This window comes from Neoarius graeffei, chromosome 12, assembly GCF_027579695.1.
Source record: "Neoarius graeffei isolate fNeoGra1 chromosome 12, fNeoGra1.pri, whole genome shotgun sequence".
NCBI classification, from domain to species: Eukaryota; Metazoa; Chordata; class Actinopteri; order Siluriformes; family Ariidae; genus Neoarius; species Neoarius graeffei.
Genome location: NC_083580.1, coordinates 62,110,222 through 62,222,985, shown reverse-complemented (window position 1 = coordinate 62,222,985; position 112,764 = coordinate 62,110,222). Strand labels below are relative to the sequence as shown.

Genomic DNA, 112,764 nt, shown 5'->3' with positions numbered 1-112,764 from the left:
GTTTTACAATTATTTTACCAAATTTATCAGTTTTTAAATAAGTATGCCTCATTGTGTAGCATATAAACGCCACAATGATGCTAAAAAGAAAGCACAAGTTGGAACTAGACTGCATTTCTGCAGAGAAAATACAAAGTGTGCTTGATCAGTTGGAGCAGAGGGTCACCGACAGAAACTGGATCAGACATGAGACCTCACGCTGCAAAATCTTTTATTTATTTATTATTATTATTATTATTTTACATGATCTACAGAGGCGTCACGGTGGTGTAGTGGTTAGCGCTGTCGCCTCACAGCAAGAAGGTCCGGGTTCGAGCCCCGTGGCCGGCGAGGGCCTTTCTGTGCGGAGTTTGCATGGTGTCCGCGTGGGTTTCCTCTGGGTGCTCCGGTTTCCCCCACAGTCCAAAGACATGTAGGTTAGGTTAACTGGTGACTCTAAATTGACCGTAGGTGTGAATGGTTGTCTGTGTCTATGTGTCAGCCCTGTGATGACCTGGCGACTTGTCTAGGGTGTACCCCGCCTTTCGCCCGTAGTCAGCTGCAGGGGCGTCAGAAGCATTTTTAATGTGGGGGGGACACACTGGCGGGGGGTCCTCCCCCAGAAAATTTTTAATTAATTAGATGCCATTTCCTGCATTCTGGTGTATTTTTAACAGGTTGTTAAACACCTAATTTTACCTACAAAAGTCACTTAATTCAATGACTATTTTAGAGACTCAACAATAAGTCCTCATTCAACTAGTCCATATATTCATCAGCCTGTTTTTAAACCCACCGCTACGCCTAAGATAATGAGATGAATGTGACACAATTTATCACCAACAATGACTTTATGGGTGCGTTTTACTTTTTATTTTGTGTTTTTTATTTAGTTTTAGATGTAACACAACATGCCACTGGGCCAAGCAATAGTGACACTCAACTGTATGTTTAAAAATAAGAATATTCATAATTTCACACAATGAACAGGCATGACATGGCATCATGCAAACTTCATAACACAAAATCACACTGTCAAGCAACGGTGACACATAAAAAATAACTTCACACCATGAACAGGTGCAATTTTGTTCACCACCAACAGTGACTTTAGTGGGTGCATTTTACTTTTTTCCGATTTAGTGATACTCATAACAAAAATGGCATGGCATCATGCAGTCTTCATAACACAAAATTACACTGGGTCAAGCAACGACACATAAAAGAGAACTTCACACAATGAACAAGTGCAGTTTTGTCAACCTACATGCAATGGTGGTACTACAGTAGCATTTACAGATCAGTATAACAAATAGATTTATAGATAGAACTCCTTCTTATATTGGTGCCACCACAATTTCTACCACTTCATAACTTTTATCCCCCTTTCCTTCACAATCCACCTGGAATAACATCTGTCTCTCGCCATTGCTTTCCTCTCTACTATTCCTTCCCCATACACTGATTTCCCATCTTACTTTCCAGAAAACTGCCAAAGACCAGACAAAACAAGGAATCAATAAATATCATCAGAGCAGACTTGACCTCATTCTTGGCATTACAGTAAGGCAGGCCTACTGGGTTTGAATGAAATGATAGCTAACGTTAAGCTAGCTGATACATCTCCTAACATTGACTAGCCAGCTAACTGCACTAACATTTCCATTGGGACAAAAAAAACTCTGTCCTGTGGGGAAATTCTGACTGACTTTCCGCTTCTTTATAAAGAATGTTCTTATGTCCATTGTGTCTGGGGAGGAGCAAATACTGCAAACAATTCACCATCAACCAAGAATACCCCATTAGGCTAAGCTTATTTCACTGTTTAGTTGAACATTAATTTAACGTGTCCTAGGGTTAATTTTGAGGGCAGATAACAAAAGAATAAGGTTTCAGCAAAAGCTAGACATACAGTACGTTTACATGCACGTCCAAATCGAGCTGCTGTTGGTAATCGAGCAAAGGGTCCCAGCAGGGGTGCCAGAGAAATCCAATCCTACATGCACAAGTGAAATCGGGCTATTGTGCAAGGTGCATTGTGCACCCGAGCCACACGTGGCGCTACACGCCCCATCGTGTTGGTACACTTCCGGTTGTCGTCATGAAGAAGAGCTTATAGTGTTGCCAGATACTGCTGACGTTTTCCAGCCCAAAACATGTTCAAATCCGCTAAAATCCACTTAAAACACCCAATCTGGCAACACTAGCAGTTCCGTGTTCAAGCTGTTAGGCTTTTTTTTTTTTTTTAGACTATGGCTACAAACTGTCCGGCGCAGACCACTGTTTTGTAAGACAACTTATTTTGCACAATAATATTTTTCTAAAGTCCATTTTTTGCTTACAAAAAATATTTTTTTTGCTTACAATTTAACTTATGTATTAATAAACACACAAAAAGTTCAATTGTTTTGTTTTTATTGACATTCTTCAGATGTTGGACATATACACACACAAATACAATGACTTGTTTATGTACACAATTCACAGCTATGCAACAGCTGTACAGATGTATTTGGTGATACAGTAAGTGAGCTAAATTTTAACAGTGCAAACAATGCCACAAAAAGAAAAGATTCATGCCGTTGTCATGATTCGTTGTCATGCCGACCGAGGCTGTTGTGTTTCCCGCTTGTGGTCTCGTCACTCGTCACTTCCGGAAGTAGCTCGACAACTAGCTCGATAGGGTATACATGCACAAAGTAGCTCGGCAGAAATCGCATAAACTAGGTCGTGTAGCTCGATTCCGAGAAATCAAGTTCGGTTCAATTTCAGCCGAATTAAGGTGTATACATGGCATTTTGAACTTCGATTTCAGTCGAGCAACGGCAGAAATTCGATTCTCTCTATGTGCATGTAAACGTAGTGATAGTGAGGTGGCAATGGGGATGACGTCACCTCCTCCACTTTCCAGCAGCTGCACCAACATTTCTGTGCTCGCGCTGAGATTCACTTCACTCGCGCGCGGTGAGCTGTTGTAGGGAGCGCCCGGAAAACCCGGAGTGGATTTTCAGTGCTCTGTGTTTTCTCTTATCCATCAAGTGGAATGGATTCTTTCACGAAGCAATAGAAACATCTCCTGACTCAGCTGGGATAGGCTCCAGCTTGCCTGCGACCCTGTAGAACAGGATAAAGCGGCTAGAGATAATGAGATGAGATGATCTACAGATTGTGTGTGCCTGTGCACTCTAAAATCTCAGTTTAAAATGGCTCAACTCACAGTAAGTTATTATTGGGCAAGTCTTCAGCAGAGAGGCCAAAATTATGAAACTATTAACAGCTCAGTTATATTGCTAAAGTATGGAATCCAAGGCAAAATGTACTGAAAACCATATTTAAAAATCAATCACCCCAATTATAGCAATGTCGCTTCAGAGAAATCTTGGGTTGAATTTTAAGAAATGAAAGTTCAGTTTTTTCCTGGGCGGCACGGTGGTGTAGTGGTCAGCACTGTCGCCTCACAGCAAGAAGGTCCGGGTTCGAGCCCCGTGGCCAGCGAGGGCCTTTCTGTGTGGAGTTTGCATGTTCTCCCCGTGTCCGCGTGGGTTTCCTCCGGGTGCTCCGGTTTCCCCCACAGTCCAAAGACATGCAGGTTAGGTTAACTGGTGACTCTAAATTGAGCGAAGGTGTGAATGTGAGTGTGAATGGTTGTCTGTGTCTATTGGCCCTTTTCCACTACCCTTTTTCAGCTCACTTCAGCCCGACACGGCTCGCGTTTCGACTACCAAAAACCAGCATGACTCAGCTCGCTTCAGCCCTGCTTAGCCCCTAAAACTCGCACCGTTTTGGAGTGGGGCTGAAGCGAGCCAAGCCGTGCCGAGTGAGGTTGGGGGCGTGAGCAGACACTCCCCTGTGCACTGATTGGTGAGGAGGCGTGTCCTCACATGCCCACACACGCCCCGCGAGCGCGCTGGGATCTGTAAACACCGCAAACCCGGAAGGAGAATAATTATGAATTACGAGAATTTCTGAAGCCTTATGCGCCTCGCCTCATCTATACGCTCTTGCCAGTATCTGTTGGCGTTGTCGGTGACAACAAGCCACAGCACCAAGACCAGCAACACTAACGACTCCATGTCCTCCATGTTTATTGTTTACTATTCGGGTCGTGAGACTACCGCTTAAAAGCTCACTGAATCAGTGACATACAGAGCATCGTGGACGAGTTCGCGGAGCGCAAGGCTCGTCGTATGCCCTTCAAATAATGCGCGCAGTAGGCTATTGATGTTTTATTATGAGCCATGTACAGTATGTCGCCTAATGTTTTTTTGTTTCTGAGTTACATGTTCGTTTGAAGGACTTAATGTACTAAATAACTTGCACCCCGTAGTGTTGAAATTGGTAAACACAGTGCATTCAGTGAGGTTTGCACCGCCCTCCTTTTATTTCTGACTCTTCCTGTCACCGTTGCAACCTCTGAGCGCTCATTCGTATGCCCTTCAAATAATGTGCGCAGTATAGGCTATTGATGTTTTATTATGAGCCATGTACAGTATCCTAATGTTTTTTGTTTCTGAGTTACATGTTCGTTTGAAGGACTTGATGTACTAAATAACATAGTTGCACCCGGTAGTGTTGAAATTGGTAAACACCGCAGTTGCGGACATTTTGTAGCCTAAAATGATGTTATGATAAGCTTTAATAAAGGGCCCGGTCATTTGCCCCGCCCCCGGCCCGGCTCTGACTTGTTCCGCCACTGTCACTGATGTCACTGTTTGCGCTGCTTAACGACATCACGTGACGTCCACCCACTTTCGCTAACTCCACCCAATGTGTCCACCCACTTCCAGCCAGCACGGTTCAGCGCGGTTGTAGTCGAAATGCAACTCCAACAGCCCCGCTCAGCTCGACTCAGCTCGACTCGGCACGGCACGGCTCAGCCGCGTTTGTAGTGGAAAAGCGGCATATGTGTCAGCCCTGTGATGACCTGGCGACTTGTCCAGGGTGTACCCCGCCTTTCGCCCGTAGTCAGCTGGGATAGGCTCCAGCTTGCCTGCGACCCTGTAGAACAGGATAAAGCGGCTAGAGATAATGAGATGAGATGAGTTTTTTCCTGACGTAATTCCGTTCCTGACTTTCCTTTCCTCATAAAAGGCTTTGCGTTCAGGGTTAAACAGCCAATTTTTCTGTGTGTGTTCAGGGTCAAAAGATACCCCGTACAGTGTGAAATTTGTATTTAATACCATTATCTTAGTACTGCAACTAAAAAAAAAAAAAAAGTTACCACATTTTGCTGTGAATGTAATTCCGTTACAGAAGAACTACCCTATTAATATTAAATCTGAACCCCTCCACCATGTCCCCAGAATAAATGAAAAATGCTGGTCAAAACCCAGAGATAGAAATACCAGCACTTTGTCAATTCTGACTGATGGTTCTTCAATTTCAGCTATGTTACTCATAACGCACTCATGAGTCATAGTTAATCTGAAATAGATTCATGTGTGGGACTTTTTTAATTAGTTATTTTTGTTTGAACCTGCTTGCAATCATTCATATTGAATTTCTTTGGTTGTATTTGTTAAAGTGTAAACCCAGATGTATTTGAAAACTGGAAAAACCTTGGCTGGTCTTTTTTCCAAATCATCAACTCACTAGTTTTGGTGAGTCTGTGCCCAGTGTAACCTTAGATCCCTGTTCTTTACTCACAGGACTGGAACACGATGTGATCTTCTGTTGTTGTAGCCCATCTGAACTTTGTGCTTTCGGATGCTTTTCTGCTCACCATGGTTGTAAAGAGTAATTTGAGTTACTGTAGCCTTCCTGTCAGCTTGAGCCAGTCTGATCTGATCAACAAGGAGTTTCTGACATCAGAATTACCACTCAGGATTTTTTATTTTAGTCTTTTGCACTATTCTGTGTGAACCTTATAGACTGATGCGCATGAAAAGATCAGTTCAGATCAGGGCTGGGTTTCTCAAGAGCCTCTTAACGCTAAGAGCATCTTAACTAGGAGAGAGAGAGAGAGCGTTTATTGTGCTACTCGCTCTACCATTTAACAATGATTTTTGTGCTGCGATGCTTTTAGGAAACAGGCCAGCTCATCAGTTGCTGAAATACACAAAGCATGTTCAGGGTTTGACCTACACAGTTATAAACCATGCTGTATACTTTTTATAATTTTGGTCGACCAGGCTGTAAAATAAGTGCAACAACAAATCCAAAGACGTAAGTTTTATTAATCACAAACATAAGCTACTGTTCAAGAATTCACACAGGATTTGTACCAGCTGAAAATCAATGCGAGATGAAAATTCTGTTTCAGGATTGAAAAGGGCACAATATGTAAATTTCACTTCAACAGACAATTAAACGTCCATTGTCCAGACCTCGGTGCAGGAAATTACAGAAAAAGGAGAAAAGTTCCTTTATTCTGTCAGTATTTGGTAAAGCTTTATACTCCATATATACATAATCTCACCGCGCTCACTTCCTGTTATTAATGCAACACTCCATTAAACACTTTTATAATGTAATACAAGTTTTTTTTTCTTCTTTTTTTTAACTGCCATTATCAAATGGTTAGGTGAAATCATAGTGTCTTCTTGGAACACCACTGCACTCTATATTTAGGCACTAATACAATATCCAAGCTCTATTTCTATTTCAATGACAAAAAAGGTAGGCCTTAAATCAGCACGCAACAAAATTGAAATCTATTTACAAAAAACAGAGTTGGATATGTGCTGTATATCAGAATAGCCTATCATTCCTCTCAAACACCTGCTGTGATTTATACAAATGTTATCAAATTTATTAGAAAATATCAGTCAGGTTGAACAGTGATGTGTCCAATTAGACGTCACAGTATATAACAAGTCACTATTTATATAGAACACAATAAACATTATCATACGACCACACTGAAAGGCACTCAAGAGGAATGATTAACGTTTCTTCGAGTAAGTAATCGACTCAAATGTGGAAAGAAAACCAAAACAAACCAAAAACAACCCTAAAATGGTTTTCATTATTTATGAACTACACATGGTTGTATTCATGGTGATTGTACTTCGAAAATCATAAATCGTATCTGACATTTTGTGTGAATTGCAGATCATTGTGATACAGGAATCAAATGCAGCCTGGAAGGCAGATCCTCTCTCTCACATGATTAGTTCACCTGAAATTGTGAAAAGAGTGTCATATTTGCCTCGGATATAAAACTAAATTATTTTTTATTCCCACTAGAGGGAAGGTACAAATGAATCAACATACAACCATCGCAGCTTTTTGTTAGCCAAACACAAAAACCCTATTTTATTAAAATAAAATAAAACAAACAAAAAAAAACAACTGAAACTACTTCTCAAGAAGTAAAAGACCAATAAAGAAAAGAAAAAAAACCCCAAACACTACCTGGACAGTATATTCACTATATACATGATCAACAAGGACACTTAAACTCAAGGATATGCAGCTTGGGCTGTTTACAGTGTTTTCTGCTGGCTGAACCCCCCCCCCAAAAAAAACCTGTCTATCTACAAAAACTAGCATGGTTTTGCTATGCTAAAACTATTTAGCCTGCAACAGTAAACTAAGTAGGTAAGACCTTTGAAAATGTTATTATTGGATACGACGCTGAATTTCAAACAGGGCCGGCTTTATTATTTCAACTGCCGGTCTTGACTGGGGGCGCAGTCAAAATGTCCGTATGGGCGTCTTCTACGATCGATTTTAAACAGCCAGCACCCCCTAAATCCGGCCCTGATTTCAAACTCGAATGAGAGCATCGATAGATGTCAGAAATTTAGAGATGATTTATTTCAACTACAGACTGGTAAAAATGATTAAAGTCTTTCAAACACCAAATTGGTCTACAAAATATACTGGCTTCCATGTTAGTAATTTACAAATATATATATTTTTAAAAAAAGTAAACCTCTAAGCATTTTAAAATATATTCTATCAAAAAATATTTTGACACATTTAGCTGGTACAAAACAAAAGTTATATAAACGACAAGCGATTGAAAGCAAAAAATGTTTATGCAATTCCGCTGAAGCTGTGACTAAAAAGAAAGCAAAGTGAAGAAACAGGTCAAAAAAGTGGGTTTAAAGAGGAAAAATTTCAGTGGTCTGATGGAGATTAATGGTTCTAGGTGGAAATGGGACTTTTGTCCACTTTGGCAAATATGAATTGTATTGTAGCAAATGTGCTGTACGTAAACCATCCCCTGGCACAGCTGAGAGTCTTTTTCCTCAGTGTGTGTGTGTGTGTGTGTGTGTGTGTGTGTGTGTGTCCCTCATTATCTGCAAGGTATTGCGCTAGTGACTCCAATGTGTTTCAGGGTGTCTCGTCGTCTCTCCCTGATTTTAGATAACAAAGGATGATTTGTGTTTGAAATCGCCCTGAAAGACAGAAGGTCAGAGTGAGCAAATCGAATTCTACATTTTATCGACAAATCTGTGTGGAATAAAACAACCAGTTCACCTCATCATCTGTTCGGATGTAATCCACGCCTTCAGTCTTTCCTGGTGCTTTGTAACTAGAAAAAAAACAACAACACACAGATTAGTTTAACTTTAATACACACAGGGCTCGACATTAAGGGTAGTCCGACTGTCCGGGACAACCACATGTTTGGTCTGGACAAGTCAAATCTGCATCTGCCTGTATGACGGGACAAGTTGAATATTTGTTGAAAGTCACCATTTTTATCATAATTATTCCAGAGTCATGTCAATAAAGTTCCAACAAAACTGGTTCAATCCTCTCAGTGATCCGACCGTGTTATTGTTTTCGAAATTCCAGGGAAGCCGAGTACAGCAGGTGTAGTGTACTTTGAATTCATCGAAATCGGAGACATGGTGATCAGATACCTCAATAAAATAAATAACTGTGGTGAATCTTCATTTCATTCGGACATTCATTGTATTTTTCTTTTGTATGGTTCACATTAACCATCACAAATGTCATAAAATATTTTGTGGGAATTTTACGACCGTGCCGAACTCACTTACGGTTTGTTTACATTCACAATGCGATTCTGTCCCCCTCATCATGTCCAATTTGTTTTCTTTCAGTTTAATTTCTTTAAATTAATTTACACTTCAAGTTTTACTGGATTCATCAAGATTGAACATTATTTCCTCTAGAAGCTTTGAGTTTGGGTGAGTCTGACTCTTAAAACTGCAGATCAGGTAATGGGTTAGAACAACACACGCACCATAATGGGGCACTGGATAGTTTTTTTTTTTATTGTTGCAATTAAAGTTTTATTGAAAATTTTAAATTATAAATCATTAAAGCATAATGATCATAACTATACCTGCTTTTTGATAAACTTTGTTAACCGCTTTCCTTTCATTGAACTAGTAAATACGTTCAGTGGCGGCTGGCCCATAGGGGACGCTCGGGCGCTGCCCTCCCAGATGTGGAGGGGGAAAAAAAAAAGTATATACTGTATATATATATTTTTACAAATCTTATTATCAATGTCATTTTTACTTAATAGTGTGTGCCTACATGCAATCTGAATTATTTAAACATTTCCACCAACTGACTCTCATTCAACAGTGAATTTCCACTGACAGACTCGTATCATTTTTCTTACTGGGCGCTCATCAAAGCGCCCCAGAAGTGCAGCGAAATAGCCAATCGTGTATGGTTGCACTGGAAATTTCACCCCTGCTACAGAAAATGTGGGAAAGTTTTGGATTGCTATGGTGATAAACTTGAGGTCTCAGGTCAATCAGTCAGAGAGATGATGGCGATGACGACAGTTGAGGGGCAGCTTCCACCAATTCGGTGAGATCTTTGTTGAACTACCCTTTCGCGAGAAGGACGATGGTGGAAAAAATCCGTGTTAAGGAGCTGGGACCCGACAAGCCCGAAATAAACATCACCCAGCCAAGCAAGGAGAAAGTTACAGCCTACAACAGGACTTTTTGCAGGAGTTGGTTCCAGCGCAAGTCGTGGCTGACAGGCTGTGGAACAGCCAGTGCACTTTTTTGTTTCCCCTGCATCCTTTTCAAAAGTGACAGGTGCGATTTGATGTGGACACAGTCTGGACAAACTGACTTAAAGCAGCTCTCCGAACGCATCAAGAAGCATGAAAGATCGAGAGTTCACATGGAAAACTGCGTAAAGCTAGCTGTGCTCGGAAGGATTAGCATAGCGGCGCAGCTAGACAATGGGCACCGCATTGCTGTAAGAAGGCACAATGAAGAGGTATTTGAGTATTGTATTGTATTTGATACTGTTCCTTTCTAAGGCATAAATGGAGCCTAATATAGCTGCAAATTGTTAATTTTCTTTATCTGTGAAACTGCTGATTTTGAGAAGGAAATTAAATTATTATTGTGGAATTGATGTCATTTTCTGACTGTTCATTTGAATGCTTATACTGGACTAGGCAGGGAAATCTACTGGCACACAAGCCCCACTAAGAATTTTTTTCACCAGCCGCCGCCACTGTACATAGGAATAAAAAAGGTGATGGTCAGGACAAGTGAAAAATCTTGCTGCTTGTCCGACCGGACAAGTGGATTAAAAAGAAGTTGTTGTCGAGCCCTGATACAGATTTATTTGAAGAATCGTGCTGCATCAGTTCTCATCTCATCTCATCTCATTATCTCTAGCCACTTTATCCTGTTCTACAGGGTCGCAGGCGAGCTGGAGCCTATCCCAGCTGACTACGGGCGAAAGGCGGGGTACACCCTGGACAAGTCGCCAGGTCATCACAGGGCGCTGCATCAGTTATTATTTAAAATGTCTATGGAGTTGTAGACAAGTTATTTTTTTAGCATACTCGTCTCCTTTCACAGAGTTTCAGCATGTCTGTAGGAGGACTCATCTCATAGTGTGCTGAAAGGGATTTAGAAGGGGATGAGAGCTCTGCAGTTGTGGGTGTGTTTGAAAAGGGGAAAATGCTTTCTCAGTAGGGGTGTAACAGTACAGCGAGGCATCAAGGACCGTTCGAAACGGATCAAATTCTTGTTTCTTGTCTTCTAAGATGCCTTCAAACTGCCTCCAGTTGAAGGCAACATTGATGTATCCTCAATGCTGCCTATTACCCATAAATCTGTGCAGCAACTCCATCAAGCAACAGAAAAAACAAACAAACAAAAAAACCAAACTTCACAGAAAAGCGATTTCGAGAAAATATTTCCGATAAATAAAGATTGCACACAAATAAATTTGTTTGATATGATTTGTAAGGAATCTGTTAGCCAAATAAACTTAGGAGTTTAGAGAGTTACTCAGCATGCTGATGTCATACATTACCAACAATAATGTCTTAAAAGCTCGTTCGAAACAAACATCCTTAGAAGATGCCTTCAGTCAAAAGCCCTGCCTTATAAGACACCTGTCTATTACAGAAGCAAAGCAACAAGGCAGCAACCTTCTGTTTCGAACGCAGCCTGTGTCTCACGCTTATGAAAACAATCCACACCTGACAGCTGGAGCCTGTGTGTATCTTGGAAAATTGTGTATCAAAGGCTTCAGTGTGGTATGTAGTGAGGCTTCATGGCCTGTTATGCATGGTTCCAATCCAATACACACTTTCATTTTTTTCTTTTTTAATATATAGAAAACTTTCTGATATGATCTTTCTTCTTTTTAGTCTGTAAATAATTTGTCAGGATAAAAAAAAATCTTTAAAAATGTAGTTTAAAAAAACAAAACAACAAACAAACAAACAAACAACAACCCTGTAACCTGTGAATATATAATAATGTGTAAACAAGAGTACTCAGGGTTCCCCCTGGGTTCTGAAAAATAAAGTTGAATGAGTATTCTTCACTTTTTTACTCAGTTACTGATTTATCAAAGTGGACTTATATATATATATATATATATATATATATATATATATATATATATATATATGGTCCGTACCGGTATGGTGAAATACCGTGACCGAGGTCTTGAAAGTACTGACTGAGGCCCTCTGGGCCGAGGTCACGGTATTTCACCATACGGACCGACCTTAAGCTGGTAAATAATATATTTATTTTTTTCTTTACCAAATTCTAACAGAAAACGAGAGCGCCCGAAAGGGAAAACCGAGCCGAGCCGCCATTTTGAATCCTCATTCACGGCTGTAATGCAAATGGCTTCCTCCTCGGTATACAAGTGCACTTCCATGGCAGGAAAAAAACTACATTTTGCCGCCTATGTAGTCCCCTATTTATACAAATAAGAGTCATTCAGGATTCAGTCATGTTTTTGCTCGGCGTTAGCAACAGTTACAGGTTTTTAGCTTTCTCCTGAAATGTTTTCTTTTATTTCTTCTTCCTCAGGGTGGTAAAACTCGCTTTCGCTGTGAACACTGTTGTTATCGCTATCCATGCTGTAAAATTAATGATATTCTCCTGAGAAATGCTGGCAAAAATTTATCAGATTTTTAATAATCTTATAAATAAATCTTAATAAAAAAAATGTTGGCGAAAAAATGCTACTACAGTGGGGCAAAAAAGTATTTAGTCAGCCACCAATTGTGCAAGTTCTCCCACTTAAAAAGATGAGAGAGGCCTGTAATTTTCATCATAGGTACACTTCAACTATGAGAGACAGAATGGGGGGAAAGAATCCAGGAAATCACATTGTAGGATTTGTAATGAATTAATTGGTAAATTCCTCGGTAAAATAAGTATTTGGTCACCTACAAACAAGCAAGATTTCTGGTTCTCACAGACCTGTAACAACTTCTTTAAGAGGCTCCTCTGTCCTCCACTCGTTACCTGTATTAATGGCACCTGTTTGAACTCGTTATCAGTATAAAAGACACCTGTCCACAACCTCAAACAGTCACACTCCAAACTCCACTATGGCCAAGACCAAAGAGCTGTCAAAGGACACCAGAAACAAAATTGTAGACCTGCACCAGGCTGGGAAGACTGAATCTGCAATAGGTAAGCAGCTTGGTGTGAAGAAATCAACTGTGGGAGCAATTATTAGGAAATGGAAGACATACAAGACCACTGATAATCTCCCTCGATCTGGGGCTCCATGCAAGATCTCACCCCGTGGGGTCAAAATGATCACAAGAACGGTGAGCAAAAATCCCAGAACCACACGGGGGGACCTAGTGAATGACCGGCAGAGAGCTGGGACCAAAGTAACAAAGGCTACCATCAGTAACACACTACGCTGCCAGGGACTCAAATCCTGCAGTGCCAGACGTGTCCCCCTGCTTAAGCCAGTACATGTCCAGGCCCGTCTGAAGTTTGCTAGAGAGCATTTGGATGATCCAGAAGAGGATTGGGAGAATGTCATATGGTCAGATGAAACCAAAATAGAACTTTTTGGTAAAAACTCAACTTGTCATGTTTGGAGGAGAAAGAATGCTGAGTTGCAGCCAAAGAACACCATACCTACTGTGAAGCATGGGGATGGAAACATCATGCTTTGGGGCTGTTTTTCTGCAAAGGGACCAGGACGACTGATCCGTGTAAAGGAAAGAATGAATGGGGCCATGTATCGTGAGATTTTGAGTGAAAACCTCCTTCCATCAGCAAGGGCATTGAAGATGAAACGTGGCTGGGTCTTTCAGCATGACAATGATCCCAAACACACCGCCCGGGCAACGAAGGAGTGGCTTCGTAAGAAGCATTTCAAGGTCCTGGAGTGGCCTAGCCAGTCTCCAGATCTCAACCCCATAGAAAATCTTTGGAGGGAGTTGAAAGTCCGTGTTGCCCAGCGACAGCCCCAAAACATCACTGCTCTAGAGGAGATCTGCATGGAGGAATGGGCCAAAATACCAGCAACAGTGTGTGAAAACCTTGTGAAGACTTACAGAAAACGTTTGACTTTTGTCACTGCCAACAAAGGGTATATAACAAAGTATTGAGATGAACTTTTGTTATTGACCAAATACTTATTTTCCACCATAATTTGCAAATAAATTCTTTAAAAATCAGACAATGTGATTTTCTGGATTGCTTTTTCTCATTCTGTCTCTCATAGTTGAGGTATACCTATGATGAAAATTACAGGCCTCTCTCATCTTTTTAAGTGGGAGAACTTGCACAATTGGTGACTGACTCAATACTTTTTTGCCCCACTGTATGTTTGTTGTTGTTGTGAACGAGCGAGTCACCAAAGGTCCATAACCGGGGGCCGTATCGTAGGATACGGACCCGCTCGCCAGCCAATCAGAGCGCAGGATTTGATGGAAACTGGACCGCGAAAAAATTAAAGGTTTTTACCAACCAAACTGGCATAGTTCAAATATTTGTACAGATACAGCTCTCTCCATTACATGTAAAATTTATGCTCCACTCCAGCGTCTAATACGAAAGATTTGATTTTGGACGCCCTGTGCAACATCAAGCTCAAATAAACCTCTTTAGTTTGAGCTTACTGAAGGTTATTTTAGCAGGAAATTATTCAAAAGAGGGATTAGGCTAAACTCCCTTTAGCCTTTACTTCAACACAAAACTTGATTTACAACAACTTGAACAGAGTCCAGAAGAGCCTTGGATCAACCAACAGTGAAGGAATCCGAATTTCCCATTGATTTACAAACCGAACACAGAATGACACCGTGTTTTTCATCATATGCTCATGACGGGAACTCAACACGCCATGCTGCATGAAACGTAGCTTCATTCACTTGCTTGCTGGCTGACGGCACTTGCACTTTGGCGTTTTTTTTTTTTTTTTTAAACCGACCCCTGTATTCCTGACACTGTCCGATGTGCTCGGGGACAGTCGAGAGTCTGAGTGTGTCTCCTCCGTGTCTGTTTCAGCCCTTAAATCATCTTCAGTGCTTGAAGAAGCCCGTCCAAAAACTTCGCGAGTTTTAGACTGTTTGGTTCACGCAGAGATAATTAAACCACCACACCAGGCCGATTAAGACGCATCGTGATTGGTCAAAAGTTTGGCGCCCGTTTGGATATTATGTGTAGTCGATTTTTATTGGTCACAAGCACATGCTCATGGTTTACACTCTGGCCTGGAATTGACAGCGTCTCTTCACTGGGGTTGGATTTCGGCAAACGTAGAGGCTTAGAGAGGGATTTCTAGAAAAGATGACTTCTAATAAAGACGACAAATACATTTGTCACTGTGACGACTGCTAGTAATTTTCTCTTTTTTTCCCCACTGATGGGTAATGTCCGTTAATGACGAGCGTGACGAGCTCCAGGAGGAACCCTGAGTACTGACATGTCTCGTCATGCCTCAGCTTGTTACTATTTTCAGACTCAGCCCAATCTGTACTAACATCATGATTTGATTTCCCAAATAAATAATAAAGCGCGTCTATAATACCAGTGTGTTTTTGCCTTGTGTGACTCAGCTTATGTTCCTAGTTTTAGTTTGCTGATGATTTCCATGATTTCATTTGTTACAGCTGCAGATCACATCTAGAACTATCCATCTGATCACAAATCATGTATTTTGCCGGTGAAAATAAAAATTCTACAAGGAAATGGTTGTGTATAAAATACTATATACACACACTACCGTTCAAAAGTTTGGGGTCACTTTGAAATGTCCTTATTTTTGAAAGAAAAGCACTGTTCTTTTCAATGAAGATCACTTTAAACTAATCAGAAATCCACTCTATACATTGCTAATGTGGTAAATGACTATTCTAGCTGCAAATGTCTGGTTTTTGGTGCAATATCTCCATAGGTGTATAGAGGCCCATTTCCAGCAACTCTCACTCCAGTGTTCTAATGGTACAATGTGTTTGCTCATTGCCTCAGAAGGCTAATGGATGATTAGAAAACCCTTGTACAATCATGTTAGCACAGCTGAAAACAGTTGAGCTCTTTAGAGAAGCTATAAAACTGACCTTCCTTTGAGCAGATTGAGTTTCTGGAGCATCACATTTGTGGGGTCGATTAAATGCTCAAAATGGCCAGAAAAATGTCTTGACTATATTTTCTATTCATTTTACAACTTATGGTGGGAAATAAAAGTGTGACCTTTCATGGAAAACACAAAATTGTCTGGGTGACCCCAAACTTTTGAACGGTAGTGTATATAAAATCACTGTATATAGAAATGTCAGAAAGACACAAAATCAACGTTTGATCCACATCTGTGGTCTGGCTTTGGTGTACGGAAACAGAACGGTGAAAACACCAGTGCTGTTCTGCTTTGGGCAAAACTCATGGCAGGAGAGTAAACATCACTGACTGGTAGCAGCTATGAGTGGAAACGAACATGCAAATGAGAAGTTAATTCCGCTTTTCCACTACCAACGCGGCTGAGTTGGGCTGAGCCATGCCGTGCTGAGTTGAGCTGAGTCGAGCTGAGCGGGGCTGTTGGAGTTGCATTTCGACTACAACCGCGCTGAACCGTGCTGGCTGGAAGTGGGTGGACACATTGGGTGGAGTTAGCGAAAGTGGGTGGACGTCACGTGATGTCGTTAGGCGGCACAAACAGTGACATCGGTGACCTTTTAAGCGGTAGTCTCACGACCCGGAGAGTAAACAATAAACATGGAGGACATGGAGTCGTTAGTGTTGCTGGTCTTGGTGCTGTGGCTTGTTGTCACCGACAACGCCAACAGATACTGGCAAGAGCGTATAGATGAGGCGAGGCGCATAAGGCTTCATAATTCTCGTAATTCGTAATTATTCTTCTTCCGGGTTTACGGTGTTTACAGATCCCAGCGTGCTCGCGGGGCGTGTGTGGGCATGTGAGGACACTCCTCCTCACCAATCAGTGCACAGGGGAGTGTCTGCTCACGCCCCTAGCCTCACTCAGCTCGGTTTGGCTCGCTTCAGACCCACTCCAAAACCGTGCGAGTTTTGGGGGCTGAGCAGGGCTGAAGCGAGCTGAGTCGTGCTGTTCTGAGATAGTCGAAACGCGAGCCGTGTCGGGCTGAAGCGAGCTGAAGTGAGCTGAAAAAGGGTAGTGGAAAAGGGCCATAAGTGATTCGAATAGGACCAATAAGTGACAGGAACAGACAATTCTACGTTTCTTTTTTCCACCAACCGTGCTTTACAGCTCCACACACACAGTTCAACTTTGGCCAACTCGCCCACTTTCCACCACTAACAGCATCATCAGCAGAAATTCCAGCAGCTTTGTATTTACATTGTGTCGCTGCTGGTAAGAGGATAAGAGCCTCACAGTGGATAACAGGGTCTGCTAATTCCTGTGGATGTAAATGTTAATACAAATGAGTTAATTTACTCATCATACTCATACTTTTATGGCTCTCACTCCTTTTCTGCTCTCGAGCCCTTGTAATACTTCAAATGCCTGACTGTGTGAATGCCGCTCCGAAATCTGAACCGTAAAAAGACCTCTCAGGACAAAATTAGACGTGATTTAAAAAGGGGAGTCAAAGAGCAGTAAACAGCTGCGGGATGCGTGTGAATCAGGATGATATCAGCAGGAAAGGCTCTCTTCCTTTGTCACTTACTTGCTTCCTGTCTGCTTCTCGCTGGCAAAGAAACCTCTCCTGTAAGCACAGTAGATGCCCACTATTATGCACACCAGCACCAGCACGACCACCAATACGCCGAGAACAATACCAGCTATGTTCAGGTCATCTGGAAATAACGAGAGAAACAGCATGATGAGAGTTAAGAGGAGGATGTGCACTTGATTTCACACTAACCATAGCGTCGTTATGACCTGAGAATAAGGGAGCGTTTTTGTCTGGCAAGACAATGACTTACAGACTTCCATCATCTGCGGGCTGCACTCGGCGACTCCTGCCTCGTTCTTGGCTCTGCAGTAGTACTGCCCACCGTCCTCTTTCCTCACGGCACTGAATTTCTTCAGGACAATAAATAACACATCTCTCATTACCTTGTTATTTATGGGGTATAAAGAGTCACATACTCGAATTGGTGTAAAGGTCTCAATATTCAAGAAGCAGCTGCACTGACTGAGATGAGAGCCAAGGTTGAGAAATAAAGGTGACTGAATGGATCTCTATTAATATATTTTATGCTCTTTTTCAATACATGGAAAACCGTCTATAGCTATGTTGGCCTCTCTTACTGTTCTTCTTCATGCTTTCTTCTCCCAGTGAAGATAGCATAGGGTTTCAGTGAGGCTTCATTTTTCTTCTTCACACTAAACCTCACTTTTGCATTAATGCAGCTGATTTACATCAAAACATTGAATTGCTGATCACTTCTGAAGCACAAAAAACCTGACCATAGGGTACTTTCACAAGTGGTTGTGTTCAAATCAAACCTTTGTCCCTGTACCCTTTCAATGATCTTACTTTGGGAAGGTGTAAAAACAGCAATTGTAGTAGATCACAGGGAAAAAAAAAAAAAAAAAGATGCACCCGAAAGTGGTTTTTAGCTGATTCCTCGAGGGAAACCTTTAAAAAGGTTCTTTGTAGACAGACAGCACATATCTCTTTCAGAAAAGGTTTGGATTAGATTAACTTAGACATAGAATCATGTGTGGGTTTCCTCTGGGTGCTCCGGTTTCCCCCACAGTCCAAAGACATGCAGGTTAGGTTAACTGGTGACTCTAAATTGACCGTAGGTGTGAATGTGAGTGTGAATGGTTGTCTGTGTCTATGTGTCAGCCCTGTGATGACCTGGCGACTTGTCCAGGGTGTACCCCGCCTTTCGCCCGTAGTCAGCTGGGATAGGCTCCAGCTTGCCTGCGACCCTGTAGAACAGGATAAAGCGGCTAGAGATAATGAGAATGGGATCTAGAATCATTTCCCATCCAAAGTACCTGACACGAGACACTTTATTCTTTTTCCTCATGCAGTGCAAATTCGATTCTGATTCGACTGACGTGCATAAAGTGCAGTATTATTGTGGGTTGCAAATGGCATTTTTTTGACAGGCAAGCTGCTAATCAGAGAGTGAGACGCTAAATAAGTCAGAGGACAAAAGTGGAGGCCTGCAGACATGTACTGCGTTCTGAATATCTTAAAGTTTGTTTTGATGTGCTGTATTTACATTTTAATTTATTCCTGACGTTTTATTGACGCTCAACTGATTTCTGTTTTTTGTTTCTATACAAAAAATGAAACATTTGCAAGTCTGTTTGCTGTAGCTTTCGACACTGTGGGTGAATTTGGTGTTATCCTGGACAAATTTACATGGACTTCAAAAGAAAAAGCGGCATATGGGAAGAAGCAGGGTTGGAAAAGTACAGTACCAATCGAACATCTGGACACACCTGCTCATTCATAGTTTTTTTTTCTGTATTTTGACTATTTTCTACGATGTAGAACAATACTGAAGACATCAAAAACTATGAAATAACATATAGAGCAGATATATATTATTATTTACCAGCTTAAGGTCGGTCTGTATGGTGAAATACCGTGACCTCGGTCTTGAATGCTGACCTCGGCCCAGAGGGCCTCGCTCAGGTCACGGTATTTCACCATACAGACCGACCTTAAGCTGGTAAATAATATATTTATTTTTTTCTTTACCAAATTCTAACAGAAAACGAGAGCGCCCGAAAGGGAAAACCGAGCCGAGCCGCAATTTTGAATCCTCATTCACGGCTGTAATGCAAATCGCTTCCTCCTCGGTATACAAGTGCACTTCCATGGCAGAGAAAAAAAAACTGCATTTTGCCACCTATGTAGTCCCCTATTTATACAAAGAGGAGTCATTCAGGATTCAGCCATGTTTTTGCTCAGCGTTAGCAACAGTTAGAGGTTTTTAGCTTTCTCCTGAAATGCTTTATTTTATTTCTTCTTCCTCAGGGTAGTAAAACTCGCTTTCGCTATGAAGACTGTCGTTATCGCTATCCATGATGTACAATTAATGCTATTCTCCTGAGAAATGCTGGCAAAAATTTATAAGATTTTTGATAAAAATCTTATAAATAAATCTGATAAAGATAAATGTTGACAAAAATTGCTACTATATTTGTTGTTGTTGTGAACGAGCGAGTCGCCAGAGGTCCGTAACTGGGGTCTGTACCGTAGGATACGGACCCGCTCGCCAGCCAATCAGAGCGCAGGATTTGATGGAAACCGGACCGCGAAAAAAATAAATGGAATTATGTGGTAAACAAACAAAAAACCAAACAAGATATGTTTCATATTTTAGAGTAGCTACTGTTTACCTTGATGATGCTTTGCACACTATTTTCATTATCTTAACCAGCTTCAGGAGGTAGTCACCTGGAATGCTTTTCAATTAACAGCTGTGTTTCGTCAAAAGTTAATTAGTGCAATTTCCTGTCTTCTTAATGTGTTTGAGATCAAACAGTAAATAGTAAACTATAAAATGACAGTAAATTCCACAACTGTAGCAATTCATATTACAGCAAGAACCGCTCAACTAAGTAAAGAGAAACGACATCCATCGTTACTTTAAAGGAACAGTCCACCGTACTTCCATAATGAAATATGCTCTTACCTGAATTGAGACGAGCTGCTCCGTACCTCTCCGAGCTTTGCGCGACCTCCCAGTCAGTCAGACGCAGTCAGACGCGCTGTCACTCCTGTTAGCAATGTAGCTAGGCTCAGTATGGCCAATGGTATTTTTTGGGGCTGTAGTTAGATGCGACCAAACTCTTCCGCGTTTTTCCTGTTTACATAGGTTTATATGACCAGTGATATGAAACAAGTTCAGTTACACAAATTGAAACGTAGCGATTTTCTATGCTATGGAAAGTCCGCACTATAATGACAGGCGTACTAACACCTTCTGCGCGCTTCGGCAGCGCATTGATATCTGAGCTCCGTATCAATGCGCCGCCGAAGCGCGCAGAAGGTGTTAGTACGCCTGTCATTATAGTGCGGACTTTCCATAGCATAGAAAATCGCTACGTTTCAATTTGTGTAACTGAACTTGTTTCATATCACTGGTCATATAAACCTATGTAAACAGGAAAAACGCGGAAGAGTTTGGTCACATCTAACTATAGCCCCAAAAAATACCGTTGGCCATACTGAGCCTAGCTACATTGCTAACAGGAGTGACAGCGCGTCGGACTGCGTCTGATTAACTGGGAGGTCGCGCAAAGCTCGGATAGGTACGGAGCAGCTCGTCTCAATTCAGGTAAGAGCATATTTCATTATGGAAATACGGTGGACTGTTCCTTTAAGACATGACGTGTCTTTTAATTAATAAAAATCAAGAAAAACCACTGAATTAGAAGGTGTGTCCAAACCTAATACATTAACACGCTATAGAAATAAATTAAAAGGCTAAATTAAAAAGCAATTTTGTGAAATTCATCCAGACTTTGCGTTATTCCAATGAGGTCTTCATAACACGCTGTACATCTACAACACTCCAGCTCAGTCTGGCTCATGTCAGATTAGCAGCACCCATGTGAAGAACCTTCATCCCCAACCCATAACGCACTGCACACTGGGTTCCTCTCCTGCAGATAATCAGAGGATGGCCTTGGACTGGTTGTTTTGGTCTAGACTTGAATGTGCCACCTGCCCGAACAAACTGCACTGGGGAAAAAAAAATGGACCAGGGTTCAATTTAAATTTAAATAGGGTTCAATCTAAATACTGCACATGTAAAATTACCCTCAGTCATGCCCAGCATGCTCCTCCAATGGACAATGTGAGATTTTGACAGCCAGGACAGGATTTAAAGGGCACTGTGAAGGTTGAATGACCAGGGTGGGCCACTGAGTGTGAACGGTAGTGTGTGGCACTGTGGAAAGTGCAAGTGAGTACAGCAGATTCCCTTCGTGGCTGAAGCCATCACACATCAACTGGCTCCCTAAAATATCCCTTCTCCCATTCCTCCCAGTGCTCACCAGCACGCCCGTTTCGCTGTTCAGCATGTAGGACGAGTTGAAGAACTTAGGGCTGCTCTTGGAATCCACAGGGATCTCCTCTTTGTCGTGGAACCACTGGTAGTGGGACTTGGGGAAGCCCTCATCCTCTACACATGTCAGCTCAGCTGACTTCCCCACCGGCACAGACGTAGGCACGGAGCACCGAGGAGTCACTGGCTTTACTGCAAAACAGAACCCGAAAGCCCAAATGAGATTCACGTAGAAAACAGCATCCATATCCTTAAATTAACGAAGAGTGCAAGAGGTTCAATCTGTAAGCATTACGGCCATGCATGGTGCGCTTTCCCCATTTAGCTGTCTGATTAAACACAGATGCAGTTTCAGAATTTTCCCCATTTAGCCGCAGACACGCCCGAGCCTAAGGCAGGCCGGAAAGCATCCTCAAATGTTCGCCAAGGGCTGGAAGGGTAGTGTGCCTGAGCTCAGCTTACAGTGGCGCAGCTCGGCGAACACCAACAACACCATTTCTGAGAAAACAAAACAGCATACTACTAATTGCTAGTGGTGTCTGCCAGGGATTCGTGCAACTACAATTACTGTTGAGTGCTGAGACGCCTTATGATAAAATGTATTAGCAAGGAATATATAGTCTACCCATATTCACTGGATAGGAGCAATCGCACGCTCTGATTGGCTACTATTAGGATATCAGCTCATATGCTGTGAGTAGAGAAAAACAAAATGGCACAGCACATCAGGTCAGACATATCACTTTGTTATCAAGTATTTAAAAGAAACAGAAGTAGCTAAATAAATTAATATAGTTCCCCCCCCCAAAAAATATCTCCTGTTCCACACTCCAGCCCAGTCGGTGGCGGTAATGCACTTGGTTTGCCAACCACCAAAAAAAGAAGAAAAGAAAATGGCGGACCGTGTTACTGAACCAAACAAGGACGAAATAAAAACTGTACTCGAAAACAAAACCCAAAAAAAAAGGCCACAAAATATGAAATGAAAGTATTTGATGGTAAGAACGCATCTTTTTTTTTTTTTTAATTTTCAAGAATTTAATCACATTTTTCAAAAATTGCTGCTGTCATTTCACTGGTTTGTTTACATTCTAAGTGGAAATGATTTTGTCGGGTGTTTGGTATAAAGTTTTTATCAAATTTGCAAAAAATAAAAATATAAATGCTCGGTTTCTCAAAATCCAGTGAATGTAGAAAGAATAAAACAGTTATTCCACTCAATCTCGTCGTACATGGCTTATAGCCGACTCAGCATGCACGCACGCAAACACACGTAAATATTAAAATTTAATAGCAGCCATCGTTGGTGCTTTCTGCATTTGTATAGGTGCATCAACATAAAATTTATATGAGGTGCTTATTACTATGTTATAAAGAAAACGGGGCGGCACGGTGGTGTAGTGGTTAGTGCTGTCGCCTCACAGCAAGAAGGTCCGGGTTCGAGCCCCGTGGCCGGCGAGGGCCTTTCTGTGCGGAGTTTGCATGTTCTCCCCGTGTCCGCGTGGGTTTCCTCCGGGTGCTCCGGTTTCCCCCACAGTCCAAAGACATGCAGGTTAGGTTAACTGGTGACTCTAAATTGACCGTAGGTGTGAATGGTTGTCTGTGTCTATGTGTCAGCCCTGTGATGACCTGGCGACTTGTCCAGGGTGTACCCCGCCTTTCGCCCGTAGTCAGCTGGGATAGGCTCCAGCTTGCCTGCGACCCTGTAGAAGGATAAAGCGGCTAGAGATAATGAGATGAGATAAAGAAAACGTTAAGCCACTGAAGAGAGACGTTATCAGAAGTCATGTCCGTCAGGTGAACGAGTAAGATGACGAAATGAACAGGACTGTAAGCTAATTACGTGTTGCAGAATACCCTAGATTTAATACCAAAAGAGTGAACTATTACAGAAAAAGAATTGTGACATCATCAGGAAAGGACAAGCAAGTACATTTTAAAGCATGTACTGAAGACTTCCTTGACGACTGTGAAACACTGATTATTGTGAGTTAGTCATTTACCTGGCACAACATCTGATCTATTACGAGCTTCCTCACTTGCTTCGATCAAAAGATGCAGCTTCTTTATCAGTATACAATACTGAAGGCAACAGGAGAAGGCAGAGCTTTTTCCAACAAAGCCCCCCCAGCTAGGAAACAGCCTTCCAGCTAGTATTCGGGATTCGAACACAATCTCAGTACTTAAGTCTAGTTTGAAATCCTATTTGTTTAGTCAGGCATTTTGCTAAATATCGGGCAGGAGAGTTTCGGTAAAGTGTAATGTTTTAATGCCGTTGATGCCACCCTTTCTTATTACACAGTCACTCAGGCTTTGTTGAGGTGGAGTGGTGGGACACTTTATGCCACAGGGTGCCCTCAAAGCTGGCTGGTTTTCCATTTTAGGTCGTAGCATAGACCCGCTTGCACTTTGATCACAATGTACATCCTTTTAGACCAGTGTAGTATAAGAATATCTGTTCTCTTTCTCTGTCGAGTTATGTATATGTACATGTACTACCTGACTGGTGCCTGATCCTGACACACTATTTCTCTTGCTGTGGCTCTTCTCATCTCTATGGATCTCCCTGATTCATCTTGATCCATACTCACGTTCTCCTCTTGTGGATGCCTTAAAGTGCATATCACGGGTAAATTCAGGAGCGAGATCAATGTAATTCTCCTATTTTATATTAAACTTTGGTCAAATATCTGTAACATTCTGGATTCTCTGCAATTTTTTTACCTTGCGCAATACCAGAAAAATTCTGTTGAAATCAAGCCGTTTGAGGCGAATTGGTCCGCCTCTGAAAAAACTTGGCATTTGGATTTCCTGGGAAACATTGATTTTCGTGATGTCATCTGCGGGACGCCTCCCTCTGAATCCTACGTCAGCGCTGGTTTGTTTATGAGAAAACGACCTGGTGGTTTTCTAGCCTGGCAAGCCAGACTAAATGTGAATATTTAGTCTGGCCTCGATCCGTAGACATTTCCGACGGGGGTAGGAGGAACAAACCACTGTCTTTCAAACGGTCTCTGTGCGTATAGGCCAACGCTCTGACCAATCAGCGCAACAGTGACTGTGACGTAGTCAGAGCGCGCAGTGGGGGAGACCTTGAAATAAATAATTTTCAAAATGCGTATTAATTAATAAACAGGTTTTAGATATTAAGAAGTTTGGAGATAACGACCACAAGTTTGGAGTCTGTACCACATACACATTTTTTTTCCAAGTGTTTTTCAAGGGTTTGCTTAAACTGTTTTTGAGAGTTTTTATTTAGTGGTGTTTGGTGAAATAATTTCCCTTAAATTTAAAATAACGGGAAAATAAGAAACAATCAAAAAGTAATGTTTCAAAGCTGTTTATTAATTCTTCGTACTGCACAAACTAGCCCCATCCTTTTGGCTACGAGCGGAGCCAGCTAGTAGATCAGACTTTTGCCATAGCCGGTCGTCAAAACAGCGAAAACGTCCTTCTTGAAAAGGAATGAGCGGAGAGCCTCTTCCTGCTCATGTTTCAACGAAAACTCCAAGTCTAATTCTTCTAAAACTGATTCCAAAGCGGAGTCAAACGCACGCTGTTCACTAGCGGTAGCCATCTTTCCTGTTGCGCTTTCTCCAGCGTTGCGCAGCTTTGTCGTCACTCCTGCAAAAGCCCGCCCAAAGAATCCAAACAAAAACCTTGCGTTGTGATTGGCGGGCACGATTTGATGCCCGGGGTGTTTTTGTTTATATGGTGCGAGGCTAGACCCATTCGCTAGGCAAAAATATTTTTGGCCGCTAGGCGGGTGGGTCTAGTTTACTAGGCTAGTGGTTTTCTGCAAATTTCTTCAACGTTATCACGTAATTATTAAAATGGTTAACAGATGTATCATAGGAGGGTGTAGCAACACCAATCATGATGGGATTAGTACTCATCGTTTCCCAAAAGACCGAGAGAGAAACGGGAGCGCTTGGTCTACACAGGCTGTGCACTGAAACCGTGCAAAGCTCGCGCGGCCTGCTGGAGCTTCCGCAGGTAACATCACGAATCTGGCTTCAGACTCCCTTGGGATTTTTCCAGACGTGTTTTATTTTATTTTTTTCTGCTGTAGACAGATGGCCTTGTGCAAAATTACCCTTCTGGATGAGTGTGTAAAGGGACATACTTTCATATATATATATATATATATATATATATATATATATATATATATATATTTAAAAAAAAAAATACGAAACTGGTCCAGAATATGCACTTTAAATATTTACACTTCCCAAAAGCAGTTTATGCTAAGTCTCATGACTGTGTTGATAACGTCACCTGTAAATTTGTACTTAAGAACTGCTACTCTAAATCACAGAGACTGTCCTGTGCTCATGCCAGCACTCGTATTCACAATATTCTCACGCTGAACATCCTTATATTCAACACACTTAGTACTGTCTGATCTAGTTATTCCAACTTGCATGCATGGTGTGTGAATGCCTGTGATTGTGAAGGGTCTCGCACCTCTGATGGCGAGACTGATCAGAATCTCGTCAAAGTTTTTTATGTCAGAAGGGGCTGTGACTTCACAGCGGTACGATGCAGTGTCTAATCTTGTTGCATTAAGAATGACTAAAGTCGCAGGCTCTCGAATCTTTGCTCTGTTCTCCAAGTCACCTAAAGGAAATAAAAGCCATGTTTAGATTTAGGAAAATTAATGTAACGTAAGCAAAGTCGTCTATTTCAGATATAACATGCAAGATTATATTGAAGAACCAAACAAAAATCACCTGATATTTTGTTTTCAAAATAAACATAACTTGTTTTCCCATTCTTAATCTTCTTCCATTCAATCCTGGGACTGGTCGTGGAGATAGACTCTATCAGACAGGACAGTTCAATTGCTGTACAGGGGGGAGAAAAAAGTATGTGCATTTTACCAACAAGCCTTAACATCAGAAAATCAATTATTTGGAGTTGCTCGGTGTGGCTTGCAAGAAAACCTCTTGTGCTTACATTCAAACTCATTGGCCTGCGGTGAAGGATTTGCAGTTTTCAGTACCACTGCCAAGATACTGACATAGCCTGTAAGGAAGACGAGAAAGAGAGAATTAACAGCGCTGTAATGTTTGCCAAAAATCCCCCTTAATGCAGTAACACAGGGTCATGTGCTCATGTGATGTGAAATCATTCAGGTTGCCATCAATGGAACTATTGGAACAGAGCTACTGGAGATGTCCGTACTAGTGACATTTACTTCCAGAAAATTCCTGAAACTCAATTAACACACAGACGCCAGTTCTTAGAGCCTGTCCCCAATTCCTTACATCTCTGTGTCCTGCTGGCAGATCTGTTACCGGCCATTTTTGTAGCTACTGCCTCATAGAAGCGAAGTGAGGCTGTAGCCACTCTGTCATCGTGTTGTAAGAATCTAAGAACGAGTATAACAATAGCGCACTGCGCATAAGCATTACAAATCACCAGAACGGCGAATCGTGATCTCGCGATACGAACAGTTGATCTCACGTTATCAAAGAACTTGTGCCGAACCCGCTATGTCATCGTGTTGTAAGAATGAGTGTAATAATAGTGAAACTTGTAACCAATCAGCACTTATCCTGATCAAGTTCGATTACCCGTTCTACTTCTTGATAAACTTCGGAACCAATCAGAACCAGAAAATAAATAAGAGAAACCTCGTTATAACTTTGTAGTATTGGAAGATAATTGGCAGATAAAAAGATAAATGAAATTCACCTCATGGTTCGCCAAGGCTACTGATTCGATATCAAGTAAGTGGTCTTTATTTTAAGAAAATTTACCTTTTGATTATCACAGCTTTTGTTTGGGCCTTCTGAAAGGGTTTTTTTGAGCTTTTTGGCAGATATGTTGAAAAGCCGATATCAAACTTCTGCTTTAATTTTTAAATTTTATTTTAGTCTTTATACTACACTTGTGAAACAAAATGTGCTCATTAGTACTGAATAATGCTTCTAGGACAATTCATGAACAAGTGCTTTCTTACTATTTCGAAAAGAGATCTAGTTCGCAGCACTGTATTTTGAACAAAACACAGGAAACAAAATCGGTAACCAAAACACTACAAGCCCTGATGCTGCTTAGAGCTTGGTGATGCTTGCAAGAGATGAGGCGAGTATCATTGAGAACATGTCTATACAGTGCTGAGCGTAAATGAGTACACCCCCTTTGAAAAGTAACATTTTAAACAATATCTCAATGAACACAAACAATTTCCAAAATGTTGACAAGACAAAGTTTAATATAACATCGGTTTAACTTATAACGTGAAAGTAAGCTTAATAATATAAACTTAGATTACACATTTTTCAGTTTTACTCAAATTAGGGTGGTGCAAAAATGAGTACACCCCACAACAAAAACTACTACATCTTAGCCTGGCAAGCCAGACTAAATGTGAATATTTAGTCTGGCCTCGATCCGTAGACATTTCCGACGGGGGTAGGAGGAACAAACCGCTGTCTTTCAAACTGTCTCTGTGCGTATAGGCCAACGCTCTGACCAATCAGCGCAACAGTGACTGTGACGTAGTCAGAGCGACAGAAAGCAGTGGGGGAGACCTTGAAATAAATAATTTTTCAAAATGAGTATTAATTAATAAACAGGTTCTAGATATTAAGAAGTTTGGAGATAATGACCACAAGTTTGGAGTCTGTACTACATACACTCATTTTTTTTTTCCAAGTGTTTTTCAAGGGTTTGCTTAAACTGTTTTTGAGAGTTTTTATTTAGTGGTGTTTGGTGAAATAATTTCCCTTAAATTTAAAATAACGGGAAAATAAGAAACAATCAAAAAGTAATGTTTCAAAGCTGTTTATTAATTCTTCGTACTGCACAAACTAGCCCCATCCTTTTGGCTACGAGCGGAGCCAGCTGGTAGATCAGACTTTTGCCATAGCCGGTCGGCAAAACAGCGAAAACGTCCTTCTTGAAAAGGAATGAGCGGAGAGCCTCTTCCTGCTCATGTTTCAACGAAAACTCCAAGTCTATTTCTTCTAAAACTGATTCCAAAGCGGAGTCAAACGAGCGCTGTTCACTAACCGTAGCCATCTTTCCTGTTGTGCTTTCTCCAGCGTCGCGCAGCTTTGTCATCACTCCTGCAAAAGCCCGCCCAAAGAATCCAAACAAAAACCTTGCGTTGTGATTGGCGGGCACAATTTGATGCCCGGGATGTTTTTGTTTATATGGTGCGAGGCTAGACCCATTCGCTAGGCAAAAATATTTTTGGCCGCTAGGCGGGTGGGTCTAGTTTACTAGGCTAACTACATCTAGTACTTTGTATGGTCTCCATGATTTTTAATGACAGCACCAAGTCTTCTAGGCATGGAATGAACAAGTTGGCGACATTTTGCAACATCAATCTTTTTCCATTCTTCAACAATGACCTCTTTTAGTGACTGGATGCTGGATGGAGAGTGATGCTCAACTTGTCTCTTCCCCATAGGTGTTCGATTGGGTTCAGATCAGGAGACATAGTACTTTGCCACTGAATCACTTTTACCCTGTTCTTCTTCAGAAATCCAACAGTGGCCTTAGATGTGCGTTTAGTCATGTTCGAAAAGTGCACAGTGACCAAGGGCACGGAGTGATGGTAGCATCTTCTCTTTCAATATAGAGCTTCATGATGCCATCAGTGAAACGCAGCTCCCCGACACCAGCAGCACTCATGCAGCCCCACATAAGGACACTGCCACCACCATGTTTCACTGTAGGCACCATGCATTTTTCTTTGTATTCCTCACCTCTGCGACGCCATACAGTTCCAAAAACATTTATCTTGGTCTCATCACTCCAGAGTATAGAGTCCCAGTAGTCTTCATCTTTGTCAGCATGGGCCCTGGCAAACTCTAGGCGGGTGTTTTTGTGCCTGGGCTTTAGGAGAGGCTTCTTTCGTGGATGGCATCCATGCGTGCCATTCCTCTGCAGTGTACGCCGTATTGTGTCACGGGAAATAGTCACCCCAGTTTGGCTTTCTACTTCTTTAGATAACTGCAGTGAACTTGCATGCCGATTTTCTTCAACCCTTCTCATCAGAAGACACGCCTGTCGAGGTGTTAACTTCCGTGGACGACCTGGACGTCTCTGTGAGATGGTTGCAGTTCCATCTTTCTTAAATTTTTGTACCACTTTTGCTACAGTATTCTGACTGATAAGTAAAACTTTGCTGATCTTGTAGCCTTCACCTTTGTGGTGGAAAGAAATTATTTTCTTTGGGGAATTCTGGAGAGACAAGTTGAGCATCACTCTCCATCCAGCATCCAGTCACTAAAAGAGGTCGTTGTTGAAGAATGGAAAAAGATTGATGTTGCAAAATGTCGCCAACTTGTTCATTCCAAGCCTAGAAGACTTGGTGCCGTCATTAAAAATCATGGAGGCCATACAAAGTACTAGATGTAGTAGTTTTTGTTGTGGGGTGTACTCATTTTTGCGCCACCCTAATTTGAGTAAAACTGAAAAATGTGTAATCTAAGTTTATATTATTAACCTTACTTTCACGTTATAAGTTAAACAGATGTTATATTAAACTTTGTCTTTTCAACATTTTGGAAATTGTTTGTGTTCATTGAGATATTGTTTAAAATGTTACTTTTCAAAGGGGGTGGACTCATTTACACTGAGCACTGTATGCTATATTTACTGTATACACATGGTATCAGAAAACAATTTTATTTATAAGCAGTAGCCACATGTACCCATAGGGCACCTATTTTTTTTTATATTTTTTTGGGCTTTTTGCACCTTTATTGGATAGGACAGTGCAGAGACAGGAAACGAGCGGGAGAGAGAGACGGGGAGGGATCGGGAAATGACCCCGGGCCAGAACCGAACCCGGGTCCCTGGCACGGCGCCCCATCCACCCGAGCCACGACACCCCCGAGCACCTATTTTTAGTTTAATTCTGACAAACACGTCACCTTTTGGTTTAAACCATGTGAACTGTATTAGAGGCGACGCGACCTGATCATGTTATCGCTTAAATTTAAATTTGACTAAAATCATTGCATCACTGTTGTTTTTTAAGTCACATGAATGTACCCTATTGATCCCCAATTTAGTCTTTGTCCTGTTAGTGTTCCTGTAATTGTTTCCACTGTGGTGTTTCTTAAGCCTCTGCTGCAATCTTTATCTTAAAGGAGCAGTTCATACTTTTTAGAGCCCTCTGTCTGCGAGATGAAATGAAATTACTAATAAATAAAATAGAAATAAAAACGAGGCATGACTAGCATTCCTAGTCCCCCAGCTGATCCTGCACTGCCTGTCAGCTAAAACTGCACATGCTTAGCGAGTTATCCTTTACGGAAAAGAGGCAGACATGAGCAGCAAGATCTCCAATAGGGGTACAGCTCATTTCCGTGAAGCCTCAAATGGGAAAGAAGGAGAAAAATAAAACCTTAGTCAGAGCCACTGTATGCCAATATTGTGAATCACAGCCTTTATATTTCTTTTAAAGCTCTAACTTTGTAAATTACTTCACAAGTAACTGCTTGGTCCAACTGCTCATGCTATGCTAAAACTAGCATGGCTAAGGGATTTTTAAATCTTATTTTACTGCCAAGCTACAACGAGAAGTAATGAATGTCCAAAACAGGATGAGGAAAACAGTGAGCCAAATCCTGACCTGGCCTCTTTAAAGCCAATATTAGAGGCCTATTCATACGGATGTTAAGGTAAGGAAATGAGCAGCAGCCTTTCCTCTTCTCCATTTCCTCTTAAACTATGCCATGAATGCCAGCCACATGATCAGGTCCTAACATCCCATCTCACAATCAATCAACTCTTTGGCCAGTGTCTACAATAAAAAGCTTACGTGTGAGGTCCGTTAAAAAGAAACCAGCTCGTTTAAAGCATTTCAGCAGACTGTGCCTGATTTTCCAGGGTGTGTTAGCAGTAGCTGAGGCTAACACTCAGGCACAAGACTGAGCCTCAGTTCTGTTTACGCGTGCTTTGTTCGACATCTGGTTTCTGTAACTTTATAAAATACACTACCCACTTTGAAGCACGGTCGCTACATGCTACAATACACAATCCTCCTCGGTCTTCTTTTCCTACATGTTATGACACGGAAAAATCCCTAAAGTAGAATCTGTCGGTCTCCGCTTGAACACAAAACAGTAAAGGTTTCCTGAATCAACATGTCAGCAACTTCAAATCAACATTAGCGTTCCCTGCTGATGATTTTCTGAATCGAGCCGAAAAGTTCGTCTACTCCGCCATAATTGAAAATCACATGATTGCATTCCTGCGTGCTGATTGGAGGATACTGATAGGTAAAACAGCACGGCACGTAAGGTTCACGAACACCGTTCGAGCTTTGGCCAATCAGCATGCAGGAATGCAATCATGACGGCGCCGGCGGAGTAGTCGACTCGATTCAGAAAATCGGCAGCAGGGGGACACTAAGGGTGTATTCAGACCAGGATAGTTCGATAGTTCACTTGCTTTGGTCCGAACCAAATGTTTTTTTTATTTTTTCATTTTGGTGCGGTTCGCTTTCACACTGTACATTTTAGTAAGCGGACCAAAATCTGTCAACAAAGCCACGCGCCCTGAGGTCGTTCAGCTATTGGTCAGAGACGACACGCGCACAAAGCGTTAAGTTCAAAAGTAGTCACGGAGGATAGCGCTGATGAGCGCACATCATGTTGTGACAGTTCTGGCTCTTCACGCAAGTCGCTAGTACTTCCACTTTTTGAAAGAATGTCCCTGATTTTAATGTAGGTCTGACGGAGTTTCTTCACTTTTAGCCGACATTGTTCTGGGGAGCGCGTGAACCCCTTCTCCTTCATTTTCTCACTGAATACAGCAAACTCGTCGGCATTTTTGTGTGTTCTCTCCAAAAGCTCAGATATGTGGACATCTGCCCATATATCCACAAGGGTACGCGTTTCTTCCTCAGCCCACGTTTGCCCCCTACTCATTTTTTGTACTCTGTAGTCTAGCCTACCACTGGTCTGAATGACTGAACGACTGTTGTAAGGTTTCCTTGACAACCGAAACAGTGTTTGCACTTTGCGGTGGAGTGTCAAGACTCTGTTTCCCATAATGCTCGACAAACGACGGAAGCTCCCGAGGTACAAAAAAGCAAAACTGTCGGATTAGGTCCGGTCTGCTTTCACACCTCCAAAAGGTCCGCACCAGGGTTCCTTTGGTCCGGACCGAGTCCGACCTTGCAGCTCGGTCTCGGTCCGCTTGTTTGGTCCGGACCAGAGTTCGGTGGTTTGTATTCAGACCAACCCAAAAGGTCCGGACCAAGGGAAATTTGGTTCGTTTGGTCCGGACCAAACAACGTAGGTGTGAATACGCCCTAATATTGATTTGAAGTTGCTGATATGTTGATTCGGGAAACCTTTATTGCTTTGTGATCAAACGGAGACCGACGGATTCTATGTGGAGCGGGCCGTTCATGAATTACAGCTTTGGGGATTTTTCCCGTGTCATAACTTGCAGGAAAAGAAGACCGAGGAGGATTGTGTATTGTGGCATGTAGCGACCATGCTTTGAAGATGTTCTAAGCTGCTATAGGTTAACAGCTGGTGTCTCATACTTCCCAGCCTTTTGGAGCACACGGCTTGAAACCCCGCCAGGATGGTGAAGCTCTGAGTATAAGGTGATTTCGCGATGAAAATCCTCAACCGATGTCAAACATGTGGCACACAGTGCTTTGTTTTAGAAATCTAAATCAGGACAATGAAACATTAATGGCTCTCTGATTGCTAAGGATCATTTCTATGAAGCTTTGATGACTGGATTTTGTGCCAAGACTCTTGATTTTTGGCCAAGATGCTCGATTCTGGGCCAAGCACACCCTGAGCTATTACAAACAAAACTGAAGCCATGAAACCAGACAAAACAACACACACTGACAGGACTTCAAAGAGAAAAACCTTTAAGAATAAGTAAATATTTGTTGCATTCTTTGCTGTTATACGGTTGTTAGTTTTTTTTCCAAAGAAACGTTCATGAGCCAACTGTCCGGCAGAACAACACAAGAGATATCTTGCAGTCGAAACAAAAACTGCCTTGGAAACAGCACCGTGAAATAGCAGGGCACAGCATTTGTTCGCAGTGTCCTTTCTCTGAGCCCCTTTTGTCAGTTTCAGTGTAGAGATCGTGCTTAAATGATGCTGACATCCAGTTAAAAGGTTACAAGGACCATCTAAAAACGGAAGAACTCCGGGAAAGTGTGAAAACAAGTCAGAACGCATCACATCTCCGAGTCTATCACCCTGAATCGTTTGGGAATAGGAAGCAAAAACTGCTTTTTCAATTCTCAGATGGTTGGAGGAAAATTAGGTATCTGAATACTCTAGTACTTGTGAGGAAAACGCTGAGGGTTTACCCCGATGCAAGCACATATCCTGTTAACAATGACATCCTGTTCAGTGTTTGGAGTGGCGTATTTGTGTCTTGCGTGCTTTCCTCTCTGTGTCTGCTATATCCTGCTTTTTCATGCCGCCACAGACATCAGATGCCTGAATCCTGACTCCGAGACTTCGTACTCTGCAACAGGATGTCTCGGTGCACGCCTCGTGTTGTTCCACAGTCGGTGACAGTCGTACTGTTTAAGGACTCTGAGGGATAATTGAGACCTCAAACAAGTCAGGTGCTGCGTGACCTACATAGGCTTCGCTAAGCATTGCACTGTGCAGCTGGAGACCAGATCTGACAATCTGGAACAGGTTTTAATCTTTTACTCCTTACAAGAATCACTGGTGTTCCTTCATAATCTGAGTGTAATGCTTGGATACAATCTAGGTTATCCCTTGAGTCAAAATCTTATTGCTGAACTAAATCACAACACAATGACTGATACATATATGGCTCTTGGGATGAATAAGTCAGAGAAAATTGGCAAGGTAAAACAGATCAACACTGCCCAGAGAGTTATTTAAGCAAGAACAGAAAAACGTGGCTTAAAAGGATTGTCTACAGCAAATGCTTGGCTGAGTAAATCATTACTACGCTTAAATCTTGATTCATGGGGGCGTCTGGGCATTTTTCCACAGCACATTTAGCAACAACAGACCAAAGCGCAAGCCAATGGCACTCAGGACACTAATTCCAATAATGTAAACTCAACAAAAATAAAAACTTTACACTCGTTTCAAAGTCAATAATTTGGACATTTTGGAAAATAGGATTGAAATAACGATTGTATTCAATTATCTTGTCATTAAAGATGCTATAGCATACAGATCATGTTTGTCATGGAATCGGTTCCACCGGAAATGCGACGACAATGTCCATGATCAAAAACTGTGAGTCACAACTTAATGAAATCATGTCAATATTGGGTGTGTCCTCCATGGGCGTTCACAACTGCGATACAACGTCTCCTCATGGATTGGATGATGCGTCTGAACACAGCTTGGGGAATGCGCCGCCATATTTGTACCAACATGGCACCAAGCTCCTGCAAGTTCTGTGGAGGGTTCCAGTGGTTCCTGTGGTGCCAGTTTGATGGAGACGTGTCTGGAGATTATGGATGGTCTGTCGACTGCATCCCATGACCCTCGCAACGTCAGTGACGGATGTTCCCGTATTCAGCATGCCAATGGCACGTTCACGCTGAATGTTTGACAGTCGTGGCATTGCAAATTAACGAATAATTAATCATAAAACCTTGTTTTTCTGAGATGACACTCTACTCTGCTACCGTGAGATCAATTGCACGTGTATCAATAGGTCACGTCACTTGTGTCACGTGGCAACGTGATTTTAGCGTGCAGTGCTCTCGCACGTGCTATGTAGGCCCGACCAGTAGAATGAATGTGTGACGTAATGCCTTTGACAATGCATTTAACCATAATCACAACAAGAACTCTTTCAAGAAAAGTTTCTAAACACTATTTGAAAAATAATGAGTGTCAAGTTTTTATTTTTGCTGAGTATATTTCAAGTATACAATGATGTTTGTCTTTTTCGGTACATTTACTTTTCCCCTTGTTTAACAATCTCTACCCCGAATGCGCAATTGTTTCAGAACAAACTCTGACTTTTTTTTTATTGAAAGTATTTCCCTCACCCTCATAATCCATCCATTATCTATACCAGGGGTCACCAAACTTTTTTCTCTGGGGGCCACATTGTTGTTCCTGACTGTGATGGGGGGCCGGGGTCAGGTCAGCTATATAACATAGAATTGTATGACCCAGACAAATATGACCACCAGCAGGCCTCATTGTGTAGTAGGGATTACTAGCCTGGCACAGCCATCCCCACTACTATAGCCACACTACTATATCCACACTTGATTCCTGGCACATATTTGTTTATCTTTACCAGTGGTTTGCAAAAGTAGTAGGTAATTGAGTCTTCACACCGTTTTAATTTGAAATACCACAGATATTCCATATTTTTATTAGAAAATAAATAAAACATCAAAGCTGTCAAGGTAAGAAACATCTGCCTGGTTGAGGTGATTGACATTGGCAAAGGTGAGTGAAAAATTATAAATTGTAGGTAGGCCTGTTGATATTATTAATAATATTAATAATAATTGTGTGCAGCACTTAATAAAGGCCAAATAAATACACCTATAAAATAAATACATTTAAAAAAACAGTGAAATTATAATAATATGAGCAATAGATCAATAGATCACAGCAGTTGTGTTGTGTCCTGCACGTCATTGCTCTTATCCATGGCCAAAGCAAAAAACTCGAATTCTGACGCTTTCTCATTCAGCTGGTCATACACTTTGTTCCCCAAATCTTCGGTTCGCCTGGTCATAGCAGGTGCGGAGAGACTCACCGCGTTGAGCGCATCCTTCTTGTCGGGACACACCTCCTTGGCCACAGCAAGCATGCATACTTTAACAAAGTCCCCATCAGTAAACGGCTTTCCATGGGCAGCTAGTAGGTGAGCTACCATAGAGCTAGCGCGGACAGCAGCCTGGTTGATCTGGGTTTGGCGAAGGAATACATTCTGTTGTGCAGCCAGTCCGCATTTCATCCTCCGAATCCTGTCTTCTCTTGTTTGCCCTCGCAAACTAGCATACTCTTTGTGGCGGGTTTCGTAGTGACGATGCAGATTATATTCTTTGAAAACCGACACACTTTCTTTACATACAAGACAAACTGTACGGTCTTTACACTGAACGAAAAAATAATCGGTGGTCCGCTGTTCTTTAAAAACTCTGCACTCTCTGTCAACTTTTCGCTGACCGCAAGCAATTTTGCTGTCCTGAACACTGACAGTTCTCTGCGCGTGCGCTGCCTGTCACGGCTTGATTGCGAGCATATAACGAAAATTCGGAAAATATGAATAGTTCATTTTATAATTGAATATCAATTTTAATTGATAAAATCAACAAAATACAAGATGCAGACATGTTGTTATTTGCCAAAAAGCAATTTAAAAAATAGGCCATGATCACTTTTGAGGATTGCCTCATAGGGCCGGTTCAAGTGGTGGGGGGCAGAGGGGCTGGGGGGCCGGTCAAAGGGGGGTGGCGGGCCGGAGTCAGCCCGCGGGCCGTAGTTTGATGACCCCTGATCTATACCGCTTATCCGTCAGGGTTACGGGGAAGCTGGAGCCAATCCCAGCTGACAGTGGGCGAGAGGCAGGAGACACCCTGGGCAGGTCATTAATCTATCACAGGGCCCTTTTTACACAGATATTTCGTAATATTGGCATAAAGAAAGCACCTCAATATTCTGGCTTTAGGTGATTCACACTGAACCAAATAAAGCCGGCATGAAGCCGCGCCAGTGTGTGTTTTTACACTGCCAACCGGCGTTCTACAACCAGAGGCTTGACGTGTCACAACGGAGTGTTGGCATCTAAGATGATGTATCTATGCTTCAGAAATACGAATACCCTGAGCATACACTTTGGGTGAACTGAGTGTTGAGGTGCTTTCGGTAGCCGTGCACATTTATACCGCTCCTCGAACACGAGCAAAGTTGCTGCGAATCAAATGCGCCATGTAATCATTTCGGTTAAATAACTCACATTCATGTTTAAGGGAAGTAACAGCCTCCGTGGATATAACATTTTGTGTTTGTGTCCTTTAGCTGAGCTGACTTTTCAGGGAAAAAAGGTCCGTCACAGAAAACTGCGCTTGCAAACACACAGACAGACAGAGAGAGAGAGAGAGAGGTAACAAAGAAGAGAGGAGCGGAGACTTGTCTAAGCAACATGTTTGTGGATCAGAACTATGCTGAGGAGAAAGTGAAGAGAAGTAGAACAGAAAGGCATGCAGACCTTAGATGCTGTAGACCGAGACGTTTGAATTTGTGCTGGTCTTGGAAAAAAGAATGTCAAAAAAAAGTCAATCACTACGTTTACATGCACAGAGAGAATCGAATTTCTGCCGTTGCTCGACTGAAATCGAAGTTCAAAATGCCATGTATACACCTTAATTCGGCTGAAATTGAACCGAACTTGATTTCTCGGAATCGAGCTACACGACCTAGATTATGCAATTTCTGCCGAGCTACTTAGTGCATGTAAACCCTATCGAGCTACGTAGTCGAGCTACTTACTTCAGCACTGCCCCTTCCGGAAGTGACGAGTGATGAGACCACAAGCGGGAAACACAACAGCCTCGGTCGGCATGACAACAGCATGAATCTTTTCTTTTTGTGGCATTGTTTGCACTGTTAAAATTTAGCTCACTTACTGTATCACCAAATACATCTGTACAGCTGTTGCATAGCTGTGACTTGTGTACATAAACAAGTCACTGTATTTGTGTGTGTGTATATATAGATGTCCAACATCCGAAGAATGTCAATAAAAACAAAACAATTGAACTTTGTGTGTTAAGACATAAGTTAAAGTGTAAGCAAAAAATAGACTTTAGAAAAATATTTTTTGTAAGCAAAAAAAAAAATTTTTTGTAAGCAAAAAATGGACTTTAGAAAAATATACAATTGTGCAAAATAAGTTGTCTTACAAAACAGTGGTCTGCGCAGGACAGTTTGTAGCCATACAGTCTGTTAGAGCAAGCCTAACAGCTTGAACACGGAACTTGTGAACGCAGAACTGCAAGTGTTGCCAGATTGGGCGGTTTTAAGTGCATTTTGGCGGATTTGAACATGTTTTGGGCTGGAAAACGTCAGCAGTATCTGGCAACACTGCTGATAACTTTGTTTATACTCTTGAATAGCTCTTCTTCATGACGACAACCGGAAGTGTACCAACACGATGGGGCGTGTAGCGCCACCTGTGGCTCGGGTGCACAATGTACCTCACACAATAGCTCGATTCCCTTGTGTGCATGTAGGATTGAATTTCTCTGGCACCCCCTGCTGGGACCCTTAGCTCGATTACCGACAGTAGCTCGATTTGGATGTGCATGTAAACGCACTGACTGTCAAAAACACCACACCCCTGTTCCATTGTGCTGGCTGTCCCTTTTACACAGAACTCGATTCTGGCCAGAGGTGGACAGTAACGAAGTACATTTACTTGAGTATTGTACTGAAATACACTTTTTGAGTATCTGTACTTTACTTGAGTATTATTTGTTTGGAAACTTATGACTTTAACTTCACTACATTTGAAAGACAAATATTGTACTTTTTACTCCACTACATTTGTCAAGGTCCTCGTTACTCGTTACTATGGAGCAGCTTTGAAAGTGGATGTGTTTTTTTCTTTTCTAAAACGCGACTGGTGTTTTCGCAGGTGGCACTGAGGCACCCGATCAGTAATCACTAGGGTCACGTCACGTCCATTAGACTGGATAAAATCAAGATCAATGATTTCTCAGCAGCGTTATTTGAACACAATCAGTTGATGGCAGAATGGAAGGAGGCGGTTCTTCTGCAGAATGCACGCACGCATGGCTATAGCTAGAATCCATGTTTCAGTTTTCTGAAAGGATTAAAGATTCATTTTGTTTTAAATGTTTGCTTTGTTTGATGAAAACGAACCACATCACGGCCTACAAAAACTCGCCGTCCAACCTGCAGAAGCATATTGAGGTATATAAACGTTTTATTCCAAGAGAAAGCTTGCAACAAAGTTGTCTGTGCTTTTAGAGCCAGCGATAACGTTGCAATAGCTGTGCAGTCTGATTAGTCAAATGACTTTCTATGGATTTTCCCACCAAGTTGCCGTAGCCTTGTCCACCACTCACGTTAACACATAGCTAGTTAACTTGGACACTGTTAGTTAGAATGCAAAAATGGAGTTTCGCTAACATGAATAACGTTAACTTATATGAAGTCCTTTCAGAAATATGTTTTAGCATCTCATCTCATCTCATTATCTCTAGCCGCTTTATCCTGTTCTATAGGGTCGCAGGCAAGCTGGAGCCTATCCCAGCTGACTACGGGCGAAAGGCGGGGTACACCCTGGACAAGTCGCCAGGTCATCACAGGGCTGACACAGACACAGACAACCATTCACACTCACATTCACAACTACGGTCAATTTAGAGTCACCAGTTAACCTAACCTGCATGTCTTTGGACTGTGGGGGAAACCGGAGCACCCGGAGGAAACCCACGCGGACACGGGGAGAACATGCAAACTCCGCACAGAAAGGCCCTCGCCGGCCCCGGGGCTCGAACCCGGACCTTCTTGCTGTGAGGCGACAGCGCTAACCACTACACCACCGTGCCGCCCATGTTTTAGCATAATCTTGCCAAATAAACAGAACGTAGAAACGTTTCTTTTCTAGTAGCGTTAGGCTGATTTTGAGTTTGAAAAGAGTTTGCTAACATGTCAGGTGGAGTTTCACTGACTAGCTAGCTTAACGTTAAACCACCATGATGGCACAGCATGCGTTCATTTTGTGAATTCACATTTCTGTCTTTGGTAACGGCATTAGGTTTTGTAAGCGTTGTGGCAATAATACAACAAGGCGTTGACAGAAAATGTACTTTTACTACTTAAGTATTTTTAAAAGCAAGTACTTCAGTACTTTAGAAATTTGACTGGACAACTTTCACTTGTATCGGAGTAACATTTGATCAGTGGGATCTGTACTTTGACTTAAGTAATGAAGTTGGGTACTTTGTCCACCTCTGATTCTGGCCCTGTTATTACCAATCGTTCAGGCTCAGAAGTGGAACAGCATAGACGTTTTATACAGAACACGAGGCGGAATAAAGGCACAAGATTTCTGCCTTGAAAGGCTGTGTAAAAAAGGTCACAAAGACAAACAACCATTCACAGGCAATTTAGAGTAGTCAGCTGACCAAATCCACATGTCTTGGGACTGTGGGAAGAAACCCAAGCACCCAGAGAAAACCCACACAGGCACGGGGAGAATATGCAAACTCTGAACAGAAAAGCCCCAGTCATCCACAAGATTCAAACCAGAGCCTTTTTGCTTTGAGGCGACAGTGCTAACCACAGCATCACTGCTCTGCCCACCCTCATGATTGTAAAGAATATTTCTAGCGCTTGATTTTTTTTTCCTGCTTGCTTTGACATCCACAATTTACCAAAAAATTGCAATTAGGTGTTTCTTTACAGGATATAAAACTAGGTGTAATTTATTTTCATCATATTCAAATTCCGATAAAATTACTCACTCATGCACTTACAACATAAATGTGCACTTTCAAGATAACTGCTTGTTTCTATCAGCTAGAAATGAGAAAAATCCATCCATTATCTCTAGCCGCTTTATCCTGTCCTACAGGGTCGCAGGCAAGCTGGAGCCTATCCCAGCTGACTACAGACGAAAGGTGGGGTACACCCTGGACAAGTTGCCAGGTCATCGCAGGGCTGACACATACAGTACGTTTACATGCACATCCAAATCGAGCTACTGTCGGTAATCGAGCAAAGGGTCCCAGCAGGGGTGCCAGAGAAATCCAATCCTACATGCACACAAGTAAATCGAGCTATTGTGTGAGGTACATTGTGCACCCGAGCCACAGGTGGCGCTACACGCCCCATCGTGTTGGTACACTTCCGGTTGTCGTCATGAAGAAGAGCTATTCAAGAGCAGTGTTGCCAGATTGGGCGGTTTCCCGCCTAATTGGGCGGTTTTAAGTGCATTTTGGCGGGTTTTGAACATATTTTGGGCTGGAAAACGACAGCAGTATCTGGCAACATTGTTCAAGAGTATAAACAAAGTTATCAGTTCCGTGTTCACAAGAAGAGTGTTTATAGTTTGTATGTAGGAACAGGGGTGGCACGGTGGTGTAGTGGTTAGCGCTGTCGCCTCACAGCAAGAAGGTCCAGGTTCGAGCCCCGTGGCCAGCGAGGGCCTTTCTGTGCAGAGTTTGCATGTTCTCCCCGTGTCCGCGTGGGTTTCCTCCGGGTGCTCCGGTTTCCCCCACAGTCCAAAGACATGCAGGTTAGGTTAACTGGTGACTCTAAATTGACCGTAGGTGTGAATGTGAGTGTGAATGGTTGTCTGTGTCTATGTGTCAGCCCTGCGATGACCTGGCGACTTGTCCAGGGTGTACCCTGCCTTTCGCCCGTAGTCAGCTGGGATAGGCTCCAGCTTGCCTGCGACCCTGTAGAAGGATAAAGCGGCTAGAGATAATGAGATGATGAGATGAGATGTAGGAACAGAAGTGTTCCTAATAAAATGGGCACTAAGTTGAAGTGTCATGCCGACCAAGGCTGGTTTTTTTTTTTTTTTTCGACCGAGGCTATTGTGTTTCCCGCTTGTGGTCTCGTCACTCGTCACTTCCGGAAGGGGCAGTGCTGAAGTAAGCGGCTCGACTCCGTAGCTCGATAGGGTATACATGCACTAAGTAGCTCGGCAAAAATCACATAATCTAGGTCGTGTAGCTCGGTTACGAGAAATCAAGTTCGGTTCAATTTCAGCCGAGCTAAGGTGTTTCCATGCCATTTAGAACTTCGATTTCAGCCGAGCAACGGCAGAAATTCGATTTTCGCTATGTGCATGTAAACGCACTGATAGACACAGACAACCATTCACACTCACATTCACACCTACGGTCAATTTAGAGTCACCAGTTAACCTAACCTGCATGTCTTTGGACTGTGGGGGAAACCGGAGCACCCGGAGGAAACCCACGCGGACACGGGGAGAACATGCAAACTCCGCACAGAAAGGCCTTTGCATTTCGGTCCTGCTCGAACCCAGAACCTTCTTGCTGTGAGGCAACAGTGCTAACCACTACACCACCGTGCCGTGAGAAATAATTCATATAAAATGTTCCAACATGTTTTGGCAAGAAAGTTACATTCCTCATTTTAAAGATGTCTGGAATAGACACAGTGATGACATTATAAACAACTGTATCAACATTTTGGACCCCAATAATGACACTGCAGTGTGCTTTTTTTTTTTTAACAATTTTCACAAGGGGCAAAAAAAAAAAAAAAAAAAGGGTGCGCATTACTTTTGATTGTTTGATTAACCAACTCATACTGTCTGGGGTCAAATCTTTGTTTGTGTTTACTCAGTGTAACAAGCAGTGCTGCTAGTTCCACACCTGAGCTCTATTATTTGGACTTGAGTAGATACAGATGGAATCTTTGGTCATGGACCAGTGGTCAGTGGAAAAAGTACAGTTGTTGTTTTCTGGTGCCAAAAAATCTAGTACTTTGTGTCGTGAAAAATGGCTTTCTGGCAGCCCCTGAGCAGAGTTTAAAAGCACCACACCCAAGATCAACAGGAGAGCTGTAATCAGCAGAGAGAGAGAGAGAGAGAGAGAGAACGAACCAAGGCAGATTCCGCCTCCATGCAGCTTGTCAGGAAGCATTCGACGCATCCAGTTCACTCAGCAATGTGTGAAGTGGATAATATTCTTGTTATTTTTAAACTGCTGCATTGATTCAAGTCCACTGAGCCGAGGCTGTGCCCTTGCTGAAAAAAAAAAAAAATCCAAGGAGCCATTCATTACATGCTCCAGCCATCGTCACTTGCATTGGTTGGGATGAAGCTCTGCAATTCTTTTTTATCACCCAGATTTGGCTGAGCTCATGGAGAGCCTCTCTTTAAATCCTGCTCACCCCCGCTGTTTTACAAAAGATCTGCACGGATGTTACACCGAACAATACGAGAGGGCACAAATCCTCCTCTGGTGACACTTTTGGAACTGCGTGTTCATTGTGTCTCAGCTGGGAGGCTGCTTTATTGTACAGAGCTCTCAGAGTACACAGTCGGCCACAATACTTGCATCCATTCGAAGACTAAATGTTTCCTCGGAGTTAAGCCTCTCAGCGATTTGGAAATAACCAAACCATCAACAGCATATCAGCTTGTGCTTTTGATTACTTTACTGTACAGCAGTTGTTTGAAAGCGTAAAAACTGCACATGGCACGCCTGTGAGCAGACTTAAAGCCTTTGGTGTAAACCATGTACTGGAAAGACCAAGCAAGCAGAGTGAATTCATTCCACACCAAACAAAACATTATCCTCCCTTATTAATTAACCCCTTATCACACAGCTTAAATGTTGTTTTTAAAGGGGAACTGAAGGCAAATTTTTTATCATCAAAATTCTATTTCTCATTTTATGAAATACAGGAATGCATTTTTGAGAGCTATTTTGTCACTGCTATAGCAAGTTATGAGTGTTTGAAATATGCTATGTAATACTGTACATAGAGATGAAAGTGGAGCAAAGAAAAAAACCCTGAACTTTTGAAAGTCAAACTAAGATATGGGGGGGCAACGTCCCCCGAAAATATTTCAATAACATATCACGCAAACCCCTGCATTCTAGTGCATTTTAGTACTTACTTTCACTAAAACAAGTTATAACTTTTAAGCCTTTTTCTTTCATGTACATTAACGATTAACATGTCAAAAATATCAAATTTAATTCCCCTAGTTAATGAGTAATTTTCAGGAGTGCATTTAGAAAACGCGGTGATTTTCCTGCTACACACTTCATTACTCTGAAAAAAAAAAAAAATCAGACAGTTGAAGGTAAACTCAGCAAAATCCCAAAACAGTACTGTTGAAAAGTAAAGGTCTGTTAGAATTTCTAAAGCTTTCAGGTTTCAATGTTGGGGACATTGAGCCTCGTTTATTAATCTTTTAGTAGAGTTGTGCGTTTGCAGAAGCTAAAGTGAACTAAAAACTTCCAATTCATATTTATGCGAGTTGAAGCCAATTGTTTACATTAGTTCGTATTGTCTGTAAATTTAAACACACCAATGAATACCAAATTTCTCATGTAAATCAGGGGCGTAGGGTGTGTGTGTGTGTGTGTGTGTCCACACACTGACTGGCAGCCTGAGTACATTATGTAACAAAAAATAATTACCATTGCTAGTTTTAGGCAGCTTAGAAACCGGCTCTTCCATTATTGCTGTTTCTTCCATGTTTTCTTGATGTTGTGTTCTAGAAACGGCACTAAAACTTAGCTTCGAAACCACAAAATGCAACTTTGATGAAATACATAATTGCTTACCTCTCTTCACGTCGAAAGAAGGAGGAAAGTTTTGCTTGTTTTGACGTGGCGAATTATTAACACGAGGAAATACTTGTAATTTGCAACTAAAAAGACCGCAGCTACACTGGCAGCTTGAACATGCTTTCTAGTGCGATTGTGTTGCGCTTGCACAGAACGGTGTCAGTCCTGCGCGCCTTAGCACGTGCACCTGAAGGCGCCTAACGAGCTCCGGCATGCGCGCCGTTAACAAACACCACCTGTCTTTAATCAATGAACTATGTTTGGGCTATTTAAGGACCGCGCCCATGCAAGGACGATGCGAAGTATTATGCCGCGTCTAGGAACGTGAAAAATCCGAAAAATAAATTTCTCCATTCGGAAAACCGGAGATTTTCAAGAGTTTTGTCAAATATCTGGATTTCCAGGTAAATTCGGAAGACTTTCATCCCTGTGTACATCAGTCCATATGTCAAAGCAATGGCTGTAAACGAGATTCGTTGAGACCTGTACGAGACATTGTAGGACGGAAGTAAAACGTACAGCGGAAATCAAGTGTGACCAACATCTGCCAACGTTGTCAAAAGACGTGCGCGCCCTCTTTCGAATGCTGACGTAATCGAGCCGGAAGTTTTGTTTGTTTTGATAGCAATCACGAAAGTTCGAAAAAAGTAGGCAGTAATCGTCATATAAACTCGTTTTTGTGCAATATTTCATTTGGAAAACAAACAGTTTTCAAAATGGCGGCACTGACACCTGGCGGACACGTCACGTTTGAAGTTTCACGAAGATCATGCGGATAAGCGACGCCTGCCGTGGGCCAAACGAACTGAATTCAACATGGCTAAAAACCGAATAGGCCGATAAGTATAATATTTAATTGCAATTAGTTGCCAATACAGGTCATGATATAAGGTTACTAAAACCGAAACCGTAACCGAATAACACGTTAATTAAGAAATAAAGCAAGTTTAAAAATGACTTCAGTTCTCCTTTAACCGTGAAGCACTTTTGAGTCTTGGGCGTCATATGGTAACGTACAACCAAACAATGCAAGAGAAGTATAATGTTTAAAACTTGCAATCTATTTTGAAGACTCTTTGAAGAGTCATCTGCTCCAGTACTTGACAGTAGTGTGAGAAACCTGGCTAAACCTAAACCAATAATCTCACGTTCTCAGAGGCCACCTGTTGGGAAAGAAAGAAGAAAAGAAGCTCAGCCATTTTCAAAACAGAAAAAACAGTGATGAGAGAAAGTTCCAGCTTTATCCGGCTGCCTGAGTGTACGTGAGCTGTGGATCTTCTCCGAGCTTGAAACATCTCGCCCTGTGCACCTGATTGTATAAGTGCTTCTCCCTCAGCTCTTTATATGCTTAGGAAAAGCAGAACGTTGTATTCTCCATTTCTTTTCATGACAGAATGACCTCCTATTTGGAGATTAATCTTACACCATCTGCTCACCTCCCACACTCGATTTAAATGATCGGCAAGAATCTCTGGAGGAGACACAGGATAATGGAAGCACTGCGAAACACAAGGCAGCTTTGAGTCATGGATAGGGCTGATAGTAATCCTTTTATATGTCGGCTGAGGTTCATTAGTTTGATGAGACCAAATCCACAACTCCCGAGGAAAACATTCCCACTAGTGCCATTAAATTCCCTTTAACAAAACAAAGAAAATTATCTTTTTCTTTTCTTCACAGCCTATATGGACCACAAAGCCAATTTTGGGAGTGAATGATGTGGCCTTGTTGTTCTTTCTCATTCTAGACTAAAATTAGCATAGAGATAAGAAAATCTCTGAAGGGAGCACACCTCAGATATTCCATTAGCTGTGGCAAAGTGGTGTAGTAGTTAGCACTGTTGCCTTACAGCAATAAGGTTCTGGGTTCGAGCCCAGTGGCCGACACGGGGCCTTTCTTTGTAGAGTCTGCATGCTCTCCCAGCGTCTGCATGGGTTTCCTCTGGGTGCTCCGGTTTCCCCCGCAGTCCAAAGACGTACGGTTAGGTTAACACGGGCTGTTAGCTACCCCCAACTGCTCCCTGGGTGCTGTAGCATAGCTGCCCACTGCTCTGGGTATGCGTGTGTGCTCATTGCTCACTTGTGTGTGTTCACTGCTTCAGATGGGTTAAATGCAGAGGAGGAATTTCACTGTACTTGAATGTGCATGTAACAAATAAAAGGCTTCTTCTTCTTCCATGAAAATGCCACTAATCTTCTTTTCAAGTGTTTAAATGTTCCCACATGGTTCTCCAGAAAATCTGAAGTAGCTGACTAAAAAACCGTAGTCGGCGGCTAATGCTAACGTGCTAATGATTAGGGGGTCTGGAGGCATGCTTGCTCAGAAAATTTTGAAATTTACATGCCTTCTGGTGGTTACTGGTGCATTCTCAGCTAATAAATTACTAATCATTTCCCTGTAAAATACTTGTAAAATATGTATGAAATTTCTCTCCAGATGTGTGTATGCTTGGCTTTCTCAGTTCCCCTCTGTAGTACGCTGCCTGGCTCTGTAACATAACTACATGGTGTAACATAACTACATACTCTACGGCATGGTCACGTGGTCCAGCTCAGCCAATCAGAGCATGAGAATCGATCAACAAATATGGCGTCGCTTCTGGTCATGCTAGACCCTAATCGAAGAGAATTTCGTGGTGGAATAACTGAATTTGCAGCAAGATATGGGCAGCCGAGATGATATAAAATCGCTTGAACATTAAAAGGCAAGTTTTTATTTTTTTCTGGGATCGAGTAGCCGGTGCAGACCGTCTGTGTAGGTGGAGAAAACTGCCAGTCCTGCTTGCACTCAGCGCAAAATGTATATTGTTTCTACTTATTCAGGTGACACTGGGCATACCTAACAACCTGTGTTTTCTCCCCCCCAATCTGTCTCTCTGAGTTACATGTCAATCCTGAGATCAAGATGCTGACCTCTTCTGTTCCTCGGACCTGCCTGATCCATCCTGATGCCCTGATGTCTGGTCGGAGTCTCATCACATCGCTCCTGTGGAGGACGGCCCCATATGGACAGTTGAAAGTCACACTTGGAGGACGCTCTGGACACTTACAGTAATGCTTTTATGGCTGAGGACTACAGTTGACTCGCTAACTTTAGGACTGCAGTTGTCATGAACAGTTTTGCACTCAAGTTTCCATCAATGAAGAGTTAGAACATCAACGAAACTCATCTCATTATCTGTAGCCGCTTTATCCCTGTTCTACAGGGTCGCAGGCAAGCTGGAGCCTATCCCAGCTGACTACGGGCGAAAGGCGGGGTACACCCTGGACAAGTCACCAGGTCATCACAGGGCTGACACATAGACACAGACAACCATTCACACTCACATTCACACCTACGGTCAATTTAGAGTCACCAGTTAACCTAACCTGCATGTCTTTGGACTGTGGGGGAAACCGGAGCACCCGGAGGAAACCCACGCGGACACGGGGAGAACATGCAAACTCCGCACAGAAAGGCCCTCGCCGGCCACGGGGCTTGAACCCGTGTTAAAACTGTTAATGTTATAGTCATGATGTCTGTTGTTGCCCAAATGAGGATGGGTTCCCTTCTGAGTCTGGTTCCTCTCGAGGTTTCTTCCTCATGTTACCTGAGGGAGTTTTTCCTTGCCACCGTCGCCACAGGCTTGCTCATTCGGGATAGATTAGGGATAAAATTAGCTAATGTTTTAAGTCATTCAAATTCTGTAAAGCTGCTTTGTGACAATGTCTACTGTTAAACACGCTATAGAAATAAACTTGACTTCTGGACGTCTCTGTTCCCAGTACAAAACGTAACAGCAAATGTAGGTGAGTCTTATTTCATCGATTGACCAAGACATGGAGTAACCACTTCCATCCATTATCTGTAGCCGCTTATCCTGTCCTACAGGGTCGCAGGCAAGCTGGAGCCTATCCCAGCTGACTACGGGCGAAAGGCGGGGTACACCCTGGACAAGTCGCCAGGTCATCACAGGGCTGACACATAGACACAGACAACCATTCACACTCACATTCACACCTACGGTCAATTTAGAGTCACCAGTTAACCTAACCTGCATGTCTTTGGACTGTGGAGGAAAACCGGAGCACCCGGAGGAAACCCACGCGGACACGGGGAGAACATGCAAACTCCACACAGAAAGGCCCTCGCCGGCCATGGGGCTCGAACCCGGACCTTCTTGCTGTGAGGCAACAGTGCTAACCACTACACCACCGTGCCGCCCAGAGTAACCACTTGAGATGGTTCGTTTGATACAAACTGAATCCTGTGACTGTGAATCCAACAGGACTCTAACCTACACAGGTCAAAGACTACTCTTTATCTGTGGCAATGAGAGCGGCGCCTTTTGTATCAGCATTTGTGTCTACAGGATCACTTCCACTTGTCCTCTAGTCAACTTGAGCAGACAGTGAACAAGCTCATGTTCACAAGTTCTGTATATCCTAGTTGACTTGCCGCACTAGAACAGTATTTCAACTCTTGGCAGATGACTTGTGATTTATGGAACAAAATCTGACAGTGGTCTCTTTTGATTAGCGCACCAGAAAACCATTATGCTATAAAACAGGAAATGAAATCTCAATTTTATAGGTGCTCAAGAGTAAAGGTTATTGCCCTCCACCCACTTCTCATTTCAGGGACACATTTCATGACCTTGCCTTAGCAAGACTGCTCTATTTCTGAGGAAAAAATAGGCCGCTTGTTTGGTGTCACACTGTGGTCACGTTAATTCCCAGGACTGCAAATGGCTTTGTTTTTTGACACAGATTTGAACAGTGGCACTGTATGAATGCTAAATTCATCAAGGCAGTGTTTGATGGCTATGAATGAATGATATCATTTCAGATTTTAACAAACGCTCACACAATTCCACCGCTGTGAGAAAAAGAGAAATCAGAAATTTAATTTAAACTGGGAAAGAACCAGCTTATCGCACCCTTAGCTGATCTCCCTTCCATTTTTTTTTTTTTAAATATTCACCATCACAGGCCCACTAGTCTCACAAGCCTCCCTCCTTATCAGCACTACAGAGTCTGATGGATTTCATTACAGAATGTAGCCAATAACAGCCTACTTTTACAAAAAAAAAATCCATTTCATTGACATTCAAACTGACCAACTACCAGTTGCTGTTTTTGCATGACATGAGTTATTGGCCCTAATGAAGTCAGTCCTACAATCAGGAAGTGGTGTAGTTTATTATCGGGGAATCATTTAGTCTGTTTGAAGGGAACCCTGGTGTTCTTCCCCCCTTGGTGTGGTTTGCATGATTATGGGTGCTGTCTGGTGTGAGAGTAGAGATGAAACAATTACCTGGTTTCATAGTTAAGCATGGTATAATTCCAGATGGTTAGTATATCATCTCATCTCATTATCTGTAGCCGCTTTATCCTGTTCCACAGGGTCGCAGGCAAGCTGGAGCCTATCCCAGCTGACTACGGGCGAAAGGCGGGGTACACCCTGGACAAGTCGCCAGGTCATCACAGGGCTGACACATAGACACAGACAACCATTCACACTCACACCTACGGTCAATTTAGAGTCACCAGTTAACCTAACCTGCATGTCTTTGGACTGTGGGGGAAACCGGAGCGCCCGGAGGAAACCCACGCGGACACGGGGAGAACATGCAAACTCTGCACAGAAAGGCCCTTGTCGGCCACAGGGCTCGAACCCGGACCTTCTTGCTGTGAGGCGACAGCGCTAACCACTACACCACCGTGCCGCCCACGGTTATTATCACCGTTTCAAATTTCAATTATCATTAAAACCGTGGGGCGGCACGGTGGTGTAGTGGTTAGCGCTGTCGCCTCACAGCAAGAAAGTCCGGGTTCGAGCCCCGTGGCCGGCGAGGGCCTTTCTGTGTGGAGTTTGCATGTTCTCCCCGTGTCCGCGTGGGTTTTCTCTGGGCGCTCCGGTTTCCCCCACAGTCCAAAGACATGCAGGTTAGGTTAACTGGTGACTCTAAATTGACCGTAGGTGTGAATGTGAGTGTGAATGGTTGTCTGTGTCTATGTGTCAACCCTGTGATGACCTGGCGACTTGTCCAGGGTGTACCCCACCTCTCGCCCGTAGTCAGCTGGGATAGGCTTCAGCTTGCCTGCGACCCTGTAGAACAGGATAAAGCAACCAGAGATAATGAGATGAGATTAAAACCGTGATTGATTTTTCGCAGTTTGTAAAGCTCACATTAAAGTCTGTGTAAAGCAAATTAGAAAAAAAAATAGATGTGAGAAAAACAGTTGATGAAAACATGTGAAAAGATTGAACTATGTAGTACTGAATTGTAGAGTTTGACCATTAATCATTTTTGTGTTCAGGATTTTTTTGGTTGGGTCAGAATGGTTGGCTTCATGATGCACTGGAGCCAGACTTAGCATAACCCCTTTAATGTTCCTTTTGATTAGATAATTCTCATGCTGTATTTTAAAAGTTCATGCCCACTCGCATTCTGGATCACTTCTGTTTTCTTTCAAAATGGCTCTCCAGATGGTTAACACTTATTTCCGTGGAACCACCAAAATAAAAGAAAATATCGTTGTTTTTTTAATCTAATGTCTTGGTTAATCTAAACGAGGGCTGCCATTTTTCAAGTTCGAGTACGCCCTGTTTTGTGCTGTGTTGCTAAATGCTAGTTGAAATGGATTCATTCATGTATTGGTGGAAAAGAAATAAAAGAAAATATTGTTTTATCCATCCATCCATTACCTGTAGCCGCTTATCCTGTTCTACAGGGTCACCGGCAAGCTGGAGCCTATCCCAGCTGACTATGGGTGAGAGGTGGGGTACACCCTGGACAAGTCGCCAGGTCATCACAGGGCTGACACATAGACAACCATTCACACCTACGGTCAATTTAGAGCCACCAATTAGCCTAACCTGCATGTCTTTGGACTGTGGGGGAAACCGGAGCACCCGGAGGAAACCCACGCGGACACGGGGAGAACATGCAAAGTGCACACAGAAAGGCCCTCGCCGGCCACGGGGCTCAAACCTGGACCTTCTTGCTGTGAGGCGACAGCGCTAACCACTACACCACCGTCTGAAAATACTGTTTCATGTTTTTTAAAAATCTAAATGTATGAACGATTATCGATGCTCACATGGCCGTTTTTCAACTCGTGTTCAGGTGCAGTACGGGTGCGAGCTGCTCTTGTGCTGTGTTGCTAAATGCTAGCTGAAAATGGATTCATTCATGGATTGGTGGACTTTGACAGAAAAGAAATAAAAGAAAATATTGTTTTGTATGATTTTTTTTTGTGTACGTGTGTAATTGGACAAGTTTTCGATGCATTAATCTCAAGTACAAAGCAACCATGCGTGCCTCCGGCTGTTGCACGGATCTAAAAACAGACTTAACTAGCTTGATTTAAACACCAGCTCTCCTGCGGAAAGGTAAGACAGAATTTAGCTGGTTTATTTTTTGCTGGTTTTTGTATGTCGGCGACAGATTGGCAAAGAGCCGTGCGGCGCTTTTCTCATGCGTGGTTATGGAGACAGAGAGAAAGGAGTTAGTTTAGGGATTTGACACTGAATCGACGTGTAAAACCAAACCAAAGAGCAACAAACCAAAAGTATAAACTTCCTGCTGCTTTGGGCTTGGAACAGTGACTAATGTGTGTGAAAGCATCCTGTGGCTCAGCGGAGAGCTGGAAAAGCGATGGTGGTTATGCTAAAGACAGGATTACTGTGAACTTTAGTCTTTCAGTGTTTTTCATCCTTCGTTTTTCCAATGACTACATTTTCTGGATTTTAAATATTACAGTTGAAAGTTCTCGTGGTTACTTATGATTTTAGTTGAAAAAAAATGATGGAAATGCTGGGAATGGAGGATTACAAACCCATAAGGTTGTGCATGCAGCTGTAGAAAAAAAAATGCTGTAATTGAATCCTTTGTCAGGGTGAGTTAGTCGTGATTTAGTAGACAATTGGAGGCAGCAGGTCTGTGAGATATTCTTCAGGGGTTTGAGAACACTTTCACGTTCGGGAAGCTTCGGCTATTTATAGATGCTGTCAGTGCCAGGCAGAGAGCGCGCAGCTGAATAATTTGTTGCATTTACAGGTAAGTCTGAGTGGCACGGTGTCATTTTCAGGAAGCTGAGACCATTCCCCTTAATAAGATCTAATTATGGCTCATTTTTCAAACTCCTGGGCTGGAGAGGACTCAGACAGAATAACCTGTCGAAAAGAAAGTGCTTCAAGACAAGTTATGTGAGGGAATAAATGTGTTGTTGTTTGTCAACAACTGAGGGATGAATTCAGCTGAGCATGTTGTTTTCGAGGTGAGAATCCCTTGTTCACCAGGAAGCTGTCGCCACAGAGATCTGTAAATTGCATCGCTGCCGTTGCCAGAATTAGCCGCTCGCTTGCTGCTCTCTGCACAGATGGCATAAAGCCGCGCTTGCTGCAAATGCCTCGCATTCTCGTCCAAGCAGACTGACCTCTTCCTTAATCCTAATTAGGAATGTAATTTGCACCGGGGCCTTCTGCAAATGCCGTGGAAAATAAATAACTGCTGAAACAAATAAATATGTCCTTCTTTGGTTGGCAATTACAGCGTGCAGCAGCACGACAGAGAAATGATTCTATTTTCCTGATGACGCTAATACAGTCGTGTCGTCGTAACAGTTCAGGGCAAAGTGTACATCTCAATGGGTCACGATAAAAAACAAACGCAGTGGGTCAGGTCAGGGGAATGAAACATGGTTCCTATCCTGCATCCCTTGTAGATGCATATAAATTTATCTTTCACCGTAGGAACTATATTACAGATTTTCATTTCATTTATATTTACTCAAAAAAAGCACCTCTGAGAACATGAAAGACTGGGGACAAATTATGGTTGATGAAAGTCCTAGAGTTTTCCAGTGGCAAATTTAATCTCCAGCCTAACTGCACAAAAATACAGTTCAGAAAAACAACAAACAATACAAAAGGGTCTAATCTGACTCGACAATATGGCATTACGATCTCAAAATATCATAACATCATGCACTTAACCAAGTATCATTCTTGTCATCATGTCTCAGTGCGTTTCAAGCTTATTTTACTGACTTTAAAATTTACCTGATTAAACATTAAAAACTATTTTGTAACAGCTGTTTTATTTTCGCTTCGTTTCTTTGCGAAATATCACAACGTTTATTTAAATTGTGGACAAAAATAACTGAAGCGTATAATGAGCCTTGTTGGCGATTTCTTACAAATTCTTCAGCAAACGTAAACTGTGATACTTATTCTGTATTATTATATCCACATTCACTGGATATGAGCAATCGCACGCTCTGATTAGCTACTCTACTACGAGGCCATCAGCTCATATACTGTGAGTAGAGAAAAACAAAATGGCGGCGGAGCGTGTTGCTGAACTGAGGACGAAATAAAAACTCTACTTGAAAACAAAGCTCCCAAAAATACGAAAAAGCAACAAAATATGGAACGTATTTGATGGTAAGAACGTTTTTTTTTCTTTTTCAAGAATTATTATTATTAAAGCATCTTTCACAAATTGCTACTGTAATTTTGCTGATTTGTTTACATTCTAAGCAGAAATGATTTGGTTGGACGTTTTGTATCAAGTTTTTATTTATCAAATTTGCCAAAAATAAAAATGCTCCGTTTCTCAAAATCCAGTGAATGTGGATAGAATAAAACAGTTATTCCACTCAATCTCGTCATACATGGTGCTTATATACATATATAAATAAATCAGCTCATGTACGACTCGATTTCGTGGAATAACTTAATTGTAAAGATGCCTTTCAGTGTTGATATTTTTTGCCTTATGGTGGACGCGCCACATAAACTACCGTATTTTCTGGACTATACGTCGCTCCAGAGTTCAAGTCGCGTCAGCCAAAAAATGCATTATGAAGACGAAAAAAACATATACGTCACACCGGACTATAAGTCGCACTTTTTTGAAGGGTTATTCTATCCATAGAATCTGTGATTCTATCTGATAAGCGTCGCGTGGTTACTGCGCGACTGCATTGTTTATTTAATAAACGAACAGCTGAGCAGTGATAACGCGCCCTTTGCCCTGTAAGTAGCCTAGTCTGATTATTTTAAATATCTACTACTATCTTTAATACTATCACTATCGTTATTACTAATAGCCTATATTATTATTATAACTAATATTAGTAGCCTATTACTGATGCATTAATCAGTTTGCTTTTAGAATATTTTTACCGGTAGGGCTTATTATCGCCCGATGGCTCTTTCATCTTTGTTATTAAAGCTGTAGTCATCATCGAGGAGTGTCATTCTTCATTTTTGTCGAATTTTATTTCATCAAATCAGAGGTCAAGTAGGCTATAGGTATATCATCTCCAAAGACAGGTACGGTAGTAAAAACAACCATCTAGTGAAAAAAAACAACAACAACAACAACCACTCAGAGAAAAAAACAGGCAGAAAGTGCGCCTGCCAGTTAACGTCATATCAGATAAAAACATTAAACGTTATTCAGACCATTAACACCATAACATCAGAGACGAAGAATAAAGTTCATCTTGGAAGGAGAGTTATTTTTAAAAATGCAAAACAAAATAATTTATAATAGCCCAGAGAAAAACTGGCTGAATATGTACCGTAACATCAAGTTATTCAATAGCCTATAGGCCTAAAATCAGGGCTTAATTTGAGCCGGAACATGACAGAACAAGATCCGTAACCTCCGTTGTCGGATCCGGCAGCTATTTTCATTTCATTCGGTGTTCCGGCAGCTATTTAAATGGATCAGATCACCTCCGTGACCATCACAAAGGGAAAAAAATCAAACAACAAATTAAATAAGTAAATAAAAATTTGTCTAGTGTTCGGTTTTGATTTTGATATCTGTTGTTGATTTCTCTCCTATGACATCCACAAAATCTATGCGAAAGGGGAAGGGGGGGTGACATGGGGTGTATACTTCCGCTCAATAGAACACCGGGTTTTTTGTAGCCGTTAGCTTGCGCTGTGGAAAAAATGGCAAAAAAACAAGAAAGCTTACTAAAATTTTTAAAATGAATTCTCCAACTTGTTTTGTAAACCCTTTATTTCTTAACTATTACTTGAATTGATTGCACTTGTGTTTGCTGGCACTGCTTTTAATGAGCAGGAGAAAAACAGGGAGGGCTCGGAAAATGACCCCGCGTTGGAATCGAACCCAGGTCCCCGGATTTATGGTGTGGCGCCTTACCCACCTGAGCCACGAAGTCCCACTGGCACTGCTTTTAAATACCCTACTTAAATCCTTAAAATGAGTCATTTAACTCATGTCTTGTGTGATCTGATCTCCAGTGGTGAAATAAACCGGTTGTGATATGAGTACAGTCTGTTATTTTAGAAGATAAATTTAATATATAGCCTAATAAAAAATAATATTTTATAACATAATATCACGACATATTACTGTCTGTAACTGTTCGTCACTAAAGCGTTTTCTAAGATCATAATGTCTGATATTATTTTTTTTACACACACAATAAGCGCGTGTGCATAAAGTTATAGTAAACCACCCCCCCGCCTTTTTTTTTTTTTTGAGTCGCCGGACCCACCCACCTCCTGCGTTCCGGGACCTCCCACTTCACAAATTAAGCACTGCCTAAAATCATTACATAACTTATTTAAATAACTATAGGCCTATCATTAATAATAAAACACAGGTCAATCAAGTTTATCAAGCTGACAATTTCACTCCAAATCAGCAAATCCATTGAATTCCTCATCCTCGGTGTCGCTTCTGAACAACTCTGCCAACTCCAGCGGCAGACGAAGCGCCGTTTCCTCTTCTTCTGCGTGGCTGTCGTCAGACTCGGCATCAGCTCCAGTTATTCCGCGGTGAAAAAAAAAAAAAACATATATACGTCGCACCGGAGTACAAGTCGCATGGCCAGCCGAACCATGAAAAAAAGTGCGACTTATAGTCCGAAAAATACGGTACTTAAAAACATGTAATTGTTAATATGGTGACGTTTTATAATCTTCCAAACAGATGGTGTTGCACTTTGTGATTTCTCAGTAACAAGCTGTATTTTTTTTTTTGGTCCAATGAACTCCAAGAGAGAAGATAGTATTTTATTATCCTGCTCAAATACAGCTGAATCAGTTCTCTAAACTCTTCATGAGATAAATCAGGTATTATAATTCAAGAACTAAACTGGGCTGGGTTTCCCAAAAGCCTCTTAACGCTAAGAGCATCTTAACTAGGAGAGTGTTCATTGGGCTGCTCACTCTACCATTTAACGACGATCTTTGTGTTACAATGCTGTTTGGAAACTCGGCACTGTGCAGTGCAGGACTGGCGTACCACTGACCTAGAAGCTTTTTACCGTTCACTGATTGATCAGTGATTTTTTTTTTCACAACAGCCTGAAAACCCCAGCACTGACAGAATGTGTTCAGCTGAATAATAGTACCACATGGCTGGTGGAGACCTTGTTCATTTAGTGGGGGTGTATATATAATCCCCTCCATGTCCTGGTTAAAAGGGACACCCCAGAATGCAGTGAATGAAATGAGAACCCTTGAGTAAACCAGGTGATATATGTACACACACACACACATTTTTTTTATATAGTCGGCACGGTGGTGTAGTGGTTAGCGCTGTCGCCTCACAGCAAGAAGGTCCGGGTTTGAGCCCTGTGGCCGACGAGGGCCTTTCTGTGTGGAGTTTGCATGTTCTCCCTGTGTCCGCATGGGTTTCCTCCGGGTGCTCCGGTTTCTCCCACAGTCCAAAGACATGCAGGTTAGGTTAACTGGTGACTCTAAATTGACCGTAGGTGTGAATGTGAGTGTGAATGGTTGTTTGTCTCTATGTGTCAGCCCTGTGATGACCTGGCGACTTGTCCAGGGTGTACCCTGCCTTTCGCCCGTAGTCAGCTGGCATAGGCCATGGGGCTCAAACCCGGACCTTCTTGCTGTGAGGCGACAGCGCTAACCACTACACCACCGTGCCGCCTATATAAAAAAAAGTGTATGTGTGTGTGCTTTCTTGATGTGATTCTGCTCCTTCTCTTTTCCCTCTACCATTGTAGGGATGTTCTGAGCCCTGTGTTGCAAGGTCCTAATGACCCCCAATTTGTGTTCCAGAGGTCTACCGGAAACCCACACACACAGACCACCTTTATGTTCCACTTCCTCCATGTAAAGATTGGTCACAATAGGGGACACCGGTGAGCCCATGGCGCATCCATGCTTCTGTCTGTAGAAATTTTCATTAAACTGGAAATAAGTAGTAGTCAGGCAGAGGTCAAGATGAAAAGAGAAGTGAAAAGAAAAGTGACATTAGACAAGACAGAAGCCTTAGCATTGAGGTCTACCGGAAACCCACACACACAGACCAGTACCTACTCTTCGACTCTCACCACCCACTGGAACACAAATTGGGGGTCATTAGGACCTTGCAACACAGGGCTCAGAATATCCCTACAACGGTAGAGGAAAAAGAGAAGGAGCAGAATCACATCAAGAAAGCACTTCAGAACTGCGGGTATCCCAACTGGTCTTTCTTCAAGAGCAGAAAAAGGAACATAACGGACAAGGAGGATAACAGGAACGAACGCAAGAACATTGTCATTCCCTACATTTCTGGTCTATCTGAGAAACTCAGGAGGATCTTCTACAAACACAACATTCCGGTACATTTCAGACCCAGTAACACCCTGAAGCAGAAACTGGTCCACCCTAAGGACAGAATAGCCAGACACAAACAGGACAATGTAGTGTATTGAGGAATGCACGGATACGTATATTGGGGAAACAAAACAACTGCTTCACAGGCGTATGGCTCAACACAGGAGAGCCAGTTCCTCAGGCCAGGACTCTGCTGTCTACCTTCATCTCAACAACAAAGGACCCTCATTTCAGGATTGCAACGTACGCATTTTAGCCAGAGAGGATCATTGGTATGAGCGAGGAGTTAAAGAAGCCATTTTTGTCAACCTGGAACGGCCATCACTGAACAGAGGTGGGGGTCTAAGACATCATTTATCAGCCACCTACAATGCAGTCCTTGGCACACTTCCCAGACAACTGAATGCACACCAAAACCCAGCTGTTTTCAGTGACTCACAAGAGGACAGAGAGAATCAGCATTCCATTGATCACCTTAACGGGCAATCCATTGATCACCCTAACGACTCTCGAGGCCGTTCACATCCAGCCCCCAGTGACCCACACCAACAGGATGACTCAACGACACCTTAGATGAGCTTTTCATCCATGAGAGGATAAATACCTGATACTCCCCACCAATGCTGGGGTGGCCCTATATTTAGCCGGGACCATCCCCGGCCCAAACCATCAATGGTGGCCTGCTTGGAGCATGGGGAAAATCATTTTCACTAATTTTGGTCACTGATCTTATTCTTGCATTAATCATTAATTCAACTGCACTCTGCATTTTCACATGGCAGCCCAGACGCCGACAGCATCGCAGCAGATTAAATAGGCGCTACCAAATAAGGAAATTCTCCCCTCCCCTCTATTGCAGTTGGTTTGGTCCAAGACTCCTCCTCTGTATTGCGGGGAACTTAAACAACATTGGCGCGAAACAGCATGCGTCAGTGATGGAGGGCAGAAAGAGGCCAGGTGGAACCGAAAGGGCGAAGCTTAAAAAAAGGAAGGAGGTGGCAGCAAAATGTGCCAAATTGACAGATATGTTCTCAAGACCAGCTGGTAGGTTACGAAAGATATGGAGTATGATAACCCTGTTTGTCGATTTTATCAGTCTATGCTAGGCCTATAATGTGTCGATAGTTTGTGATGTCAATTCAGCTTTTTGATGTCATGTGAAACCTCGCAATTTACACGGTATAGATGTGGTGTATGTCTTAATTCTAAGAAGAACCGGACATTGCTTTACATCCCAGTTATTAACAATTTTAGATGAACAGGTCCCAAATGTGCTGTTGCGCGTTATTTCCTCATCCAGCCTATTTCATCTCGCTGTCACACCGTGCATTTCCACAGGCGTGCGCACATTGTGGTTATGAACACATAGGCCTAGAAGTCATATTTGATGTTAAATAATTGTTGTTAAATATATAACTTAGAAGAAGTGTATGCGTATGCCAATATTCTAAGCAGAATCGAACACTTGCTTTAGCCTACATTTCATTTAACCATTTTTGAGTTGCCTAATGCGCCTCACGCTTTATCTGCCGGTTGCTGAGTACCCAGCATTGTTGATTTGCCATTATTTTCGAGGTGTATGCGGCATGTAATGCACAAGCATTGGTTCAAATGCACGCGAGATGGGTGCTTTCGTTATTTTAAGACTATGTGACTAAAAATGTGTTGTGTAATTCGTCTTAAATAACGCGAAACAATCAGCCATACTCGCTGCTTTGCTATTTGGAGTGGCAGTCAGCTGGATTTCGCCCCCGACGTACAAGTTCATTCCCACACCCGGGCCGAAGATGCCGATTTCTGAAGATGCATGTCCCTTGGATGTGTTTTCAAATATTTTCACTAAGGAACTTTGGGACATGTTGGTGACACAGATAAATGTATATGCGGATTAGACACGTGGCCACACACCATCCAATTTTAAGTGGAGCCCCGTGAATGTGAATTAAACTCCCGGACTGAAAACAGGGCCCACTCCGGCCCTGCTCCCCACTAGTCAGACAGAACTGAAGAAGCCTTTCGGATGAGAGGTGAAACGTCTTCAAGAATCTTCAAGCAAGTCCAGTTGCTCTCTTTTACCACCCACAGTTACTATGACCTGGATGACTGAGAATCTTCACAGACATGTAAATGGAAGAAGTTTGGAACCACCAAGAATCTTCCTAGACCTGGCCGCCCAGCCAGATTGAGCGATCGGGGAAGACAGGCCTTGGCCAAGGCAGTGAGCAGGAACCCGGGGGTCACTCTGACAGAGCTCCAGTGTATCCTTGTGGAGATGGGAGAACCTTTCAGAAGATCAACCATCCAGGCAGCACTCCACAAATCAGGCCTTTATGGTAGAGTGGCCAGACGGAAGCCACTCCTTAGTAAAAGGCACATGACAGCCCGCTTGGAGTTTGCCAAAAGGCACCGAGAAGACTCTCAAACCATGAGAAACAAGATTCTCTGGTCTGATTAAACCAAAATTGAACTTTTTGGCCTGAATACCAAGCATCAAGTCTGGAAGAAACCAGGCACCGCTCATCACCTGGCTAATGCCATCCCTACAGTGAAGCATGGCGGTGGCAGCATCATGATGTGGGGATGTTTTTCAGTAGTGGGAACGGGGAGACTAGTCCTGATAGAAGGAAAGATGAATGCAGCTAAATACACCGAGATCCTTGAAAAAAACCTGCTCCAGAGCGCTCTAGACCTCAGACTGGGGCAAAGGTTTACCTTCCAACATGACAACGACCCAAACCACACAGCCAAGAGAACAAAGGAGTGGCTTCAGAGAAAGTCTGTAAATGTCCTTGAGTGGCCCAGCCAGAGCCCAGACCTGAATCCAATTGAACATCTGTGGAAGGAGCTGAAAATGGCTGTGTACCAACGCTCCCCATCCAACCTGACGGAGCTTGCAAGGATATGCCAAGAGGAATGGGCAAAAATGTTCAGAAACAAGTATGCCAAGCTTGTAGCTTCTTTCCCAAGACGCCTTGAAGCAGTAATTGCTGCCAAAGGTACATCAACCAAGTATTAAGAGCTAAGGGTGTGTACAGATATACAGTGGTGCTTGAAAGTTTGTGAACCCTTTAGAATTTTCTATATTTCTGCATAAATAGGACCTAAAACATCATCAGATTTTTACACAAGTCCTAAAAATAGGTAAAGAGAACCCAGTTAAACAAATAAGACAAAAATATTATACTGGGTCATTTATTTATTGAGGAAAATGATCCAATATTACATATCTGTGAGTGGCAAAAGTATGTGAACCTCTAGGATTAGCAGTTAATTTGAAGGTGAAATTAGAGTCAGGTGTTTTCAATCAATGGGATGACAATCAGGTGTGAGTGGGCACCCTGTTTTATTTAAAGAACAGGAATCTATCAAAGTCTGATCTTCACAACACATGTTTGTGGAAGTGTATCATGGCACGAACAAAGGAGATTTCTGAGGACCTCAGAAAAAGCATTGTTGATGCTCATCAGGCTGGAAAAGGTTACAAAACCATCTCTAAAGAGTTTGGACTCCACCAATCCACAGTCAGACAGATTGTGTACAAATGGAGGAAATTCAAGACCATTGTTACCCTCCCCAGGAGTGGTCGACCAACAAAGATCACTCCAAGAACAAGGCGTGTAATAGTCGGCAAGGTCACAAAGGACCCCAGGGTAACTTCTAAGCAACTGAAGGCCTCTCTCACATTGGCTAATGTTAATGTTCATGAGTCCACCATCAGGAGAACACTGAACAATGGTGTGCATGGCAGGGTTGCAAGGAGAAAGCCACTGCTCTACAAAAAGAACATTGCTGCTCATCTGTAGTTTGCTAAAGATCACATGGACAAGCCAGAAGGATATTGAAAAATGTTTTGTGGACGGATGAGACCAAAATCAAACTTTTTGGTTTAAATGAGAAGCATTGTGTTTGGAGAAAGGAAAACACTGCATTCCAGCAAAAGAACCTTATCCCCTCTGTGAAACATGGTTGTGGTAGTATCATGGTTTGGGCCTGTTTTGCTGCATCTGGGCCAGGACGGCTTGCCATCATTGATGGAACAATGAATTCTGAATTATACCAGCGAATTCTAAAGGAAAATGTCAGGACATCTGTCCATGAACTGAATCTCAAGAGAAGGTGGGTCATGCAGCAAGACAACGACCCTAAGCACACAAGTTGTTCTACCAAAGAATGGTTAAAGAAGAATAAAGTTAATGTTTTGGAATGGCCAAGTCAAAGTCCTGACCTTAATCCAATTGAAATGTTGTGGAAGGACCTGAAGTGAGCAGTTCATGTGAGGAAACCCACCAACATCCCAGAGTTGAAGCTGTTCTGTACGGAGGAATGGGCTAAAATTCCTCCAAGCCGGTGTGCAGGACTGATCAACAGTTACCGCAAACATTTAGTTGCTGTTATTGCTGCACAAGGGGGTCACACCAGATAAAGGGTCACATACTTTTGCCACTCACAGGTATGTAATATTGGATCATTTTCCTCAATAAATAAATGACCAAGTATAATATTTTTGTCTCATTTGTTTAACTGAGTTCTCTTTATCTACTTTGAGGACTTGTGTGAAAATCTGATGATGTTTTAGGTCATATTTATGCAGAAATATAGACAATTCTAAAGGGTTCACAAACTTTCAAGCACCACTGTATAACCCCTAAATAACCTATTTTTGTCAGTAAAATAAAATTGCATATTTTCTAAAAACCTGCTTTCACTTTGTCATTATGGGTTATTTTGTGTAGAATTTTGTGACAAAAAATGAACTCGATCTATTGTAGAATAAATCTGTAACATAATAAAACAGAGAAGGTGAAAGGGGCGTGCAGACTTTCTGCAGTTGTGGATAATTGCAGTGCTTTTACAAATCAAATCAATCTTTTATTATCCACATTTGGTATCCCACTACAGGAATCTGCCCTAATGAGGACTTACACATTAAACATATTCAAGGGTGTTTAATTTTAGCTGATTTTTAATAATAGTACTCGATCAGGGGTTTATTTATTTAAATAAATGATGCAGTGATCCCTACTCCCTCTCTATATTCATTGTTTACCATAGAGAGAGAGAGAGAGATACATAAGACATATGTCTATCCAAAACCGCACCCTAACCCCTATCCACCATCTAGTACACTATTTTGGGAGTTTAGGGACTGTCCAGTGCACTCATGAAATCCCACAATGCACAGCAATAGTGCACTACTATTCGAGAGTATCTGACACAGAGATGTAATGAACTTACCCACTTTAAAATTTATTTTCAAGTAACTAAAACTGAACCCAAATGATCAAGTGTAAAGCTTTCAGCTCTGATTCCTGAGTAACTCCATTGTCGTCGCTGGACTGTAACTGAGCCAGCAGCAGGAAGCGCATAAACACGGCCTAATAAGATGAGTGGAGGCATTCAGTGTGTTCTCGGAGATACTATCAGGCCTAAAACAGCAGACCAAGCACAAATCCCTCAGCTCGCCTTGTGTTTTGTGCAGCAGCAGTGGCCCCCAATAGCAGCTCCAGTTAATTGCCTTTTGTTTGCTGGTCTGAATAGAAGCTGTATTTTGTGGTGAAACTCTCCTCGACAGTTAGACCCATGAATGTGTTCGTATACTTTTTGGTCAGTCACAGAGTAGAGCTATTGCACTTTATATTTGTGAAAAAAAAAAACTTTGAATTTCAATAAAATATCAGTTTATTGTTGGCAAATACTAACACATGCAAACACAAAGTACAAGTTGTTTGGTAGCTTCCATCCTTCTGCTTAATGGCAGCATTTACATTTTACATTTACATGACATTTCAATGTAAATATAGCAGCGTGCACTGATTTTAATCCGTTAAGAACTATAATCCTTTGCCGAATTACAGTACTTCCTATAACTGAAGTCAAGAAAAGAAGCCTACGTTAATGCAAATCTTTTCATTCGCAAATGAAAAACATTCAAGGCTCTAAAGCAACAACAACAAAAACTTCCATTTAATTTATTTCAAAACTAGGGGTGTTCACACGGCACATATTTGCATCGATGCTGCACCGATGTATTTTGTTGCGATATATCTTACACCGGTGTAAATTTTGTGGAGCATTCACACGTCACAAACCTGCTTACTAGAGAGAAGCGTGTTCGCACCGGTGCAGCCCCACTTGCGTTCACACGGCAGTTTTTGCGACCATGCTATACGATAGTAATAATGCGGAAATGAAATATGCGCATGCGTGAAAATGTACTTCCTTTTCGCGGTTGTCATGGCATCACCAAGCGCCGGGAAAACAACGTGGATGAAGACACCAGTGTTGCCAGATACTGCTGACGTTTTCCAGCCCAAAATATGTTCAAATCCGCCAAAATGCACTTAAAACCGCCCAATCTGGCAACACTGGAAGACACGCAGTTCTGTTGTTGTTGGTATTCGCCATTTTGGAAGCGCAAAATACCAGGATGCAAATTATGCAATGCCCGTATGTAATCAACTCTCCTCACGCGTAGCGAGTCTACCCCTGTAGCGTTCAGACGTCCCATTTTATATCGGTGCTGCCCCGCAAACTAGCATTTACTCCGGAGTAAATTTCTTAAACCACCTCCCGAGCAGGGTTAGATTTGCACCAGTTTAAGCAGCTTTCAGGGGCTACACCGGTATAACTTTGTACCGTGTGAACGCTCTACCGGGGCAGCCCCGGTGCTACACCGGAGTAAAAGTTGCCGTGTGAACACCCCTACTGTAAATCAGAATAACCAGCCCAAGTAATCTTGTGTAAACAATCTCTGGTTATGTTCATATTACGAACAGAAAAAAAAACAGCAAGAAGAAACCTTTGCCACATGCACACCCCAAGTACAGTGAAATTCATCCTCTGCATTTAACCCATCTGAAGCAGTGAACACATGCGCACACACTCAGAGCAGTGGGCAGCCACACCAGAGCGCCCGGGGAGCAGTCAGGGGTCAGGTACCTTGCTCAAGGGCACCTCAGCCCAAGGCCACCCCACGTCAACCTAACTGCATGTCTTTGGATTGTGGGGGAAACCGGAGCACCCGGAGGAAACCCACACAGACACAGGGAGAACATGCAGACTCCACACAGAAAGGCCCTCATCGGCTGCTGGGTTCGAACCCGGAACCTTCTTGCTGTGAGGTGACCGTGCGAACCACTACACCACTGCGCCGCCCCTATATCATGAGCTATAACTTCAGCAAATATCATGAGCTATAACTTCTATAGCAAGCAGTGACATTCCAGTTCAGGGCTTTGATTAAATAAAATAATCTGTATGTGTTTTCCTTTGTGAAAGCGGGTTATTAGCCATTCTGACTTTAAGATGATTCACTGATCCCCATTGTGTTCATAACTGAGTGAAGTATGAGTCAAACTCGGTGACACTCGGAACAACAGGTGATTCAGTGCTTGAACCAAGGTGAAAGGTCCGTGACAAAACAGTGACCTGCGTCCCCCTGCTTTCACCAGCATAATCCACACAGCAGGGAGACGTCAGTTTACCAGAGTTATGGCAACTTGCACTTTCTGATGCTGACCAGTCTTGTGTCCTGGCTAAAAATCACTGTTTTACTGTTTCACTGTTTTGATGAGGTAAATGTACATCATAGTTAACTGGCAATTTTGCTGCTAACAATAGATGAACACTGAGGTGTTGTTTTTTTTTTAAACTTTACAGCTCAAACATGAAAATTCCAAATCAAAAATGACAATTCCAACTTCCAAAGAACGTGAAATATGATACAACTTCAAAGATCCCTTTAAGATGATTGTTATTAAAGGGACCAACTGATGGACACTTGGTTTGCAGCAACAATGAGCTTACATATCCTTTCACGTGACATCACACCGTATAATTGCTGTTATTCCATCCACATTCACAGGATATGAGCAATCACATGCTTTGATTGGCTACTCTACTACTAGGACATCAGCTCATATACCATGAGTAGAGAAAAACAAAATGGCAGAGCAGATCAAGTCAGATACATCACTTTGTTATCAAGAAACAAATAGCTAAAAGAATATTAGTCCCCCCCCAGTATCTCCTGTTTCACACTCCAGCCCAGTCAGTGGCACCTTTAAGTTTGCTTGCCAACCGCCAAAGAAGAAGAAGAAAATGGCGGACCATGTTACTGAACCAACAGAGGACGAAATAAAAACTCTACTCAAAAATAAAACCCCCCAAAATTAAAAAAAGCAGCAAAATATAGCATGAAAGTATTTGATGGCAAGAACGCATTTTATTTTTCAAGAATTAGGATTGGAGAGTTTTTCACCAATTGCTACTGTCATTTTGCCGGTTTGTTTACATTCTAAGCGGAAATGATTGTCAGACGTTTTGTACAAAGTTTCTATTTATCGAATTTGCAAAAAAATAAAAATGCTCCGTTTCTCACAATCTAGTGAATGTGAATATAATAAAACAGTTATTCCACTCAATCTCGTCATACATGGCTTATAGCCAACTCGGTGCTACGTGCCTCGTCAGCCATCAGCTCATATGCGACTCAATTTCATGGAATAACTTATTTATTTTGAGGACTGAATATTAGACTGTCTGTATTGCATTAATACACTTCACTATACAGTATACATAATCAACAAACAAGAGTGTAGTAGATCATCGCTGTCGTGTTGCCTTGTGGCTATATCAGCTAGCTAGTTATGTTATGGAACAACTGGAAAATCTATCATCTCAGCGGTAAGTATTGTAAATATAACAAGTTACTTTTTTAGTGAATGTCGATTTTCCCCTCCCAGAGATTTTTCTCTTCCTAATGAAAGACCCTGGGATCCTTTACCTGTCTGTATGTAAAGCGTAGTAGGTTCTGTGCTCTTACATTTTAGCCATATTTCACTTCCAGTTATGAACTACATACTAGAAATTCTGTCCCAAATATGGTGACCAAACCAAAAAAAAAAAAAAACCCACTTGACTGAAGTACTGAAACTAAGTACAAAACATGACATTTAGTATATTTATTTACACTTTGTATTTAGTATACTACTGACATAAATTGAATTAAACTGCTAGTAATAATGCAATAAATAAGCTCTATAATATCAGTAGTTTATTGCGACCCTGTATTTGCATTTGTTTTCCTAATGGACATCAGCTTCTGCTTTTAAAAAATAACATTAAAATTATGCTTTGATGAAATGATGGTCCCTTTTGGCCACTATGTCAAGGCAGATCTGACTGTGAAAGGGAATACAGCATAGTCATGATCACTGTAGTACAGATCGCATACTCCGCCAAGTCAGTGGTCTTATAAAGAACAAACAGGTGTCGAGTGTTTGCGAAGAAATCATGAAGTGAGCTCATTTTTTTCAAACTTCATTTTAAACAGAATGCAAAGTACTGTAAAAGGTGTGAGTCATGCTTAAAAACACATTTACAGAATGCAGACTGCAGACTGGAATAGTTAGCGGAGGCGGTATGAGAGGTCTGGGAGGGAATGTTGTGAAACAGGTGAGGAGTTATGTGGGGTAGTGGGGGAAGAGGAAGCCCTCCGTCACCTGCTCGGGAGGATCCCCTGTCGTATGGGAAATGCTTGGCGCATTTTCTTAGTCAACTAAAATGCTGAGAGGCTGATGCCATCGGTCCTGCGGGTATCTAAAACAAATGTGGACATTCCAGAGGACTGGGGGAGGAAGCAGAGTGGCCTGTGGTGAGGGACATGGACAGGCAAAAGCAGCATTCTTTAGTGTTTAACTCTTTAACAATTTTTCTATTAGTATGTTCATTACACGATTGAGACACTTATTCACTTAAATTTAGGAATAGAAGGTTTGCTTAGCTTCATAATCAGGGAGTCCGAAAGCCATTTCAGGTCTGTTACATAAACCATTTTCCTACATTTGAGACACCACTTCATTTTATATTCCATCACTTTTCATTAGTGACATTTGATGGCAGAAAAATCCTTACTTTAACGTTTCCCAGCGTGGTATCTGTGCCTGGGAAGCTGTAATGATTTACACAGCATTTTACAGATACATTTGATGTTTTGATGCCCAGATTCAACCACTTCCAACTGAAAAATAGAAAGGAATGATGCTCAGATCTGGAGCTTGACCAACACTAAGGTACCACTTTAATCCCTTTTGTCATTGCTAGATTGAGGCCTAACATGATAATCCTGCATGTTTAACCGGAGATTATTCTCTCCCTTTTGTGTAGAATCTGTTTTAGGGCAGTGGGCATGTGCCGTCCTTGACCACCATGCAATGGAGTAGTAAGGCATCTCCTTCCCTCCGCTTGCCTGGGATGGTGCCTTGAGCAAGCACTAGCAACCCCTCGCTTCCCCTGGTCAGGGTTATGACCAAAGACTGGATTAAGCAGACTGCGTAGAGGAGACTACCACCTGATGGTTCAACGGGCAGGAAGGCAGACCCAGCAAAGCGTTTGTGGAGTGCGATCAGGGCACAGTGCAACACACAGAACACTACTGGCCATCCACTGCATCCCAACCTAGCTCCAGCCATCTTGATTCTGTCTTGCCCTGGACCCAGTTAGGTCGGGACAAGAAAGTGAGGCTGACGGCTGCGCAGCTCTCCCTCACTCTAATCCAAGGTCACTCGCAAGTCATGACTTCAAATTCAAGTCCTGTGGCAATGGTCAAGTGGCGAAGTAGCAGGTGCGGAAACACTTGAAGCTGTAGTCACAAACCTGCACAAAGGCAGCCCAGGGCTTTGGGTCACTTTCTGCTGGAACGAAGCAGCAGCGGAGTTCGGCAGCCCCCTGGGTGTCTGAGCAGCCCTGTTTAGGGTTCGCTCTGCTCACTTCCATGGAGAAAGGGGCTAGAAAAGTTGGCTCAAACATAGCCTGCTTCACCTTACCCTGGCCAGCACACCACGGCTGGCAGGGATCCCACTCAGCGGTTGAAATACAACAAATAAGTTAGCGAAGGTACTCAACCTGGGTGGCACAGTGGTGTAGTGATCAGCGCTGTCGCCTCACAGCAAGAAGGTCCTGGGTTCGAGTCCAGCAGCTGACAAGGGCTTTTTTGTGTGGAATTTGCATGGTCTGCCTGGGCTTCCTCTGGGTGCTTTGGTTTTCATGCAGGTTAGGCCAATGAGTGGCCCTGCCTCTCGCCCATAGTCAGCTGGGGTAGGCTCCAGGTAGCCTACGACTGTGTACAGGATAAGCGGCTACAGATAATCGATGGAAGATACTCAACCTTAGCACATGGAGCATCGACATGTGGGCATACCTTCAAGCCCAGACTGGCCTCATCAGTCACCTCCGGACCCATAACCGCCACCCACCAAATTGAAGTCACGGTCATCTTCGACCCTGAAGGACAAACATCATTCTCTCCATTTGACTTGTACGCACTGAAAAACTGCAAATCTGTTTCCCATGTGCTGTTCAAATTCTTACAAGATTTCTGTTTTCCAAGTAATGTTATCAGAGTCACGTGTTACATGCCAACGCAGTATCTTTTCTGTTTACCAGTCAAAGAGAACGAAATGTAAACTAACTAGAAGGAAGTCAGTGGTATTCCCAAGCCCATTAACGCCAATTTAGTCCAATTTTGCTGAATTGTTTTAACGGCACATGGGAATTAACCCCACCCAAGATAAGTGAAAGCCAAACGATGCTTCTAAGCTTCTGCAGCCACCCAAAATGATCCCAGCTTTCATTTGTGTTTTGATTTAACCGACATAAAAGTACAGCGTCTTTTCTGCATGTTCGGGGCTTGTAGCTTGTCTTTCCAGCACACAGAGACTCTAACTGGCAAGAATGTTCTCCATGTAGACAAACATAAAACGGGATGGTACTAAGTGTTGTTGATCTGAAAAAGCTTTGCCAATTGAACATGAATGACCTCGGTGCGTAATTCACTGCGCAAATTGCTCCAAGCAGTTTGTAAGGGTTCCTCTCCTCAAAAACATAAATCCAGACTCAAGTAATGTGCAAACAACATACAATGAATGTTCTAGCGCAAACTAGAGCTATAGGAGCTTTGTCTTTAAGGAAACATTTGTATTTCAAATTGATACATATTTGAATACATTTTTATCATGATACCTGTTTACCACAGCACAAAACTTTATTTAAAATAAGCAATAAGACACATGTGCCCAGAAAATTATCAAATGACAGGGTGGTGTGATGAGGCCTAAAGTGAAGCGGAGATACTTTAACCACCCCACTGATGATTATCTTCCTCTAACAGTACACAGAAGTGGTTTACTCCTCTTACACCATAATGAACAATAGATTTATTTATCTGTTTACAGTTGCATAAAATATTGTGTTATATCAAGACAAGTTAGTTACATTATATTAATAGCATTTAGCAGACACTCTTGTTCAGAGCGATGTACAACAAACCCAGAGCAGCCTGAGGAGCAGTTGGGGTTAGGTGCCTCGCTCAAGGGGACTTCAGTCATTCCTGCTGGGCCAGGGAATCGAACCACCAACCATTTGGTCCCAAAGCTGCTTCTCTATCCATGAGGCCATGGCTTCCCCATGTTCCATCTATCCATTAGGGGTGTGCATTGGCACAGCCCTCACGATTCAATTCGATTACGATTCAGAGGGTAACAATTCGATTCAATTCAATCCGATTCTACGATGCATTGTGATGCGTTAAAATTTTACTGAAAGCAAGGCAAATTTTTCAGTAGTCATGACGCAATACAAGCAGTCAGATACTGAACAACATTTTATTGGCTGTTGTGTGTATCACTCCTGTTTTAAACAAAATAAAATTGAATGTTATAGAGTTTCAAATATGAAAAAGAAAACAAATTACAGCTTTTTAGTGCTTTGAATGAGACCAGATCTTTCTTTTTTACACACAGGTCTTGTCTACTTTCCCATCAACCTCGTAGAATCCAAAATGTGCCCAGATGTCAGCTTTCCAAGCTTTGGGTGCGTTAATAATAACCTGTCTCTCACAGTCCTCTTCCTCCGCCTCAGCCATCTTGCTAAGCTAGTGCTCTCTCGACTGGCGTGCAGCTACAGACTGCGCGTGTCTGTGATGTTGCTCCGGAAATGCCCACGGAAGTTTTTTTTTTTTTAATACGCTGAATCGATCTGGCACGTTGCTGAATCGATGCTGAATCGTCCATGCCCTGCATTGCGATGCATTGCCAAATCGATTATTGTTGACACCACTACTATCCATCCATTATCTCTAGCCGCTTTATCCTGTTCTACAGGGTCGCAGGCAAGCTGGAGCCTATCCCAGCTAACTACCGGCGAGAGGCGGGGTACACCCTGGACAAGTCGCCAGGTCATCACAGGGCTGACACATAGACACAGACAACCATTTACACTCACATTCACACCTACGGTCAATTTACGCTACGTTCACACTGCAAGGCTTAATGCTCAATTCCGATTTTTTTGTGAAATCCGATTTTTTTGTGAGGTCGTTCACATTAACAAATATATGCGACTTGTATGTGATCCTCAGTATGAACGAAAAGCGACCTAAAAGTGTTCCGCATGCGCATTGCAGGATACGACGACGTCACACGCAGTGAGCATGGCCAGTGTTTACGGAAGTAAAACCGCCCGGTTGCGGTATGACTCATCCAATCTAGCTTGAATAGCTGCATCCCCCCAAATGGAAATCAGCTCCCTAACTTCTGCGTCCTTCCAATGAGAAGATTCAGAACCTTCACAGCCCGAAGCGTCCCTCGCATTGATGTCATGCGCAGGGGCGCAGATACGTTTTTTGAACTGGGGGGGGACAAAAAACTGGGGGGGGGGACAAAGCTGCCAGCAAACCAACCCCAACATGCCTGTCAAACTTGTTGTTAGTAACCATAGCAACCAAGCTCGAGCTCGCAACCTGTGCAGTCTGCGCAGCTCAACCAACCGAATATCAGTCTTTGTTTTGTTTTATGTGAGTTGTTGCAACTATATGTATACACTGCTGTGCACCTCAATAAACCGAATGGTAATTAGTCTTTTGATTTTTCCGTGAGGTTTGCCTTATGCAAAGAAAGACAGCATAGACGTTTTTTCCTCCCTATAAGTAGGGGGGACCGAACGAGGTGAATTTAAATATGACTCGTCCCACCCTCTATCTGCGCCCGTGATTATGCGCCATGTTGTTGTAACTTTTTTGAGAGACCCGCCGCCTACTTCAGCGCAGAATAGTGACGTTTGTGGCTTGTTGATGATGTGTAAGTCGGATGAATGCGACCTGGCGGTTCAGACTGAAGTCGCATATGAAAAGAGCGGATAGGAATCGGAATTAGCACCACATATCCAAACGGCCTGGGTCGGATTTGAAAAAATCGGATCTGTGTCGTTCATATTGTCAATAAAAGATCGGATACAGGTCACATATGGGCGAAAAGATCGGATCTGAGTCACTTCAGCCTGCAGTGTGAACGTAGCCTTCGAGTCACCAGTTAACCTAACCTGCATGTCTTTGGACTGTGGGGGAAACCGGAGCAAACCCACGCAGACATGGGGAGAACATGCAAACTCCACACAGAAAGGCCCTCGCCGGCCGCTGGGCTCGAACCCAGGACGTTTTTGCTGTGAGGCAACAGTGCCAACCACTACACCACCATGCCACCCCTACTGCACAGTTTATTAAATGTAATTCACAGCTAGTTTTAGTGAAACTAAAATATGGGAAAAATTACATATTGTGAATATTGCTTTAAGTATCATGATACATTTTTGACCTTGGGGTTAAACCTCTTTTGGACAGCGCTAAAAGGCATTGTTCATGTGCAGTCTTCTATTACTCTGTATTTTCTCCGTTAATTATTAGCTCATCCAGCCGACAGGCAATGAGCTAATGCTATCGTGCGTTGTCCGTCGTCCGTCTGTCGTCGTCCACATTCCACGAAAATCAATTCTTCACTGATTTTTTATTCTTTTTGGCAGGAAGGTAGGTCTGCCTGGGGTGCATACAGCTTCTACTCAAATTTTCATAATTGCAATTAATAATGAAGATATAGAGTAATTAAGCCCTAACGAGCAGTTTCCACACAAATCACTACTTCTCCCTCAATTTTTCACCGATTTTGATTCTTTCTGACATGAAGGTAGGGGTACCTAGGGTGCATATAACTTCTACCCAGATTTGCTTCATTACAATTATTAATGAAGTTATGGACTAATTAAGTCTTAATGAGCAGTTCAACAAAAATCGCTTCTTCTCGATCAATTCCTCGCCGTTTTCAATTCCTTCTGGCAAATAGGTCGGTATTCCTAGGGTGTATATAGCTTCTATGTATAGCTTGTACGTAGTGTATATAGCTTGCAACATTTACTGCACACTTTAGATCGTTTCTTCTGGACTAGACAAGGTCGGAGTGAGCTACGCCATCATCGATGGTCTCGTTTGTCAGTTCTGTTCTCTCTCACACATCTGGGTCCTTGTTCTTGTAACATCCACAGAGCAATAAGCGCAGAATGTAAGCTGTATGTCTAAGGTGGAGCGCCGAGGGCGAACTCTCGTCTATGCAGGCCTCTGTGTCTTGACATCACAGACGTGGCAAATCCTGCATTTGTGCTGCATGACAAGACACTTACAGAAGAATGACTATTTTCCAGCTGATTTTCAAAGACTGTACAGTTTGGTTTGAGACACTTCTTTACAATATATGTAGTGATTCTACTTGCTTTGTTAAAGCATTTAAATATCTTACACACCAGAGACTCAGTTAAAAACCTTGTGTGTGTGTTTTTATATGAAAGTGGCTCTGCTACACTAATTGACCTGATAACATTCGATATTTTCAAACGACAGATAATGATATATCAAAAGTCATAACAGAACAAGCATTCAAGCGAATTATCTTCTGTATAGCTGTAGTGCAGCATTTGCATTACAGATGTGACATATCAGAAACAATCCCTTTACAGACTACAGAGAAATCACACAGATGTGTTAGGCGACTCATTTTCGATTTTTCAGATCACGGATCCGCCGACGGCAGTTAAATACTACCGCTAGAAAAATAAAAAGTCTGTGCGTATTTTTATTTTAACCGCCGAAACGTACAAAAAGAAATGTAAAAAAAAAAAGTCACATATTTTTCTTGTAACAGCACTGTATCCCTGGTACTAGGTCATATTTCTTTAAGGAAAAAGTATTAGAATCGCAAATACAAACGACAATGTGTGTTGTATATATCCACTTCAGCCGAGTCCGAAAACGAAACTATTTACGACATTGCGTATTCACTTGAATGTTTTTATGGTATTTACGACCGCTTTACGACAGTGTCAACCTCGTGCTGACGATGGCTGACGCTGACAGCACGGATTCCGAGCTATCGCCTCAACTGTACGTAAGCATAAAGTGTGGTAAAGAAAAGTCTTTTCACTGTCTTACTAACCAAAACGTGGGCGATTTCGTCTCTCAAGCGTTGAAAGTAAACAATGAAAAGATCAAAACGATCTTTGGTTCTCAGAAAGAAGGTGGTGATGTAACGAGCGCGATGCTGAATATGCCTGCCATAACGTTAGTTCGCGATTTTGGCTGCAAGTATCTGACTGTGGAATTAGAAGAGGATAGTGCCGCAGAGAGTCCTATCGAATCAAGTAGCACGAACGTATCAGCCTTCGATGTGCTCATGAGAGCTCAACGGTCACATGACCACATACCTTCGCTAGTCCGTGTTATAAACTTATACACAAGAACACACACACAAACACATACATATATATATATATATATATATATATATATGTGCTGTCAAGCGATTAAAATATTTAATCGCGATTAATGTCGCGACTGTCATAGTTAACTCGCGATTAATCGCAATTTAATCGCACATTTTTGTCACATGAAAAACCATTGTAATTCTCTTATCAGCATAAAAAAGTGAATGGGCTTGCTCACCGTTCAAACTACGGGGGTACTCGGGGGATCCGAGATCCCCTGAAACAGACATGAGATCCCTTGAAAACATGATTTGGGAAATGTTGGGGGGTCTCTAAAATATTGGCAAAATGATGTTTATTGACATAGCAATCGTGTGTAACGGGAAGCATTTGCATATCCGAAGTGAGCGCGCGATGGAGATCCGCGCTCTGAGACAAGCGCGAGCACCCCCCCCCAAAGGGAAAAAAAGGGACCCCCTGAAAATATCGGCATAGTTCGAACACTGGTTGTACCAGTTTTTTTTTTTTTATTGCAGAGCATAACACGTCTTGTCACAGCCACTGCAAAGTCGGGCTGGAGCCGCCGATGGGAAAACGAAACCTAAGCCAAGCACCGTGGCTCTTCGGGGGAGGGCAGAGGACTCTGGCTGTGCGGGGCGTGGCATTACAGTCTAGCTGCTATCGTTTTTCTAAGCAAAGTCTCTGTTCCAAGTTCCTGGCAGTTTCAAAAGCTTATGAAAAACCTACATGTCACAGAGTGTTAATCTCGCGATAAAAAAATTATTGCCGTTAAAATTGAGTCAAGTTAACGCGTTAATAACGCGACATTTTTGACAGCACTAATATATATCAGGCTTTCGTCTAAACAGGGGAACAGGGGCGCTGCGCCCGCTTACTCTCGGCGTGCGCCCCCTTACCGACTCCGTGAAAACATCCCAGCAACACTACGTGACAATGTGTCTGATCATCAAATACGTTATAATTGCTCCAAAAATATTCCAATCATAGTAGATACACCGCCAGACGGTGCAAAAACAATCCGAATTGGCGTTTTCCAGACCGAGGCGCCATGTTGTTTAGTTGTTTACTTGTCGCGGCTGCTCTCGCAAGATTTGACATGGGTTACGTACAAGGTCAGCTGACTTGTAGAGCGAGATTTCTCGAGACTGAATGACCTTTCACCCACCGGTGCGGGAGCTTTTGACAGAAATAGTTCGCGAGTTGTTTTTGTTGACACTTGGGCATTTAAAGATATCATCCCGCGGCACGAAGCGGAAGAAAGCCAAAGACTGTCCGGGGCAGAAGAAGATTACTTCTTTCTTTTTCAATGTTGACAGACAATTTGTTACAATTTCCCTCTCAGATACTCAGAATGTCCCATTGGAGCATTTTTCAAAGGCTTTGCACAGCGGGGGGGACAACCGGCACCATCCCCCCGCTCCCTCGCCATGGTGAGCGCCCTCATACTAAATTTTTCTAGAAAAAACCCTGAATATATATATATATATATATATATATATATATATTTGTGTGTGTGTGTATGTAAAGTGTGTCTCTTGAATTTAAATTATTTGATCATCTTAATCCGACATTGAAATTTTGCCACGCAAAAAAAAATTGGACAAGGACACTTATTTTTATTTCGACTGACATCATCAAAAATATGTTGAAAAAAATCCGTGAACCTAAAGATAAAAAATGGGTGGCCTTATGAAACTGAAACAAGAAGTTAAAGAATTGAAAATAAACAAAGCTGAATAGAGTTGAGCTGCAGAGTGTGCTCACACTTTTCAGTCTCCATGGTGAGGTTGACATTTGCATGGAATTGCCTGCAGTTGTGTAATCTAGCATTTCCTCTTCTATGTTTGCTCACTGCTTTATTCTTATTTTTATATCTTTCTCTCTAGGTACGTCTTATCCATTTACACAACTTACACAACCATCTGTTTACACTGACTCGTAAACGGCGCTGTGCACCTGAACTAAACTCTGAACTGTAACATGTTTATGTTTGCTTTTACATTTAGACTTCTGGCAGACGTTACAGGAATTTCTGGTCAAATCTTTTTTTTTTTTTTAAGAACAAGTTATTTGCTACAGGAAACCCTGAAAACTGTTGTTCTTAATAACTCCTTTTAAGGTTCACTGATAACATCCATTCCATAAACATCCTTAACCTAATGACTCTGAGCCACTCAGAAGCGATAAATGTGGTTACTTTAGGACATGTGAGAAACGTACAACATGCAGATAACAGAAAATCTGTCATGTCCAGGAACTTCAGGCCAGAATGCATCTCAGCTACAGGTCTAAGGTTAGTGTATTTTCCAGACATTAGGCCACTCCAGAGTGTATCTGCTCAAAGAAAGAACACCAGGCACACCAGTGTCCAACACCTATGATGAATATTCAGATGACTCGGTTCTTTCAGTGCAGACTTCCCTCACTGATACACCAAGCTTGCTGGAATTGCCTTAATGGGATATCAGTCATATTGTTTAACTGGATTAACCGGATGGCCTTTAACCTTGACCTTTCCTGCCTTCTGTCCAGTACACACAGGTTCCTGTGACTACATTATGATTCTTTGGATTGGAAAAACAATTGTGTCCTGTCACAAATATATTGTTGCATAATAAAAACTGAGGAATTCTAAGGTAAAATGAATTATTATACATTCATTAGAAATTATTCATTTGTAGTTAAAAAAAAAAAAAAAGAGTTAAGGCCAATTTATGCTGACAACGCAGTCCTCGCAGATGGCCTCGCAGATGGCGTCTGCGTAGCCCCCCCACCTTCGCAGACGCTCTGCGCGCACCTCCCAAAAATTGTGACCACTGCAGAAGCCTCGCAGACAGCGTCGCAGACAAGAGGGCTCTGATTGGTCCACTCTACATCCGCTGTACACGCACTTCCGCTTCCCTACTTTCCCGGTTTGTTTTGTTTTCACGACCACCATTTTTAAAAGCACGAGCGAAGATGGAGCAGCACGAAGAGCGGTTGATCGAGGAAGTGAGGAAGTACGTACATCTATACGACTCCAGTTCTAGTCATTATAAGTAACCGGAGGATAAACACTCCACTAACCACACCCACCAACTACTCCTAGTGATTCCGCGACTTCGCGCCCCCCTTGCGTTGTGGCGGTGAATAACATCGCGCACGCCTATTACTCCCCGCTCAACGATAAATTACAACTGTCTGCGAAAAGCTATCTGCGAAAGCTTTGTCGCAAGAGCATGCAGAGGCCCTTACTGTGAACTTTGTACTTGATGGTGGATTTAGACTGCTGGGTCCCACCCCCACGTCACATGTAAGGGTTCCACTAGCATATAATTATCCAAATACATTTACACAGCACTGCTGAATTCTCAGCTCTGACTGGTCAGAAGGTACACTTTAATTGGTAGGTTTTCTGAGATGGGAAATTCTTCAGGATAGAGAGCTTTGCATTTTCCTGGCAACGTGAGAAAATGCAATGTTTATCTTAATGATTTACAAACAAGAAGAAGAAGAAACCTTTATTTGTCACATGCACACTTCAAGCACAGTGAAATTCATCCTCTGCATTTAACCCATCTGAAGCAGTGAACACATGCACACACCCAGAGCAGTGGGAAGCCACACCAGAGCACCTGGGGAGCAGTCAGGGGTTCAGTACCTTGCTCAAGGGCACCTCAGCCCAAGGCCACCCCACGTTAACCTAACTGCATGTCTTTGGATTGTGGGGGAAACCGGAGCACCCGGAGGAAACCCACGCAGACACGGGGAGAACATGCAAACTCCACACAGAAAGGCCCTCGCCGGCCGCTGGGTTCGAACCTGGAATCTTCTTGCTGTGAGGCAACAGTGCTAACCACTACACCACCGTGCCAAGAGTAACGAGACAATACTAATACTAACTTATGAACGAAACAGTCAGTCAATGACAACGTAGCTCATGCTGGCTCCATCTAGTCCAGAAGGAATGATCTAAAGTGGGCCACCTTGTGCAATAAATGTTGCAAGCTATATACACTATGTCCAAGCTATATACAGAAGCTATATACACCCTAGGAATACCGACCTATTTGCCAGAAAGAATCCAAAACAGTGAGGAACTGACCAAGAAGAAGTGATTTTTGTTGAACTGCTCATTAAGGCTTAATTAGCCCATAACTTCATTAATAATTATAATGACGCAAATCTGGGTAGAAGTTATATGCACCCTAGGTACCCCTACCTTCATGCCAGAAAGAATCAAAATTGGTGAAGAATTGAGGGAGAAGAAGAGATTTGTGTAGAAACTGCTCAATAGGGCTTAATTGCTCCATAGCTTCATTATTAATTGCAATTATGCAAATTTGGGTGGAAGCCATATGCACACCAGGTAGACCTACCTTCCTGCCAAAAAGAATAAAAATCGGTGGAGAATTGAGAGAGAAGAAGTGATTTTTGTGAAATGTGGACGCCGCCGGACGGATGGCATTAGCTCATCACCTAGAGAGAGGGTAATGAGGCAACAACCATTTAAAGCTGCTCTAACATAGGTGATAACAAGAACTAACTTGTTTGTCAAGTGTTCCACAACAACAAACGTAACTATAGATGAATAAAAGGTATGATGTGTTGACCTTTCATACATCAGTTGTAATCTGTGGTACAAGAAGAATAAAACACTGCTTTGTATCGGGCCACATCACACCACCCCACTGTTGATTACTTTCCTATAAAGCATGCCCTATTCAGGGTGGGCAATATGACAAAAATATCACATCACGATACTTGAAGTCATTTTTATGCTACAGGATATGTATCATGATACGTTGGCAACAAGAAAACTGCAGGGTTTCATTTAAAAAAAAAATATGAAAAACAGATACTAATAATGCTTTTATTTACTGTCCTACAACAAGACATTTCAAACACTGAAAGATTTTTTATAAAAATATACAGTAGATGATATCTACAATATCTCAGAAGAATGTAGCTATGAATTGGATAGGTCTTTCATATTTTCATGTTCAAAGCTTAAATATTTTGTACCCATGTAAAGGTGATGACACACGGAGTAACTTTTTGGGCAATGTTGCTGGCAACGGGCAACCAGGTGAGACACAGGGCAACGAAGTAGAGCAACAGACAATTGGCAACTAACAATCAGATAAGAGCAAATCAATTGCCAGGGAGACAGACACTGTAAAGATGGACGCAAACATTTGCAACTGTCCCTTTTGTCTTGGCTTCTACTGTATTTTGCTCAAGTATCACTTCTGGAACAAAACTGAATAGATACTCTGGTATCTGGTATAACATTTATAAGTCAAAATAACCACATTATTCTGTTAATAATAAACCTCTTAAATCTATTAAAAAATGCTACTAACCTCAATCACATGTGCTATAACTAATAACCGACACACACATCAAAAAACAGTTTTTAGTAAGTGGTTATTGGGGCGGCACGGTGGTGTAGTGGTTAGCGCTGTCGCCTCACAGCAAGAAGGTCCGGGTTCGAGCCCCGTGGCCGGCGAGGGCCTTTCTGTGCGGAGTTTGCATGTTCTCCCCGTGTCCGCGTGGGTTTCTTCCGGGTGCTCCGGTTTCCCCCACAGTCCAAAGACATGCAGGTTAGGTTAACTGGCGACTCTAAATTGACCGTAGGTGTGAATGTGAGTGTGAATGGTTGTCTGTGTCTATGTGTCAGCCCTGTGATGACCTGGCGACTTGTCCAGGGTGTACCCCGCCTTTCGCCCGTAGTCAGCTGGGATAGGCTCCAGCTTGCCCGCGACCCTGTAGAACAGGATAAAGCGGCTAGAGATAATGAGATGAGATGAGACTTGGACTTGAGCACTGGGGACTCGAGCCTGGACTCAGATTCGAGGTTTAGTGACTCGACTACAACACTGTGTGCTCTGTATGTGAATTAGATCCAAAGATAAGTTAGACAATCTCTATTACAACTCACAAAAAAAAAAAAATAATAATCACGAGTTGCCCATCACTTTTGACACAATAGAGCTAACTTCATCCCTACATAGCTAGATAATGTTCAGCTAACTATGTTAGCAAAAACCACCACTAGTTAGCTAAATCCCATTCGATCTCTATGGAGCAGTGGCTAGCTAACGGCAGTTTATACTTAGCTGTCTGCCAATGTCTTAATTGCAACCTGAGCACATAAAATAGATGTCTGTTGTATTTCTAAACATTTGATGAGGTAAATTCACCACTTTGGGTTTACAAATAACAACTTACTGGCATAAGATACAAGTTATCCCTCTTTTTCTTCGCTCCATTACCGTTGAGACAGTTGTTGAAAATTCCAAAAGCTCTGATTGGATGATCTTAAAAAGTTGCCCAAAACCATCAAAATCATTCAGATAGAAATTATGTTGCCCAATCTTAATGGGGAAAGTGTCGAAGCACAATTGTCTGGCAACATTGCCTAAAAAGATGTCCTGTGTATCACAGCCTAACAGTGTCCTTCATTCTCCAGTCAAGTGAGCTATAGGAAGCTGTAAGTGTTGTACATGTGCATATATTTCAGGGTCAGTGGATAACAAGCACCCCACTAATGTCAAGCATTCTGACAAATATCTAAAGCACTTACTGACTCAAGCGCATGCAGCCTCATGACTAGCAACAGTGCCGAGTACATTCTGTTACAAAGCTGAGCCATGGCATCGACTGAACCCTGGCTCCACCTTTACACAAGACTAAATATTACCCTCTGCGAAGATTTCATGTAACCTGCCTATTTATGCAGCATTTGTGGGCCTGTTTACAGGTTTCTGGTCAGGTGTTACACTGACGAAGAAAAACTGAGTCACAAGACAGTCTAATACGACTGAGTGTGCAGAGGTGGACAGTAACGAAGTACATTTACTTGAGTGCTGTACTTAAGTACACTTTTTGAGTATCTGTACTTTACTTGAGTATTATTTGTTTGGAAACTTATGACTAACTTCACTGCATTTGAAAGACAAATATCGTACTTTTTACTCCACTACATTTCTGTCAAGGTCCTCGTTACTCGTTACTATGAAGCAGCTTTGAAAGTGGATGTGCTTTTTTATTTTAATTTCTAAAACGTGATTGGTTTTTTCGCAGGTGGCACTGAGGCACCCGATCAGTAATCACTAGGGTCACGTCACGTCCATAGACTGGATAAAATCAAGATCAGTGATTTCTCAGCAGCGTTATTTGAACACGATCAGTTGATGGCAGAATGGAAGGAGGCGGTTCTTCTGGAGAATGCACGCACGCATGGCTATAGCTAGAACCCATGTTTCAGTTTTCTGAAAGGATTAACGATTCGTTTAGTTTTAAATGTTTGCTTCTTTTGCCGAAAACGAACCACATCACGGCCTACAAAAACTTGCCGTCCGACCTGCGGAAGCATATTGAGGTATATAAACGTTTTATTCCAAGAGAAAGCTTGCAATGAAGTTGTCTGTGCTTTTAGAGCCAGCGATAACGCTGCAATAGCTGTGCAGTCTGATTAGTCAAATGACTTTCTATGGATTTTCCCACCAAGTTGCCGTAGCCTTGTCCACGGCTAACATTAACACATAGCTAGTTAACTTGGACACTGTTAGTTAGCATGTAAAAATGGAGTTACGCTAACATGAATAACATTAACTTATCTGAAGTCCTTTCAGAAATATGTTTTAGCATAATCTTGCCAAGCAAACAGAATGTAGAAATCTTTCTTTTCTAGTAGCGTTAGCTACCCAATATGATTTCGAGTTTGAAAAGAGTTTGCTAGCATGTCCGGTGGAGTTTCACTGACTAGCTAGCTTAACGTTAAACCACCATGATGGCACAGCATGCGTTCATTTTGTGAATTCACATTTCTGTCTTTGGTAACGGCATTAGGTTTTGTAAGCGTTGTGGCAATAATACAACAAGGCGTTGACAGAAAATGTACTTTTAATACTCAAGTATTTTTAAAAGCAAGTACTTCAGTTCTTTAGAAATTTGACTGGACAACTTTCACTTGTATCAGAGTCACATTTGACCAGTGGGATCTGTACTCTGACTTAAGTAATGAAGTTGGGGACTCTGTCCACCTCTGTGAGTGTGACATGGGAAACCCTTCTTAAGGGCTTTTACATTCTGTTTCCAAAGTCGTCTTCATTTTAGCCAGATGACAAATATAAGAAGTGTTACCTTTATCACAGACACGCCAGATGGTCCAGATACAATCTGTCTGTGCAATCTGACCAGTCATTTAAATACGAGCAGTAAATCTGGTGCTAATGTGGATTTTGCTTTATGGAGGAGTGAGTAACTGTGCCAAGGAGGAAAATAAATGCTCTCTGGTTGCTCCGTTTCTGTTGACTTCTCAACCACTTATCTCTCAGGCAGTGAGGAGACTAATCACAGCAAGACAGGTACTATTTTAAGTAAGGTATAATCACGTAAGCCTACGGAAACTAAATATATACACACAGAAGTCATTAGTCACTCAGTGTGTTTTGTGTTAGAATTTATTTCTTGAGATTTTTAAACTTGAAAATCCAGTATATTATATGAATGCTGGCCTCTGAATGTTTGAAACTCTTACAAGTCATAAGCAGGATAAAGCATTATTTTTATTATTAAGCTGCACTACAGGCTGGAATAAATTTTTTTAGAGAATTTAAAGCAAGCTGACCACCTTAAATCACCTTAAATCTGTTTTTGTTTCAGCAAAGCAAGACAACTTTTTTTTCCCTCCATAGACAGTAGCTGATGGGGAAGCCATGGCCCAAAGGTTAGAGAAGCAACTTTGGGACCAAAAAGTTGCCGGTTCAAGTCTCTGGACCAGGGGTCGGCAACCTTTTTGCCATGTAGTGCCAATTAGAAATTTTCTTGTTAGTTAGTGTGCCATTCAAATAGGTGTTGTTAACTATGTGTAATTAGACACCACACATTTTAGATGGATATGGATATTTAATGCATTGAGCAAATGTAAAACACCATTGCACTTGTTTTATGCCATTAACCTCACACACAAGGTTTAAGAACACCCCCCCCACACACACACATTGCATAACAACATTGCAAGCAGCTTATACAAATTCACAAAATAACATCCAAAATCTTTCAGTAGGTAACAGGCCTAAGTTATTCACAATAAAGATGAAGCAGCCTAATGGAAATGGAACTGATGAATAATAAAAATACAGAAAAAAATTAAATAATGAGTGTCAGAAAACATTGACAAGTAGCCTACATAAAGTGGCTTAACAATAAACTGCAAATTTGAAGTAGCCTTGTTACAAAATAAATGTTTTGCCTATCAGTCAATGTGATCCCTGGCCCTGCTTCCCCTTACTTAGCTCCGAGATGTGGGGATGGTGATTGGGCACTTTGAGTTGGACGCATGCTTCCGAATGGCCCGTTGTCAGACGACTTCGGGAGGGGCAAAGTACATTCTTCATGTGCGAAAATATCTGTTCACACAGATATGTTGATCCGAACACTGACAATAAAGCCAGTGCGATATTGCGAACACAGTTGAACTTTTCGGGTAAAGATGCCCAGCAGGATTCATTGGCTTTAAACAGCAGAGCTCCTCTCTCACAGTCACATCACAATATCTTGCCATCACTGCCAAACGTGCCACATCATTCACATCTACGCTTTCGTCAAGCGCAATGCTAAATACCGCTGCATCTTTTATGCCAGTTGTTTGCTAGCCTGGGCCCGCCCATCCTAAGTGTGACGCAACACAGGGGCCTGTTGCGAACTTAGTCTGGCAAGGCAAGCTATCTCCAGCTCTTCCAAGCTCCCGAAAAATCGGGAGCCAATCAACTTTGAGCATCTCCAACGGCCCTGGGTAGAGGCGTGTTCAAGGCAGTGACGTAGTAGAACTGCGACCGGAAGCCATAGATTGTTTACAGAATCTATGCCGGAAGCGCTTCATTCACTAGAAACATTACGAACATGGAGCAGCGGCAAGCCTTTGACACAGCGGTAGATGCTGTATTGAAAGCATTCAACGGGAAGTTCTCATTGAAAACGGAGCAAAGAGCAGCCCTGGAGGTATTTATCTTCTTCCTGTTACTCAAGCAGTTTCCATCATGTCACATACGTCAGAGGAAAGAGTGATGTGATTGGTTTAAGCTTCGCCACAGCCTTTTCTGGCTTCGACCAGTAGCAAACGGAGGCATTTCAGGGAGGCGGGTCAACCACGCGCTTTGGGAAACGGTTGGGCTTAATATCTTTGCCAGACCAATGCTCGCAGAGCTTTGAAGTTGCGTTAGCCAGACTAGTTGTTTGCTGCACCCTTACGTTTTCTGCCATTTCACCAATGCGTCGCTCAACGGTTCTGGCTGATACGGGCATGTCTTTTATTCTTGATTTTATTTGGCAGCCCCTCAAAAAGACTATCCGAGCCGGAGAGAAAGGCCTCCTTAATGTATTCACCGTCTGTGAATGGCTTTCCATGTTTAGCTATGCAGTGAGAAATTATATAGCTAGCTTCAGTGGCATTGTTTTTAACTGAGGTAAAGACTTTTAAAGTGTGGGCTTGCTTCCCATATCTGCACACTGCGTGTGAGAGTGATTCGTCCCTATCTGCCTGATCTTTGAAAGTCTTTTCGTGCTTTGCCTCGAAATGACGTTTAAGACTGGATGTTCGACACACAACACTTTCAAAACACAACGTGCACACAGAACGGTCCCTCTGAGAAACGAACCCATATTTTTTGGTCCACGAGGAGAGGAAAGCCCGAACTGTCGGCTTCTTTGCCATCTTAGCGCAACTGCTGCATCAAGTGGGCCCATCTCATGAGAAATATGGGGAGGGGGCAGTGTTGCCAGATTGGGTGGTTTTAAGTGCATTTTTGGAGGGTTTTGAACATATTTTGGGCTGGAAAACGTCAGCAGTATCTGGCAACACTGGGAGGGGGCACTATATTGTTGTGTAGTCATGCTAAAAGAGCAGGCTCGCCATGCAACAGCCAATGACAGTTCAAGATGACGTTTGAACATTTTTAAATGTGTTGAATAATTAGGTTTGTGTATCATCGTCAGTGTACCACTGGAAATTCTTCGGCGTGCCAGTTGTGGCATGCGTGCCTAGGGTTGCCGACCCCTGCTCTGGACCAACAGGAATGGCTGAAGTGCCCTTCAGCAAGGCACCTAACCCCCAACTGCTGTGGGTATGTCAGTGTCTTGGTATATGTTGCTCTAGATAAGAGAGTGTCTCCTAAATGTCTGTCCTGTTAAGTAGGACCTGTCATTTGACTAAAACACAAGATTTAGCTGAATATTACTCATTAGTATGCCAATAAGCACAATCCATCTGAAAAGCTCCAGTTTGTATAGCTGGATCATCAAACAGTTGAGTCCAATTTTTTTTTTTTTTTGCACCAAACCTCATTAAAGCCTCAATATTTTAATAAATGTTTCCTAAATGACATCCTGCCCATTCCTGAATTACTAACGCAGTGAATTTTAGATTGCAGAAATTCTGTAGAACAACAGAATTACAGAGGATATTGTTGGAGTCACTGCTTAAAATAATGTTTAACTCAAAAGTCATTGTCGTTTTTCCATCTGTTCGATCATTGTACGGAGTATAAAAACAACTTCAGCACCCCGTTTGCCAGTCTGCCTGCTCTGACAAGATAAATCACAAATTTCTAGCTCTGGAAACACTTCACCGTACTCCTCTTAGACAAAACACATCTAAAAACTCCAATCCCTCTTTCCATGTGTGTGAAAATATCATTGATTAACATTACATTTTTCAGTTCATGACACAGAGCTCTTAAATTAGTTCAACAGAAGAGAAGTCACTTTACATGCTGTGAAGGAATTTAATCCTCAATTTGGCAGCTCATTAAAGCTATACGGCCTTTCAGATTTTTTAAGTGTAGGTCATAAAAAGAATTTTCCCTGACACCCAATTATTTTTGTTTAGTGGACCGAAAGCTACTGAATTCAAATCACAGACTTACAATTTTATGATTATTATTATTATTATTTTAATAGAACAATTCATGAATTTAGAGCCACGTGGCCCTAAATTCTCCGCTATTTTTTTGTGCTTCACCATGACCCAATTCAAGATACTACATCATGCACCACGTGGTGGGCTTTCCCCGTTCGTGCAAGGCATTGTGGGATACAAATTTGAAACAGGAGAGGAAAATAGAGGACGTGAGCGTGCGACTGAAACGTGAAAGACCGACTACGGTAACGGAAAGCGAGAAGAAAAGACATCATGTTGCGAAGGAAAGGAAACGGGGCGGCACGGTGGTGTAGTGGTTAGTGCTGTCGCCTCACAGCAAGAAGGTCCGGGTTCGAGCCCCGTAGCCGGCGAAGGGCTTTCTGTGCGGCGTTTGCATGTTCTCCCCGTGTCCGCGTGGGTTTCCTCCGGGTGCTCCGGTTTCCCCCACAGTCCAAAGACATGCAGGTTAGGTTAACTGGTGACTCTAAATTGAGCGTAGGTGTGAATGTGAGTGTGAATGGTTGTCTGTGTCTATGTGTCAGCCCTGTGATGACCTGGCGACTTGTCCAGGGTGTACCCCGCCTCTCGCCCGTAGTCAGCTGGGATAGGCTCCAGCTTGCCTGCGACCCTGTAGAACAGGATAAAGCGGCTAGAGATAATGAGATGAGATGAGGAAAGGAAACGCAGGACCAAACTAATAAACATCGGCGGTCGGCGAGCACCTTGGTGTGATCAGTAGTTCTTTTAGTGACAGAATGATGTAACTGCCAGTGCACGGTCAAAGGTAATACTGTGCATGCGCACACGGACTTCCTCTGTCTGCTTGACTGCGCGAAGCGAGTGATTTCATGCACATTATCTGCTCGGGAATCCTTTCAAATTAAATAACTTCCCAGCCACAGAATAGCCAAGGGCTTTTTTTTTTAAAATAGATATTACAGAAATAAACATACATCACAATGACCAAATTTCACAGGGAACTAAATTTCACCGATTTTATGAAATCGAAATGCCGTCTACTTTTAACATGAGTCGGTTTTTTTGTCATTTTATGTAATGGTGATAGACTTGTTAGAGAACATAGAACAAAAAAGAAAAAAGCCAGACGTCTCTTTCGGGAGGAAAGCTTCAGCACTGATGCTCCTGTTATTACCAACTGTATGACTTAAGGGCGTAATGAAACTCATATTCTCATATCATTTTGTTCCTCTTTGACATCCCATGAAATGTAATGCATTCTGGTTATTACAGCAATTACAATCACATTCTGTTTCATTATTAAAGTTCTGAGCAGGAGACAGCTAAAGCAGATGGCTGATGTCAGGGGCAGTCAGACGACCTTTTCCTAGATTTAGAAACAATAATTATGTTTCAGTATAGACTGTAAATACTGGGCTGAATCCAACACAATTGCCTGGCTACGATTCAGGGGAAAAAATTGGAAAATATACGGTTATCTCTGCTCTCTAAATAAAACAGTGTGTGTACTTGAAACAGTTCCACTGTAACTCAGGCTGATCTGTAATTAAAAATCCCCACGTGAACTAACAGAGTCCTGCTGAACAACCGAGGCCATGGAATTACTAATGTGTGTTGTGGTGTGGGTGAGAGGCCGCGCTCAATGCTGTACACACTCTAGGAATGCTGCACTGGCACTTTCACCTCAGTGTGAACTTGTGAGCAGAATCTCAATAACCAGGGCTTAGAACTATCTGAAACAACCTCACCTACATACAGGACCAGTCAAAAGTTTGGACACACCTTCTACTTCAATGATTTTTCTTTTTTTTTTTATTAAGTAAAAGATGCTTCATATCTTAAAGTAAGGATGGACTGACATTTCTCTTTACTTAATTGAGCGGTTCATCACATAATATGGATTACTACAGTTGTCCAGTAGGGCTATTTACTGTATTTTTATTATTTACTATTTGATCTCAAACACATTAAGGCTGGGTTGCACCAACATAACTTAAATTAAACCTAGCTTAGGCCTAAACTAGGTTTAGTAAATCTATGTTTAAATCGGGTTTAAATTAATCAGCGATATGTTGCACATCTTAATTTTAACCTTGGATTAGTTAAACCATTTTAAGCGAGGATTAAAATAAAATTAATCCGTTTACTCTCTTCCCAAAGTTGTAAAGCACAGCCACTGCTACTATTAGGCCATCCTTAACAAAAAATCCGTTTCCTGTCCACCGGGTGAGCAAAAAAATTTTCAGTCGGGAGGGAGGGATTTTTTTTTATGGATGGATAAGAAATCGCAATGCTGTGTTTGCTTTTTCTTTCAGTACTTTTTTATTACAAAAGCAGACACATTTAAAGTGCTGATGACACGTTTTTGACATCTTTGGCGATGTTTTATAACATAAAAAGTAATTCCCGATGATCCATATATTAATTCACGAAGGCGCCTATTTTACAAGTTATGATGAAAAACGCGGCTATTTGGGCAAATTTGACAGGGCTGCAGCACCCAGGAGACGAAGGAGGAGGAGGAGCTATATGACGTCAGCGAAAGAACCTTCCTCCTAACTTACCAGTTTGTTGTTGATGCGACAGGTGTTCAGTTTATCATTATTAGTATTTTTATTAGACATTATTATACATTATTATATATATAGTTATTATGCCTTCGCGTTGTGTTGCCGGCTTTTGCTCCAAAACCCACAAGGATGGGGTAAGTTTATTCAAGTTTCCCAGAGATCCCGATCTGCATGCGAAGTGGGTGAAGCAAATCAGGCACACTCGTGACAAGTGGGAGCCCTCACCAACATCCGTCCTGTGCTCTGAACACTTCGATTTGGATTGTTTTGACACCCTTCCCAGCTTAAAAGAATCTCTTGGGTGTTCAGTTCAGCACAAACGTGTGTTACTACCATCAGCAGTGCCTACAGTATTCCGGAGGGGGTCTACTAGTAGCAATGCCGGATCCAAAGACAGTCCTCCTGTCAGAACATGTGTTGTGAAATGACATAAGATAAAGGTACGTAGAGCTATAGATTCTACATGATAATCATAAATGTAATCATAAAGTCGGCGTGATATCAGTCATGTATTTGCTTGTGAAAGCTTGCGGCTTTCATGTAACTGCCGCCTAGCAACGAGAGGCAAAGGGTAAAGAGGGTAGGCTATCATAGATTCTATTCAGAAGAGATCAACACAATTCTAGACTCCCAGAAGAGGAAGAGCTAGCACTAGAGAGTTCACCGGCGTTTTCATGCGCCATTTCCATTGAGTAGAACCAGAGTAGAACAGCCAGTGAACCGCAGCGTGTTCTTCCGCTGACGTCACAACATGGCCGCGAGCCACGGACCCAGTTTTCTTGCGCTGTGCAATTAAAAGTTGGATATTTGCGTAACAACAGCTTCTTTTCACGTAATTATAACAGAAATCTAACATGTTTGCCATGTTGTATAGTTTATTTAAGAAATTGCATAGAGTCATGTTCGTGTCATCAGCCCTTTAATAATATGACAGTTTATTCAACTGAAACTTGTACAAAAACTTTAAGTTAGCATTTTAAATGCTGACTGCAACATTTGCAAAACTTTTACAAAGGTACTTAAAATGTCCGACACGCGGACTTTTTGTAGTTTTAAATCGACCGTGAGGCCTAGTTCGGATGAAATTACACTATTAAAATGATCACTGAATGATTTGTTTTTCTGAATTTTTACTATTTTGTTGTTCGCTAGAATACCATTTTGTGATTTCACACCTAAGCAAATGTTTGAAAACTCCGGATCTCCTTCCTTCATGGTGGCTGCCATTTTTTTGTGCCGCACGGCGCATGCGCAGAGCTGATTCAATTCAGAGTGTGCGCGCACTCGGCGGAGGCAGTCGTGTATCAGGGCCGTCGGAGGCGACATCGGAGGGAACAGAAGCAGAGGTGACGCTTATTTTGTCTCCGGTAAACCAGTCTTCTCTCGTTCAATTACGTGCTGGCATCAAAAGACACCGTTGGTTGTAAATGAAACCAAACTGAGTCGTTGGAGTGTATCTCCATACACAAATGGAGAAATGTTCGCTGAGTGTTTAATTGTGTAGCCGCCACTGCAGACCGTTGTCGTTGTTAATTCATAGCATGCTCAGCTGCGTGAATGTGTCATGCACCGAAAATAAGAGATTTACAAACCAGGAACGCCTCATGATGCAATACGCAAGAAAAGAAAGAAGATTTACTGCCATTTTACTTTGTATTTGAGTAAAGTGAATAAATAAATGGTCTGTGGAAAATACATTTAATCCTGGGAACTGCGTGCACAGGAGTTTATTTTGTGTTTACTCCCCCCCGGCTGGCTACTTATTTGTCATGGCTGGCTAGTATGAGCCTTAGTGGAAAGCCCTGGGAATGCGGAAATGTCAAGTTCGATTTTAGATTTATGAACCTGAAAAAAAATGTCGAAAAACCAGCGTTAAAAAAAAAAATTCAACCACACAAACGGCACTCACCCGGCCGGTGGACCGGAAACAGAACATTTTTTAATAATGGCCTTACTGTTAGGGTAGTGTCCAGTTTGGTGCGTAGTCCCAATCTCAAACGTGGAAATCTTCGCTTCCACATCCCAAACGCTCTCTCAACAACTGCTCTTGTTTGAATGTGAGAGTTGTTGTGGTTCCTTTCAGCTTGAGTTTCAGGGTTCAAGAGTGGAGTCATCAGGTATGAGCAACATGCATAGCCACTGTCTCCCACTAGATATCCACCTATCTCCCCTCCTTCCATAAGTGCACAGAGATGGCTGTTCTCAAAAATCCGACTGTCATGTGTGGATCCTGGCCATCTTGCAACAGTGTTTGTAATCTGGGCCTGGTTATCGCATACAACTTGGACACTGATAGAGAAGTAGCTCTTGCGATTGCGGAAAAGTTCCCCATTCTCACCACCTGGGTTAGATATTAAAATGTGTGTGCAGTCAATAGCACCAATTACCCCAGGAAATCCTGCTTTCCTGTAGAACCCAGCTGTTATCTCCCTACTTTGCTCAAAATGAATGAACTGGTCTCTCAAGCTTGCAATAGCCTTTGACACCCTGTTGACAATTCTACAAACTGTGGACCTGTGAACTCCAAATAGATCCCCATCAACCATTTGAAAGCAGCCTGTGGCATAAAAGCGGAAAGCAACCAAGAGCTGGAGAAGTGGCGGCACAGCAGCATTCCTGTCACTTCTGTGCTTGATAGCTGGTCCAACTTTCCCATTGAGGTAAATTACAGACTCTTTTGTGAATCTGTACCGCTGGAAAAACTCACTGTTGCTATAAAATTGCATAGGGTTAAGCCTATCTCGAATATTCCTGTGTGGAACTCTTTCTTCTAATTCCAACAAGTGAATATATGCAGCCATGTTGTCAGTAACACTGAAAACCTCCCACTTAAACCTCCTCCAGGGGTGGTTTATTCTAAACTGGCAATCCGGGTTTATCCTGGGTTTAAAAATCACTGGTGCAACAGATTTAAATTTAACCTACGTTTAAGTGTGATTTAAACCTGAGATTATCCATGGTTTAGATTTAACCAGAGATTAATGTAAACTAGAGTTAAACTAGGTTTAAGTTTGGTGCCACATAATTCGTCAGTAAACTGTGATTTAATCCAGTTTAAAAATTAAACCACATTGGTGCAACCCAGCCTAAGAAGGCAAGAAATTGCACTAATTAACTTTTGATAAGAGACAGCTGTTAATTGAAAAGCATTCCAGGTGACTACCTCATGAAGCTGGTTAAGATAATGCCAAAGCTCACTCCAGCCCCGTCTAGTCTAGAAGGAACAATCTAAATTGGGCCACCTTGTGCAATAAATGTTGCAAGCTATATACACTATATACAAGCTATATATACACTAGAAGCTATATACACACCCTAGGAATACCAGCCTATTTGCCAGAAAGAATCCAAAACGGCCAGGAACTGACCAAGAAGAAGCAATTTTTGTTGAACTACTCATTAAGGCTTAATTAGTCCATAACTTCATTAATAATTGAAATGAAGCAAATCTGGATAGAAGTTATATGCACCCTAGGTACCCCTACCTTCATGCCAGAAAGAATCAAAATCAGTGAAGAATTGAGGGAGAAGAAGCAATTTGTGTGGAAACTGCTCGTTAGGGCTTAATTAATCCATATCTTCATTATTAATTGCAATTATGCAAATTTGGGTAGAAGCTAATATGCACCCCAGGCAGACCTACCTTCCTGCCAAAAGGAATAAAAATCGGTGAAGAATTGAGAGAGAAGAAGCGATTTTCGTGAAATGTGGAAGACGCTGGACATAACATGATGGCATAAGCTCATCGCTTGTTGGCCGGATGAGCTAAAAATATGAAAGTACTCAATACTCAATAGACATATAAGTAGAAAGGGAGGGGGAAGAATAAAGCATGCTGTTCTGACAGTAAGAGCTGCACTTGTTTTGAAAATGCATTAGTAATTTCAGTGCAGCAGTCAGGCACTATTTTTGATCAATGGCCAGCTACACATGGGCATTTTATTGACATTTGGACAATGCACGTGTTTGAAATTCCTAAAGCATGAATGTGTTCATTCTAAACTTTCCGCTCCATTTGTTCCTGCTTACCGAGTGAAAATAAAAGAAATATATATATATATGAAAACAGGATCACTTCAGGAGAGAAGCCTTTCATGTCCTTAGATACGAGTTCAAATAATTTCTGCTTTAAATTATGTACCGAATTGCAGTTCTCCGACAAACGTCCAGGGATTATTGTTTTCTGCCCTCGTTAATGTTCGCTAGCTAGCATCGTTTCTTTATGATTTATTTCACAATTAAGTGAATTTAATGGATTTTCAACAACTGTTCGCTCCGTCTTCTAGTTCGAAGGCAATTATTCGACAATTGTCACATCTTCCTTTTTTCACCAGCACATCACTATATCCAGGGCAGTTTTCATTGCCAGGGAAACTGCCAGACACGTTTCAGGAAAATAGAAGATAAAGAAACACAGAAGTAATCAATATACAGTAATGTTGGTGCAACCATATTCGTTTTAGTCCAACCCCAAATTAGAAAAAAAAAAAGTTGTGGCAGTACGGAAAATGCAATTAAAAAAAAGAAAGCAGTGATTTCTAAATTTAATTTCACCTCGCCTACAGCTCGGTCCGTACTGTCAAGACCCCAGTCTGATATTTTCCTGCAAAGATCTCACGCTCAGTTAATAAGTAGTTAATAATGGCCTCTGGGTCCGTCTCAGAAACTGGTCTCTCATTTGGGACATTATGGTCAAAAAATAAATTTTCTAAATTTTACTATTTTTTTTTCATTTACCCAACACTCAATGTTTGTCATGTTTAATAAGAATAAAGATAGTATCTTGCTTTATCTGGCCTCCACTGTGGAAAATTTTTGATTAAAATTCAAATGCTTTTGTAAAATTGATTTACATATAAAATAACTACATCATGAAGAATTAAAGCCCCTCTTTCACAGATGAGTGAAAATATTGAATAAATTTCCTCTTTTTGATTGCTTGGGTTAAAAATGCCAAGTTATGATGACTGAATTGATTATTCACTTAAATATGAATAATATGATACGGCGAAATAGGACACAATGGAAAAATCAAGAACACACCGGAAAGATGAGAATAACGGCGGTGGTAAAAGAACAGCGACTGTACCGGCTGAAGGTCGCGCGGGTCTCTGCTGCGGCGCGCGAGCAACGGGACATCACTACCGCACCGGACGGAGCGCGAGGCGGGGGCGGGGCAAAATGACTGGCCGTAGATTCTATCAAAAGTTCGATCTAAATTGACCATGGTTGCAAAATATTGGCCAAAAATACGCAAACACTACGAAATATGAAAGCAAGATGAAAAAGAAACATTCTATTGCCTTATACTGCAAGACTAAAACAAAATAAAACTGTCAAAACTCACCTTTTCAGTGATAACGTCCGAACAGATCACCCGCATAACAGAAAGACCGCAAATGGAAGCACGATCAACTTCTAACTGTTGGAGCGGAAAATTCCATTCTACACATGCAAATTGTTAATGTGTGTCCTTCCCCGCACACAAATAACACGCTACGGTAAAAAATAGACCACAACTCATTTTATAGCTCAGAAATTCATACAAGACCAGCTACCATTGTAACATATTCTGTAAGAAACATATTCTCTACCTAACTTTCAGCTTTCGTTTTAAAAAACAAAATCGCAGATTTATAACTAAATTTTTATATGGCGTAGTGATTTTAAGTTACTACTTTTGGTGAGGTAGTGACCTTGACCCTGAGGCTTTCTGTTTAGATCAAAACACACGATTGTATTGGTTTTGGGTCTGCGGAAAATGGAGTTACAACAGTGATCAAATATTTTGCATGATGTTTTATTACGGTTATGATTATTCTGTGAGCGCACCAATCCTTAGGTGTATAAAGTTACAACTTAAAATACAATTAGTGATAACTGTAGACTTTTCAGTGGACTACAACCTTTTTAAAGGAATGCGATGTAGTCAACCATTTATCATGTCCCAGATCAAGCTGCCATTTTTCCACAAATTTGCAGAATTTTTTCCAAATTCTGAATAGAGTATTCACATCAAAGATTTAGTTTTATCTGTATTATTTCTTTCATCATTTTATTTCAAATTAAAACCAACATCACCATTCAAAACCGTATAGTTTATTGACAGAGTATATTTAGTGGGGTACCCACACAGTACCCAGTTTCTGAGACAGACCCCTCTCTAGACTAATATATTTCTGCTCTCGATATAAATGAGTTTCACACTTGAAGCTATACCGTCTTATCTTTTCGAAGCACGGAAAAGCCATTATAATACTCTCAATGCAGTGTTTTTGATCCTGTGCATATTTGTAGGCTTCCATTTGCTTTGTGATCTTGTGGGACCACATTCCACATTTGTTCCCAAAGCTGAGTGTGTGTGGTGTGGTGAGCTGCCTCGGATATTTCTCTGACCTCCGTGCGAGTGCCATCCTCTAGCCGCTCCGGCCCACAGGCGCTCAGCTGTTTCAGCCTATTATGCTGCGGATGGGCCACCAGACGCGCGGGTCTCCTGTTGCTCCGAGACTCAGCACGTTTCATCACGCCCTGACTGTTGTGGTACCCATGTGGATTACTTTGGTGCCCCATGTCTGGGATGTTCCTCGAGACTATGGGGATGGCACGACAGGAATTTCCTCATACCTGCTTTTCGTATGATCTATACTGGATCTCGCTGTGTTCTGTTATGACTATGCTGGCTTTCGGCGTTTTTAAAAGAAGCAGTCTGCTGTGGAGCTGTGCTACAGTGACACTGAAAAACCACCTCAAAAGAGTCTCACAGACAGTGATTGAGGGGAGAGGTTTCACGCATGACATTCATTTATCTCTACCACTTAATCAAATCAGAACCTGTAGGTGATGGAGTAATTCAGGAGGGCCGACGAGCTTTTCAGACAGCCCTGAAGTACATTTGTTCTGAAACCGTGGGAGGGAAAGCAGCTGACACACGGCACCTCTTGAAGAAATATTTTCTACACGTTCTCTTTTCTCTAACTGCTGATTTATTACCAAATTAGGAATCTTAGCAAAACAATTCAACAAAACTCTTATATTGGTGATACTTGCGCTGTAAAGTTAGGAAACTTAACAGGACAATTCCACTTTTTGGATGTAATATTTGAATTCATAATGATTTGCAAAGTGTCTAATTTACTGCAAAGTTTATCATCAGTCAGACCAATTGAATATCTGTTCACGTGACCTTTCACAGAAAGCAGGACAATGTTTAAAAGTTAAATATCCATGTGCATACATTCACCGGCCATTTTGTTAGGAACACCCATCCACCTGCTGTTTGATGCAGTTCTCTAATCAGCCCGTGACAGCAGCACAAGCCATAAAATCATGCAGACACAAATCAAGAGCTTCAGTTAATGTTCATTTCAAACATCAGAATGGGAAAAATTGTGATCTCAAAATGTGACTTTCGTTCACTGTGGCATGGGTGTTGGTTTGAGCCAGATGAACTGGTTTGAGTATTTCAGAAACTGCTGATCTCCTGGGTTTTTCACACACAACAGTCTCTAGAGTTCATACAGAATGGTGCGAAAAACAAAAAACACTGAGTGAGTGACAGTTCTGTGGGTGGAAACATCTTGTTGATAAGAGAGGTCAGAGGAAAATGGCCAGATTGGTTCAAGCTGCCAGGAAGGATAGAGGGCAATTCCACGAAATGGTCAACCCAAGGGGTGAAAATTCATTTTGTATATATGGTGTTAAATTTGATTGGGTTATTATTAGTAATGACTGGTTCATTCACTGCAGTCAGTATTTTTGTGCTGAACTCATGTCACATGACTGGCGACCATTTTGAAATTGGCAGATCCAAGCACGTACTTTAAACCCAAAACTAACAGACACAAAGAAGCACTCAAACTGCTGTCAAAAGTCCTCACCAGGTAAGTTAAACTGTGTTTTATATCAAATGGATCTTATTCTTTACATTTCCATGAAAAAGTTGATTCCACTGAGTAATTATCACAGCTTTGGGGCCTTTTAGATCTAACAAGGAGCTTTGTTCACTGATTGATATTATGACGAAGAAAGAGAAAATTACCACATTTCATCTCTCTCTGTACATCAAATCATATGCAAATTTGGAAAGTGTTGCGTCAGTTACTGTGCATCCCATGATCTCAACTGTCAGTTCTAAACATTTTTCATAGTTTATTTCTTTCATTGTATACTACAGGGCTGTGAAATAGAAATGACAAAATCCGAGGAAACAATTTTAGCAGGGGGTCTGGGGGGAGCAGCCCCCCAGGAGCCGTGGGCCTGGGGCCCGCAGGGTCCCAGAAGCTGAACAGATTGTGTGTATATTGATAGATTTGAAGCATCTCCTGAAAGCAAATATTTTCTCAACCATGCCATTTAATTTGAACTGTTTATTATTATTATTATTATTATTATTATAAATTGAATATATAAATGTGAACAAGATGGTCTACCTGGTAATCTATAGTTCGACAGCTTCAATTTCACCAATTCCGCATGTTTTTTTCCTTTAACATGGTCAACCAAATGCGTTCTTCCACCAGAACCGTACTTCACATCCTGATGGCACAAGATGCAGTAAGCTTTCCCCGGTTCTTTTATCTTCCGTATGTGCTCATTCATTACCGACTTTAAACTCCAGCCATCGCCAATTCCATGGATTTTTGATGCCGTTTTCCTTGTCAAATGTATGACCATTTCACTCCATGACACGGACATACCGCGAAATTCTCCTTTTCAAAACCGTTGATATCGAAAGCGTGTTTAAAGAGCACAAGATTCGCGCTGTGGTTTGTAAGCATGGCGCAAATGCCGTAAACCGGTCTGTCATTGTCGCAAAAGAAACCTCTCCCCCCCCCCATTTTTATTGCAAAATTAGATGATTTACTAAAATGATATTTTTGGCGGCCAAATTCGCGGAATTCCATGGATCCGCGGATTTTTCACAGCCCTGATACTATGGCATGTTAAAAGCAAAGTAGAAAAAATTTTGAATAAAATTGCAACAAGTTTCACAGAAATTAGCGTTTGTACTTGTGTGTTCACAGCTGTCGAATGTGCCAAGTTGCGTCAGTTACCAATGTTATCTGCATGCCACTAAATAAATTATTCATATCTGGGAAAAACTCTGTGTTGTCCAAGATGGCCTTTGGGCCTCAAGTCATCATACATTTGTTTGAGTTTGCTCTTTCTATAATAGCCACACAGTTTAATTTTAAACCCTCTGAATGTTGCGTCAGCTACCCATGGAATTGCCCTAGAGTGACTCATATCAATCACTCTTTACAACCATGGTGAGCAGAAAAGCATCTCAGTATACAAAGGCAGAAGGCCATATTGGGTTCCACTCCTGCCAGCCAAGAACAGGAATCCTAGACTCAAGAACAAGTTCCTATTAAAGTGGCCGGTGAGTGTATATCAGTTTATCAGACGTATGGATATGACAACAGGAAAGATGTTTTTGGAAGATGACACTTCTCATTAGAAACTTTGAAAAACAAAAATGTATTTCAATCTATATTAAAAAAGCATTTATTTTGGTAGAATACTGGTATAATAACTGTAGAAACTCTATCGACAGATGTAACGTGCCCGAGTCAGGCTTTGACCATTCCCCCCCACGTTCAAAACTCGTATATCTTTGCCAAAAATGGTCAGCTCCCACCTGCACATGTGTTTCATCTTAAATGACTGAGAGTAATGTTAAATGTTTACTCTAAGCTGATACTGTTTCGTTATGTTCTGCCTGTCCAACTCCAGCAAATCCCTGGCATTCCTTGAATTTGGCATGGAACAGTAGAAAACTTCCAGAGCACCGCTGCTCTTCTTAGACGCACGGCTTTCAAACAACCAGACAGGAACAAAGTGCTCTGTGTCTCCGCTTTCTCATCCGAACACTCGACAGTATGACTCGGTACAAACTTGGTTGTTTCTGAGAAGATTTACTAGCATCACCCTGATTAAAATATTACAGTCATTTTAGAACTGAAAATGATCTAAAATTTGAAAGGATATGAATGGGGCACATTTTTCTGGCTGTACAGTACATGAATAACCACACTTTGCATCATACACATATTTATTCTCTTTATAAGTCACAGCAGGGGCAAAACTTTCATTATTTGGATTAAAAAAAAAAAAGCAAGAGGAAGACCCTAAACAAGATAAAAGACACGTATTTACAGTAAGGCTAATTATATGTTGGGTGGTTTAAGCTGGTCCTCGTGCTCGAGTGATCACAGACAGCGAGCACTTCCTCCAGTCTACTTACTCCCTTCACGTCATAGCACTAAAAGCTTTACCGGCAAGCGGCTCTTAAGCAATAAATCGAGCAAGCACGCATGCAATTACTAAATTATGACATAAAAAGCTAGAGTTATATCCTAAACAAACAGATTCAGATAATCTTAGTTATAAAACTGTAGCCTATGGAGTTCTATAAAAGGTGAAATGTCTTACCTAATCTAAAGGCTGCCAATTTTATGTAAAAAAAAAAAAGTTTTAATTGTATAATTAATATGCACAAATAGTCACTTGATTTCTTCTCCGTTGTCTCATTAGGGTTTTTACAGAATACATTTCTAAAGTGCAAAACTCAAGTCACATCAAATGCGAATAGACAGTATGTGAACATCAACTCACAATAAAGTAATAAAAATCTCTGGAATATTACTGAAAATACTGCTTACTATTCTATCCACATTCGCTGGATATGAGCAATCGTGCACTCTGATTGGCTACTCTACTACCAGGCTATCACCTCATATACTGTGAGAAGAGAAAAACAAAATGGCAGAGCGTTTTGCTGAACCAACTGAGGACAAAATAAAAACTCTACTTGAAAACACCCCCCCCCAAAAAAAAGCAACAAAATATGGAATGAAAGTATTTGATGGTAACAACTTATCCATTTTATTTTTCAATTATTACTATTATTATTATAGCATTTTTCACAAATTGCTACTGTCATTTCACCAGTTTGTTTACATTCTTCATCTTTAAACATTAAAATTTGTTGAATTTTTTTCGACTGGTTCAAAAGCTCAAAGAACTTTGAAAATGACATAACTGAAATGGGGCGGCACGGTGGTGTAGTGGTTAGCGCTGTCGCCTCACAGCAAGAAGGTCCGGGTTCGAGCCCCGTGGCCGGCGAGGGCCTTTCTGTGTGGAGTTTGCATGTTCTCCCCGTGTCTGTGTGGGTTTCCTCCGGGTGCTCCGGTTTCCCCCACAGTCCAAAGACATGCAGGTTAGGTTAACTGGTGACTCTAAATTGACCGTAGGTGTGAATGTGAGTGTGAATGGTTGTCTGTGTCTCTGTGTCAGCCCTGTGATGACCTGGTGACTTGTCCAGGGTGTACCCCGCCTTTCGCCTGTAGTCAGCTGGGATAGGCTCCAGCTTGCCTGCGACCCTGTAGAACAGGATAAAGCGGCTAGAGATAATGAGATGAGATAACTGAAATGTCCAAGGAAGAATTAAATGAATGTCTAAAGCTATTTTATACCTCGGCACGGCAGCAACAAGACACTTTCTACAAAAAACACGACACTAAAGTCAATTCTTGCAGCCATCGATAGATTTTTAAGAAGTCGGCCTTAGCGGAAATTATTTTGTCGGACGTTTTGTATAAAGTTTATATTTATCGAATTTGCTAAAAATAAAAATGCTCTGTTTCTCAAAATCCAGTGAATGTGGATAGAATAAAACAGTTATTCCGCTCAATCTTGTCATACATGGCTTATAGCCGACTCAGTGCTACGCACCTCATTAACTATCTGCTCATGTACGACTCGATTTCGTGGAATAACTGTTAAATGTATGTATTTTCGCGATACTGAAAACACTTGTGCCTTTGATCCATCGGTGTACGTGCATACATACACACCAAGATCTCTTACTCATACTCATGACTAAAAAATTGGGAAATATGTTTTAACTAACAGACTAAAGTCTTGTGATTTTAGGGAGTCTGTTATTTTCTTCCTAAGAAAAAAAAAAGCTAACACTGCACATTTTCGGTCAAGGGTTCAACTGCGAGGGGGGTGTAAACCTAACAACTTTTAACATGTTGTACAGGTTGGCGGTGAAGTATGTAGTTTCACACTGATTTGTTATACATTAGAAAATGGATTCCTTAAGTCAAGGCACGTTTGAAGAATTTCATCGCAAAACGTGATAATCGCCATATTCAAAATTTTGGAACCAATATACGTAGGAGATTGTCAATAGTAAGTTCTATTCATATCTCAAATAGTTTTTTTGTCAAAACTCGACACATCCCATTGCTTTTACTGCATGAAGTTCCACTTTTTTAATCAAACTGCGATATCCACCACTCTAATTTTCTTCCGAATCGTACTATATCCGCTCAGCCAATCAGCGTTCTCGATTTGCCCAACATCGCGGCGCCCATGATCGTTTGAAGTGACGCTGAATCGAGAACTATTCTCTGCTAAAAATGAATGATTTCGACGGATTAGAGGATAAAATTCTGGTTTCACTGAAGCCAAGAAAAGGAGGGAGGACTGTAGAATATCATGAGCGTGAAATAAAGAAGAAAATAAGGTATTCTGCTAGTGGAAAGGCGCCGCAAATTGGGTGTACTCACAATGCACGGGACAATCGTTCTCTTTGTCATAAGGACAAACTTTCCAATGATGATTTGGCTTTTAATGCTGGAGAGAAGCAGGTCAGGACATAAAATGGGACAAAAGAACAAACTATTATTTTAGATGAGGCATGCAGGGTTTTCTTGTAAACTGATTTGTGCACATATCTGTATTTTAGTCCTGTTGCTAGCTTTAAAAAATTTTGAGCATGGGGTGAAACCATCATAGTGCTTTTACCACATAACTCTTCAGAACATTCTTGTCACAAAGGGTAAATGCTACAATTAAGTGTAAAGTTTCACATTTATTATGCTTGGGAGGACTTTTTTTTATTTAAGAAACCGTATTGTAACAGTTTACTGCATGCAAAACTTAGACTTTTGTCATTATTAATTAAGTTGGATATATAGCATTTTGTGAAAAAAAAAAACGGTTGAATGGATTTATAGCATTTTGAGAAAAAAAATAATTTTTTTTCATTTTGCATGAGTTAAGGATTTTATCAGAATATGTCATATGATTTAGAGTAGTTTATAATAAACTTCAAATAACATTTGAGAATCCAGAGACGTGCAACTAAGTACATTCAATCTCTTCCGTTCAGATCAGACGTCAGCTAGGACTCCTTCCCTTGCTTTACTGGCATGAGTACCTGGAGCTTGTTTATCTTTTCAAATCAATGTCAACAGACCTTAATATTTCAATCAGTGTACCTAGAAGGTTTACTAGGCGATTAGATCAGCCCAGGGGAACGATGTTAAATGTACCCAAGGCTAATACTGTAACATTTCAGACCAGTTTTTATATTCGGGGCCCTAGAGTCTGGAACATTTTACCCCTGCACTTAAGGAATAAGAATCAATCAATCAATTTCACAGTTTAAGAAGGACCTCTTTTCGTATTATAGTAATTTAACTAGGCTTTATTTCGACATCGACAGACCAAAGACTTTTGTGTGTGTGAGAGAAACATCATACATGTCAGCCAATCTCCACCCTCGGCACCAGCTTGTGCTGCCACTAGTTTGTATGTACTCCCGGGCCGTTTATACCTTTTTGTCCAACTTGTATTATGTATTATTGATTTATTTATTGTACTCCGGGCATGTCTCTAGGATGGAGGATCACCGCCTGCCCAAGATTATCATGTAAGGTGAGCTCTCTACTGGCCACTGTGACAGAGGGGCACCAAAGAAACGCTACAAGGATTGTCTCAAGAAGTCCCTTAGTGCCTGTCACATTGACCATGGCCAGTGGTCTACACTTGCCGCAGACCGTGGTAACTGGCATCACACTACTAACAGGGCTGTCTCCTCCTTTGAGAGCATCTGTAGGGCCACCCTCAAAGAAAAACAACAGAGGAGGAAGAACCGTGCAGATGCGACACCTAACCCCGATCAGACCTACAATCGCCGCCATTGATCCTTAATTTTACGATGAACCATACGATTACTTGTTTATAATATATAGGGCCAAATTCATACTTCGGAAGCCATTTAAATTCACAACATTTGTCATTCACGTTTTCTAAACCAATCAGGGCGCAAGACTATCTTGCACGTTTGAATCAGTTTCTAAAGCGTCTTTCATCATGACACGGCGACACGACACGAGGATTTTGAAAGTGGTTTAGAAAATTTTATTGGAACTTCTTTACAAAAGCCATTTTGTTGACAAAATTTGCCAATTTTTGTAACCGTAACCAAGCAACGAACTAGCCAATAGCATTTCAGAAATACAGCGTGTTAAGGAAAAAAGCCCTCCTTGATTGACCAATCAGAATTGAGTAATTTGGCCCTATGTATTATAATAACGAGTAACGAGGACCTTGATAGAAATGTAGTGGAGTGAAAAGTACGATATTTGTCTTTCAAGTGTAGTGAAGTTAAAGTCATAAGTTTCCACAAAAAAAGACCTCAAGTAAAGTACAGATACTCAAAAAGTGTACTTAAGTACAGTACTCAAGTAAATGTACTGTGTTACTGACCACCTCTGGATTGGATGGGAAAAGAAAAGAAGCAGGTAAAATATATATGTTATTTACCAGCTTAAGGTCAGTCCGTATGGTGAAATACCGCGACCGAGGTCTTGAAAGTACTGAGCGAGGCCCTTTGGGCCGAGGTCAGTATTCAAGGCCGAGGTCACGGTATTTCACCATACGGACGGACCGACCTTAAGCTGGTAAATAATATATTTATTTTTTTCTTTACCAAATTCTAACAGAAACCGAGAGCGCCCGAAAGGGAAAACCGAGCCGAGCCGCCATTTTGAATCCTCATTCACGGCTGTAATGTAAATTGCTTCCTCCTCGGTATACAAGTGCACTTCCATGGCAGGAAAAAAAAAACAAAACATTTTGCTGCCTATGTAGTCCCCTATTTATACAAAACTGAGTCATTCAGGATTCAGCCATGTTTTTGCTCGACCAAGGTTATACAGTATTATGACCTTTTATATTGCATAAATAAAGCCATTTGGTGAAACTTTGAAGAAAAGATTGTACTGGTTTAAAGTTTTTAACCTAACATAATATTTGTTTCGCGGTCCAAATCCTGCGCTCTGATTGGCTGACGAGCGGGTCCGTATCCTATGGTACGGACCCTGGTTATGGACCTCTGGCGACTCGCTCGTTCACAACAACAAACATACAGTAGTAGCATTTTTTGTCAACATTTATCTTTTTTTTAAATAAGATTTATAAGATTATCAAAAATCTTATAAATTTTTGCCAGCATTTCCCAGCATAATAGCATTAATTTTACAGCATGGATAGCGATAACAACAGTGTTCACAGCGAAAGCGAGTTTTACTGCCCTGAGGAAGAAGAAATAAAAGAAAGCATTTCAGGAGAAAGCTAAAAACCTGTAATTTGCTAACGCCGAGCAAAAACATGGCTGAATCCTGAATGACTCCTGTTTGTATAAATAGGGGATATATTTATTTTTTTCTTTACCAAATTCTAACAGAAAGGGAAAACCGAGCCGCAATTTTGAATCCTCATTCACGGCTGTAATGCAAATTGCTTTCTCCTCGGTATACAAGTGCACTTCCATGGCAGGAAAACAACTATGTTTTGCCGCCTATGTAGTCCCCTATTTATACAAACAGGAGTCATTCAGGATTCAGCCATGTTTTTGCTCGGTGTTAGCAAATTACAGGGCTTTAGCAAATTAGCTTTCTCCTGAAATGTTTTCTTTTATTTCTTCCTCAGGGTAGTAAAACTCGCTGTCCATGATGTAAAATTAATGCTAATATGCTGAAAAATGCGAAAATAAATGTTGACAAAAAATGCTACTATGTTTGTTGTTGTTGTTGTTGTGAACGAGCAAGTCGCTAGAGGTCCGGTGTCACGGTCTGATCGTGCGCTGGTATAAATTTACCATGCGCATGCACAGACCGATTTTTTTCCCCAGTCAACTTCCAGGAAGTCTAAATTTACCATTTCTTGCTGCGATTTTGTACCGAGCAATTTCAACACATTTATGGACTAATAGAACGTGAATTGTGACTACAATTGTGAGATTTGATTATCAGTAGACAAGAATGGTTTGGATTGAATTTTATTAGTATATGTGTAAATGAAGTTAATAAAGTTGTTCAAAACACTTTACATTCTGACTTCGTTCTTTCATATACTTAAACAAACCAATATTCATGAAGATGAAGTTCATCATTCCTGGCTGCTGGCTGGTCTTGATCAGCCTACTTAGTGCATAAACTGGAACTAAAACACGGGTCATTCATTCATTCATCAAGATAAAGTGAAAATAATTTATTTGTGGTTCAAGTATGAACGTAAATCCCATATCATATTGGGCTGGTAAATTCTGACTAGGCCCAATGCAAAAAAGCAAAGGGGAGTCCCATATACGATTCGTACATTGGGGGAGTGCCTGTTAGAGAGCGCACTTGTCCTGGGCCATCGGCATAGTGAGGTAGGGTGGCCAGTTCCTTTCCTCGCCGCCTTTAACTTCCCCAGTGTTTCCACCAGGTCCCCATTCACTGCTGGGTGGACAGGGAGCGAGCCCCAGATCCCCGTCGAGCCAAGGCTCGAACCAGGGACCGTTCGCTTAGCGGTCAAGCGCTCTAACCACTTGGCCACCTGCGCTCCAGGCCCAATGACAGGAGTCTAATTATACCAAGTTGGTAAATTTGAGAGAATAACTAAATTATTATAATCATGAGGAGTCTGACTTAAACAAATCAATATTCATCAAGATAAAGTGTAAATAATTCAAGTATGAACATAAATCTCATATTAGGCTGGCATTTGCACTATTCCGCACTACCTCATCTTAACAGCTGCTAGTTTGTTTATACTGCTTATTTCATGTTTACCTGCTATACCTCAAGTGCCCTTGACTCTTTGGTTATTTGAACCAATTTATGTGCGTGTGTGTGTGTGTGTGTGTATATATATATATATATATATATATATATATATATATATATATATACACACATATATATATATATATATATATATATATATATATATATATATATATATATATATATATATATATATGAGTGTTTAGTCTATGTCTAGTTCATATCTAGTGTTTATACTGTTTATATTGTCTGTTTGAGTGTTTAGTCTGTGTGTAGTTCTTATCAAGTGTTTACACTGTTTAGATTATCTGAGTGTTTAGTCTATGTCTTGTTCTTATCTAGTGTTTATACTGTTTATATTGTTTGAGTGTTTAGTCTATGTTTAGTTCCTATCTAGAGTGTTTATACTGTTTATATTGTTTGTTTTTTTCAATTATTCTATTTTTATTTATTGCATTGCCTGTTTGCACCGTGGGTCAGAGAGGACTGATATTTCATCTGTGCTATATGTCGAGCATGTATAGCATATTTGACAATAAAGTTGACTTGACTTGAAATTCAGACTAGGCCCAATTATACCAAGTTGGTAAATTTATACTGTGGTAAATTCAGACCGTGGCTGCTACAGTTTAAATTTACCTGGTAAATTCAGACTGGTGGTAAATTCAGACTGGTGGTAAATTCAGACCGTGACACCGTAACCGGGGTCTGGATCGTAGGATACAGACCCGCTTGCCAGCCAATCAGAGCGCAGGATTTGATGGAAACCGGACCGCGGAAAAAAAAAAAAAGAGCTTCAGTGCTGTTTCCTGTCAAACTGAGGAAAAATATCCATCAACAACGCGCTCTGCACATCTGGAAAAGTAGCACTGACTGGGAAAAAATGATCCAAACTGGATATTATGTAAATGAAATGAAACCTTAATATCATTCCATTAGAAAAGATGATATATTTAGTGTTTAGTCTGTGTGTAGTTCTTATCTAGTGTTTACACTGTTTATATTGTCTGAGTGTATAGTCAATGTCTTGTTCTTATCTAGTGTTTATACTGTTTATATTGTCTGAGTGTTTAGTCAATGTCTTGTTCTTATCTAGTGTTTATACTGTTTATTTATACTGTTTATATTGTTTGAGTGTTTATTTATACTGTTTATTTATACTGTTTATATTGTTTGAGTGTTTAGTCTATGTCTTGTTCTTATCTAGTGTTTATACTGTTTATTCTGTTTATATTGTTTGAGTGTTTAGTCTATGTCTAGTTTTTATCTACAGTGTTTATACTGTTTATATTGTTTATTTCAATTATTCTATTTTTATTTATTGCATTGCCTGTTTGCACCGTGGGTCAGAGAGGACTGATATTTCATCTGTGCTGTATGTCGAGCATGTAGAGCATATTTGACAATAAAGTTGACTTGACTTGATCTTTCCAGAATAACAGACTCCGGGTCCGACTGAGGCAGCGTCACTCACACAAACCGTTATTCCGCATCAATAAACCGTTACAGACTTTTCCCTCACGCGCTCAAGGAGAACATTCTGGAAAGCGGCTAACTGAAACAGCTAACTAAAACAGCTAACTGAAACAGCTAACTAAAACAGCTAACTGAAACAGCTAACTAAAACAGCTAACTAAAACAGCTAACTGAAACAGCTAACTAAAGTGCGTTTCAGTCAAAACCATGAGCTCCAACACGGATTTCTGGACACAGGTTTCTGGAGCGTGAAAACTTTCAAGCACAGATTACTTGGAAGTCTGAGGAAAAATTTCCAGCGAGAAGCGGAATATCAACCGAGCAAAACACAAAGCTTCATGATAATGAACGTCCATCTAAATAACTGTTTAGAAAAGTAAACAGGATTTATTTATTTGTTCACTAATACTTGGAAAACCAAAGCGGAGCAGGACACGAGTCCGAGCAACGATGCCACACACAAGTTACCAAAAATAAAATAAATAAATGAATGAATGAATAAAATACAGTGTCGAGGTGAAATATTATAACCTGAGCTACTTTTACTTCATACTTTCTACTTCCAGCGTTCTCTCTTTATTTCGACACAGTTCGAGCTGCTTGGTTTAATTCTGCATTTTAGTTTTTAGAAACATGCCGACTGCTTGGCGCTTTCCGTGTAGCTGAGTGAGAAAACATGAGCAGAAACATAAACAATTTCCATCTCCACTTCTGTGGAAAAAGAGACTACTTACAGTGAATGGTGAGGAGAGCCAGAAGACAAGCCAGCCGCGTTAACGCCATCTTGGTGTGGATGTAATGTGGAGTGTGAGCGGTACATGCGCAAAGTGAAGCGGGGTGTGTGTGAGTGAGTGAGAGAGAGAGAGAGAGAGAGAGCTACTGTAGTCTAGCAAAAACAGTACGCTATGGTTACTATAGTAACCTGTCGTAACGTGCTACTTTCACGTACTATTTAGGTTTTAGCTGTAAGCGGCGCGCGACTGAAAGAAGGCCAATCACGTTGCAGTTCCCATGGCTACCGCGTGCATCGCTGACGTTGACATCCAGATTACAGATCTCTACGTAAAAAAAAACTTATTTACGTAGATTTTTTTTTTTACGTAGAGATCAGTGATCTAGGTAATAAAGGTGTAAATGTGGATGTGTGGTGGCCTGAGGAACAGGTCACATGATCAAATTTGGACATTTTCTGAACAAAAATGTCTTTTTTTTTTTTGCATGTGTCTAAATTATTATATTGTAATTTCTGGTTTCTGACAAGTCGCCAGATCATCACACGGCTGACACAGAGACAAATAACCAACCATTCACACTCACATTCACACTCACATTCACACCTACGGTCACTTTAGAGTCACCAGTTAACCTAACCTGCATGTCTTTGGACTGTGGGGGAAACCGGAGCACCCGGAGAAAACCCACACAGACACGGGGAGAACATGCAAACTCCGCACAGAAAGGCCCTCGCCGGCTGCTGGGCTTGAACCCAGGACCTTCTTGCTGTGAGGCGACAGTGCAAACCACTACACCACCATGCTATGCAAAAGGGGCTATTTAAGTCTTTAAACTTTGCCACACTGTAAAACATTTCAAATTGGTTTAACTTGGAAATGCAAGTAAACTCATCTCATCTCATCTCATCTCATCTCATTATCTCTAACCTCTTTATCCTGTTCTACAGGGTCGCAGGCAAGCTGGAGCCTATCCCAGCTGACTACAGGCAAGAGGCGGGGTACACCCTGGACAAGTCTCCAGATCATCGCACGGCTGACACAGAGACAAACAAACAACCATTCACACTCACATTCACACCTACGGTCAATTTAGAGCCACCAATTAGCCAAACCTGCGTGTCTTTGGACTGTGGGGGAAACCGGAGCGCCCGGAGGAAACCCACGCGGACACGGGGAGAACATGCAAACTCCGCACAGAAAGGCCCTCGCCGGCTGCTGGGCTCGAATCCAGGACCTTCTTGCTGTGAGGCGACAGTGCTAACCACTACACCACCGTGCCATGCAAAAGGGGCTTTTAAAGTCTCTAAACTTTGCCACACTGTAAAACATTTCAAATTGGTTTAACTTGGAAATGCAAGTAAACTCATCTCATCTCGTCTCATTATCTGTAGCCACTTTATCCTGTTCTGCAGGGAAGCTGGATCCTATCCCAGCTGACTACAGACAAGAGGTGGGGTACACCCTGGACAAGTTGCCAGGTCATCACAGGGCTGACACATAGACACAGACAACCATTTACACTCACATTCACACCTACGGTCAATTTAGAGTCACCAGTTAACCTAACCTGCATGTCTTTGGACTGTGGGGGAAACCAGAGCACCCAGAGGAAACCCACGCGGACACGGGGAGAACATGCAAACTCCACACAGAAAGGTCCTCGCCGACTGCTAGGCTTGAACCCAGGACCTTCTTGCTATGAGGCAACAGTGCTAACCACTACACCACCGTGCCACTCACAAAAGAGAAATGAGAAAATCTTAATTTTTAATTTTCCAACTTACTTTTATAACCTAATCTACTTACGTTAAAAACAACAACATTGCTGCACTGTAAAACATTTCAGCCTTGTTTAGTTATGTCCAGGGGCAGCACGGTGGTTTAGTGGTTAGTACTATCACCTCACAGCAAGAAGGTTCTGGGTTTGAGCCCAGTGGCTAGCGAGGGCCTTTCTGTGTGGAGTTTGCATGTTCTCCCCGTGTCCGTGTGGGTTTCCTCCGGGTGCTCCAGTTTCCTCCACAGTCCAAAGACATGCAGGTTAGGCTAATTGGTGGCTCTAAATTGACCATGAGTGTGAATGGTTGTTTGTCTCTATGTGTCAGCCCTGTGATGACCTGGTGACTTGTCCAGGGTGTACCCCGCCTCTTGCCCATAGTCAGCTGGGATAGGCTCCAGCTTGCCTGCGACCCTGCACAGTTTAAGCGGTTATGGATAATGGAAGGATGGATATATACAACCCCGATTCCAAAAAAGTTGGGACAAAGTACAAATTGTAAATAAAAATGGAATGCAATAATTTACAAATCTCAAAAACTGATATTGTATTCACAATAGAACATAGACAACATATCAAATGTCGGAAGTGAGACAATTTGAAATTTCATGCCAAATATTGGCTCATTTGAAATTTCATGACAGCAACACAGCTCAAAAAAGTTGGGACAGGGGCAATAAGAGGCTGGAAAAGTTAAAGGTACAAAAAAGGAACAGCTGGAGGACCAAATTGCAACTCATTAGGTCAATTGGCAATAGGTCATTAACATGGCTGGGTATAAAAAGAGCATCTTGGCGTGGCAGCGGCTCTCAGAAGTAAAGATGGGAAGAGGATCACCAATACCCCAATTCTGTGCTGACAAATAGTGGAGCAATATCAGAAAGGAGTTCGACAGTGTAAAATTGCAAAGAGTTTGAACATATCATCATCTACAGTGCATAATATCATCAAAAGATTCAGAGAATCTGGAAGAATCTCTGTGCGTAAGGGTCAAGGCTGGAAAACCATACTGGGTGCCCGTGATCTTCGGGCCCTTAGATGGCACTGCATCACATACAGGCATGCTTCTGTATTGGAAATCACAAAATGGACTCAGGAATATTTCCAGAGAACATTATCTGTGAACACAATTCACCGTGCCATCCGCCGTTGCCAGCTAAAACTCTATAGTTCAAAGAAGAAGCCATATCTAAACATGATCCAGAAGCGCAGACGTCTTCTCTGGGCCAAGACTCATTTAAAATGGACTGTGGCAAAGTGGAAAACTGTTCTGTGGTCAGACGAATCAAAATTTGAAGTTCTTTATGGAAATCAGGGACACCGTGTCATTCAGACTAAAGAGGAGAAGGACGACCCAAGTTGATATCAGCGCTCAGTTCAGAAGCCTGCATCTCTGATAGTATGGGGTTGCATTAGTGCGTGTGGCATGGGCAGCTTACACATCTGGAAAGACACCATCAATGCTGAAAGGTATATCCAGGTTCTAGAGCAACATATGCTCCCATCCAGATGACGTCTCTTTCAGGGAAGACCTTGCATTTTCCAACATGACAATGCCAAACCACATACTTCATCAATTACAGCATTATGGCTGCGTAGAAGAAGGGTCCGGGTACTGAACTGGCCAGCCTGCAGTCCAGATCTTTCACCCATAGAAAACATTTGGTGCATCATAAAACGGAAGATACGACAAAAAAGACCTAAGACAGTTGAACAACTAGAATCCTACATTAGACAAGAATGGGTTAACATTCCTATCCCTAAACTTGAGCAACTTGTCTCCTCAGTCCCCAGACGTTTACAGACTGTTGTCAACAGAAAAGGGGATGTCTCACAGTGGTAAACATGGCCTTGTCCCAAACTTTTTTGAGATGTGTTGTTGTCATGAAATTTAAAAGCACCTATTTTTTCTCTTTAAATGACACATTTTCTCAGTTTAAACATTTGATATGTCATCTATGTTCTATTCTGAATAAAATATGGAATTTTGAAACTTCCACATCATTGCATTCTGTTTTTATTTACAATTTGTTCTTTGTCCCAACTTTTTTGGAATCGGGGTTGTATGCAGAATTATGTAATACTGACATCAGACATTTTTCAAGGTTAAATCTGTAGAGTTTAACCTATTGTTAGCTTTATAAATTGATATAGAAATTCCACCACAAATTTGATTTAAGAAAAATTGTAGATGTAGTGGACAGTGAGTATAGTGTCGTGGGCACCGATATGCAGAAGCAGTGGTGGCTCTTTTTAACTGAACATTCCTGACAGAAAT

The 112,764-nt window shown here is 41.8% G+C and overlaps 1 protein-coding gene across 1 annotated transcript; it reads right to left on the bottom strand.

Moving 5' to 3' along the window:
* Window positions 1–6,135: 6,135 nt before the first annotated feature.
* Window positions 6,136–108,949, bottom strand: jam3b (junctional adhesion molecule 3b). Its single transcript, XM_060936154.1, has 9 exons — window positions 108,713–108,949; window positions 26,592–26,660; window positions 26,366–26,479; window positions 26,100–26,252; window positions 21,619–21,821; window positions 17,571–17,670; window positions 17,312–17,441; window positions 8,410–8,464; window positions 6,136–8,327 (listed from the first exon to the last, which is right to left on the bottom strand). The coding sequence occupies exons 1-9, from the start codon at window positions 108,759–108,761 to the stop codon at window positions 8,292–8,294; spliced, it is 909 nt and encodes a 302-aa protein (XP_060792137.1). The 5' UTR covers window positions 108,762–108,949; the 3' UTR covers window positions 6,136–8,291.
* Window positions 108,950–112,764: the final 3,815 nt, after the last annotated feature.

What these genes read in the sequence shown, in the direction of transcription:
- jam3b (XM_060936154.1), bottom strand. Translation starts at nt 108,761, where the DNA reads ATGGCGTTAACGCGGCTGGCTTGTCTTCTGGCTCTCCTCACCATTCAC. An exon ending in GGCTCTCCTCACCATTCACT is followed by an intron (nt 26,661 to 108,712) that starts GTAAGTAGTCTC and finishes TCTTCCTTACAG; the next exon opens with GCTATGTCAGTATCTTGGCA. An exon ending in GCAGGCCAATGAGTTTGAAT is followed by an intron (nt 26,480 to 26,591) that starts GTAAGCACAAGA and finishes CCCCCTGTACAG; the next exon opens with CAATTGAACTGTCCTGTCTG.